Genomic DNA, 124,979 nt, shown 5'->3' on the forward strand with positions numbered 1-124,979 from the left:
GCCGAGGGGGTACGAAACAGACAAAGCTCTCTGAGGATTCTCTACACAAAGCACATATCCGATGATATACTCATTCCTTTGAGTGATGTTTGCTTGGATGCGGTGCGCAGTCAATCGTGCCCTAAATCTATGACTCATCGACATTTTCCATCAACTGTTAAGACAATCCCTATAGGAGGCTTACTCACGTCTGGCCTTTGCCCCTGTTGGTTGCAGGGAACCAGAAGAATTTAGGTAAAGACAAAACAAAACAAAAAATTCTTTCCAGTAGCACCTTAGAGACCAACTGAGTTTGTTCTTGGTATGAGCTTTCGTGTGCATGCACACTTCTTCAGATACACTGAAACAGAAGTCACCAGATCCTTAAATATAGTGAGGGAGTGGGGAGGGGTATTACTCAGAAGGGTGGTGGGAATGGGTGATCAGCTGATAGGTGTGGAAAACCTGTTTGACGACTCTTAATGGCTGCAATTATCTTAGATAAAGACATTCACTGTTTGCAGCATCACAAACACTGACTCCTGGTGGACACTGGTTTCCTGGAAAAGATGGACCTCAGGTACGATCAAGCAAGAAGCTTCTTACATACTTACTAAAGTTGAAAATGGAAGCTACTAACATGAGTTTGGCCAAACTGCGGGAGGCAGTGAAGGATAGGCGTGCCTGGCATGCTCTGGTCCATGGGGTCACAAAGAGTCTGACACGACTGAACAACAACAATCCAATTTCTATATATGTATTGACTGGCAGACTTGAAGCGGAGCAGTGGAATTTGTGCTTCTAACCAGGGAAGGCATGGGCTCCAAGCCATCACTGGCTGTCTCCCACAAATAAAGCAAAGGGTTGTGTGCACACATATGGGTTTGGATCTATGGTAGCCACGCTCAATCTTGTGGGATGCTAGCTGCTGAATTTTAAGTGTGGAGGAAGACCTTAAGAGTGCACCTTGTTGTAGGGTGAATTGAGCTTGTGCTTTCTATGAAAACCGTTGGTTGCACCCCTAGTGATTTCACTGGCAATCCATCCCAATTCATTGGATCTGGATTTTTGCCAGTGGCACTCTGGAAGCCTGGGAAGCACTGTTGTTCCTTCCGTGACCTTGTTGCTGTTGAATCAGCGCTATGCCTGTTGACATGTGCTCAGATGAGTGCTATGACCCACCCCTGCTGTTGTACCTACCTCCCTACCTTGGGAACAGGATTTAAATCCTCTCTCTGCAGATGCTGCCTGGTGTGGTAATAGCAATTTTCCTGATAGGCTACAGATGGCAGGTTCTTTTCAGGCACGGTTCTGTAAGCAATCTGCAACAAGTCACCCCTCCACCACAAGGCACAGAGAGGGAAGTTTATGTAATGCTCTCCAAAGACGGATCTGCTTGGTGCCTTCTCTTCTAACTTCTAGCCTGGATAGCCTGGAGAAGAGAAGGTTAAGGGGTGATATGATAGCCAGGTTCAAATATATAAAAGGATGTCATATAGAGCAGTGTTTTTCAACCACTGTTCCGCGGCACACTAGTGTGCCGCGAGATGTTGCCTGGTGTGCCGTGGGAAAAATTTGTTTATTTGATTCCTATTCAAGAGAATTACTTTATATATTCAATATAGGCACAGAGTTAATTTTTTTAACATTTTCTAATGGTGGTGTGCCTCGTGATTTTTTTCATGAAACAAGTGTGCCTTTGCCCAAAAAAGGTTGAAAAACACTGATATAGAGGAGGGAGAAAGGTTGTTTTCTGCTGCTCCAGAGAAGCGGACACGGGGCAGTGGATTCAAACTACAAGAAAGAAGATTCCACCTAAACATTAGGAAGAACTTCCTGACAGTAAGAGCTGTTCGACAGTGGAATTTGCTGCCAAGGCATGTGGTGGAGTCTCCTTCTTTGGAGGTCTTTAAGCGGAGGCTTGACAGCCATCTGTCGGGTGTTATGTACTGAGTTGAATAGGATCCAAACTGCAGCAGTCTGACTGGTCCCAGAACAATAGGATTGATATTGCAGCAGTCTGACTGGTCCCAGAACAATAGGATTGAGATTGCAGCAGTCTGACTGGTCCCAGAACAATAGGATTGAGATTGCAGCAGTCTGATTGGTCTGCAGGCCACCCAATCCAGCTCCAGGTGGAAGTGAATCCGCATTCCGATTGGCATACAGGAGTATCCCGGAATTAGCCAATCACGTGGGGCCCATTGTGTAAATAGTGTATATAAAGCAACATTTTGGGGGAACTGCATTCCTCACTACTATGAGCTGAATAAGAGCATGAAATTCACACTCGACTCCGAGTATCTTTCATCGGAATGCTTGGATGGTGTTTCCTGCTTGGCAGGGGGTTGGACTGGATGGCCCTTGTGGTCTCTTCCAACTCTATGATTCTATGATTCTAGGGCTGTTCCAGATGATCTTGTTATTCAGCATTCATCCTGATTCGCTTGCACAAAGTTTATGTGGAAGTTAGACTATGACTGGCTTTTATAGAGCATTCGTTCTGATTCATTTGTGACAGGGGAGGGAAAACTCTTTGGATCACGAGACTGCAATTCCTCCCAGCTCCTGAGCTACAATTCCCAGAGTTCCCAGTAGAGGGATTGATTCTTAAACCACTCTGAGAATTGTAGTTCTGGGAGGGTATAAGGTTCAGGGGTTGCTTCACACACATCACACACACACACACACACACACCACACCACCAGACCCTCCAAGTGTCCCTATTTTCCAGGGACAGTCCTGGATTTACAGAAGCCATCCTGGTTTCTGATTTGATCCTGGAATATCCCACTTTTCCTTAGGATGTCCCTATTTTCAGCAGAGGGTGACCACCAAGCCAAGGAGATACAGTAAGTATCTATACAAACCTTTAGAAGACATCTGAAGGCAACCTTGTAGAGGGAAGGTTTATTATTATTATTATTATTATTATTATTATTATGGAATAGGATATCCCTATTTTCACCTGAGAAAGGGATATGACACACACTTCTTTATCCTCCATGCAGGCAATGTAGAAGCATGACCACAGTTCAAGACTATATTCCAGTTAAGCAAATGCAATGGAGGAGACCACAAACAGGGTTGATGAGGAGTATGGCCTTGGGAGAGACTCAAGGGCCATATAGTGAGGCTCAAAGGGCCATATCTAGCCCCCAGGCCTAAGCCTCCCTACCCATGCAATAAAATGAAATTTTTGTTACCTGGACAGTAATTATGCACTGTATTGTAGACTTGTTTAGCCCTGGAGGTGACCCCTTTGTGATGTCTAGGAAATGTATTGTTTGAGGAGCGGGGGGGGGGGATTTGTTTAGGGAGAGAGGGGGGATAGAGATGGCTTGTAACCCATTTAATCGGCGCTTTGGGAAGCTCTAGCCTCAGAGGGAAAGCGTTCTCTGGGTTATAAATGAGACGAGAACAAAGCTATTAGCGATGCTATCTGTTTTCCCGAGGTAATTTTGCTGCCGTCCCCTCAGGTTGGCAGAGCGGACTTCCTTATCAGATGATGGCGACAAACAGGATTGTCAAACCACATTTTTATTCGCCTGAGGTAGGAGAGAGAGCAGCATTCTCCTGGAAAGTGCCAGAGCGGTCATGTTTCCCCAATAGATCAACTGACATTTGTGTGCTTGACTGACTCAAAGCCTTGTAAGACTCATGTCGATTGTAACAGAGGGCATTAGAGGGAATGGGTGAATCTGTCAATTCTGGTTTCTCTCCTTTTCTTGTTTTTCTAACCTTAAATTCAGTTCATCACATTTCCACATCACTTCACCATTTTTGTGAAAATTGTCCCTCAAATATAATGTTCCTCAAATATAATGCACCACTGTATGTTATTTTCATGAACATACGCGTTTATATGTACAATTTCCTTTGGTCCATGCGTGTTTGCAACACTTTACTAGGCTGGAGAGCTGCACTGCAGAATTCGAAAAAGTACAAATTTCAAAGGCTGGCTGTGTTTGGGTTCTCATATTGTTTCAGAAAGTTCCTGTTAGGGTAGGTTAGCCTTTCAATAGGGACTGAATCTAATTTCTCCCCCAGCCCTAGAAGATGAAAAAGGGAAGCTTTGAATTATTTATTTAATATTAATAGATCTCTTCATACCTTTTTTTTTTCCTCCACAAAATGTCTCCATGGCACTTACAGAATTTTAAAGTACAGATCAGCTTATCAAACATATAAATGCAAAACACAAAATAAAGCATGAGAATAATTAAAATGTGTTCATCCATCAACAGCAGTAAGAGGGGCAAATCCTGCCCCACTCCAATAAAATATGAGTGCCAAAATGTGCCAGAATCACACCATGTTAAAATGGGCAGCGTGGAATTGAGCTGGATTCCAGAGGAGTATTTTCAGACTTTTTCCAAGGAGGAAGTAAACTGCATAATATTAATAATATAATAATAATAATAATAATAAAACAACAACAACAACAACACAATCTAACATTTGTTTTACCCCCCTCCCTTATTGTTATTTTTGTTTGTGAAATGATGAAATTGTGCGATTGTGTAAATGCGAAAAGATGAAGAGGTGCCACATGATTGGACAAATCTGGAACATAAAAATCTCAAACAGTTAAGATGCTAGGGTTAAAAGCATAGAGGGGAGATTGCAGCCAGCTGTCTCCCCAACTTTCCCAGTTGATGATTTACCTGAATTTGTTCACTGGGCACCTTAGAGAACATGGGATGAGGAATCGACTCCCACTCTTGGAAACTAACCCGGAACAGATGTCTCTGAATCATATTAATTCTTGCCACGGCCTGAAGTGATTCAGTCACAGCAATGAGGCTGTCATTTCACTAGAAGCTTGTCATGGTTTGGGGCCCATGAAGATAAATTGCAGAAAGATGACTGGCAGAAACACAACTTCCTATCTGCAGAGTGGCCAGCAGCCTTTTTTTCCTGGGGGTACTCAAGGGTACTGACACCTTTTTTTTTACCAGATGTTAAAAGTGTAGCACTTACTGTAACAACTTCGTGGTGAGTTCCTTTAAAAGAAAAAAAAAGCACTGTAAATAAACCTACTCTTCCCTCCTTATGGCTGCCAAAATGTGTCAATTTTAAGAAATTAATAACAATATAAATAACAATAACAATAATTTTATATGCTACCCACCTGACTATGCCCCAACATTCTCCCCCTTCCCCTTTGCTTGCTAGAAACCATATATACCTGCATTCCAACAATTTTCTGCTCTAAGCAAATCCTTTTGTTGGTATTTCCTGTGCCTTCCCAAATAGGACTCAGCTACCTTAGTCAAAAAACAACGCTTTGAATGATTTACAAGCATGCAACACCCGATGGCACCAGAGAGCAAAAAAAAAATCTATGTGATTTTTACATTTTTTCTTTCTTTCATTATAACGATTTAATTTCTGTCTTATTCATAGTGTTATTTCCTGTATGTAGATCCACCCATAGATCCATCCATCCATTCCTGATGTAGATTATGATCCAGGCTCACTGCATCTTCTAAAACAGGGGATTTGAAAGATCCCGTCCAAATGATGGAGATCACATTGGTCAGTAAACCAATAGATACTAGTGTTTCAGGGAATTGCCATCAACAGGGGACAGCAAAACTTGCCTAGTTAACCTGCTTAAATGTGATTTGGGGAATGCTGGGTAGGTTCTCCTGAAAAAGAAATATGATGACTAAGTCAACTTTCATGTGTGTCTTGCAGAATTGCATGCAGTTAGCTAAATATAGCTAATTGATGCTGGCGGTTGTCAGAAAGACAAGAAAGGTAATTAGCAGTGTTTGTTTACAAAAGAACCAATTCACAATTGAAAACATGAATTCTTAACTCCAGAAAATCTGCAAAGGATTTCTTCGAAGGGTTTGGGGAAGGGCCAGTGGTGTAGCAATGGGGGTGGGGGCATCTCCAGGGTGACAAGGCATGCAGTTTGCCGGTGGCACCACTCCAGCGCCATACGGACGGTGCCAGGATCCTCTGCTCGCGGCTGCAGCTGCAGGTAGAGGATCCTCCATTCATGGCTGCAGCCATGAGCGGAGGATCTTGGCACCTTCCGTACGGCGCTACCAGCAACCCGCTATGTACAGCGCATGTGCAGCGTCGCTACGTACAATGCATGCGTTGTATGTAGTGACGCTGCACATGCGCGCTACGTAGCGATGCCCCGCCCCCAGGTGCACGTCATGTTTGCTGCTCCGGGTGCCCAAGTGGCTTCCTACGCCACTGCGAAGGGCCACAGCTAAGTAACAGAGCTGTTGACATCCCCTCCATCAAGACAATTATTAGGCTGCCCTTCCGGCAGATCAGAGTAGATGTTTGGCATGTTCCAAAACTGCTGGTAGGAATAGGGAAGAAACTTCATCCAGGCTCACATTTAAAGACGGCCTTACTTAATTTGCGGTTTCTAAAACAATACCTGAACCGGAAAAACCGCCACCCTTCAAAATCCGCACTCTGAATTCTGCAGTGCTCCAGCCAAATAATGGGTACAGAAATGCACATCCATGAATAAAGTCAGGGCCAGCCCAATACATTTTGACACCTGAGGCAAACAACAAAATGGCACACCCCTGCCAGAAAAGAAGGAGTGAAGATTTACATTGGGAACAAGCAGGGGTGGTGAGAGAGGGGATCAAATCAACCTTACCTGATGGTTGAACTGGGAATCAAGTGCCATCACTGGGAGAAAGGGGATTCCTTTGAATCATACCTGGCATATGCAGACCCCAGGAGACCCACCATTTCCTCCCTAGGGGTGGAAGGAGAGCTATTTGCTGAGTGGTCATGTGGAGCAGTATTGCGGGGTGGGCTACTTAGGATGAGGCTCCAAGGAGCTTGCCACAGCCACCACGACAACTGCAGAGGGTGAGGCATTCCATGGAAGCTGGATCTGCTGCCCCTGTGAATCCTGCCACCTGAGGCAGTCACCTCACGTTGCCTCATGTGGGCCAGCGCTGGGTTAATGGTTCATATAGACAACATAAGTTGGTGAAAATAACATAGAAAAATGCATTGTATTGGGGGGATTGCTTTGCAGAAATGCGTCTATTCATCAAAAATATGTGGTAAGGAAAATCACACTAAAATGCTGATACAGGTGGGTAGCCGTGTTGGTCTGCCATAGTCAAAACAATCGAAAATTCTTTCTAGTAGCACCTTAGAGACCAACTGAGTTTGTTCCTGGTATGAGCTTTCGTGTGCATGCACACTTCTTCAGATACCAAGAAGTGTGCATGCACACGAAAGCTCATACCAGGAACAAACTCAGTTGGTCTCTAAGGTGCTACTAGAAAGAATTTTCGATTTTGTTTTTAAAATGCTGATGAATTTTCAGGCACGAATTTTCATACAAGCACGAACTGATGAGAAAGTGTGGAGAGCTGAAGTGAAGATTTGTCAGGAGACCTCTATTCCCAGCACAGAGCTCCAATTCTCAGAGTGGTTTACCACACGATTCCTCTTCCCAGGACATCTGGGGATTGTAGCTCTGTGAGAGGGAAAAGGGTCTCCTGACAACTCTCGGCACTCTTAACGAACTACAGCTCCCAGAATTCCTTGGGGGAAATCACAACTGTTTAGAATGGCCCGTGACTTGTTGTTATTCATTGTCTTACAGGAACAGTGGTACATTTGGGCAATTTTTTGCTGGGGAAAGTTCTCTCTCTTTAAGATTCAAGTAAAAGGCCAGCGATGGCCTCGTTAAACAAGACTTTAGATCATTTGGTATGGTTCCAGCCAGGATAGAAAATTCTGTCCATTTTGGTTCCTCTCAGTTTTCTCATTCTACTACGCCCCCCCCCCCCGCCTTAAGTTCATTTCCCTACTTTCTGCATCAGGTGTTGTTGTTGTTTTTAAAGCCCTTGTGAAAATTCATAGCATCTTAGTGCTAATTTCCTCTAATATGCACATTTTACCCCAATATAATGTATTTCATATATCACTTCCATTAATTATGTATCTTATGCGCACTTTCCCTGGATGGTCACATTTTTATACATATTGTTTGGTTGAAGAACTGCACCACAAAATTTCAAAAGTGCAAATTTCAAAGAGAGCTGTGTTTCCATTCGCATATTGTTTCAGAAACTGCAAATTCGGTAGATTTGCATTAGAATCCTAATCGAACTGAGTTTCTCCCCCATCGCCAGGCCCCAGCGGGAGCAGAAGGAGCTTTTGTAGTTCTTCGTAGACTCCATTTATTAGCAAGGAGCATCTGTGAGCCAAGTTTGCAAGCGCAATTGTTTATTGCACTTCATGAAATTAGTGCTGGCACCTGTTTAGAATATGGAATGGGCAATGAAATGAAATAAAATCAAATGCTAAGCTCAGCTTCTGGCAGATTTCACAGCCGCCACTTAATAAAGGCATTGCTTTGTCAGGAGTGTTTGAACACACAACATTCCATTGCTTTTCCTGACTAATTGGGATTCTACCTGTGTTAGTCTTGACAAGCAAACAACATTTATTCCAGAAGATATTCAAGGCCCACCTGCATCTCAATGAAGTCTTCTTTTTAAAAACAAACAAAAAACAAAAAAACTTCATTAATATTCACCTAATGCTTACAGAATGCCAGTATAACAGTTAACCAGGGGGAGCTCAGCTGAGATGCCTGGAGAGTTCTTTGCCTGAGAAAGATGAACCAGCAGTCTTGATGGTGCTTAATCAGCAGTTAATATATTTAACTATGGGCCTGAGTCACCTAGCCCTATTTACATATAATTCCTGGCAATATTTCTGCCTCTGCACAGTGGATTCAGCCCCCTGTAACCGCCAGAATTGGACTCGATATGCATGTTGTGGGGAAAGTAATTTTTTTTCAGTAATTATTATTTAGACAGTCTGTATATCATTTAACGGCAGTTGTCTCTAACTGATGTGTGAAGAACACAATGAACATTAAAATGGGTTAAAACGATAACATCAGAACTCAGTTTAAATACATGCAATATAGATAGATAGATAGATAGATAGATAGATAGATAGATAGTATTCAGTAGGTGCCAGAAGTTCAACAGGTAGGAGGGACTTGTCTTGACCTCCTGTGGAAGTGAGTTCTATAAAACAGGGCCCTCAATGCTGAATGCACAGCTCTGATAGGTATGAGCCATTCATCAGAGCCGTGGGGAATCATTAACAGTGACTCCCCACAAAGACCTCAGTCTTCAGGCATCCTGGACCTTGGAACCGGGCTATGCGAGGGGGTGGGTGGGTGGGAGTATGTATGCACATTCAACTGCCTAATGGCATCTGCATCACCCCGGAGATCACAACCACAAAGATAGTTGTCTAGAGAGGTCACTTCCTGTTTTGCATGTAGATTTTTTCAATGGAGCCCAGTGATGGAAATTCACAGCACTGGGTGTCGGAATTTTGTGCCCCTAACAATTTTGCACCCAGGGCAACTACCCCTTTGCCCCTCCCCACGCTACACCACTGCCTTGATCCCAGCCTGTTAGTGTAAGGGAAGCTAGTGCAAGTGTTTGAGCCCTGGAGATATACACTGAAAGTAGCATCCCCCCATCAACAGACAGTGTGAGAAGGAAGAAGGTCTGGCACCAGGCTGAGGCATCCACAGGCAGTTGCTGGGGTCCCAGTGTCCTGATGGGGCCCAAAGTTACACAAACACTTATATTGAATCTACTGTATTAGGCAGTTAAGTCTGGGATCTAATAAGGCACTGTTTTGATTCCCACAATGACAACGTTGCTCCAGGGAAGAGCAAGGAACCTTTTCTTTAAGTCCATGGGCCACACTGCAAACTTCTGGGAGCCACTTGGCAGTGATGGTCATGGCTGATGTGACATTGGGCTAGTTTTGTACAGTAGGCTAGTTTCTACATATGCACATCTTGGACCCAATGGTGCATTCAATTAATGGAGCTAGCTACATGCAGCAGTAAGCACAAATAAAGTTGAAATAATGGGGTTGAGTATCTGAAGCACGTTCATGGAGAGCATCATCTGTGGCCTTGGACACTAGGAAGGTGTGCGGGAGAAAGACTGGACCACTCTTGTAATAAATTCATCTAAGAAGAGCACATTAAATTGATCTAGATTTCCATGCCCTCCACCACAGTAAAAGAAAATCAGCACGCAGGTAGCCCATTACGTCTTCCTCTCTCTGTTCGGCTGAATTCTTCATCAGCTTACTGCTGCTTCAGCAAGGTTTTCTCTCGTTGGGTGTTAAGCAAATGTACGGACGGAGAAGACTAGAACAGCAGACATCAGCACGGTCACCCACGCTCCTTGTAAACCTGATGAGGAAGAATACTCTTATATTCAAAGTTTGCAGGTGAAAATGATTTCAGAGATTTGTTTCACAGAATCGTAGAACTGTAGAGTTGGAAGGGATCCGAAAGGTCATCTAGTTTAAATTCACCTTTCCCTCATAAGAAACATGACCTTACGGACCAATGAGTCTGATATAAACACAATTTGGGTCTGGTACCAAATTTGCTGGTGTTTCATTTGTAAGACACAGGAGGCAAAACATATCTATTACATTGAGAAATGTTACAAAATGTGTCCAGGTTATTATCATTATGCATGCCTGCCTTTACCTGAGATTTTTTGAAGCCAGAACAATGCATCCAGATAGTAATTTCAAGTTTGCTTTTTACTTATTTAATCCACCCTTCAGCTACCAAAAAAAGAGTTTACCTTGAGGTGCAGCAGCCCCAGCAAGATGTTCAAAACCTGTACCAGAATAAAAACAAGTAAATAAGTAAAACAAACAGTTAATAAGGGCCACTGTACATTTTGTACAAACACCCGTTATATGGAGCCATTTGTTCTGTCCATAAGACAGACCCGAATGCATTTCACTTCCTTTTGTTTGCCTGGTGAATTATTCCTTTCTGTTATCCTTTCCATTGTTCCTGCCACTCTGGGTTATTAACTAGACCTTTCTGGTTTTTACCACTAAAAGTAATAGAAAGAAAGCAGTGCAGCAATGTAAGCTGCATACTAAAAAATTCTGCTCACTGAAGCCGCAGGAGGGACCTATTTGACAGCAGGGTAAGCGAGGCTCCTGGGCTCACCAGTGTGTGCATTGGGTGGATGTTGAACTGTAAACTGGCAGACAGAGATTCTTTTTCTGCTTAGCTGTGAATGGGGATGTTGGAGAATTCCCTTAAAAATTAAAATTGGAATGGAAATTGCCATAGTTCACGTGTTGCCGAGGTCAGGGACAGAAACCATGCCAGCAAAAATGAGTGGTATCGGTGCCTTTCTTTCTTCTTTCTTTCTTTTCTTTCTTTCTTTCTTTCTTTCTTTCTTTCTTCTTTCTTTTCTTTCTTTTTTCTTTCTTTCTTTCTTCTTCTCTTCTTTCTTTCTTTCTTTCGGCTGTGAACATTACATAAGTAATTACCTTTAGAAATTGCACATCATTTGATAAACCATACAGAACTTTCTTTCAAAGGCTGGCGGACCAGAATTTGGGGGTTAGCTGAAGCAGAAAAGTTAATGGAGGAGAGACACCAACATCTGGAAAAGTTCATTTGATGGTACATACCGTGGTACCTTCTAGTAAATTGTGTGATCCAACAACAAGGTCAGATTCTTCCCGCCTCCCCTCAAAAAAAATCTATACGGTTGAATATTATTCCCATGTATTATTGGCTGATGGTTTGGAAGCTATGGAAGCCAAGACTAAAACAGTCCATGAGGCTTACAAAGCGCTGTTAATTTTTATTGTGAACGTGTAAAATTATCGGCAGCTTTGTTCCCATTATAATGCTGGAGTTTATGGACAGACACCCAGCTTATGTTCTGTTTTGGTTAGCATACAGTGGAACCCCGGGTACGCACACTTCGGGTTGCGGACGTTCGAGTTAGAACGCCCGCAACCCGGAAGCATTTCCAGAGCGTGCACGACCCCCAGATGCGCAGAATGCTTCTGTGCGCTTCACGCATGCGCAGAAGCACTCAAATCGCGCTACTTCCGGGTTTGCTTTTTTTCTTGTGCGTTCAGGATACACATGCCCACGTTATGCACGGCAACCCAGAATGGATCGCGTGCGTAACCCGGGTTCCACTGTACTATGTTGTTTTTATATTTTGTTTGTATATTTTACAAAATTTTAATACATTTATGGGGGAAATGATTACATTATTTTCTGCATTGTTCCACTGAAATGTGTCATGTTAATGACATATTATGTTTGCTGCAGTCACAGCAGATGGCAAGTCGAATAATGTAGGTAGGTTTCATTGGAAGCTGGACTGCAGCAGCTGCAAAATTTCCAGGGTGATACCGGCCATTGTCTCTCTTCGTTCTCTTAAACTAACCAACCTCACAGGGCTGTTGTGAGAATAAAGAGAGAGGATCTTGAATGCCGCCCTGAACTTATTGGAGGACAGGCGTCATGAAAATGACAACTATAACAGGACCGGTGAAGTGCTGCTAATCAGCATTCCAGCTAATCTATTCTATTCCCTCCCTCTCATTTCTTCTGTCATTCACTCAGCATTCCACATCCATTGAGCATCCTTAGTCCCACTGGCTGTTTGCGGGTTACTCCCTCCATTTAAGACTGTTTCCCTTCTCTTTTAGGGAGGGGCAGACGCCAGCCCATAGGCATGTGTACTGAGAGTGCCCGGTATACTCAAGCAAACCCAGTGTTTAAAAAACTGGGGATCAATGGAAGCAGGCAGAAAGAAATGCAGGCAGAAGAAAAAGGCTGGAATGGATTGGCAGCTTCTGCCTGCGTCTATCTCTGGAAATAGCCCAAGCAGAAGCTGCCGATCCACTCCAGACTTTTTCTTCTGCCTCCATCTGCAGCAGTCTCTGTCTCATGGCTCTGTCTCCATCTGAGTTCTGCTCACCACCTTTGGTGCAGCAAGATCTGTGAAGGTGAGGAGGGGCTGCTTCTGTGGCACACAAGCGAGGAGGAGGAGGAGGAACTATCCTGCCCTTGGTCCTCCAGATCTGCCCTGCCTCTGGTCAGCTTGGATTGGGTCTATTTCTCTGCAGGAAAAATCTTCTTTTTGGTTGTTTCGGTTAGCTTTTTGTCATCCCGCACCCTTCTTCCTTCACGGAAACAAACAAATACATTTTAAATGATCCTTGGCTGCACCCCCTAATGAAATGCGCTGCACATTCCTATGCATGAACCTAGAATTCTCCCTGATATGTTTCTTTCTTACATGCAGGGACTTTCCTTGTAAGGAGAGGCACCTACAAGCTGAAATCTCCAGCCTAGATACAGGTTCAGCACTTTTGCCCTTGTTATTGTATTTGAAACCACACACACACACACACACACACAATCTTTACCTTGGGGGCAATGGGACCCACATCCAACAAATAGCCCCCTGCGACAGCAGCAGCCTGGCGACTTTCAATTCCTGCACAGCGCTACAGGAGAGAAATGTGATTTGGTTTCTCAGGAAGAGATGAAATGGATCACCCATTAGTACCAGAGTACATTTGAACCCACTAAGCTACAATTTATACTGATGAGCATCAGTCTCACCGGACTGCATGATCCAGCACTAGGGTCGCAGAGGCGAACTTCGCAGTGGAGATAAACAAGGTTATGATTCCCGACAAACTTGAACACTTGGAGGGAAAACCGTCCTTGAGCCGAGACTCCATTTTCTGGGACTGTTATACTGGCATCCCGTCTGTTTGGGCAGCTGTAAAACCAGCAAGAACTTTATGTAAGGCGAGCCCCGCCAGTCCATCTAGAACAGGGGTGGGGAACCTTAGGTGGGAGGTGGCATGTAGCTGATCAGACATCCCCTTCTGCCCCTCAGAACTCTCCCTAGCCACACCCCCTCTTCACTTGCCACACCTCCTACCAGCCCTGCTTCACACCCTCCTTGAGTGTTTTGCCTGGCTGGACTTGTGTCCCTGAACTCCAATAACGACTCTTGATAATTCCCAGATGCAGGATATAGAGGGATGAGGACGTGCATGTGTGTAAACACTAGCTCAATGCACAAAGGTAAAATTTGTATCTGTTGCTCCACCCACTTTTGCCTCTGTCCCAACCAGGGGCCCCCAAAAGGCTGCCCGGAAGGGAATGTGTCCAGCATCTGTCTCCAGAATGACTTGCCAGATGTTTCCAATAGCCCCATAACACAGAGACAGCAGAAATTCTGTTAGACGCAGAGGGGGAAATTAGACACAGTGGGCATATCCCATTGCCTCTTTCCCCAGTATCTTCCTAGTCTTGCTTCTTAAAATTAATTTATGCGTGTTGCTTTTCTTCCATTGAATTTACAAGAGCATTCTGGAGCTTCCCAGACAGGCACTAACCAGCCACATATTTTCAGCTAGCTTGTAGCCTTCCCTTGTACCCCTGATCCCAATCCGGATGCTGCTTCCACTCTAGACTTGATTTCACACACCCCAGAACCTGATCCTGAAACCACGAGTGGAAAAGGACAGTGCCTTGGTCAAATCCACACACACACACCACACACACACACACACACACACACACTTACGGTACCTGTTTTGAATGATGAAATATTTCAGAGGGTCAGCGGCGTCTTCCGTGGGCGTTGCAAAGCAATTGTCCATCAGCAAGACGAAGCGGCTCACGTCCCCACTGGCGACCATGACACCAACATAGAGCCAGGTCTGAGTTGGCAACACGGCCATTGCTCCCTCATAGGGCGAGGTGTAGTTTTCGTCTCTGTAGAGAGCCATCTTAATTATAAACTGACCTGCTCCTTCAATGCTGATGTTGGTTGAACTGAAAGGTGGAAAAAATGAAGTCAGTGTGTATTCAGATGTGGGGATTATGAGCATAAGAAGATGCTGTTGGCCTATCTAGTCCAGCATCCTGTTCTCACAGTGGCCAGCCAGATGGCTGAGGGAAACCCACAGACAGGGTTGCAGCACCAGAGCATTGCTGTGCTTCCAGTAGCTAGTGTTCAGAAGCATTGCTACCTCCCAATGTGGAGAACCAGGAGAGGTATGAAGAGGATGGAGCAGAGACAGACAAGGCAAATAAGTCTTGGGTTGCTGGGGAAGGACTCTGGGGAGGAGGAGATTGAAAGAGCTGTGGAAAAGCAGCAACCTTCAGTCCTCACAACTGCCTCATTGGGGCAAGACCTACTGGGACGTGTTGCTGTGCTCACTAGGCCTGAACTGCTCTGTTTCTTTGAATAAACAGTTAGCTTCATGGACACCTTGTGAGTATTCAGTGGTCTAAACCACTGAGCCTCTTGGGCTTGCCAATCAGAAGGTTGGCAGTTCGAATCCACACAACGGGGTGACCTCCCATTGCTCAGACCCAGCTCCTGCCAACCTAGCAGTTCAAAAGCACACCAGTGCAAGTAGATAAATAGGTACTGCTGTGGCGGGAAAGTAAACAGTGTTTCCATGCCCTCTGGTTTCTGTTATGGTGTTCCATTGTGCCAGAAGCGGTTTAGTCATGCTGGCCACATGACCCAGGAAGCTGTCTGTGGACAAACGCCGGCTCCCTCGGCCTGAAAACAAGATGAGCACCGCAACCCAATAGTTCCCTTTGACTGGGTTTAACTATCCAGCGGTCCTTTACCTTTTTACCTTTTTTTTACCTTTCCCGCCTTGACAGTGATGCCCTTGCAAAACTTAGCAGGGAGGAGGATGGGAACAAAACTACAATTAGTTCGCTCTGCCTCAGGCTCTGCCTGCTCTCTGGGCTCTCTGCATTCTGCTCTGCCAGTCTTGATGGGCATCAGCCACCACTGAACTGGCTTACAGCACAAAGGTAAAATTTACATTCATTGCTCTATCCAAGTTTGCCACTGGCCCTTGCCTGCCACTGGCATGTGGCCCCTGGAAGGCTGCCCAGAAGTGAATGTGGACCTTGAGCTGAAGGAGGTTTCACACTCTCTGCTTTACAGGATCCGCTCCCTCACGTTACTCCCCAGTGGTTGGAACCCTAAATAGAAATGAAAGTATCATTAGGCAAGATGAACAGCTTTCCTCTTAATAAGTAATGCTGTACCTGACAATGGGCTGGATGGCCGTTCTAAGGCTGGTTTCCATATCCAACGGGTAGGAGCACTGGAAATTAATTTTGATTTCGTTCTCTCTAATGACAGTCCCATCAGCCAGATAGAGTGTGTTGCTATATGTGGCATGGGTTTCATTTTTCTGTAAGGGGGAATAAAAGGAATTATAGCAGCCCGTCTCCTGACTTCAGCACAGTTACATGTGTCCCTGGCTAATTATTCCCAAGTGCACATTTCTAATGTGAAAGAGAAAAGGAAGCTGCTTTCGAGGAAATGGAAACATCTCTCCCAGCCCCCTTACTCACCAGTTTCATAGATGCTACTTCTTTGTCTCCAGTGGCTGGCTTGACACCGTTGCTTTTAAAAGTATCTCCTTCCCGACCACAAGGGTCTTGTGTCTTGGCTCCCTCCCCAAAACACACATTTCCTTGTAAGTAATAAGGAGTTCTTTATTTGAGCAAGTAACAGTACAGTGGAACCTTGGTTCTCAAACTTAATCCATTCCGGAAGTCCATTCGACTTCCGAAACGTTCGAAAACCAATTGGTGCAGGCGCCCTGGAAACAATAGCCGACAACCACATTGGACATTTGGCTTCCGAAAGACATTTGAAAACCGGAACACTTACTTCTGGGTTTGGGGAAGCAACCAAGATGTCCCAACAAGTTGCTATGCATGCCAATCTTCTAAAGACAAGACATGCCATGATTCCTTGCAAGACTTGCTTGCCTTGTTGGGATTGCTTATGGGTAGGTTTTTCTGCTCCCATCTGCTAAGGTGCCTGGTTCTAGGAGACAAGGTGGCACCCTCCTGCTTGAGCTCCTGTTCAGTCACTGCTGACTCCTCTTTTGCCTCCCCTTGTGCTCAGAGCCCTCCCCAACTTCCACTGAGGCTCCACAAGCAGGTCAAGGGTAGGGGGAGAACAGTGTCCCTGCTCCTGCTTAGTAAGTGGCAGAAGTCAAGGTGTAAAGGTGACAGCTCGCTTCCTCTGACCCATTTCCCCGCCATTCAGTCTGGCCCATTTCTTCTTCCTTCTGCAACAGAGCCTGCCAACCTACCGCTGATCCCAGCAGGGCTGTGGGGCTCATGACCTATAGCCAGTCAGGGATCCTGTTGCCGAAATGGTGATGCCATGCTATTGTTACCCCTAAAAAAAGCTCAACATTTTACCTCCTCCCTGAAAAAACTCAACAACTTTGACCCGAACCCCCACAAAATGGGCCTTCCTCCTTCTTAAAAAAAGCTCAACAACTTTGACCTGAACCCCCCCCAAAAAAGGGGGTAGATCACTGCCAGTTTTTAACTCTGTGAGTAGATTGCAGTCTCTTGGGAGTTGTCCACCCCTGCACTACACGATTATGTGACAAAGCCATTGCAGAGTGAGGTCAATGCTCCAACTTGCCCTCACTCTAAATTGACCTCATGGTGAGACAATGTAGCCAATCACCTCCTGCCTCAAGTATTTGCAGATATGAGAACCATCTCCAGGAAAGGATCCAGAAAATCCTTCTTGGTGAGGCTTCTCCACTGAATAGAGAACCTACCTTCAATAGTGTTCCACACTGGCCAGCTTGGGTGGGTGTCACCACAGAGACCACTGTTCTATTCCCCTGCTCTACAAAACCAGCACATCGGTTGTCTCTCAGATGCATGGTTAAATTCTGGAAGCTATTGAGGAGGCACTTCGCCATGGAGACCTTGATTTCATTTGCACCACACTCCAGTTGTGGCTCCACGTTAGAAGCATCTTAAGAACAAGAATAAACAGTAGTTATAGTGGCAGCAGCTGTTAATTCTTACTAAGTACATTCTTTTACTCCTAGATTATTTCCCCCGTTTCAAAAGCTCAAAGCAGTTCATATATTGAACCAACAATCTGTTGTAATTATTATTTTACATTCCTAGCTGCAGGAGTGTCTCTGTGTGGAATAAGTAGCATAGCAAATGCAGAGGGGTTTTTTGGGTTGTTGTTTTTTTACTACAGTAAACTGTAAGTGTTGTAATTCTGCGGGGCTCAGAGTTCATTCTGGCTAGCTGATAAACCTCTTGCAGTGTCTCCTTTGAAAACAGTGGTGCTTTGATTGACATCAAGTAATCGTGGGAGTTTGGTGAAGCAGAGTTGCATAAAGAAATAGTCTGATAAGACTGACTGTCGAAAGACTCAAGCAACAGACAGTTTATTACTCCTGGCAAACAAAGCCATTCTGAGCACAAGCCATCCTGGGGGTCATGAGGTTAACAAAATGAAGGGAGGTCTAATACTAACTGGAGATTGAGGAGGAAGGAAGAAAAGCCTAAGAAAATAAGCAATCTACAGGTAGTTATTTAAGAAGGACTCTGTGAGGGAAGAAAAGATTGCCTATCACCCCCCTACTTGTTCAAGTACCTTTGTTGCTTTGCAATTGCAAGTTGCTTTTACTCTCAACAATATTATGAAATTTCTGCCTCTGGCGATTAATCTGCGATGGCTTGTTTGCACGTGCCATTTGAATGTTCAATTAAAACAGGGGTGGGAAACCTGCAGCCTCCCAGATGCTGTCGGATTGGACTTCAACTCCCATCACCCCCCAGGCAGCATAGTCAGGGAAGATGGGAACTGTAGTCTAACAACATTTGGATAGTAATACGTTTCCCACCCCTGGTTTAAAAGATGGAAAATTTGGATTTGGGGCAGCCACTGTGATGTCCTTCAGATGTTTGGATTACCTCCCCCATCGTCCCTAGCTATTGGGAATGCTGGCTAGGGATGGTGGACATTGTAACCCACAACATCTAGATGGCATCCGAGATGCTTGCCTGGTGCCTCCTTTGCATACCTTTATTTGTAACCAGGCCTTTGGCTGATTGAACATGCTGTGGCCTTTTAAATGTGTGGGGGGAGGGAGTTATTGATTTGTTTTTGCTTTATTATGCATTTTTTGTTCTCGTTTTGTATCTTTATGTTGTGAACCACCCTGCGATCTTCGGATGAAGAGCGGTATGCAATTCTAAGGATAATAGATAACGTTCGATACCCCTGATGTGTGTAAATGAGCCCTTGCATGCCAGTGGGCGATTTGCATGCATGTCCCAGCTGTCCTAGGGTAGCACCAATCATTCCTCCTTTCTAGATCCAATGCTCTTTTGTCCTGGTCCTTCCCAGCCATGACACCCCCCAATGCACCTACCAGAACTGCAGGAGCAGCCCCATTTTCCATTGGTCAGCTTGCACTCTTCTTCTGCATTGCATCCGTGGCACGGGCTCCCTACGTACGCAGGATCTGGAAGATTGCATCGATGAAGCACAAAGTGGATCGTGATTCACGGGCAATGTAAATGCAATAAGTAAAAGAAACTAAAAAAAAAAAAAAATAGATCGCTCTGTTCCCAGTGCAAAACTTTTCCCCAAAACAATTCCAAGCAACATACCTGTGCAATAAGTCAAGGTACAAGCTGGTGTCCCTTGAAACTGGTAGACGTAATAACCACCTACGCAAGCTTTAATCTGTACAGGGATAGACCAGTGACAGCAGTTACCACTCCAGTCGGCGCAGGCGGTACGGGTTACTATTTCGTCATTACGGGTGGGGTGCAATCCATTTAGCCACATGGGTGCATCAGTGTTACACCTATTGATTGGCACGCAAGATTCTGGCATGCGCTCTCCTCCACTGCCTACAAATCGATACCACCCTATTTTGTGACTGTCACAGTTATTTCCATCCCCGTAGGAGGTGCTTCGCCAGGGTTGATCCAGAACCGTGTGACTCGAACACGGATCGGAGCAGGAACGGGATCCGTTGACTCGCACACATTCTTCCGCAAAGCCAGCAGGTTTGCAATGGAAGCCATCTCCATCGTAACCCTCGGGACAGGAGCAGGAATAGTTGCCGTGGGCGTTAATACAGGTTGCTAAGGAATGGCAATGATTCAGACCACTGGAACACTCGTCCACGTCGGAGCAAGTGGCCCCATCCCCAGTGAACCCATCTTGACAGATGCATTGGCGGAGGTCTCCATTCTCCTCGCAGGTGGCATTTGGGTGGCAGTCTGAACAACGTACTGCAGCTAGTGAAATAGAATAAAAACAGGGAAATGGCTTTAGTTTAGCGGTAGAGCACATGCTTCCCGCGCAGAAGGTCCCAGGTTCAATCACAGCAGCAAAAAGTATCTCGTTAAAACAGGACATTTGTCTCCTTACCGTTCGCCAGCCTCGTCGTCTGTGCGAAGGTGGAACATCTGAGACTGACTAAGAACAAGAGCAGATTAAATGGATGCTTCATACTTAGCCGTAAAAGGGAAAGCGACGATACCCAAGAACACAGGGTGACAGATAGCCAGGCTGAAAGGAAGACAAAAAGATATATATTATTCCCTTTAAATTGTACTTTCTCATTTTCAGAACCTATTAATAAAAGGAAATCTGGCATTACTAATAATGCTGGTTCATGTAATCCCCAAAAATCAATACGAAAGAGACCCTTGTTCTGAACCTCTAGGCCTGCGAACAACTTACTTTAATAAATAAAGAATTCATGGACTCAGCTTTAAAGCACTCAGGAGTCACTGTATTTCAGTTGAGCTCCAACTTGAAAACTAAAACTTTAGTTTTAAAGAACGAAAATTTAACCAACCACTCCCAAACTCTTACAAGCAGTTTGCAGCATTGCAACACATGGTCAATACAGTAACCACCTTTGCTGATGTGTCTATGACGTCCGCACATGGTTGTGTCTCTGCACATTCCTTAGAAATAAATTTTGGAACATGTTGAGTTTCCTTTTGTTATCTTTTGTCAATTTTGTATTGAAATTCCACATAATGAAGTTAAGATTTTGACCTTGGCTTTGAACTCAAACTTTGAAATTTGGTGAAACTGGGTTGCCCTGCTGGGCAGCCTTATACCTGCTTACCAGGGAGCCAGCCCCTTCAGACTCAATGGGACTTATTTCTATGAAGACAGCACAGTATAAGACCACACTGTTAATCTCAGCAGAAGCTTCTTTTGCAATTATAATTGTTCATTTCTTTCAACATTTGTAAAAAATAATAAAACATGCTAGGATCACATTTCCAAGGTACATTTTCATTTTCTAGATAGAATCAAAGCTCTTTGCAACATTCGAAGTAAGCGATAAAGCATGCTAGTAATTCATTAGGCGTGTTAGGAAGTTCCTTGATTGTTTAAAGTACAACCCCTTGCCAAGCATCAAATCATGTCTTAATTCAACTACTATTGCAAGCCAGCTATCAGTTCCAATAAATGTCCAGTAACATGGCAAGCCAATTTCAAATATATTCAAACTAGTTACCATTGCATGTCAGCTACCAAGTAACATGAAATGCACTATATCGTCGCAAGGCCATTATCAAACACTGTCATATCCTAATGCCGTTGTATGTCAAGCTATCAAATACTCTCCAATGTCGGTATGCAGCATTTCATTTCTCCAACCTCTAGAGTAATTTCCACCAAACATGCTTCAGCTGCAAACTCAGAATAGCCAACAAATATTTGATATCAACATTTGCACAAGAGGACGTTAAGCTTTTTTTTTTTTTGAAAGGCAATTCTTTTTAATTAAATGTCATGCTCTTGTGGGAACAAGAAGAACCAATGGAAGGATCACTCCATGCTGTCCTGATCATGGCTCGTAATATGCTAGCCTGGTATTGCATTGGCCCTCCCTTGCAGTAGGTTTAAAACCCTGAACAGGATGACATAATCCTTGTGCTTCCATAGCTTCTGCGGTGGACTTTTTGTTTCTCCCTCTCTCATAACGCTAGAACCTAGGGACATCCAATGATGCTGAACATTGGAAGATTTACAACAAGCAAAATAAAGTACTTCTTCACAGTGCACAATTAAACAATGGAATTTACCCCCTCCCAAGATCTGGTGATGGCTACCATCTTGGATTATTATTATTTTTAAAAAAATAGAGGATAAGGCCTCCAGTTTGTTTCCAGAACCAATTCAAGGTGCCCATGTTAGCATTTAAAGCCCTCAATGACTTAGGCCCCAGATATCTGATAGACCACTTCCCTCCTTACAGACCCTATCAGGTATTAAGATAACCAGAGGTGACCCTGTGGGTGGCTCTTTCGCTCTCGGAAGTTTGGGAATGGTGACCCAAGAGAGAGAACTGCTCTCTGTGGCGCTGCTAAGTTGCAGAACTCCTTCTCCACAGAGGCATGCCTTCACAAATTCATAGAATTGGAAGGGACCCTGGGGGTCATCTAGCTCAACCCTCTGCAATGCAGGACTCTGCAGCTGTCCCATACGGGGACCGAACTTGCAACCTTGGCATTAGCACCATGCTCTAACCAGCTTTCAAATGCTAAAGACATATCTATTTTACCCTGGCCTTTGACACTTGAAGTGTGTGTGTTTTCAGGACCCCCCCCCATACCTAGGATTGTAATTTGTTTTAATTGTTTTTAATTTCTAGATTTTAAATTGTCGCATCCGGCACAGGGAATTGATGGTGAAGGGCTGGTGGTGATAGTCATGATAGCTAATGTTCTCGCTCTACTGTCGGAGGCAGCCTGCCTCTGAAAACCAGTGGCTGGAAATCCCAAAAGTTGGAATCCCAAGCGTACAATTACAGGGATAATCCTAGCATCCCAGAGTGGGTGACCGAAGGATCATTAGGTATTGCAGAGTTCTGTTTCTGCCATTGGAGATTTGTGAGCAGAAAAGTCCAGCCACCAGAAGCCTCCTCATAGTAACAGCTCTGCCGCCCTCACTTTGCCATTGATGCCCCAATGGTGGCAGGGCTCAAAAGTGGATGTCATACCATCCAATGTTTTTCGGATGAAAAGAGGGACGTCCCATTTCATAATGATAATTTTACTAATTATACTCCACACATCTTACTGGTTTGCCCCAGACACTCTGGGCAGCTTCCAACATATATAAAAGCACAATAAAACATTAAACATTTTTTTTTTAAAAAAAAACACCTTCCCTATTCAGGATTGCCTTCAGGCAGCTCGGGGGTCAGAGAACTACATACCCTCCAACATTTATCCAGGGAAAATAGGGACATCCTACCATACCTCCCAACATTTCTCTAATGAAAATAGGGACATCCTAAGAAAAAGTGGGACATTCCGGGATCAAATCAGAAACCGGGATGGCTTCTCTACATGAGGAATGTCCCTGGAAAATAGGGACATTTGGAGGGTCTGGGATGTGCACACATCACAGAAGGTGTTGGATCTTCAGGATCATAGTCCTCCGGTTTCCCTTGAAAAACACTCACACACAAAGCCTGACAAGGGAGAAAAAAATTGCTCCATTCCTGGAAGTATTTTATTCTTCTATTGAAATAAAAGGGATGGGGGAAAACCAAGTTCCAATAACAGGATGGGGGGAAGGAAAAAAGTTCCCCTGCCAGGACCTCCACCCTATGAGACCATTGATCCAGTTACCTCAGTTTTGCCTACACTGGCAGGCATCTGGTTTCCAGGGTTCCAAAACAGGGGCATCTCCCAGGCCTACCTCAAGCTGCAGGGATTGAACCTTCATGAAAATAAGATGCTCTACCACTGAACTACAACCCTTCTGCCCTGGTCAATGAAGGCTTAAGAAGTGGACGCTCCTCTGCCGCTGACTATCCTTTGATCAGTATCAAATCAACTTATACTTACCAGCTGATGCCAAAGAAAAGAAAACCTGGGGGGCTAGATTTTATTTTTCCCTTATATAGCCTTTGGAAAAGGAAATGTTTCCAAGGCTGTTTAATCAGCTTTATTTGTATAGCTAATAACATAAACTAACCTTTTGGGTATGTGCACACATTTCCTTTTTCCTGGTTCTTAAGTTTCTCTAAGTTGCCAAAACCATAAATATCAACTGGTGTGTGAAAAGAGGAGGGGGTGGGGTTCTTTACAGCAAAATGTGGCTGTGCAGAATAATCCAATTCTGGGTTGCAGCCAGCCAGCCAGCCAATTCTGCTCTTTTTTAGGAAGCTCCATTCCAGTCACCTCCTGGTCAGTCACCATTCCACAGGGGCTGGCCTGCCCATAAATTGGTGTAAGGCAGTTACCTCAGGCGGCAGGTGCTCAAGGGGCAGTGCCCTGCAGGCACGCCTCTCACCCCGCCACTGCCACCAGCAGGGCCGGCTTCCAGTGAGATCTCGCAAAATGTCACCGAAATCTCATGAGATCTCATCGTCATCTCATGAGATCTCACAAAGGACACAAAATCTTGCCAGAAGCCACAATGGCTCGTCACCACTTTGTGGCAGATGCGCCAACTCTAGGGGACGGAGGTGTCTTCGTCCCCCTCAATATATGTTTGAAGGCAGCCCAGCCTCCTCCGTGTTGAGGGGGCCTGGCATGATGTCACGGAAGACTGCACTGGCCTGCGTGGCACTGGGAGATGTGTGTGCATGGTGTCTGAGCCCACAGAGGAAGCCCCGAAAAGACCAGAGGTGCAATGGGGCTTTGTATAAGGCTGCTTAGCCTCCCCACCTAACAGCTGAAGCAGCAGCAGCAGCAGCAGCAACCACATTCCTGCTTCTTCTCCAGCCTCCTGCCAGCTCCAGAGCTTCAATTCCAGTTCTGGATATTTGGGGTACAGATGCTTTTGAATTATGGTGCTGGAGGAGACTCTTGAGAGTCCCATGGACTGCAAGAAAATCAAACTTATCCATTCTCAAAGATATCAGCCCTGAGTGAACACTAGAAGGACAGATCCTGAAGTTGAGGCTCCAGTACTTTGGCCACCTCATGAGAAGAGAAGACTCCCTAGAAAAGACCCTGATGTTGGGAAAGTTGGAGGGCACAAGGAGAAGGGGACGACAGAGGATGAGATGGTTGGACAGTGTTCTCGAAGCTACTAACATGAGTTTGGCCAAACTACGAGAGGCAGTAAAGGATAGGCGTGCCTGGCGTGCTCTGGTCCATGGGGTCACGAAGAGTCGGACACGACTGAACGACTGAACAACAACAACAAATTTTTATTTTTGGAGAGCAGTGCTTTGGAGAGAGAGTGATTGAGAGGGCGTTTAGAGGGTATTTAGAAGGTGTCCCCACTTGTGCAATTTTCACTTACGCATGTGGGGCACCCGAACATAACTCCTGTGTAAGTGGGGAGTTGCTTGTATATATCTAATAAATAGAAATAAAAAATAAAATAAAAGCAGCACAGACCAGAATTAGTGTGATTTGCCCATCTTTAACCTTGGCAGGACACAGGCTTTTCACATTTTCTGATCACAAATGGAATGAGTGATCTGCCTTGCAATTTTGCCCTGTTGTTTGACATTTTACTTTGATTATTCTACAATAAATAAAAAGGGTCACAGACACCGTTTGAAGAAGAGAGCAAAAAGAAGCACCAAGCTCATTTTTCAAAAATAAAATAAATATAAAATAAATGTTTGGCGTTTCCTTTCTTTGCCACCCAAGAGCGCAACTCAATCTTTTGCCCAAACAACCTTGTGGTTACCTTCAGAACAGAAGCCAGTGGGATTCAGCAATGCCAGCTTGCAAACAATGATGCAACATTTAAAAAAGAATAGGGAGTGGAATAGTTAGCTTGCTTCTCTTTTTCATGGACCATGTCTGGACCTTGGCTAACTCATTGAAGTAAATATTGGTCTTTGGAACAAAGCAATCTCAAAGCTGCCTTGGGATACTGAAGAGCTTTCAAAGAATTGATTGATTCAGTAGCCTCAATTAAACAAAGAAAGGCTTGACTGTACATTAAGAAGTGTCAAGTAAGTGGAGTTTAGCCACTCAAGACCTTACATCACTTCACCTGGAGACTGTTTGCTTCTTTCAAGGACTACTTCTCATCAGCAAATGTGGCTCCATTAAGGTGAAAACAACATAAAAAAAATAAAAAATCCTTCCAGTAGCATCTTAGAGACCAACTAAGTTTGTTCTTGGTATGAGCTTGCATGCACACGAAAGCTCATACCAAGAACAAACTCAGTTGGTCTCTAAGGTGCTACTAGAAAGAATTTTCTATTTTGTTTAGAATAGCATTAGTTTTTCTTATTGCTGGTTCACCCTGGTTCAGAAGGCTATTTAAGAACATTATCATCCTGATCATTATTAAGTCATATTGAAACAAACACCCATTTGCTACTGTGTATAGGAATTTTCACAACAATAATCTCTGTGTGTTAAGGAAGGGAATGGAGTTTTTTGTTATTTATTGCCTTGATTTCCCACATTTTTCTCTAAGGAGCTCAAGGTGGTATACATGGTTCACACACACACACACCCCTCATTTAATCTCAACAATAACCCTGTTAGGTAGGTTGGGCTGAGAGGCAGTGACTGAACCAAGGTCATCCAGTGAGCCTTCATGGCCGATTTGAACCCTGATCTCGCAAGTCCTAGTGCGAACCTCTAACCCATGGGTAGACAAACTAAGGCCCAGGGGCCGGATGTCAGGGAAGAGGCAGAGTGCGCAGTTTCGTCAGTAGCAGGGGAGGGTTCTGAGCAGAAACTGGCAGAAGAAGAAAACAGGGAACTGATGCATGAAGCAGAACCAGGGGCGGGGCGTAGTCAGGAGGAGCAGGGAGTCAGGGATGGTGAAGAGCCCTACAACCCACCAGAGTTGGGAGGAGGAAGTTCAGACTCAGAAAAGAGGGGGGCCCTTTCACACCAGCACAGGCAAGGAGGGAAATGAAACGTAAAGGTTTCCATGCCTACTTTGTTGGCGCCGTGAGGTTTCCATGCCTACTTTGTTGGCGCCGAAATCGAAGGAAGCCACTCCCCGAATCTGACTCGACAGGTTCGGACATGTGATTTTGAACTGCAGCTGTTCTTTGTATATACAGTGGTACCTCGCTAGACGAATGCCTCGCTAGACGAAAAACTCGCTAGACGAAAGGCATTCGCTAGCGAAAGGGAGACTCGCAAGACGAATTTCCCTATGGCTGCGACGTTTTGTGCTTTCCCCCCCTTTTCTTCGTAAAGCCGCGCTTCCTCCGACCGTGCCCCTCAAGACGAAATTTCGGCTATACAGCGGCACTCGCGGAATGAATTAAGTTCGTATTGCGAGGCACCACTGTATGTAATAAAGGCTGTAAATATCACGCTGCGTGTGCTGGAGTTTTACTGCAAAGAGGGAACACCACCTTTACACTGGATCTGGCTCAATCGCCTCCTAAATCCGTCCCGCGGACAGTCCAGGAATCAGCATGTTTTTACATGAGTAGAATGTGTCCTTTTATTTAAAATGCATCTCTGGGTTATTTGTGGGGCATAGGAATTCATTCATCCCCCCCCCAAAAAAATATAGTCTGCCCCCCCACAAGGTCTGAGGGACAGTGGACAGACCCCCTGCTAAAAAAGTTTGCTGACCCCTGCAGTCTAACCACTAAGCCACATTGACTGGCTGTTCCAGTTGTCACTACCAGTGCCCTTGGCAGTCACATCCAGGCTGAGTATGCATTTGGTGTGCTTGAGATGGGGCTCCATGCAAAGGGAAATCCTGGACCAAGCATTGATATGTGGGTAGAAGATGTCATAGCTGCCAAGCATGGGCTGGCCAGGTACACAGCTAGTCTGAGCATTCCTGCACCCCCCTCACACTGTGGGGAAGGAAAGGTAATGTATTTTCAGTGGCTATTTCTCCCAACACACACATTTTGCATATGCCTGTTTTCCCAATGTACATACACATTTTTGCAAAGCAACTTCCTCTGATATAATGCATTTTGGTATGCTATTTTTACTATTATATGTGCTTTTGTGCGCACTTCACTCTAGTATATGCATTCTTTGTGCACATTACTTGGCTGCAGAACTGTGTTTTAAAATTAAGGGGAAAAGCTAATTTGGGAAGAGGGTGGTGTTTTGGTTTGTCCCTTTTAAATGTGTGTGTGTGTGTGTGTGTGTGTGTGTGTGTGTGTGTGTATTTGGTAAGTTTGCCTTTAAATTAAAACTGGATCAAATTTCTTGCCACCTGTGGTTACACAAGGAAGGATGTAAGGCATCTTACATATTCAAAGTTCCTAGGGAAACCTGCATCTTTAATTCAGCTTCTGCATCTTGCCATTTCATCTTCAGTTCAATCTATTCATCTCACTGGCAGCCCGACTTGCTGGTAATCTATGCAGGAGCTGAATAAACGAGATGGCTATAATTCAGTGCACCTTAGAGTAGGAGAGGGCAGGCTTTGGGCTTATGGGATCTAACCTTTCCCCAAAAATTCCAGGGTCAGCTGGAGCCAGGTTCAAATGGCAGAAGCCACATCCACACCACTGTGATGCAGCTTTGAACACCCACAGCTTCCCCCAAAGAATCTTGGAAAGCTTATCGTTTGGTTACGGGTGCTGAGAGTTGTTAGGAAACCCCTATTCTTCTCACCAGGGGCGTCGCTGGGGGGCGGGGCGGGGGGCAGTCTGAACCAGGTTCCAGGGGAAGGGGGTGACTCTCAGCATGCCCACCCCACAACTCATAAATTACTCACTGCAGCAGCTGGCTTACACAGCAGACACTTTGCTTTTTCCTTCCTGCTGGGAAGAGCCACAGAAGCACAGCTCAGCCCAGCCAGGGCTCCACCCAGCAGCCTGGCACATTTCACCAGGGCACTGCCCTCTCAGGGGACACAAAGGTGCCATCTTCAAGGGTTGACATTTGGCACCTCCACCTAGAGCCTCAAGCACAAGCCAGAGCAAATCCAGTGGCTTTGGGCTTAGGACTCACCACAGCACTGCAAAAGCATTAGCTGTGCTTTGCTTTACTCAGTCCACCTGGACCTGGGGTACCATCCGCCCACACCCCTTCAAGTCACAGTGAGCGTTTTGCGTCCCCCCACAATGCATGTATGCAAATGAGGTGCTGCAAAGCAATGTGGGGGAACGCAAAACGCTCACTGTGACTTGAAGGGGTGTGGGTGGATGTGGGGGAGGGTGACCAAAAAAAAGTCCGCACTGGGTACCACTTGGGCTTGCTACGCCTCTGCCTCTCACACACCTGCACTTCCCAAAATGCAGCAGTTAAAATTGCAAATGCTTGCGTTAATATGAAGTGCAAACTGGGCATTTGAGCTGTGCCAACAGAAAAGCTTTATCAGAGCAGCTTGCAGACCTCTTTCTATGGGACCAGACATTTTCTTGGGTCTGCTTTGGTTAGCAACAAGGAAGCTAAGTTAGAGAGGCTCAAAAACTATTCCAGGCAGTGGCACCTGAGGTTCATTGGGACCAGTGGGGCAGAAGGCGGGGAGATCAGCAGTGTATGGAGCCAGAGCCAGTAATAATACACACACACACACACACACACACACACACACACACACACACACACACCACCCATCTAGCTGGGTTTCCCCAGCCACTCTGGGCGGCTCCCAACTGAATATTAAAAACACAACAGCATTAAACATTAAAAACTTCCCTAAACAGGGCCGCATTCGGATGTCTTTTAAAAGTAAGATAGTTGCTTAATTCCTTGGCATCTGATGTGAGGGCGTTCCCAAGGGCAGGCACCACTACCAAGAAGGCCCTCCCTCTGCAACCTCACTTCTCGCAGTGAGAGAACTGCCAGAAGGCCCTCAGAGCTGGACCTCAGCGTCTGGGCTGAATGATAGGGGTGGAGATGCTCCTTCAGGTATACTGGACCGAGGCCGTTTAGAACCAACACTTTGAATTGTGCTCGGAAATGTACTGGGAGCCAATGTAGGTCTTTCAAGACCGGTGTTATGTGGTCTTGGCGGCCACTCCCAGTCACCAGTCTAGCTGCCGCATTCTGGATTAATTGCAGTGGCAGGCAGAGTCATGTCCTGATTGGTTGGCATTAAGAAGAGAGGCAGGTGGGGGCTGGCTCAGAAAAGTCTGAGGGGAATAGGCCAGTTCTCTATCCTCCATCATGGGCCAATCTCCACTCCTGCTGAGAATGATAATCGCTGAGCCAAAACACACACAATCAAACCAGTGCATTTCTTTCTCTTGTCTTTATTTGTTTGAATACCTTCCCGAATCCCCACGATCAGATCAAGATTCTTGTAAACAACTCTACCATCCTGCAAAAATCAATGTTATCCATGCTTTAAGGAAAACCTACAGCTCTTCCTTTTGCACAGTTCTTTCCTTCTCCTTCTCAGGGTCTTCTTTCTTGGCTTTGGATGAGTCCTGATAAACAATCAAAGAAAAAAGTAAGTTATGCAACAAAGACTCTTCATATCAAGTTAGCGTTAGAACAAGCAGCAAACTGGCCAGGCTGGTCTTACAACTTGGGGGTGGGCCAATGGCCTTCTGTGAAGGACTTGGGCCCCACTGGATTCAAGAAGTCGTACTTCTGAGTAGACATGCTTAGGACTGTGCTATAAGTTCTGAGCCACACATTAGCCCAAGAGGTGTGGATCAGGTAATTTCACATTGTGAATCCACAAAGACGGGATTCTTCAGGCATGGGTATATGAATTCATTGTGTGCAAGACAATCCTAATACCACCTTCAAACATAAATGTATACCTTACCTTCTTTCTCGCCTTAATTTGTTCTTCTAAGAATTTAGCAAAAGCATCAAGATTGTGCTCGCCTTTGTATGGGACAACCTTTGAGGAGGAAAAAACAGGGGGGAGAGGAGAAGAAGAGGAGTTTGGATTTGATATCCCGCTTTATCACTACCCGCAGGAGTCTCAAAGCGGCTAACAATCTCCTTTCCCTTCCTCCCCCACAACAAACACTCTGTGAGGTGAGTGGGGCTGGCAGACTTCAAAGAAGTGTGACTAGCCCAAGGTCACCCAGCAGCTGCATGTGGAGGAGCGGAGACGCGAACCCGGTTCCCCAGATAACGAGTCTACCGCTCTTAACCACTACACCACACTGGGAGAGGTGAATGGAACAGTGAATTGACTGTTATTTTGTGGGCTCATAGGGCAACTTGGTGTTGGAGATTCATTCCCCATGTCTGCAGTCATGGGATTGTTGTCTTTCACATGACGACATGATGGTGTATGTTTTCATTCCACAGAGTGGGAAGTGACGGAGACAGGATGTTTGTGTTACTGTGTTCTGTGAAGTGGGACTATTGTCATTTGTTCTTTCTCTTTTCTGTCTGATGCTAGAGAGAGAGGGAGCCATGTTGCAGTGCTCCATGTGTGTTTATATGTAAATAAAGTAGATTAGCCAAAATGCTGAGTTGCTGAGGTCTGTTTACATATGCTGTGAAGACTCTGCGGATTCCTAAGTGTGCTGATGCTTCTTGGCATTAGTCGGTGTGATGTTTGGGCAGAAAAAATATTTTGAAGCTCCCGAACGACTGACCAGGAGGGAGAGAACATGCCAGCTGGGGCGCTCCTGCTAACACTTGGTACATGCTTGCCCTACAGACATCCTTTAAGACAGATATTGGGTTGTATACTTGGAGTACACTCACTGAAGTGAGTGCATATTACGAACTTTGGTTTATGAATTTTGCTCAAAGTAGGACTTAGCTGGATACAGCCCATTGTTACAATGCTTATGAAGGTCCCAATCCATATTGGCATTCTGATGGCTTTTGAAGACATATATGAAGGCATTTCCCTTGAACTCTCAACCTGAATCTTTTGTTTTAATTAATGGGATTTTTTTATTTCATATGTTTCTATTTTAATATTTGTGGACCTGGATACACACACACACACACACACACACACACACACACACTGTTGAGAAGCCAATTTAGCATAAAGCAGTACTTAAAATAGCAGAAAGCGCTCAGGAATTCTAAGAAACCGAAAATATCAGTGCACAGTTGAAATTGGGGGTTAAAGTCAGTGCAGTTTTGAAACGTTCAGTCTGCCATCTTGATTCAAAATGGCATCCAAGTGAGTCCAAACTTAGACAAAAAACCTGCTCCTTGATCTGAAGAACTACCATGAAGAAAACTGCTTACAATATCTTAAGAGGTGTCCAAATGCCTAGAGAACAGACAAAGAGACAAACGACTTTCCAGAATAGATTATGTTGGTGGTGGTTGTTATTCAGTTTTAAGTTACAGGGTAAATTTTGGTTAAACATTATGATAAATTTTTTTGATGGTAGGAGCAGTTCAATAATGGAACCAATTACTGATTGTGGAGGGGGGAGGGGCTCTTCTACGCTAGTAATCTTCAGGCAGAGACTGGACATCCATCTGATGGGGGTGATCTCACTCTGGATTGCCTGAATCAAGCAGGAAGTTGGACCCAGTGGCATACAAGTCCTTCCCCCCACCCTCCAAATCTGTGATTTGATTATTTTATTACAGTGCATGGCCAATTGAGAGAACTAATGGCAACACATCCCAGCTGCCAGCCTTCTCAATTAGTATTCCTAGAGGGTGAAAACACATCAGGCCAGGAGCAATGCAAAACAAGAAAAGGAAATGCATTTATATTCCAAAAAAGAACCAAATGCCCCAGGCTTCTGTAAACAGACACATTTTTACGCCACCTAAATGCTCAGGGCTCCATCTTTGGTTCATTACAATCTGGGCATGCACACACAGCACCACAGTGCCTTCCTAAGAGATTAAATGAGGACAAATGTCTTTGAATGTAATTTATGTGTGGGGAATAGGGAGAGAGAGGAGAGGGGGTGGGAATGAAAACCTGAGTAATGTCTTAATTATGAAAGAGTGCCATTGAATTGAATTACTTGGCTCCAGAGGTGATGTTCTCACTTCAGTTAGATTACCCATCCAAATGGTGGAGCACAGCCATTTGTTTGATGTATTTTTTTATTATTATTTGTGACCTCCTTTGTTGTAAGACTAATTCCATAGTTTCGTTGTGGTTGTTGTTGTTTTGAAAAGCACAAGAGAATGGTGGGTCTGAAACGTAATCGGGAAGAAGGCGCAAGAAGTTTCTGTTGCACCCAGAAACGTTTCAAGCATTGCTTGAGAGATTAAGTGTGCATTAAGATGCGGGGGAATGCTGAATTTGTTTCCTGAATATGATGCTAGTGCTTCTGTCCTGTTTTGTAATGTTTCTTTCACACTGCAATACCTGTTGCGTTTTGGAGCCATAGCTTTTTGACCGATCTGCCGGCTATATTTCATTCACACCACTAGGGCTGCCATACTTGAAACAGTGAAAATCCGGACAGAGAAGTTGTTGAGCTTTGACATGGGTTGACAAATGTCTGGATTTTCCCAGAGAGTAGTATTCCAGATATTTCCAGGAAATGCCAGACATATGGGAACCCTAGCTCTGACACACCCACAAATGTAATTGGACAGTATTGCTACACCCCTATCTATTCTACAGAAGTGTGCGTCTGTTTCTCCATGATTCACGCATGATAACAGCAAGAAGCGTAGTTTTCCTTTGCTTTTGAGTCCACATAACACCCTTGCTTGCTGCTAGAATTGCATCCACCCCCCTCCTATTTTCATCACATCCATTACCCATAAGCACCCAATGAGGGTGGAAAACATCTCACCTCTGTTTCAGATCCTGCAGGAAAGTACCTGAAGAACGGGTACCGTTCCAGGTTGATTAACAGAATGTCATTTGCCGTGAAGTCTATTTTGGCAATGACAACGTTTTTCCGGCTTTCGTACAACTTGCCAAATTCGTCCCACACAGGTAGCAGTTTTTGGCAGTCGCGAGACCAGGGTGCATCTGGGATTGGAAACCAAGAATATGCCATTTAAAAAATAAATAAATAGTGGTGGTGCCGGAACTTATAACACCTTCTAATGGTGTAGTCAGCTAGTAAGTGCCGACAGAACTGTAGCCTAAGTTAGACTACTGAGAAACAAAAGAGAGGTATTGTGATGCACTGGAAAGTTTTTTTAAAACTTTTTTTTTAACAAAGGGGGATCCTGGGAACTGTAGTCTGCTAAAGGTGCTGGGATTGTAGCTCTGTGAGGTCAGCAACCTAAACAAACTACAGTTCCCAGGATCCTCCATGACTGTTAAAGTGGTCCAAGTGTGCATGAAATGTACGCCATGGGAGTAAAAACTGTTTCCACTGCAGGCAACTTTAAACTAGCAGCATTTGCTTGAACAAACACACGCCGACTCCATATCAGCTCAGTGTGCCACTCGGCTGCTGTCTTCAATAAAATCAAGTAATTCTTTCCCTGTGAGAGCTCATCCACCAGAGTCTCGTCTTCAGAAGCGCAAGTGATACTCACAGAACAGGACAAACACGTGGTTCTTCTTATTAAAGACAACCCGGTCAAAGTTGCTCCCAACCAGCACTTTCACTGGCTTCTTATCCCAGCCTTCTTGGATTTCCTCGCTGGATTTATGTGGCTAATAAGGGGGAAAGAGATAAGGGTGGGTGTCAACAGGGGCTCATCTTTGAAGCTGTGCTGGGTGGTTAAGTGGCTCTCTTTGCTAAAAGTCCTTGGTGAGACTTATCTGGCTGGCCACATGTTCCCTTTCACTTTAATTACCAGCTGTCTGCTTTGTCCCATAGCAGGAGAGCAGAACTACTCACTACAGTAGAGCAATTTGTCAAAATCCCAGGGACATAGGATGATAGTTTATACCATGAGTCCATCTATAGTATTTCAGGCAGAGGACATTCCCAGGACATACTGGGAGATGCCGAGGACTCACCCTGAGACAAGCTGTATCCAAAATAGATGCTCTATCACTCCATGGCCCTTGGTGAAATTCTGAGTCGACCTTCGCTCCATCTAGTTCAGTATTGTCTACCCTGACTAGCAGCAGCTCACCAGGGTTTCAGGCAGAGTTCTCTCCAAGCTCTACCTGGAGACGGTAGGGATTGAACCTGGGGATTGAACCTCTGCATACAAGACTAATGCGGGGATTCTTTGCTGGAGCCTCCCGTGTGCAGGACAAGGTCAACTGCACACGGGATACCAGTTGTAACGTACCCAAATAAAAGGTGGCCAAAACTACGGCCAAGCAAGAGCGCTAATAAACTACAAAAAAATTAAATTAAGACGAATTGAAGACAGGCAACCATTGTTTCTTTTGATGGCTTTGGCTAACCCGCATGGGCTTTTACTTCTCTCTATGCCTCGACTGTTCTAAGACTATCTAAGCTAGCTGACCCTGTACTGCCAATTCTTCCGCAATCTATAAGCTAACTAAACCTTTACCGCCAATTCTTCCGCAAGCTAACCTCTCTAAATCTAGCTAAACCTTTACCACCAATTCTTCTGCAAGCTAACCTCTCTACCTCCTGCATGCGCTTCCAACCCAACCAACCCGTTCCCAAAACCCGACTACCTGAACCTGACTATCTGCCCAAAATGGGGAGCCACAGCCTTTTATTGACAACAAGCAAGCAACGTCATGATCAATACTTTTACCAATCAGAACACTGTTGCTGCCCTTGAAAAGGGTGGGAAGCAGATTAACTGACCATTAACAAGTTTAAACCTTTGGAGCCAAAAAGTCTAAGCGGAGGGATCTCAGTGGCAAGACGCCTACTGAGTCCTGCTTTCACTTTCACTTTTACTTGGAAGTATACGTTAAATACTGTAGTGCACATAATTGACATTAAACAGGTATAAACGATCGCAGGTGCAAAGACACCCACGAAGTGTATTCCCACAACTAATGCTCAGCTACTGAGCTATGTCCCTTCCCTGTTGTAAGGCACCTTCCTCAATCATGTACAGAATAGGGAGTGGATTTCCTTCTAGTCTGTTCCCTCAGCATCTTCTGATTCAATATGTCTGGCATTCTACTCATCTCAAACAAAAAATGCAGTATAGAATGCAGTCACAGCAAGGAACATAGCACCAAGACCATAGCGTCATTTTATGTGGTTTTAAAACATTGGCAGTCCATACAGGTTTCTCCATAGACAGGTATGTGAGGCTGGTGGAAGAACTTTACTTTCTTTTCCCCTTACACATGAAAAAAGGGGGGAACCAGGTTTCATCAAAGGTGTTTTCTTTTATAACCCCATCTGCAGTTCTTCTGAGCCCAGTTAGTCGTTCTGAACTAGCGATATCCCAAATATTATTGAACCATGTTTCAAGAGGCAGCTCCACCTGGGATTCCACCTGGCACCCCACTCATCTCGAACTCTGGCCGAGGATTTATATAGTTCCTTAGCGAGATTTATATACCACTTCATCAAAATATACAGGCAGTTCACATAACGCTGCATGCAATATTGATTAAAAAGAGCAAAAGCAAGACAGACTTTAAAAACAGTAGACATAATGAAATGATCAAGACAGAGATAAACTCAGCAGATATTAAAGAAAAATGTACAAATTAAAAGTGCATGTCCGGGAAAGGCTTGTTGTGGGCAAGGTCCCGATCCCCTCCATGAGGTTGAATAAAGACACTTGACAGCAGCATTTTAGGTTAATGGACTAAAAAAAGGCCACAGCTTTATTGGTTACAGATTGTGAGTGGTATTGGCTTAGACATTGAACTTAACCGACTATATCTGACTCCCGCCCGTCTGCAGGGAGTCCGGGAAGGGTTAACCACCAGTAGGGGGAGTCCTGCTGATAAACATCAACTAGGAGCTCCCCGGGGGTCACCAATAGGGGTCGTGCCTTAGGCCCTAGCCTCCCAAGGCTTCAGACAGGGCGACGCCCCCAGAATCCTTTAACAGAATACCCTTCAATGTGCGGGGCAGGTGATGGCGCTACCTCCCCTCCTCTCTTCTCCAGCAATATTCCAATGCCTAACCGCCAAACCTTACAAAGTTGTGATGATTTGCTACGAGGTAGGCGGAAACCAAGTGGCTGGTGCCAATTTGCCAAGTGGAAAAAGTCCTACCAGGCTCCTCAACAGCGACCAACCGAAGTCCATAGCAAGGCCAAAAGAGATGGAAAAACCTAAAGGGCGAGAGGGTGGGGAAACCGGAGCAGCTGGAAGCGCGATAAGGGGAGAGCTTCCCACTGCATCCTGCTTAAATCAAGCAGGCCACACCCCCAGACCAATCGGATTGGTCGTCTGGGCAGTGATGCAGCCGGGAATCTCCTCAATTGCACAGGGCTGACCACACCCCTGCGCACGTGAAGGGGTTGTGAGTGCCCACAACTCCACCTCCTCCTTAAGGCAGAAGTGGCTTTGAAACCAACCAACCAACAACAGCATGTTTTTAAAAAGAAGTAAGGCAACTCTGAAGGAAACAGCAAAGGAAAATTACGAGACTATAGCTAAAAGACAGCAGGGTTTAATGCAATGGTGGGGAACAGTTTTGTCTCCACAAACCAAATCTTTATCAGGATCAGCCTCGTGGGCCAAATTTGACATGGCACTATTATTGCTGGTGGGTGAATGCCTGGGAACCACAGCACAAAGGGCCCTGCGCTCAGTGCTGTAGGGAGCGTTGATCATAGGGTTGGCAGAGCATTTTCTCCCCAGATGGGTGAGAGAGAGAAAAGCCTGCATTTTACAGGCTCCCTTTGGCTGCCGGCCAAAGAACCCAGTGACCGTCAGCTGCCATCAACATTACAATTCCTAGAGTGGTTTAACTTTCAAGCCCTCTTCCCCAGGGAATTCTGGGGAATTCTATGAGGAATTCTATGAGGAATTCTATGAGGAGAATTGGGGTCCCCTAAGAACTTGTGGCACCTTTAACTCATTGCACTTCCCAGTATTCTTTGGGGAAAGCCATGACTGTTAAAATTATTATCTTATCTTATCTTATCTTATATTTTATATTATATGCTGGGCGGCACATATAAAAACATATTAAAATATGAAGCACTATCATCATAGAGCTTTAAATGTACAGTGGGAATGTGGCTAAAGTTTGTCAATGTCCTTTTTCAAGTGTTGCATCCAGAACAGGACACAGTCCTCCAGTTGTGTCCTGACCCTGACTAGAAAGCAGAACAATTACCACATTTTTTGCTCCATAAGACACACTTTTTTTCCTCCTAAAAAGTAAGGGGAAATATCTGTGCATCTTATGGAGCGAATGGTGGTCCCTGGAGCTGAATTGCTCAGGGGCCAAAAGAGGATCATGCTTTTTATTTTACAAAGAGAAAAGGGGGTGTTGAAAGGACCCCGCTCAGCAGCTGATCAGAAAGAGATCGGGAGAGAGATAAGAGTCCCGGCTCCCTTTCAGCTTCGCCCCCTTGCCCAGGCCTCCATTGTTGAATGTGCTGCAGAGGAAGGTTGTTTGTTTCCCCAGGGACATGTGACTGGCTGATGAGATTATCTGTCTGGAAACTGTAGAAAGGGCTCCCTTTCCTTTAGAAGCTGCAGAAATGTGAGTTGAACCCCATAAAAAACAGGGCTTTTCCCTTTGCAAAAAAGCTGCAAAACTTTTAGCTGATCCTCAAAAAACAGGGCTTTCCCCTTTGCAAAAAACCTGCAAAACCTTTAGCTGATCCTCAAAAAAAACAGGGCTTTTTTCTTGTTTCCTCATCTAAAAACGAGGTGCGCCCTATGGTCCGGTGTGCCCTATGGAGCAAAAAATACGGTACTACTTAGGATCTGTATGTGTATTGCGCTACAGCTTTCACTTATTTCAGTTCATTTGTAATTTCTCTCTTCCCACTAGGAACAAGGAGGTTGTTTGATTCATATTTCCATGCAAATCTACCCTCTTCACACTCATGTGATTCTACTCAGTTCAAATCAACACGCAAACCGAAACACAGCTAGCCTTCATGATTTGCACTTATCCAAATTTTGCATTGCAGCTTTCCAGTTAAATAAATGTGTGCAAAAACCCGCACAGAAAGGCATATACAGAATCGGTGAAAAATAGCATAGAAACATGCATGGTATAGAAACCGGTTACAAAAATGCTTTTATTAGGCAAAAAAAGCAAACATAAATATGAGCAAAGCATAGAAAAATGGGCACATTTAAACAACAACAACAAAAACACTGAGGTGTAAACTGACAAATTAAATTTAGGATTAGGGAAATGAGAAGCTGAGAGAAACTGAGGCACAGATATGTTCTTCCCCATATACACATCCCCACTATACATGCACATTAATAAAACACCGCAAAAAAAGCAATTGATGCAATTGTGAGGCTCAATAGGAGCCAGGCCAATGAAACCCACAAATTGTTTGCCATGGTATACCAAATGAAAAGCGTGACCCTGTTTGCTTCCATCCCAAAAGCTCACCTTTGCTTTTCCTTCTAAGTAGTTCCAACAGAAGTGCCGTAGATTCTCAGGGGTCACTTCATCTGCAGGCATCTTGTACTTGACATTACTTGTCAAGTTCAGGATTTGAACAGAAGGGACTTCTACCTCTGTTACCCGGAAGTACTCAATCACACGGCCATTTCTGGTTTCATCAGTATCCACAAAGATGAACATGATCTGAAGAATGAAAGAAGCAAGAAATATTTCTACCGCCTTACATCCCAGAACAGTTTCCCACCTTGGGCCCCCAGACGTTGTTCGGATTATAACTCCCACCACCCCTGACCATGGGCTATGCTGTCTGGGGAAAGTAGGGCTTGTAATCCAACAGCATTTGGGGCCTCAAAATGGCTGTCCTAGACGGTGCCTGATTTTTATTTTATTTTATTTTATCTTATTGTGAACTGCTCTGTGATCCTCAAGTGAAAGGCAGTACAGTGGTGCCCCGCTAGACGAATGCCTCGCTAGACGAAAAACTCGCTAGACGAACGGCATTCGTCTAGCGGAAGCTGCCCCGCAAGACGAAAAAGTCAATGGGGCTGCTTCGCAAGACGAAAAATTTTCATCTTTTTTTTTTTCATTTAGCGGAGCGCGGCTGTCATTGCCGCTTCGCTAGACGAAAAAACCGCTAGACGAAAAAATTCGTAGAACGAATTATTTTCGTCTAGCGGGGCACCACTGTATAGAAATTCAAATAACAATAATTTATTTATTTATTTATTTATTTCATTTAAAAATATCCTGTTTGATTGTAGAAAAAACTTCAACACGCATGTTTAAAATGATATCTTTATGGATGCTTTTTGTTGTATATTTCCTTTATATGTCTGTATGAAAGTGCAAGTTATAAATGTGTAAATAAATGAATAAAATATCTGCTACAGGGAACCAAGCAGAGGGCCTTCTCAGTAGTGGCACCCGCCCTGTGGAACACCCTCCCGTCAGATGTCAAACCTATAAACAACTATATGACGGGGCTATTTCTCATATTGCACGGCTGCTCACCCCCACTCTGTCACATATAGACTGCCTTTGGAACTGCATTTGAATCTAGGCTTGCGAGATGATCCCAGGAAAGCAAACATCTACAATGTCCTCAGAACTCTGACATCCAATATTTGCAATCCAGGAGAACTCCAGAAAACGACATTATACCAACCTTCCCTCTGAATTCTGAGGCAGCAGATGTATAATTGTCATAAGCTGAGCCAAACGTGTCAGCGCTTTTGGCCATGAAGAGAACGATGTGATTTTCAACGGGCACGTCAAAAATCTTCACAGATGTCTGGAAAACAAAACATCAGAGCTCTCTCACAGGAGCCTGGCAACGAAGGTCACAATCCAGAAAGAGACTGGGGGTTGTAGTCAGCTAAGCCCTACTCAGAGTAGACCTGATGAAATGAATGAACCTGAATTCATTACTGCGCCCATTCAGAGGTGGCAAGTCTGTGGGACCATTTCAAAGTTTCTTATTGGAGATATTCTAGTAATTGGGGGCTGGAGGATTTACTAGGAGGGGGAAATAGAAGCAGCTCACATCCCTGCTGTAGAGAATATTGAGCTCAGCAGAGAAGTCTGGTCCATTAGGGCATATGGGGCACGGACCCACTCATCTCAGTATACCCTCAGTCATATAGACTGCCCCGGATCATCCAGGGAGCCTAATGATCAAGTTGAGACCCAAACTCAGGTCTCCCCAGTCCTAATCTTAGACTCCAACCACTCAGGCAGCACCAAACTCACCTCAAGATTATACTCTATGACTAAATCCATGGTGAATGTTTTTATTAACCCAGTAAGGTCCACTTTGTTCAGTTTGCCTTCTTCGGATGCTTCGTTATGAACAGGCTTTCCCTGGAGCACAAGAAATATTCGATTTAACAATAAAGCGGGCCACATTCCCTGTTAACATTTACATGGGGAGGGCGAATCGTTGGATTCAGTTGCTGCCTTGTGCCTTTCGAGAAATGATGTGTGAAAAATGACTGCCCTCCTGTGGCACGATGAGTCAGTGTGTCTGGCTTTTAACCAGAAGGTTGGTGGTTCGAGCCCACACAGGGATGGCTGGGGGCAGGATTCCTGCATTGCAGGGGGGTTGGACTAGATGACCCTCAGGATCCCTTCCGACTCTACACTCCACTGGAGAATGAGTTTAACAGTAGTATATAAGATACACATGTTAATAATACCTTTTGGAACACAACCACCATGTCTTCCCTGATGCCAAAGTCAGCAAAAACCTCTTCGCTGGCTGTTACTCCAAATGGAAGTTCAGGGACATCTCTTGCAGAATGATAGAAAACCTCCACAGCTCCACCTTGAAGCCTCTGTATGGGGCGGGGGGGGACGGGGATAGAGAAACATAAGAGGAGCCCTGCTGGGTCAGTCCAGTGGCCCATCTAGTACACCATCCTGTTCTCACATTGGCCAACCAGATGTGTGTAGGAAACCCACAAGAGCCCTCTCTCCTCCTGCAGCTTCCAGCAACTGGTATTCAGAAGCATTTCTGCCTCTGACCGTGGAGGCAGAGCATCGCCACCATGGTTCGTAGCCACTGATAGCCCTATCTTTCATGAATTTATCTAAGCCTCCTTTAAAGTCATCTAAGAGTTGCACATCAACAACAGGACGCAACGGGAAACTCAGGGCTGAATTTTCACACAGGTCCAGTCAGCTGCAGTTTAGGACCTCAGGTGTTATTTTGTTTTTTTTGCTAAATTTCATGGTACTCCAGGTGGGGTCTGACCAAGGTACTATTACTTCCCTTGATCTGAACACTACACCATTGTCAATGCAGCCTAGAATTCCATTGGCTCTTTTTGCTGCTGCATCACATTAATTCCCATCCACAATAGTTTACCTTAAAAAAGCCAATCACCACCAAATCACCGGAGTCTATGAAGGTTTTGGCCTGGTCTGTGCTATTAAGAAGTACAGTACTGAGTCCTATTTGTCTCCTGACCCATGTAATGAAGGCAGAAGCCTCTCTAACTCCTGTAAAAAAAGAAAAGAAAAGAAAAGAAAAGAAGAAGAAGAATCAACAGGTTTATCAGCAGGAACGATACAATTACCAGAATCATTAAACAATAAAATCTCTTTCCCACGGGACACTAGTAAATGTAGTTCTGTGAGGCGAATAGTTGATCTCCTTATAATCCTCAGCACCCTTCACAAACTACAGTTCCCAGGATTCTTTGGGGCAGCCATGGCTGTTTAAAGTAGCATGTGAACGCTTTAAATGTATGGTCCAAATGGGGCCCAATTCCCCACATGCCCCCACTTGCCCTTTCCCACATCCAAACAGAGCACCTTAAGAGAGTTCAACTGAGTAGTGGGGAACCTCAGAACAGGAGCCTGAATGCGGCCCTCCAGATCTCTCTATCTGGCCCTCAGGACTGTCCCACCTCTCACAGGTCCTGTTTGGCACCCTTGAGTGTTTTTGCCTGGCTGGAATATGTCACTGAACTCTAACAGTGCCTGTTGGTTGCCTGGATGGAAGATAGGGAGAGAGGGGTGTAGAAATGAGTCTAAAGATAAATATTCACATTCATTGCTCCACCCACTTTTAACTCTGACTCCTCCCACCACTGGCATGGCATGTGTCCCACAGAAGATTGCCCAGAAGGAAACGTGATCCTTGGGCTGAAATAGGTTCCCCATTCCTGGCTTAACTAATGCACGATTGTGCCTTTCCTGTGTAATTGGACGTGCTGCCAATTAGCTGCACCAGCTTTTGCATCTGTTCAGGTTTGTTCAGGTCAAGCCACTCTCCTTTTTAATTATTATTTAAAGAAAACCCTGGAAAGAGCACGTCCTGATGTGATTTACATGGCAGCTCTGGAAAGCAGCGTTTAGCCCGCGCCCACAACCCTCCACAAAATATCGACTAGCAATTTAATCCAGAATGATTTCAGGATCATTCCACAGCTTATTGAGCAGACTGCCTAATTGAATTAGGTGTCAGAAGCAAAACCCTATGTTTTCCCGCTAAACAAAAGGGGAAATACAAAGGTGCTGAGAAGCAGGGCATGAGCTGTTCAGTGCTGAAGCTGAGCTTTCCCCCAGTGGGAAGGGATCCAACGTTTTAACTCCTGAAAATCCATCTGCTTAAAGTTGAAAGCGTGTTTTTTTTTTAAGATTTGATCAAATGAGACCCTGCAACAAAATGTTGCAGTATGGAGATTACAGCCACTCTGTTTCATTTCCCCCCCCCCCCTCATTCCAACACTAACAACATCCGAAGGGCCAGGAACTCCCCATCTCTGGAGTAGGCTGGCATCTGGTGATGCTGGCAGATGACATGTTCAGAACAAAATAAAATAAAATAAAAAATTCCTTCCAGTAGCACCTTAGAGACCAACTTAGAACAAACTTAGTTGGTCTCTAAGGTGCTACTGGAAGGAATTTTTTATTTTATTTTGTTTTGTTTTGACTATGGCAGACCAGCACGGCTACCTATCTGTAACTGAGACATGTTCAAAGTGTGCTTTTTGTGAGCAAAGATTTATGTCCCCGCTATGAAAAGCAAACATTTTCATCCCATTTCATACACACACAGAGCCCAACTATTCCCAATGCAGTGGGCATATTTTGTGAGGGGGGGGGTGAAGTGTTTTGTGAAACTGTCTCCCTCCCACCCCTTTCCACCCAGCCCTAAATGCCCCTGTCCTTATCCAACAAACTTGCATGTGCTCAAATTTATTAAGTTTTGAAATTATTCCGTTGTATGTTTGAGAGCTGGGCACAAGCTCCCCCTTGTGAGCAAACAGGCATATTTGCAGCTGCGTATGGGTTTACCTTTGCAATCAACGGGGTTTTTCCTGTCACCGTCTACAAAAAACTTCAGGGTCGGATATTCCAGGATGCCGAATTCCTTTTTTAAGTCTTTCTGATCGGTCACATCCACTTTGCCAAATCGGATATCCACAGATTCCTTCTTCAACTGTTCTGCAGCTTTGGCAAACTCTGCAGCCAAGCTCTGAGAAGGTCCAGATAACGGGATGTCTGGGAAAAACCAAGACAAAGAAAAGCAGTTGCTTATCCACATTGGCTAGGGTGCCCCTTACACAGAAGAACAGAAGAACAATGGCCTGTCTAGTCCAGCGTCCTGTTCTCACAACAACCAACCAGATGCCCATAGGAAGCCCATAAGCAGCACAACCACCAGGGCCAGATTTAGGTTTGATGAGGCCCTAAGCTACTGAAGGTAATGGGGCCCTTTATATGTCCAGCTGTCCTTTGTCAACAACAAGTTGTCGCTGTTTTTTGTGTTGAATATATGCTATTTGGTAATTTATGGACCTAATCAGTATCTAAAGCCATTTGCACATAACAAAATATGTATTTTATCAAAGTAATTGTTGAACTGAAATACAATTAAAGAAGAAGTATATTTAAAATGAGCAAACCAGTGATATTTTGGGGAGCAGGCTAGTAGGTGGGGCCCATTACTTACATCATAGGAGCCTACACAACACAAAAACTGTTGCTGTATGTAGGTTTTATTTTCAAAGCTTATAATAAGCAAAGCTTATAAATTCACTATTCTTCTGTCCCATACAAAATGTTGCTTTTCTGCTATCTCTTACATGAAGACTTGTCTGGATCAGGAAAAATTTATTGTTGTCCTGGCTTTGAAGTTGAAGGCCAGTTTCATTCTGCTATGCAGAGCTGATAAGAGAGGCCCTGTTTGTTAGCAAAAACACAAAAATGCATCTTCTATTCGCAGGTGGTGGGGGGTACAAGGAGAAAATGCTTAAACTTCCAACTCTGTGATTCTGACTCAACAGTGTGAAAACATAAAGGGGCCTCAATCCTTAATTGACTCAATTGGCAGAGATGATCTGATTGGTACTGGACATCTCTGGCTTTGGGATTTAACGAGCATTAGATCAAGTGTGTAAAAAAAATGCATTAAAAATCTCTGTTTAGCTAGCTATCTGCTTTTTTTGTTAAAACTAAGTAGCAAGCTGTCAGAGCTTCAAGGCCAAGGCAGCACTGAATTCCTTGCGAAATAAGCAGGCAGGGGAAAGATGGCTTTATTTCCAACACATTTCCAATGCAGGGCAGTGGCAAAGGTATGTTGTGGTTGTGACGATCAGAACGTGTTCATGCACGTAGCAGGCCGAGGTCAGTTGTGTATCAGAAACATGTTCTGTGACAGAGGATGAAATTGCATAGGGGTTTGTGCACATACTTCCTGGGCCACAATACACACCTGGGCCCCAGGTGAGGACACCCAGGCATCAACTCTGTATTCCAGTTATTGGCTTGATGAGCAGGAGAGAGGTATGAGCTCATGTTCTGCTTTGAGGCTTCCCACAGGCATCTGGTTGGCCACCGAGAGAGCCGAATGCTGGACTCTGATGCAGAAGAGTTCTGTTTGGTGTAGTGGTTAAGAGCGGCAGACTCGTAATCTGGGGAACCGGGTTCGTGTCTACACTCCTCCACATGCAGCTGCTGGGTGACCTTGGGCTAGTCACACTTCTCTGAAGTCTCTCAGCCCCACTCACCACACAGAGTGTTTGTTGTGGGGGAGGAAGGCAAAGGAGAATGTTAGCCGCTTTGAGACTCCTTCGGGTAGTGAAAAGCGGGATATCAAATCCAAACTCTTCTTCTTCTTCTTCTTCTAACCACAGAGCCTCTCCATTCCTTTCTCTTTAAACTGACCTTGGGAGCAGACAGCCATTAAAATAAAAGACACCTTCCAACCAAGCCCCTCTAGATTTTGCTGGCCTCCAGCTCCCATTAGCCCAGCCAGCATGACCAATGGTCACAGCATCCTCTGCAACAGTGGGGGAGAAGGCTGAGCTAGCATAGGAAGTTATGGCTCATTACAGCCATCTGAATGCAGAAATAAATAAGTTTCCTGTATGTATTCCTCAAGAACACCATATTATGCAACCGTCCCATCCAAAACCAGCATGGGACAGTCACTTTCATTAGACTTTTGATAAATGGCTAGAAGGTTTTAATCTGTTCATCTTAACTTGCTGATTTAAGTTGCAAATCCCCGAAACATTTATTTTCATCATAATTACCAGGAGACCTCAATTAATCATCCTCTAACCTGCCACAGCCATCAGCCGCCTTGGAATAATACCCAGCAGCCTCCTTGGCACGTTAATTATTTCATCTAATGTCTTCTATGGCATTCGATAGAGAAGAGAACTCAAACAGAATACTTCTGAACCTTGCCTGTTAGGCTTTTATGTAACCACATTTGGGGATGGGGATAATCAAGAATCATGGATCTTAGGGAAATTTGTGTGTGGAGTCCCAACCAGGGCAGCCCAGTATATTTTGCCCAATCTATTTTGCTACTTAGGGCAAATGGCAACATGAGGCATGAATAGCAGTTGGCTCCCACTTTGACACAGAGTCAGTGTGATGTAGCATTTAGAGCAGAGTTTCCCAAATTGGGGTCTCCAGTTGTTTTTGGACTACAACTCCCATCATTCCTAGCTAGCAGTTAGGGATGATGGAAATTGCAGTCCAAAAACAGCTGGAGACCCAAGTTTGGGGAATCCTCAGGTGCTCCCATAACGGCTAAGGTGACGAGCCAAGTTCGTGATCAGACTTTGGTGAAGGCAGAAAAGGCGTTGTACTTGTGGCTGGCAGACATGAACGACCAAGGTGTTCCCGTCGATGGTAACATGATGCGAGAAAAAGCTCTTGACCTGTACGTGCTGTTCAAACCTCTTACCGAAGGGGGGAGGCCTTGTGACGAGAAGGTCACAAGTTCAAAGCCAGCCAAGGTTGGCTCAACAGCTTTAGGAACCACTTCAACCTGAAAAATGGGTACAGCCCTGGCGAGGCTGCACCCGCCAATAAACAAGCGGCGAAACCCTACTCCAAACAGTTAAAGAAACTGATAGAAGAAAAGGGATATCTCCCCGAACAAGTTTTCAATGCTGGCGAGACGGGGCTCTTCTGGAAGAAAATGCCCATCCACAAGGACATTTCGATAGCAGAAAGACAGACGGCCCAAGACCATGTGATGTTGTTGTTTTGTTGCAACGTGGCCGGGCATTTAATAAAGCCCGGCTTGCTCTGTGGGTCTGCAAATCCTTGTGCCCTAAAAGGCAAGGACAAACACCAGAGCCGTCTTAAGGGGATCTGCCGCCCTGGCGCGGCTATCCCTCCGGCGCCCCCGCCATGCCGCCTCTCCACCGCCTCCCTCCCGCGCTTGCCGCCCCTTGGGAGGGGGGTGGGTGAGCGGGGGATGAGGGGCGTGGCGCTGGAGCGGCGGGGGGCTCTGCGCACCCTTCCAGCGCTTCCGGGACGGGAGGCGAGGGCGGCCGGCCCGCGCTCCCACGCGCAGCCGGATGGCGCGGCACAGCCGAGCAGCTCGCGCGTCCGCGCGCAGCCGGCCAGCTCGCGCTCCTGTGTTCTGCTGGGCAGTCAGAGGGCGCTGCCGGCAGGCGCTGCCAGCGGGGCTGGAGGGCGGAGGCGCCCTCCACGCCATTGCGCCCTGGTGCGCCGCGCCACCAGAGTAAATGGATGAGACGGCTCTGGCAAACACCTCCTGCATGTGTTCTGGCAATCAAGCAAAAAGGCTTGGGTGATGGCTGTAATATTCTTGGATTGGTTCCACTGATGCTTCGTTCCAGAGGTCAAGCAGTACCTCGAAGAGAAAGGAATCGACTTTAAGGTATTGCTGATTGTCGATGATGCTCTCTGCCACCCCGAGGGAGTCCCGTTTGCTCATAGCGACGTCAAAGTTGTCTTTCTGCCCCATAATGCCACCTCCGTCATCCAGCCTCTCAACCAAGGCATAGTTCGCTGCTTCAAGGCCAAGTACACGAGTCTTATGTTCTCGCGGGTGTGCAACACTATGGGTGCTGATCCCAGTCTCAACGCGGCTGAGCGTTGGAAATCTTTCAACATCGCCGATTGCATAAAGGAATGCGGCCGTAAGTTTAGTGTGTTGAACCTATGGTCAGAGAGACCCAGGTTCAGATCACCCACTCAGCCATGAGACTCACTGGGTGGCCTTACGCCAGCCACTAATCTCTCAACCTAACCTACCTTACAGGGTTGTTGTGAGGATAACACCAGGGGGAGAACCATGTATGCTGCTCTGAGAGCCCTGCAGGTAAGGTTGGATCAAAATATTATAACAACAACAACAACAACAACAACAACAACAACAACAGTTCCTAAGCATATAATTCAGCGGGGTAAAGTGGTGCATCATTAGAAAACAATATGGATGGGGAACTTTTTCAGCCTGAGGGCCACATTCCCTCATTCCGGGGGCCACATACCTGTGGTGGCCATGGGAAAAATCGGTGTAGTCAGACATGCACAACTTTCCAACCTCTATCCAGGCAAGCAAGAGGTTCTATCACCATTTGAGGACACATTCCAGCCTAGTGAAATCGCTAGATCAGGGCTCATAGCCAACCCAGTGAAGGGTGTGTCCTCTGGGGCGTGGCCTGGGCAGAGTCTTAAGGGCCTGATAGAGAGAGGGCTGCATTCAGACCCTTGGCCCGAGCTTCCCTGCCACGTCACCACAGTTCAAGAAGGATACTGACAAGCTGGAACGTGTCCAGAGGAAGGCAACCAAAATGGTCAAAGGCCTGGAAATGATGCCTTATGAAGAACGGCTTAGGGAGCTGGGTATGTTTAGCCTGGAGAAGAGACGATTAAGGAGTGATATGATAGCCATGTTCAAATATATAAAAGGGTGTCATGTAGAGGAGGGAGAAAGGTTGTTTTCTGCTGCTCCAGAGAAGCAGACACGGAGCAATGGATTCAAACTACAAGAAAGAAGATTCCACCTAAACATTAGGAAGAACTTCCTGACAGTGAGAGCTGTTCGGCAGTGGAGTTTGCTGCCAAGGAGTGTGGTGGAGTCTCCTTCTTTGGAGGTCTTTAAGCGGAGGCTTGACAGCCATCTGTCAGGAATGCTTTGATGGTGTTTCCTGCTTGGCAGGGGGTTGGACTGGATGGCCCTTGTGGTCTCTTCCAACTCTATGAGTCTATGATTCTATGATGAAAGCTTATCTTGCTGCGCCCTGAGCTCCCTGAGGAATAAATAAACTAATGATAATAATAAACTAATAATAATAATAATAGCAGCTGCTGCTGCTGCTTTGGGGGTCTCCACCGAAGAGAGAAAGCAGTTTGTAAGCTGTGGAGGCTGACTTATTCAGGCAAATTTTGCATGGCCCCATCAATCTCAGACTGCCTTTGGCCAACCCCTACATGCCATTCTTCTTACTGACAAGGAGCCAGGGGCCGGCTCTTGCTTGTCATTGCCTCTGTCTCCACCCACTGCTGGTCTCCCAGTCTTCTGCCTTACCAGTCTCGATAGGCAGCAGCCACCACTAACAATAAGTAAAGAAAAGAAGGAACAGGGTACCCCTCACTACGCACAGCAGATGTGAGCATCGAGGGCACCGCTCCAAGCCAAGGCTGGACTTTGTCCCATCACCGCTGTGCAGGTTGTATGACAGTCGGGCCAGGCAATTCAGGCTACAGCTGCGAGCAAGCTTTCACTTTTGCCTAAAAACACGAACCCAGGCACGGGACACAGAGGACTGGTGAGTACTACAGAAGCTTAAATATTTTAGAGGAGGGGTTGGGGCACTCTGTTTGTGCCTGCCCTGTGAACAAATGGTCGTATCCAACTCTAGTCCTGCTCGGGGGAGAAATTAATGGACATGATCAGTGCTTCTTCTTTAGAAGTTGTGATGTAAGTATCACACTTTTAACATTTGGTGGGAGGGAAAGTTGCCAGTGCTGTGTACCCTTCAGTACCCCCAGAAAAAAAAGCACTGGGACTTAGGGACATTGATTCTAATGGGTTTACTCTGAGTAGAACTTTGCTAGATACAAGCCAGAGTTGTGTGTGTGTGCTGACAACCAGCCCTCATTCTCAAATTACAAAAATAAAAATAAAAAAAATAAAAATGCAGGCAGCTGTGGGCACTGTGCAATATGCTATTTTGAGGTTTGCTCAGTGCCCATCAATGTTTCTGTTATAGGGAAAGGGTCACAGCACATGGGTAGGGAACTTACAGAAAGTCCCTAAATGCACCCCTGGAAATGGAGAGAAAGGGAATGTCCTGGGGAGAGTCCTTCCCCACCCCATTCTAGATAACAAATTTTTGATCCTCCAGAGTTTCATAATGAACATACTTTTCTTTGTCGGAAGAAAAAATATGCACACACACACCCCGTTACATAAGAAGGTCAAAGAGTAAGCTGCATGAATAAGCCTCTTCTAAGAAATTCAGTGACTGACACACAAGAACACATTTTACATTCAAAATGTGTTTCCCTCCCCCCTCCACCGCATAGAAAACACACAATACCATATTCACCTACTATATCTGTGTTTATTTATTTTTTTGTAAGAAAGGCATATATGAATAGTCTCCAGGGAGAGGGGAGGAATTCAGTTCTGTTCAAATTGTAACGTGAACCTACCACTTTCCAAAGCGATATGCAAACCAAAACAAAATTATCCTTTAAAATTTGCACTTGGTGTTTTTCGATGCTGTTTTCCGAGCCAACCAATGTGCATAGAAATCCATATATTCATGAAAACAACATATTAAAATACATTATATCAGTGGAAATTACTTGCATTTTTTTTTTACTTCAGGAAAAACTGCATTCAGAACTCTGTATATTAGGGGGGGAAATGTTCTGAAATGCTAATGGGCATCCATGAAGACTTAAAAAAACAAAAAACCACAAACCTAGAAATATGGAGAACTAGAAAAGGGGGGAATCAGAAAAAACCAAAAACAGAATCGACAAGCTCACTTGCTGCCCCCAAGTCCCATTTTCAAAACTTCAAACAGAATTCTTCTGTATATACTTTATTAGCAAAACATATATCCACAAAATCGTTCTGCACTAATAATGGGTGTTCATTATTTGCATCTGTTTTTCAGTTTGCTGAAAAGTTAATAAGTGACTACAACTATTGCTAGATCAAAGCCAAAATCAACCTTGGCATGTTTTTATACCAATGGATAAAACTGAAAAGTCAACATCAGGAACACACCATGAGCTGGTGTACATTATACAGTGAGAAAATAAGGGCCTTGCTTTCACAGCATCTAGATTCTTTTATAATATGCTTCTTCTTTGTTTGAAGCAGATCATCGGCTGCAGTTTCTATATTGGTTAGGAGTGGGGGGAGATATGGCAGTCCTAAATTTGGCTTGGCGAGTGGACTAGTTGGCCTTTAGATACCCCAGCTCAACGAGCCCATGGAAAGGATGGAACAAATAAGAGATGGGGAGACTTTTTCACCCCAAAGGGAAGCATTCCTTTCTGGACAACATATGAAGTCATTCCCATTGAATTCAATTGGACTTATTTTGCTTCTGAGCAGACATTGTAAGGATTGCACAGTTGGTTTAAGGTGCCACAAGGCAAATATGTTGATTTCTGTTTCCCTCATTTTCTCATTTTTCCAATCTTAAGTTTGCTTCACATTTCCACATCAGTGTGTGTGTGAGATATTCATGAAAATTCACCGACATTTTAGTGCTAATTTCTCCTTACGCACAATTTTGCCTAATATCTACATTTTTGTAGAGTGACTTCCCCTAATATAACACATTTTTGCATGTTCTTAGCATGAATGTAAGCATCTTTGGGTACACTTTACGCAAATATATGCTTTTGTATATGTGAGTTGCCTGACGAACTGCGCCACAAAATTCAGAGAAGTGCAAATTTCGCAGGATGACTGTGTTTCAGTTCTTGCACTCCACCCCCACCCCCACCCCCCAGTACAAATTAGGCAGATTCACCTTTAAATGAGAGCGGAATAAAATTTACCCTACATCCCCAACACTGTTAGACATTCAGGTTTAAAGTGCCACAAGAGTTTGCCCATTTTGTGAAGATTAGCTCATCAGCCAGTGTGGCAAAGTGGTTAGAGTGTTGGGCTAGGAAATTGGGATACCAGGGTTCAAACCCCCTGCTCATCCATAAAACTCACTGAATGACCTTGGGCCAGTCACAGTCCCTCAGCCTAGCCTACCTCACAGGGTTGTTGTGAGGCCAAAATGGAGAGGAACAGAACCACGTATGGCACCTTGAGCTCCTTGGAGGAAAGAGGGAATATAAATGTAGGTAGAAATAAATAAATAAATAAATAAATAAAATCTCTTTTGGAAGAAGAAATACTTACAGAACTCCACCAGCAGGTACTGTGTTCCATTCAGAGCCCTGTCAAAGTTGCTCTTTTTCAGGACCAGAACATTGTCCTCCTCCTTGATTTGGGACAGTTTGGCTTTCTTTAGTTTCTTCTCCGACGGGCCAATGCCACCTTCTGCGGTAGAAAGAGGAAGGCACGCTAAACCAGTCAGGACAAGCAGCCACAGAGCTCTCATTGTGGCCTTCCAGGACATTGCAGACACCACAGAAGAGGAGAAAGGGGACCTAGCCTGGGTCCGCTCTGGTTAAAAATGTCCATGGCCTTATCAGCAGGCCACGTGGCTTAATTCCCACACAATTAGAGATAGGGGACAGGGCTCGCTGCAAAGAGAATCGAGTCTGCTCCCTCTTTGAATTGTTGAAGCTGCTAACACTTTAGGAACCTAGGGTCAGGAGCGGAGGAAGGGGGGTGCGACCCGGGTGTCACCACTGAGGCGACAAGATGCCGGGTGGCCGCCACCACGGGGCTTGCAGCGTGCCTGAGCCACACGTCTTTCCTGGGAGTGCGAGGCAGACTCCTCGCTGCCCCAAACGGTCTGCCCTCTGCCTCCCCCTCAGCTGTCAGGAAGCAGGCAGACTCCTCGGGGCCCCCGCAGAGCATCCTGCCCTGGCTTGCCCCACCTCACAGGCGGCTGGCCCTGCACCTGGGCGCAGGGCACGTGCGCCGCCTCAGGCGCCCGATCAGCTTGCTGCGCCACTGCCTGGGGTGCTCCCCTTATACCAAGTCATAGCACTGGTCCATCTTATTTATTAGCTCAACGAGTTTGAAGTCTGCTTCAACAGCATAAAACCAACCATGTGGTGCACAGGGTGAAAGAAGAATAAAGCGCAGAAACACTCTAAGAACAACAGATCAATTTGACAAACTCTAAAACAATAAAAGCCACCCGAAACAGGTTTAAGCATTTTGTCAAATTGAAAACTGATCTTCCATAAATGGCTGCCTCACATGATTACAGAAATTGGCGTGCGCACAGGTAAAAATGAAATCCTGTGTCCTAGATGACATATTTTGCCTGTTTTTGACAAAGGTAAAGTAGATCTTCTTCGTTTACCTTCTGGTAGCTGTTCAGTTAGTATCCACTCGAGACTAGAGAGACACTTCATGCTATGCCCTAGGCCAGGGGTCCCCAAACCAAGGCCCAGGGGCCGGATGCGGCCCAATCGCCTTCTAAATGTGGCCTATGGACGGTCCAGGAATCAGTGTGTTTTTACATGAGTAGAATGTGTCCTTTTATTTAAAATGCATCTCTGGGTTATTTGTGGGGCATAGGAATTTGTTCATATTTTTCTTCAAAATATCGTCCGGCCCCCCACAAGGTCTCAGGGACAGTGGGCCGGCCCCCTGCTGAAAAGGTTTGCTGACCCCTGCCCTAGGCAGTGCTTTTTTCCCTTTAAAATGTTTGGGGATACTCTCATTTTGACTCAAGAAAATCACCATTTTATAGTTCAAATCGGGAAAAGTAAATGGACAAAAGTACAAAGATTCACAAAATGTTTAGGAGTATGGTAACCCCTGCATCCCCCCCAGGGAAAAAAGCACTGACCCTAGGTAACTGGTTCAAGGAAGTTATGTTCATTGCTGTGTCAAAGAAATTGACACATGGTGGTGATCATTCTGATTTCACCTCTATTCAGGGGTTATTTATTAAATATAGGACATTGCAAATTTCATTACAATAGTTATCATAGTTAACATAGGAAACTGCCTCATACTGAGTCAGACCACTAGCCTATCCAGCTCAGTACTGTCTACAGAGACAGGTAGCAGTTTTCCAGGGTTTCAGGCAGGGGACATTCCCAGCCCTACCTGGGCTTTGGAGTTGTCACCTGACACAGTAATGACATCAGGTGATTTACAGGTCGTTGGTCCCATCCATTTGTCAAAAATGGTTTGTGACCCAGTTCTTGGTCCACCCTGCAAGCTGGAAAACATTCCCCACCTAAAGTGCCATTTTTTGTGCTCTCAATGACAAGCAGTCTTTGAAAATGACCCACAGTGCACCTTTCCCCCCCTGTTATCATTAAGCACACAGAATACTTAATATAATGAGCCTGTGTGCAGCGGCTTCAGGGAAAGATAGGTAAGTGCACAAACAGTCTTGCAGAAGAAAAACCGGGAGCTTAATGAGAACGGCAATACCACACTGCCAAAAAGGGGGGAAATGAAATGAGCTAGTTTGACAAGCCCTGCCCCCAATTCTGTTTAAAAAGATTGTTCTAGGAAGAAGCTTTTGCGCAAAACAAAAAACAAAAACCAACCTTGCACCCGTCACAAGTGAGCATATACCTTTAGTATTTCTTTATTGGATTTATGTCCCACATTTGCTTCCAAGGAACTTAAGAGAGCATGCACGACTTTCCCCCTTCTTATTTAATCCCACAACAACCCTGTGAGGTAGGCTAGGCCAGTGTTTTTCAACCACTGTTCCGCGGCACACTAGTGTGCCGCGAGATGTTGCCTGGTGTGCCGTGGGAAAAATTTGTTTATTTGATTCCTATTCAAGAGAATTACTTTATATATAGTCAATATAGGCACAGAGTTAATTTTTTTAACATTTTCTAATGGTGGTGTGCCTCGTGATTTTTTTCATGAAACAAGTGTGCCTTTGCCCAAAAAAGGTTGAAAAACACTGGGCTAGGCTGAGAGGCAGAGAGTGACCCAAAGTCACCCAGTGAATTTCATGGCCAAGTGGGGATTTGAACCCTGGTCTCCCAGGTGGAGCTGACTGCTCTGCAGGGACAGTGTAACATGAGAATATCCCCAGTAAAATAACAGGAAGGAAAGAGATCATGGAAGGAAGGGGTCTCTCTGACCTTCCATAACCGACCACTTCATTTTCCAACATCGTATAGCTAGTAATAACAATAAGAACAATAAGAATTTATTTATACCCCGTCCATCTGGCTGGGTTTCCCCAGCCACTCTGGGTGGCTCCCAACAGAATATTAAAAACAAATAAAACATCAAACATTAAAAACTTCCCTAAACAGGGCTGCCTTCAGGTGTCTTCTAAAAGTCAGATAGTTGTTTATCTCCTTGACATCTGATGGGAGGGCGTTCCACAGGGCGGGAGCCACTACCAAGAAGGTCCTCTGCCTGTTTCCCTGCAACCTCACTTTTCGCAGTGAGGGAACCGCCAGAAGGCCCTCAGAGCTGGACCTCAGTGTCTGGGATGAACAATGGGGGTGGAGACGCTCCTTCAGGTATACTGGGCCAAGGCCATTTACGGCTTTAAATGTTAGCACCAACACTTTGAATTGTGCTTGGAAACGTACTGGGAGCCAATGTAGGTCTTTCAGGACCGGTGTTATATGGTCTCGGCAGCCACTCCCAGTCACCAGTCTAGCTGCCACATTCTGGATCAATTGTAGTTTCCAGGTCACCTTCAAAGGTAGCCCCATGTGCTCTCACCCAAGTTGCTCACAACCTCCCTGATCTCCCGGATTCAAGATCTTTACCTCAAACAAGAAGAAACAAACAAAAACTGGAGAAGCCAACATCAAACATTTCCCCTGTATGCTTTCGAGTGATTCTATGGAATCAGTGAACCTCTAGTGTGTAGTCAGAAATATTCTGAAAGTCAATCTATTGGCACGTCTAACACAATACTGACTTGGTACAACGTATTTTACAATGTTCCTAATGTATCAGATGTTTCTGTTAACTGCAAAAGTTGTTTTTTTTAAAAAAAACTTTTCTGCTTTTACAACACGTCATTGCAGAAAAATCCAACTAAGTTGATGTTTTCAAGCTGACTTTTGCTCTGGTGCCATGAAGACCTTGTTTAAATGCTTCTGGAATCTGCGGCCACCTCACACATTGCTCCATCAAGCCAAAAGACACCTTGCCTCTCCAATTACCTCACACTACGAAGCTATAAACCGGTGTGAACAGGAAGTGCCCAAGTACTTCAATTTTGCTGGTGATGTTCTGGACAGATGGACCCAAGTAGAAAAGGTATGAATTTGTCTGCTTTAGGAAGACATCCATGGCTGGCAGGAAAACAGGATATTGATGGTACTCTAGGTATGTTTTTATGATCTCCTTGGAGTAAAGGGGACCTGTAGCTTTGTTCAGTTGCGTGTTCCCCAAACTAAGAGACTGAAGGAAGTCTTGTATTTGGTCACACAGGTTATCTAACTCTAGTCATTGGTAGGATTCTGATCCCTGATTTCTGTAAGCTCCCTTTATTTGTCTTGAGTTACCTGGGCTGACTATGGATCTAATGAATCTATGGATCGATGAATCAACCGGTTTTAACTTCTCTGACTTCCTTATTTTTCCAATTTTAAATCTCCACATTCTTGCAACAATTTGCGACTATTTGTTTTAATCCTCACAAAAATTCATCAGCATTTGCATGTGAATTTCTCCTAGCAGTGTTTTATTGTGGGGGTTTTTAAACTAAGCTGCATAATGGAAAGGTCTTTTACCTAATGTAATGCATCTTGGTATGTTATGTTCATGAACGAATGCATTCTTTGTGCGTAATTTCCCTTAATATACAGGTATGTGTTTTTGTATTTACTGTTTGGTTGGAGAACTGCACCACAAACTTCGGAGAGATGCAAATTTCAAAGGATAACCACGTTTCAGTTCACATATTGGTTCAAAGAGTCCAAATTTTGTATTTTCTCTTTAGAAAGCAAACAGAACTGAATTTCCCCTCCCATTCATTGTAGCAGAACAAGTTGGGAATGACCTCTGACCTGGGACTGATCACTGTCTGAAACCCAGGAGAGCTGTTGCCATTCATTGTAGAGATTTGTTTCCTATTATATTGAAGACATATGGCTCCAGCTTTGCAGCCCCCTGTAATTTATAACTTCCCCCTCAACGTCAGGAATTGTTTTAGCGACTCCTCGTAGCAACTCCACCGACAAAAGGAAAGCTGCAGGGGGTAAATGGGGTTAACCAAAAACAGGAACCTTTCCTCTCTTGTTGCAAACACCGCCACTGGTAAGACATTATCTTTTCCTCTCAACCAGAAGAAGCAGAGACAGAAGCAGAAACTCTAGGCAATCCAGCAGCTAACAGGAGAGTATCCCATCCAGCAATAAAATCAAAAAGATACAAAAAAAAGAATGCCAAGTGAAGGGCGACTCCCACCACACATGCAGGCTCACCATAGCCAAAACAGACGATAATATTTTTTTTTAAATGCAGTTGCTTACAGTAATAAGGTAAAGGTAAAGGGACTCCTGACCATTAGGTCCAGTCGTGTCCGACTCTGGGGTTGTGGCACAATATGTGTTACTGGCCGAGGGAGCCGGCGTACAGCTTCCGGGTCATGTGGCCAGCATGACTAAGCCACTTCTGGAGAAACCAGAGCAGCGTGCGGAAACGCCGTTTACCTTCCCGCCGGAGTGGTACCTATTTATCTACTTGCACTTTGACGTGCTTTCGAACTGCTAGGTTGGCAGGAGCTGGGACCGAGCAACGGGAGCTCACCCCGTCGCGGGGATTCGAGCCGCCGACCTTCTGATCAGCAAGCCCTAGGCTCAGTGGTTTAACCCACAGCGCCATCCACGTCCCATTGCTTACAGCAATACAACCAAATAAAAGAAAGAAACGGTTTTAGAACAATTAGGACTTCAAAAGGTATTTAAAACGATAAAAACTAGAGCAAACTGCGGAACTAATAACAAACGGTACTCACCCGGAAGTGCCCTCGGGGATGAGCCACACCCATTCATTGTAGACAATACCAAGCTAGATGGGGCCATGAGTTGACTCAGTATAAGGCAGCTCCCTGTGTTCCTATGATGACTGCTTCCAAGTCTATTCCTGGGGTACTCCTGTCCACTCTTTCTTTCCCTTACCTTTCCCTGTTGGTCATAAAATCCTATCTGATTCACATATGTGGTTGGCCCTGTGGATTATGCACCATTTTTCGTTGTCTTTCATCTTATTATAGCTTTTTGGGTTATCTGTTAGGAGGGAAAAAGACCTTCGAATCCAGCCTTCTGGTGGGTGAATGACCAGGGGGGAGAGGTGAAGTGGAGCTTTGAGGAACTGGGAGTCTTATCCCGGAAAGCTGCCAACATGCTCCTTGGTCCATGCGGCTTGCAAAGAGGTGACCGGATCATGACAGTTCTACCCCGGATTCCAGAATGGTGGCTACTAAGCGTGGCTTGTATGCGGACAGGTTAGTCAATATTACGGCAAGAAAATAATCATTAGTGTTGGGTGGATTTTTGGAGGGTAGGACAGGATATTATTTTATTATTTATCCTTCCTCTTACTTGTGTGAGTTCAATGTCTAGTTAGCAGAGCTTAAAATTTAGCAGCCCTTTGCAGCATCAAATGTAGAAACTTCTGGGACAAAGGTTGTGTAACCTTATTAGTAATTATCCAGGATGCTTTAGCAGAATAGATCTTCCCATTTTATCCCTTTTATCTGATTTAAATAACAACACTGTAATGTAAGAATAAAAACGCTGATTACTTACATAAAGGTTGAGACTTGATTCAGCAGTAAGCAGCAGTGAAAAACAAACAAAGCAGAATATACTTCTAGATTACAAAATACACAGCAGAGATAAAAATGGATGTGCTCAGGAGAGCACAGAAGTAGCATCCTTTCGTTACATGGCAAAGAAAGAAAACTGATCTCTGAGCAGGAAGGAAGTAGTAAGGATTATTTTCCTATTTTTACCTTTCCTGCCAGGGCAAGCAAGGGATGTCACCTCACAGAGCCCCCTTTCTAGGAATTTACAGGGGGAACTCTGTGTGTCGTAACCCTTTGCTTATCTAGCAACATAGGAAATTTTATTTCGACTGCAACATTATTTCCCAGAATAAGAACATAAGACAAGTCTGCTAGGTCCGGCCAGTGGCTTGTCCACATCAGCATCCTGTTGTCACAGTAGCCACCCAGATGTTTGTGGGAAATCCTTAAGTGGCCTGAGCACAAGAGCACTCTTCCCTCCTGCAGTTTCCAGCAAGTGGTATTCCTGCCTCCAACCGTGGAGGCAGAGCAGAACTAGTTCTAGATAAACCTTTTAGAAGAATGCTTGGAAGGCTTTAAAGTGGACTTGGACTACTGCAATGCGCTCTACGTGGGGCTACCTTTGAAGGTGACCCGGAAACTACAACTAATCCAGAATGCGGCAGCTAGACTGGTGACTGGGAGTGGCTGCCGAGACCGTATAACACCGGTCCTGAAAGATCTACATTGGCTCGCAGTACATTTCCGAGCACAATTCAAAGTGTTGGTGCTGACCTTTAAAGCCCTAAACGGCCTTGGCCCAGTATACCTGAAGGAGCGTCTCCACCCCCCATCGTTCAGCCCGGACACTGAGGTCCAGCTCCTTCTGTCGGTTCCCTCACTGCTAGAAGTGAGGTTGCAGGGAATCAGGCAGAGGGCCTTCTCAGTAGTGGTGCCCGCCCTGTGGAAAGCCCTTCCATCAGATGTCAAGGAAATAAGCGACCCTCTGACTTTTAGAAGACATCTGAAGGCAACCCTGCTTAGGGAAGTTTTTAATGTTTGATGTTTTATAGTGTTTTAATACTCTGTTGGGAGCCACCCAGGGTGGCTGGGGAAAACCAGCCAGATGGGCAGGGTATAAATAATAAATTAGTAGTAGTAGTAGTAGTAGTAGTAGTAGTAGTAGCAGTAGTAGTACTTAGACAAATGCATGGAGGATAAGTCTTTCAATGGCTATTAAAGTAGAAAGGTTGCAAGGACTCATGCCAGGACGGCAATAAACAACGGTTTTCTCTATTTTTGTGGTTGAAAGTATAAAACAAATTCCAGTTACGATTGTTAACTCCAGGACAAGGCCCTGTTTCGTTTATTCTTCTTCAGCTATCGTTTCTTAGTTTTATGGTCAAAGTGTACCGAGTGGCTATTAGTCTTGGTGGTTTTTGTACTACCTTCAGGTATCAGAGGCAGTATGCCTCTGAATAACAGTGGCTGAGGATAAGTTGAAGAGAATTATTACGCTCTGTTTATGGGCACCCCAGAGGCATCTGCTCAGCCACTGTGAAAACAGAACGCTGGTCTAGGTGGACCTTTGTTCTGACCCAGTAGAGTTCTTATGCTATTTTTTCATTTATCAGAGGTTCAGCACACCTGCTTTAACCACCGCATTATCCTTGAAGTGGATAAGTTGATACTTTCTGGGTTCTCTGCTCACTTCATTGCCTCCTTCTTTTCTAGGCATTGTTTTTATTCCAGGGACACCCCAGTTAACCGCCAAAGACATCTCCTACAGGCTCCAGGCTTCCAAAGCCAAATGCATCGTGGTCAGCGATGCCTTGGCCCCCGCAGTGGACTCGGTCCTGTCCGAATGCAAGTTTCTGAAAACCAAGCTTCTTGTGTCCGACAGCAGCAGAGATGGCTGGCTGAACTTCAAGGATCTCATCCAGTAAGTACTACAGTGGACAGAGCATGAAACGAGAGCAACCAGTTGCTATGCTCACTCTGCTAAGATGTTCCAGGTGTAAAACACTTATTCAGTTATACCTTCCTTTGGAAGGAAATCACTGAGGACTCACTGATGTTTTGTAACATTGGTATTTATTTACCAGCTGGGTGTAGGTGGAAGCATAGATAGAACCAAGGGTGGATAACTTCAGGCCTAAGGCCAGATTCACCCACAACAAACCCTTCGGGGTCATGTGTTAAGGGGGCTGGAGCTGAAGTGTAAAAGTGGGGGTAGCTAAAAAAAGTTAAAAAAAATTTTAAGGCCTCATGGGGGGTGGTCAGGAACATCACAAAAACCTTTTGACACCACAGCAGGGACTCTTCAGGAGTGGTTAGTTAAAACATTCTTTAAATAATTTTTTTTAATGGACAATTTGGAAGAGCTTGACAAGCACTGAAATCCTTCTGGCATCACAGTGGGATACCTACGAGAGCACACACTAAAAATATATATAATCAATTTTAAATTTATATAAATGGACAAATTTGGGGGGTCTTTGGGGCATGCCCAGAAAACTTCTTGGTGGCTGATAAACTTGGATGCTGCACAGCAATCCATTGGATTTGTGCCAAGCTGGTGTGATTTGGGAAGCTTGCCGGGGGGTTCCATCCATGAAATGCATGCCCATTACAAAAGGAGAAAGTGTTTCGCATTGATCCCATACGATGTCACTGTTTTTTAAGAGCAGCACCTGCCAACCATGACTGTGTTAAGACAACAAGCGACGAGCCCATGGTCATCTACTTTACTAGTGGGAGCACAGGGTCTCCCAAAATGGTGGAACATTCCCACTGCAGTTACGGGATTGGATTTACAGCAAGCGGCAGGTAACGCCCGTTGACTTCTTTCAAACTCTTGCGGTAGCAACGCAGTGCAACGCCATTTTGGATTAGGGTGCAAAAGGGCCCTGACAGGATTGGAAAGCTTCAGGTTAAGAGGAAGACAAGTGGATCAGAAGGATGGGAAGCTCAGGCTGGAGCACAGGTTCTGGGTCCTGTCCAGCTTTTTTGGGGGGGGGGAGCACAAGTATGACATCACATGGCAGGAGGAGACCTGATGGGGCTTGTTGCATCCACAGGAAGGCCTGATGGGACCCAACGTGGCTCTGGCTAGGCCTGATGGGCCATGGAATATTGATGGGGCCCAGCCCCCTGGTTGAAAATTGGGGAGGGGCACTTGTCCCCCCCCCAGCTCCCCCCTAGATGGCACCCCTGGGCTGGGTAAAGCAGCATTGACCATTACTAAGGTTGTAAGAAGGCAGCGATTTCTGTTCTGGACTGTATTCATCACTGTCAGCACTGTTTCTCTTGCACTGCAGTTTGTTTTCCATGCAATACTATGTTATGCATTCTACGTGGGGCTACCTTTGAAGGTGACCCGGAAACTGCATTTAATCCAGAATGCAGCAGCTAGACTGGTGTCTGGGAGTGGCCGCCGGGACCATGGGAGAACTACATTGGCTCCCACCATGTTTCCGAGCACAATTCAAAGTGTTGGTGCTGACCTTTAAAGCCCTAAACGGCCCTCGGTCCTGTATACCTGAAGGAGCGTCTCCACCTCCCATCGTTCAGCCCGGACACTGAGGTCCAGCGCCGAGGGCCTTCTGGCGGTTCCCTCACTGCGAGAAGTGAGGTTACAGGGAACCAGACAGAGGGCCTACTCGGTAGTGGCACCCGCCCTGTAGAATTCCCTCTCGTCAGATGTCAAGGAAATAAGCAACTATCCTATTTTTAAAAGACATCTGAAGGCAGCCCTGTTTAGGGAAGTTTTTTATATTTAATGCTGTATTGTTTTTAACACTCGATTGGGAGCCGCCCAGAGTGGCTGAGAAAACTCAGCCAGATGGGCGGGGTATAAATTATTTATTATTATTATTATTATTATCATTATTATTATTATTATTATTATTATTATTATTATTATTACATTTGTCTCACTGTCTGTTACTTAATGTAAGTTATGTAAATTACATAATGTACGTAACTTTGGCATAACTTGCAAGATGCTGGTGGAAGCAGTTGGGGGAGAACAGAACAGCAGGCTCTACCAATGGTGCTGTTAGAGAGTTTTAGACCTGACTTTCCCTCCAGGGTCTTCTATTCTGCTAAATGGGGCCCTAGACTTCCTCCCCAAAGTCTTACCTGCCAGCAGGGACAAAGCGTTGCTGGAGGTGACGAGTTTTATCTCTTGCATTCACTCCACTGCCCATATGGACTTTGCACTTCTCCACCATCTCTCCCTGTACCCTCTAAATCGGATGTGCAACATCTTTGCCGAGTCATCCTGTACACTGCTTCCCAGGATCCTGACTTTCAATAGCCAATACAAATGTGTTCTTTCTCACTGAACAGGCACTGGATGAATCTGACTCCTTCAGATATATTCTGGAATACATCTGACACAGGATGGGTGAAGTCAGCTTGGAGCAGTGTGTTTGCTCCGTGGATCAATGGTTCCTGTGTCTTTGTACATCACCTGTTGAAATTCGAACCCACGGTCATAATAAATGTAAGAATAAAGGTCTGTGGAGTGTAGGTGGGTTCGGGCATGACCCAAGACCGAGATTCAGCTCAAAAAGGATTTATTGGAACATCAGGAACAAGAACAAGAATGACAAACAGGGACACTCGGCCTAGTATATATACCTTAAGCTAGCCCAGGCAAAACACACACACTGTCTTAGTGCTGCAATTAGCGAATCACAACAGTGGCCCTATCTTAGCTGGGATTGGCAGCCTGCCACCTACTAACAATGTCATTGGAGGTTCCCTTTAAGGGAAGGGCTGTAGATCAGTAGTAAGGGATGAGCTTTTCATGCAAAAAGTTCCAGATTCAACCTTTGGTAAATATGGAAAAGACTTGAACCTGAGGATCTCAAGAGCCTCTGCCAGGCTATGTAGGGTCTGTGGACCAGGAATGAGGAACCTCAAGGTTGGGGCCCAAATAAAGTCCTCTATGCCTACCAGACTCCCCCTAGGCCACACCCCTTTCCAAGCCACAACCCTCACTGCTTTGCAGCCTCCTTGACCGCTTTTGCCCAGCTAGAATGTGTCCTTCAACTCCAATAATGCCTCTTGATTCCCTGGGCGGAGGATAGAGAGGGATGTGAGAGTGCGTAGAATCTAGAGCTGTGCACTGGGTCCCAAACTGGATCTTTCTGATTCTGGTAGACCCAACATTCAGCTGGATCAGCTTGAGGCAGCAAGGGATCACAACAGATCAGATCAAGTCCTCTCAGAGTGATGTGGGGCTGTCAAAAGAGGGGTCCACCTAGCAGCAAGGAGAGGCTAAGGAGATGGGCGATCAGTCTGTGTACATTGTTACACTACATACCCCATTTTTCTGATGTTTCTAAAGAGAGCTTCTTTCGAAAGTTCCTTCTAACGTCCCACCGAAAGCTACCCTCCTAACGTTGGATCTCACCCTATGCTCCAGAACCAGAATTTGAGGTAGCAATAATGGTTGTACTTCCATTGCCTCCGTTCAGACTCTCAACCGATACCCAATCACGACTTTCTGCACAGCTCCTACTGCATACCGGATGTTGGTTCAGCACGATCTCACCAGGTACTTTTCTAATGTGTAACTGGAAAGATGAACACAAGAGAAGAACTGTGATGAGAATTGGATGGGTGGCAAACGTTTCTTGTCGTTTGCTCCAGCTGCTCATGTTTACCACGGATGGAGCTAGTTCCTAGTAGATCACTGTCCTTGTTTTATGGAGATGGGTTGTTAAAAATTTTGCTAGCACATGAGCATATTTTGGTGCCGTGCTCTTGCAGGAGCCAACTGACTCGTGCGAGAGCACAGCACCACTGCAAGCGCCGGCTCATCCTCCTTTCCGAGCTCCGCAGCAGCTGTGGTGGGGCAAGGGGGCATTCTGGGATCCAATCAGAAGCCGGGATGGCTTCTGTAATTCCATGATGTCCCAGGAAAACACTTGAAGGGTATGTGTTTTTACCTTATTCACACTTTAGAATACCTGCGTGGGCAGGTAAGGAAAGGTTGTAATTCATTTCTACCCTATGGCATTATGGGAGAAAGAGGCACTCTTGAGTCATTGCCTGTAGTTTGAGGCTTGGGGGTTCTTGGGAATGGAGCCTGGCCTGTACACTATGGCACATGTTACGAAAACAGATGCTTAACCTAGCCTATCATTTGAATAATTGCATGACTCGAAAAATTGCATACTGTTCCCTGCAGAATCCATTTGCTTAATCAAGTTAAGCATAATACCACTGCAAAGTGGTTTATGAAACACAGTCTAATCTAATTCAAGAGATTAGGTGAAAAGAAAACACCAGCACAAATCCAGCTGGCTATAGCTGGTACTTCTGTAGCAGGTGTGAGGAACCTTCAGCCCTCTAGATGTTTCTGGAACACAACTGGCATCAGCCCCAGTGTCCTACTCTAGGTGAATCCCAGGTTGCAGGATACTTTCCAGATAACCAAGGCTGTTCCAGATAACTCCCATCTCTTGTGGGGGCCCAATTAGTGCCAGCGCCTTCTGTCAAGAGTTTGGGTGTAACCTTCGACGCCTCTCTTTCCATGGAGGCACAGGTTGCAGCCACAGCAAAGGTGGCATTTTCCCATCTCCACCGTATTAAGCAGTTGGCCCCCTACCTCTCTTGCCCTGATCTGGCCACAGTGATCCATGCGACGGTCACCTCCAGACTTGATTATTGTAACTCGCTCTACGCGGGGCTGCCCCTAAAGCTGACCCAGAAACTCCAGCGGGTGCAGAATGCCGCGGCGAGGCTCCTTACCGGGTCTTTGCCGCGGGACCACATTCATCCAGTGCTTTACCAGCTGCACTGGCTCCCGGTGGAGTACAGGGTCAGGTTTAAGGTGCTGGTTTTGACCTTTAAAGCCCTATGCGGCTTAGGACCCTCGTACTTAAGGGACCGCCTCTCCTGGTATGTCCCGTGTAGGACCTTAAGGTCCTCAAATAATAATCTTTTGGAGGTCCCGAGCAACAAAGTTGCTAGGTTGGCCTCAATTAGGGCCAGGGCCTTCTCAATATTGGCCCCGACTTGGTGGAACAGTCTATCACAAGAGACCAGGGCCCTACGGGATTTGGCATCTTTCCGCAGGGCCTGCAAGACGGAGCTGTTCCACCTGGCCTTTGGGTTGGTTTCTGTTTAATATTTATGCTTCATTCTTTTTTGGTGGGTTATTTTGAAATTGAGACCGTAGTTTTAATATTGAATTTTTAAATTTGTATTTTAATCTGTTATTTTAAATTGATTGTGTTTATGTTTTTTGCTGTGATTTTAATTGGTGTTAGCCGCCCTGAGCCCGTTTTTTTGGCTGGGAAGGGTGGGGTATAAATAAAAATTTTATTTATTATTATTATTATTATTTACGGGCAGCAGGAACATCCAAGGGCAGCCCAAGGTCCAATTCCAGACAAGCAGTGGTTCCAAGAGGGGCTCAGGCAAGGGTCCATCTGAGCTCCAGTCTAGGGCAGCAGAGATTCAAGCAAGAGCTCAGACAAGAGGGCAGCCCAAGGTCCAGCTCACCAGCAGCTCAGACAAAGAACAGGTCAAAGGGCAGGTCAAAGTCCAAGTAAGAAAACAGCTAGCTCTAAAAAACATTGGCAGGACTACTGTAATAACCTGCAGTTTTTAAAATATAGATATATGAAAATAGATGAATAAAAGAATGATTTAATATAATTTAAAATATGCAGGGAATGATGATAAAAAAAAATTAACGAACCGCAGAAAGAGGAGGAAGGAAGTCAAGTTTTGAAATGTTTGATTTACTGTTAAACTACTATTGAAATGTATATAAATGAAAACCATAAATATATGAAGAAAACAGCTAGCTCTGTGTACAACACAAAGTGGTGGTAGCAAGTCATTGAGGCGTTAAGCCAGAGATGCCATAACCCCACCCTGGGCCCTGCTGCAGCCTCTTCGAGATTCTGCAGAGAGTCCTAACTCAGGAGGAGAGTCCATGAATAAATAGCCCTTTACTCACAAGGAGTCTTCTGCAACCGAGCATTTCTCATGACTCTGAGGGTCTCGGCCTGCCTCTTGAGGTACCATCACCCCAAGGTCTTCGCATGGGGTTGTTCTGCCTCTGCATCCCAGACCGAGCTCCCTTTCTGCAGAGAGGGGGCCCTGCCAGCCTCCCCCAAGGCTCCCAACTCTTCCATGGATATTGTTCTGAGCTATTCCTGAGTTTCTGGGGCTCCGGATCCTCCTTGGTAGAGGAGTCATCTGGTAGGGGCATGGGAGCCAGAAAGCATAGCCAGTGATCAGGGGTGATGGGAGTTGTAGTTTAGCAACATCTGGAGGGCCAAAGCTGCCTCACCTCTGATCTATAGGATTGCTACTGATGGTTGCCATTTCTTCTCAAGCTGCAAATTCATGAGCCTGAAGCACTGTGTGACAGGAGGGGAAGCACTCATCCCAGAAGTGATGGAGCGTTGGAAGGCTCATACAGGGCTGGATATCCATGAAGGCTATGGACAAACAGAAACAGTATGTCTATCTTTGTTAGTGCATGGTGTTGGGTCTTTCGATTGATCTTTTTTAGCCCAAGGGCTGCATTCCATTCTGTCCAATCTTCTGGGCTGGAGGCACATTCCAGTGGTGGGTGGGGCTAGGGACAAAAGTGGGCGGAGCAAGGAATGTAAATCTTTCTTTTGTCCTGGGCGCTAGTTTCTACATGCACCTCTCTATGCCCTTTGCTCCTAGACCAAACCTTGCTTGTCTTAGATTAGTATGCTGTCTTCTCATGCCACAATGAAAACAATCTCCTCCCTCTCCAAAACCACCCCAGTTTTCATTTAATTGCATTGTGCTCTCTCGCTCTCTCTTTCTTACAGGTAACAATATGTTCCAATATAAAGGGGATGAAAATCAAACCGGGCTCACTAGGAAAGGCTTCTCCACCATATGATGTCCAGGTACAAAGACAAACTTATATTTGCCAGAATGATGTCCATCGGAAGGATGGAAGAAAACAGAGAATGAATATTCTTTATTCTTGTACTTTAATTCCCTATAATTTATCAAATCCCCGTTATGATGGGCAGGGAAGTCCTGTGTATGCAAGTAATTTGCTCTTTTCTCAGCTGTGTCCCAGCTGAGCAGTCCATTTTCCGTGTTCCAAAGAACTGAATGGGAATCAATGAGAATTGATTAGCCCCCTCTTTCTTTATCTAAATATTCTCAAATGTTTTCCATTTCTCAATAGAATATTATGTACTAGAACTCTGGGAACAAACACACACACACTATGCATGCAACACACACACACACACACACACACACACACACACACCATAGAACTTAATGGGAGCCATTGATTACTAAGTCAATCCTCACTTGCATAGTTCAGTTCTCCATCTACATGTTCCTACCCTTTTCCATTTCTTGGAGTGTAACAGAACCCTGAGAAGAAGCGTTATCTATTTTTCTTTATTCCATAGAACCTAATGGGTGCCACAGAGAACCAAGGATATGCATATGAATTTTAAATCAAGGCCAGTCGATTGAAATTATATGTGCATTTTGGGAAGCTTCCTTCTGTTTTTTTGTTTTGTTTTTACAGACTGTAGATGAAGAAGGCAATGTTCAGCCTCCAGGACAAGAAGGGTACATTGCGATCAGGATCAAACCCAAGCGACCATTTTGTCTTTTCTCAGGGTACTTAGTAAGTATTATTTGAGGTGATTAAGTGGGCAAACTAAGGAAGCAGAAGAAAATCAACACATAAGACTCTTGCTACACATTCCTGTGTAACTTTTTAAGCCAGGGGTAGGCAAAACTTCACCCTCCAGATATTGTAGGTCTTCGACTCCCATCAGCCTCAACCAGCCTGGCCAGATGTGAGCTGTAATTCAGCAACATCTGAAAGGTAACATGTTGCCTGCCCCTGCTCTAATGAATGAGTTGTACTTCTCTGTTCTTGCGGGAGGGAGGTATTTTGGGTTTTTATGTTCATTTTTGTGTAGTGTTTTCTAATAAATAATAATAATAATAATTCAATTTGGTGTTCCTCAGCAGGTCTTGTGAAAATGTTCACCAACAGCTTCACTTGCTCTAGGTTTGCATTTGTAACAGGGTTTGGTTGTGGTAAGGGATGGGGGAAGGGATTTGATCCCATTCACATGTAAAGATGAACCTTCTTCATTTGCACTTCCCAAAACAATACCCAAACTGAAACACAGCCATCCTTTGGAATTTGCACTTCTCTGAATTTTGCAATGTTGTGGAATGTGTACCGAAAAAAGAGGGCATATACCAGGGTAGACTGCATAAAACACATATGTTAGTGGAAATAACTTATCTAGCTGTGTTATATTAGACGAAATGGCTTTGCAGGACCTTGGTGCAACAGCCCTTTCCCCAATTGGGAATCCCAACAACTGGTATTCACAGTCATAGCATCTCCGATGGTGGAGATAGAACATAGCTATCATGGCAATAATCCATTCATAACTTCATCATCCATGAATTTGTCTAATCCTCTTTTCAAACCATCCACTCTCCCTTTGCATGGTGGTTTGGTTTAGGGTCTGGTGGAGAGTATGAGAAAATAGAGGCAACAGAGAGGAGGAGGTAGGACTCAATCAGATAGGGCAGAGGAAGTGACAACATCCAGAGGTGTAGCAAGCCCAAGTGGTACCTGGTGCAGATTTTTTTTGTCACCCCCCCATCCGCCCATACCCCTTCAAGTCACAGTGAGCGTTTTTGGGTCCCCCCCCCACAATGCAAATGAGGTGCCGCAAAGCATTGTGGGGGAACGCAAATCGCTCACTGTGACTTGAAGGGGTGTGGGCGGATGGTACCCCAGGTCCAGGTGGGATGAGTAAAGCAAGCACAGCTAGTGCTTTTGCAGTGCTGTGGTGAGTCCCAAGCCCAAAACCACTGGATTTGCTCTGGCTTCTGCTTGAGGCTCTAGGTGGAGGTGCCAAATGTCACCCCTTGAAGATGGCACCTTTGTGCCCTCTGAGAGGGCAGTGCCCTGGTGAAATGTGCCAGGCTGTTCCTCCATTCTCTGGCTCTCTCTCTCCAAAAGGGACAGGTCAGGACAGATCAGGAGTCATTGGTTGAAATGTTGTCTGGTTGTTGTTGGCAGGATAACCCTGAGAAAACAGCAGCTAGTGAACGTGGCGATTTTTATATCACTGGAGACAGAGCGATTAAAGATGAAGAAGGTTATTTCTGGTTTGTCGGAAGATCAGATGATTTGATTAATTCTGCTGGGTAGGTTTGGTTCAGTTGGCTATTTCATTTGCTCTGCTACAAAAGGCACGGGAGTGACACCCCCCTTCTCTCTCTTAGGTACCGTATTGGCCCATTTGAAGTGGAGAGCGCCTTGATAGAGCACCCAGCTGTGGTGGAATCGGCTGTGGTCAGCAGCCCAGATCCCGAGAGAGGAGAGGTAAGAGAAATTCAGGCAGCCAACACATTCTGCAACACACAATGCTCAGGGGGCAAAAGCCACATGCAGTTTGCTTGCTCGGAGAAAGCGTAATAAATCTTGAAACATGACAGCGGCACTGGCAGTGCTGCATTTCAGGGATGCTTCTGTGTTGAGGAACAATGAAAATGTTCTCAGTGAGCAACCTCACTTTAGCTCAACTTGGGTACAAATGAAAAGTCGGGGCGGGGGAGGGAACAGCCCAGTGCATGATCTCACCAGAATCACAATGGTCCCTAGAGATGCTGCCAACCTCCATGAATACCTAAATCCTGGTCTTGTCTTCCCTCCAAGCAGTTATATTTGCTGTGCTCTGGCTTTGGCCAACACAAAATTAATTTATGAATCTATCTTGGCCTTTAGTTCTCCAAGTGAGAATTCGTTCTGTAGATAAAATGGCACCATCCATGCTCAAGAGTTGGGGCAACAGCAGGCTCGGGGGAACCCCCCAAATTTGCAATATTTGGAGTGGGATTTCCTAAGTGGGGTGAAACTACATGAGAATAGAGCATGCTTAGTGGATGCTGACTGACTGTAGGGGGACGAGGGGAAGGGGGAATAGAATGGAGTGTCTTTTGCTACACCAAGCACTTAATCTCTCTGAGTCATTAAAGCACATACAATTGGCATCCTATAGGTGGTGAAAGCCTTTGTCGTCTTGTCACCTGCCTTTTTATCACATGACCCAGAAGAATTAATCAAGGAGCTCCAGGATCATGTGAAAAAGGTGACTGCTCCTTACAAGTATCCTAGAAAGGCAAGTATCTTCCCCAAAACTAACCAGGAAATGACAGTATGTGTTGAGAGGTCAAACTCTGGGGAATCAAGAAGTTGTGTCTCACTTTCCTGTTGGACTGATGTGATATGCGCCCTAGTGGCTTGGTGCTGACCTGGGTGACTTTTCCCTGCTCATGGCCCTAGGTACAGGAAGAAACCAGTGATTTCACTGGTTCTGTGTAAGTGCATGCTCTAGTGTGGTGCATGCTCTCGTTATCTCCTGCTTGGACTACTGCAATGCACTCTACGTGGGGCTACCTTTGAAGGTGACCCGGAAACTACAACTAATCCAGAATGCGGCAGCTAGACTGGTGACTGGGAGTGGCCGCGAAGACCGTATAACACCGGTCCTGAAAGACCTACATTGGCTCCCAGTACATTTCCGAGCACAATTCAAAGTGTTGGTGCTGACATTTAAAGCCCTAAATGGCCTTGGCCCAGTATACCTGAAGGAGCATCTCCACCCCCATTGTTCATCCCAGACACTGAGGTCCAGCACTGAGGGTGTTCTGGCGGTTCCCTCACTGCGAGAAGTGAGGTTGCAGGGAACCAGGCAGAGGGCCTTCTCGGTAGTGGTGCCTGCCCTGTGGAAAGCCCTCCCATCAGATGTCAAGGAAATAAGCAACTCTCAGACTTTTAGAAGACACCTGAAGGCAACCCTGCTTAGGGAAGTGTTTAATGTTTGATGTTTTGTAGTGTTTTTAATACTCTGTTGGGAGCCACCCAGAGTGGCTAGGGAAACCCAGCCAGATGGGCGGGGTATAAATAATGAATTATTATTATTATTATTATTATTATTATTATTATCATCATCATCATCATCATCATCATCATCAACATCTTGTGTAGGAAGAGAGGAAGCTGCCTTATCCCAAGTCAGACCAACAGTCTATATCTCTTCTCCCAATTCCTTGCAGCCCCGTTAACTCTGCTGGCTCAGCTCTCCCCTGACTCCTGCAAATCACAAGAGCAGGTTCCAGCAAAAATTACGATTCGGGGGAATCCGTGAAACCAGCCAATGCCTTTACATAGCTCCCTCCTTATTTCAGACATCATGATATATCAGCATATCGTGATGTTTAGCTGATGATATATCGCGATGTTGAAAACCAGATATTGCCCAGCCCTGTCCATGGGTACTAGTCATGGTGGCAGGACCCTCCTTCATTGTGCTTCAGTAGCAGCAAGCATCTGAATTACTAGCTGCAAGGGAACAGAGCGATTGCGCTCGTGTTCTGCTTGTAGGCTTCCCAGAGTCACCTGGCTGGCCACCGTGAGAAAGAAGAGTCTGGACTACGTTGGCTTTCAGTCTGATCCACTAGGGACCTTAGATCTTCAGAGGCTCTTCTCCAGGCCCCTCATCTAAGGAAAGCTTGGAGGATAGTGACAAGGGAAAGGGCCTTGTCAGTTGTGGCTATTCATCTGTGGAATGCTGTCTCCAGCAATGCCCATCTGGCACCTTCACTGATATATTTTCAGCATCAGGTCAAGCCATTCCTTTTTCCAGCCAGGCCTTGGGATAGATTGTGATGCTGTCCTTTTCTTCCCAGTGTGCTACCAAAGCCTCCTCCAGCTGTTACAAGAGTTGTTTTGCTAGCTTTGTAAGATGCAATATATTTATATTAATTTTTGTTTGCCTGTTAAGTTGCTTGGGGGCCTTCAAGTAACGAGCAAGTCTAATGAATAATAACAATGATCATAGACTGGAGGTGTTTTTTTGGGGGGGGGGATATTTGGTTGTTGTTGTTGGCTGGAAGAAGCCATTAACGTGACACTTCCAGCACTAAACTCTTGTGAGCCACGGTAATGTGACTGCGATAAATGATGTCAATGTCTTTTGCTTTGCTAGGTTGAGTTTGTCCAAGAGCTGCCAAAGACAGCTGCAGGGAAAATGCGAAGGAACGTTTTACGAAAAAGAGAGTGGGGGAATGTCTAGCTTTGGAAGGACATTTGCATATGCAGAATCGTCCTGAAATCAGCTGTTCGCTCTGACGATGGAGAGTTTCCCCATCTTGCCTTCATACCCTAATCTATTGCTAAGTTATGGTATCTCAAGCAAAGGGATTCACGTCGTCCAGCAACAATAACTATACTTTCTCCTAAGTTTGCTTCTCTTCATATGAATATCTCGACATTCCACCATTCTTCTTGGCTTCACCTTTTCGGCATGACTTTCTATGCCAAAATACCAGCATGCTTTCTCAGCAGGCCAACTGTTTTGAAAAGGCACAAGCCTTAAAATGGCCAGGGAGTGCAATGCCTGCCAGTATGCCACTTTACAACTCTTCACAGCATGGATCCATAAAAAAAAATGGGCAAATTGCCATGTGAAACTCCCGTGATTTTCCATGTTGACGGGCTGCAAATAGATTTTTTTTTTCTAGGCCGAAATAACACGGAAATGAGCATGAAACTTCCACTACATTCCATTCCTTTAGTTTTCCAGAACTGCCTTTCTACATCATGTGAAAGCTCAAATATAATGGGCAAAATAACAGCTAGGGGAACGTCAGGAGAATGGAATTAATTGCAGTGAGAATGCAGCCTTTGATGTATAAATTGCTGTTGGAATGGCATTTGAAAGATGAAGAGGTAAAGTTGGTCATGATACATTGGGCCAAAGATTTTGGTTATAATATACAATTAAAAGATCGGGAGAGATTGTGGAAAGAAGGAATAAAATTTACAGCATGCAATGCTCTAAAAGAAAATGTGATGAAAATGATGTATAGATGGTATATCACACCAGTGAAATTGGTAGCCAAAATGTATAAAATAAGTAATAAATGTTGGAAATGTAAGGGAAAAGAAGGAACATTTTATCATTTGTGGTGGGAATGTAAGAAAGTGAAAAGCTTCTGGGAAATGATATATAATGAGATGAAAAAGATGTTGAAATATACATTTATTTTAAAAAAACCAGAAGTATTTTTACTTGGTATTGTAGGCGAGGATATTAATAGACAAGATAATAAACTGTTTTTATATACGATAATGGCAGCAAGAGTATTATTGGCACAGAAATGGAAGCAAGAAGAATTACCGATGAAAGAGGAGTGGCAGATGAAATTAATGGACTATGCAGAATTGGATAAGATGACGGGGAACATTCAAAACCGGCGGGATCAGAAATTCTTGGAAGATTGGAGTAAACTTACGAGCTATTTGAAAATCAACTGTAATCAACTGACTATGCTTGTAGGATTGCAAGTAGTTTTGTAAGGAGGACCATATGAAATATTGCAGGGAAAAATTAGGAGAATGGATTATTAGTTATGGGTTATTAAAAGTAATAGTGAAAATAACGAAATGCAAGATTAAGGGATGAAGATTGAAAATCATTAGATGTAGTTGATAGAAGTCCTAGGCTTATAGCTAAAATATTGTATATTGAGTTTGGCCAAAGTGTGGGAGGCAGTGAAAGATAGGTGTGCCTGGCGTGCTCTGGTTCATGGGGTCATGAAGAGTCGGACACGACTGAACGACTGAACAACAGCAGCAGCTGTAGGTAGTGCCTCAAATCAGGCTTTGGAGAATGCCCATCTATAAGATTCATAAGTAATATTAGATAAATATGGCATAGGCTACTTTCAAACTGCTAGGTTGTCAGGAGCTGGGACAGAGCAACAGGAGCTCACCCCAAAGTGCAGATTTGAACCGCTGACCTTCCAATCAGCAAGCCCAAAAGGCTCAGTGGTTTAGACCAGTGTTTTTCAACCACTGTTCCGTGGCACACTAGTGTGTTGCGAGATGTTGCCTGGTGTGCCGTCGGAAAAATTGAAAAATTACTTTATATATAGTCAATATAGGCACAGAGTTAAATTTTTTAACATTTTCTAATGGTGGTGTGCCTCGTGATTTTTTTCATGAAACAAGTGTGCCTTTGCCCAAAAAAGGTTGAAAAACACTGGTTTAGACCACAGCGCCACCTGCTCCCTTAACACTCATGTAATACAGCTGGCCCATCCCTTTGTGACATCTCAGTAATTTAACCAATTGCAGCCAGAGGAGCCAAGACACCCCTGCATGCCAAAGTCCATGGTGACATCAGAGCAAATCTGTCGCTGTTGCAAAATACCCCTGCAAAATGCCATAGGCTGTGCTCCTCCTCATCGTGTATACATATATTGAAGAACATTAGTTCTTTGCACTGTTTCGCAGAAACACTTGGGTCAGAAATGCCACATAGCCCGTTTCCCTTGCATTCTACCCAACAATAATTTTATAAGACATTAATGTACATGAAATTTTTATGTCATGCTGCCCACTGTGCAACATGTTTGCAGCACTGACCTTTGCATTTCTTCAAAGGAAAGAATTTTCTGATTGTACCAAATAAATTGTTGTTGTTCAGTCGTTCAGTCGTGTCCGACTCTTCGTGACCCCATGGACCAGAGCACGCCAGGCACGCCTATCCTTCACTGCCTCTCGCAGTTTGGCCAAACTCATGTTAGTAGCTTCGAGAACACTGTCCAACCATCTCATCCTCTGTCGTCCCCTTCTCCTTGTGCCCTCCATCTTTTCCAACATCAGGGTCTTTTCCAGGGAGTCTTCTCTTCTCATGAGGTGGCCAAAGTACTGGAGCCTCAACTTCAGGATCTGTCCTTCTAGTGAGCACTCAGGGCTGATTTCTTTGAGAATGGATAGGTTTGATCTTCTTGCAGTCCATGGGACTCTCAAGAGTCTCCTCCAGCACCATAATTCAAAAGCATCAATTCTTCGGCGATCAGCTTTCTTTATGGTCCAGCTCTCACTTCCGTACATTACTACTGGGAAAACCATAGCTTTAACTATACGGACCTTTGTCGGCAAGGTGATGTCTTTGCTTTTTAAGATGCTGTCTAGGTTTGTCATTGCTTTTCTCCCAAGAAGCAGGCGTCTTCTAATTTCGTGACGGCTGTCACCATCTGCAGTGATCGTGGAACCCAAAAAAATAATCCAAATAAATAATCCAAATAAATAATCGCTGGCAATAAAGGTGTTTCCACTCTTTTTTGGAGGGGAGGATATTTATTAAAGTTTTCACAATACAATAAAAGAAACAAACTAATAAAGAAAAGAAAGAAACGAAAGAAAGAAGGAAGGAAGGAACAGAAAAAGAAACTATAAGATCCTCCCTCAACACTATATCTTAAATTTCATCCCCTACAAAGAAAGGGGTTTTCTCATTCCTTAAACACATGTGAAATATCTGAAAGAATGCTTCCTCCCCTATTGACCAGCCCAGGAATTAAGATCATCGAAGGAGGTCTTCCTGGTGGTTCCATCACTCTCAGAGATTGAGAGTGTGTCTTTAGTTAGAGGGCCTTCTCAGTGATGGCACCAAGAATATGAAACTACCTCCTCACAAAGATACATGTGGCACCAGCTCTTTACAGGTCTCAATGGTTGCTGAAGACAGAGTTCTTTAACCTGGCCTTCAAAAACTGAAGAGATTATTTCAGTGTCCTCCCTGTAATATGTTCTATGGGTTATTGATTTTGGAGTTGTATTTTGTGGGGAGGGGATTATGGTTAACAGTAACTAGTTTCTACTGTTTTGCTTGTCTTTTTATATGCAGTAACCTGCCTGGAACCTACTTTTGAAGGCATGCAAATTCTAAGGTGTCAAGAACAATTATTTAAAAAATCATAAATACCCAGAGTAAGTGCACATACACAAGTGCATAAACCATATTCTGAAATGGTGCAAGAGAGCAATCCCAAAGCTATTATTAGTCTCTTCAAAAAAAGGTAAAGGTAACCCTGACCATTAGGTCCAGTCGCAGACGACTCTGGGGTTGTGGCGCTCATCTCGCTCTATAGGCCGAGGGAGCCGGCGTTTGTCCGCAGACAGCTTCCGGGTCATGTGGCCAGCATGACTAAGCCACTTCTGGCGAACCAGAGCAGCGCACGGAAACACCATTTACCTTCCCACTGGAGTGGTACCTATTTATCTACTTGCACTTTGACGTGCTTTCGAACTGCTAGGTTGGCAGGAGCTGGGACAGAGCAACGGGAGCTCACCCTGTCGCGGGGATTCGAACTGCCGAACTTCTGAACGGCAAGCCCTAGGCTTAGACCACAGCACCACCCACATCCCTTTTAGTCTCTTAAATGACCCCAAATATTTCTCTGCTGTAAAACGGTGTATCTGGGGAAGACTAACTTTCCAGATAGTTATTTTTCAATTGTAAATCCTGTAAATAAATAAACTGCTTGGAATGAAACCTCTGCAAATCCAGTTTGGCAAGTATCTGTTAAGCAGGAGATGTAAAATGGAGATGTAATATGGACAGTGCTTCTTTGAAACACATATTTTTAACAATGTCCCACACTAAGTTTTGGGAGAAAGTGTTGCATTGTATAAATAATACGTTATGGAGGAATTTAAGATTTTCAAAGGTGAACATTCTTTTGAACTATATACCTATTGTATGGAAAGTGAAAATGGAACAGTGAAAATGGATTCTACGTGCCATAATGGTGGCTAAGAAATTGATATTGATGAACTGGGGGACTAGAGATTTGATTCCCTTTAATCAATAGCTTGACATTAGCAACATATGAACAGACTGCATATAGACACAGACTTTCTTTGGATGGGTATAATGATAAATGGAACGACTTTACACAGAATATATTAAGTTATTGATAAATGTATTTGTACTAGGCCAATACCAACATACAGAAATGTAATTGAGAGTCTTTCTTTTATTTCTATTTTCATTTATGTTTTTCTTTTTTCTTTTTTTTCTTTTTCTTTTTTATCACTCTTTTTATAAATGAAATTCTTCTAATAAAGTACTAATAAAAAAAAGCAGAGCAGACTGTCAATAGAGCATTTCTGTGTATCAGTAGGTACAAATGTGTGGATGGGAGTCAGGAACCATATTTCAAAATTGCCATATTTCAAAAGGTAAAAACTAGGACACTCCGAAATTTGTTGTGCTTTTTAGGACAAACCCAGAACACCAAAAAAGCATGATTTCTCTATTGACTTGCCTACGCTGCCACCTTTCAGAAATTCCTCCTGGACATCAATTCCGCCTTTGAAGTCCCAGTAATGTCCAGATCTGTGGCAGCCCTAATTTACCTTTTCAAAAGGATGACCCAGACTGGTCAAGATAGGGCAATCAGCAAACATTACCAGATATCTTCACAGACGTGAGATGAGCTACACTCTCAAATTTATGTTGTAGACCACCTCTTTCTGTGACACGTGTATGATGCTTTTGGTGTGGTCCTTGACTAAGGAGCTGGGCAGTTTCTAAAGTCTTTAAAAGGTTTTTCACACCTTTTGGCTCCTCACCTCCTGGGGGGTGGTGGATTCTGTTGCAATAGAATAATAAAGATCTGCCTTGCTTTCACTGGATCCTGCCTTAGCTCATTCTTCTCTGACTGATAACAAACTTGGGGGACTCTGAATCCCTTAATGTAAAAGCCCCCCCCTAATTTCCCTATTTTATGGTAACAAAGAGCAGGCAAATTGTCATCATCATCCATTTTACCTTTTCCCAATATCTCTGTACTCATTGTATCCGTGTTATATGGAAGGCAGAATAACTCTTTTTTTTTTTTTATAAGATTTTTATTATTTTCCAATAAAACAAGAGAAACACATAGCATAACATAAACACCAACATTAACACAATAAAAAACACATTACATAAATACAATCAACAAAGAAAACAATTAAAACAAAACCAAAACCAATACATACCTAAACTGGAACACCAATCTTTCTCTTACTACTTAACAAAATCTAGTTTCTGATCTTCTACGGAAGGCAGAATAACTAACCAATCTCTGCTGTGGTTTCAGGAGGATTTTCAGACTCACTTCAAATGTTAAGCTGATCAGACCACAAATACTCATGCTTTGGATGTTCCTAAATTTCAAACGGCTGAAAATTCAGAGCAGGCATTTAGGTTTGCAGTGAAAACATCTAGCCATCCAGAAATGAAAATATTAGTTTGTATGTAGTACAGTGGTACCTTGGTTTACAACTATACAGTGGTACCTCAGGTTAAGAACTCAATTCGTTTTGGAGGTCTGTTCATAACCAGAAACTGTTCTTAATCTGAGGTACCACTTTAGCTAATGGGGCCTCCTGCTGCCGCTGCTGCACGATTTCTGTTCTCATCCGGAAGCAAAGTTCTTAACCCAAGGTACTATTTCTGGGTTAGTGGAGTCTGTAACCTGAAGCGTCTGTAACCCGAGGTACCACTGTAATCTGTTCCGGAGGTCCGTTTGTAAACCAAAACAGGTTGTAACCCAAGGTGCGCTTTCGCCAATGGGGCCTCCAAAAAAAATTTGTTTGTAATTGTCAGGGAAATAGGGACTACTCAGGAGGAGCAGGGAGAGAGAGAGGAGCAAGCTAGAGCTGGGAGGGAAGATAGCGATTCCTCCAGGGAAGGGGGGTCACTGGGCTATAGAGAACAGCCACCCATAATCTCCACATATTCATCCTCCTCCTCCAGCCCCCCCTCAGGAAATGTCTCCGGAAGAGAGGGAGATGCCAGGCTTGGGGATGACAGAGCAGAGACCCAGCACCGTCAGTCACAGACAGGAAGATGAGCCGAGGGGCGGTAGGAGGAGATGCAGACGTCATTTTAGGGTGCCGAGCCGTTGGTTGTGTTGGCGGGCGCGCGGAAGCCCACCACTCCGAGAAACTGAAACTGACTGAGCAGTCATGGCTGCAGAGACTCTGTAATTCCATTATGGACAATAAATAGTTTTAGCTTACCTAAAGGCTTGTCGTTACTCATGAGCAACCTCCAAGGGAAGGAGTAAATCCCTGACAGTAATCCCCCCCCCCAAAAAATGGGTTGTAATCCAAAAAAAAGGTTGCAAACTGGGACACGCACTTCCAGGTTTGACGTGTTTGTAATCCAAAACGGATGCAAACCCAGACATATGCAAACAGTAATAGTTTGCAGCTGAGTGCTCAATGTACTTCACAGCCAGTCAGTGCAGACGATACCAAATTAGAATTGTAGCATTAGAAGGGACCCTGAGGATCACCTGATCCAACCCCCTGCAATGCAAGAATATGCAGCTGTTCCATATGGGGATCGAACCTGCAACCTTGTCATTGTCAGCACCACAACTGAGCTATCCAAGCTGATGGACCAATGGTCTGACTCACTATACGGCTGCTCTGAACCCAGAACCCAGAGATTTCTTCAAAGCCCACAGAGATGTAGCCCTTGAACACAGAGAGATAGGAGGATCTTTTCGGTCACTCTAGGAATGAAGGGGGTGGGGGAGAGAATGTTAAGAAATCTGTATGCAGATGTAAATGTTTGCCCTGTTGCGTTCATTCCCTCCTCAGGTTGTGCCTGAGAAGCGGAGAATAAAATGGTCAAAGTACCATCACATTTTATGGATTATGTCAATTATTAGAGGATCTGGTACTTGGCCACACACCTCTTTGCTGTGGAAGTACATATCAAGGCAATACAGGACCCTCAGTGCGTATGATATTCTCCAAGCAATAGCTGCCACAACTGCTTTGAAGACAGAGGTGCCCTGAAAAGAGACAGAGCCCAGCGAAGAAGCCCTTTCTCCTAAAAACCTTTCGCTCCAGTTCCTGACCTACCAGAACGCTCAGGTTAGTGCTCTGCCCAGATGGGCTTAAATCCCCAACTCCATTTGAAAAGCAAAAATGGCACTGAAAAACTGCATTTTATCCAGCAGATGTTGGATGAGCATTTCTCTTTCTTCGTCTTCATTTATGGCATACGTTGTTAGACTACAACCCCCTATAACCCTAGCTAACTTGGTCAATGGTCGGGGATAATGGGAGTTGTTGTTCAGCAACATCGTGCAGGGAGCAAAGATTCCCCTCTCTTGATATATTGGGTGGGATCAGGAATCACTCTTCCAGGATAGTCCCCATCCCAATTAGTCTGCTCTGCATAGGACCATCTATTAATAGGTGGCTGTGGCTGCAGGTGCAGAGGAGAAATTTGAGACCATATTTTTCCTCTCTGGCAGTGTGGTGTAGTGGTTCAAGTGCCAGGCTAGGATCTGGGAGGCCAGGGTTAAATCCCTACTCAGCCATGAAGCTTATTCACTGTCATAAAAATAATAAGAAAGAGAATACACACACACACACACACACACACACACAATATTTGCATTGTTGTAATATGATATACACGGGACGCAGGTGGCGCTGTGGTCTAAACCACTGAGCCTAGGGCTTTTAGATCAGAAGGTCAGCGGTTTGAATCCCCACGACGGGGTGAGCTCCGGTTGCTCGGCTGCTGCTCCTGCCAACCTAGCAGTTAGAAAGCACGTCAAAGTGCAAGTAGATAAATGGATACCACTCCGGCGGGAAGGCAAATGGCGTTTCCGTGTGCTGCTCTGGTTTCGCCAGAAGCGGCTTAGTTATGCTGGCCACATGACCCAGAGAAACTGTCTGCGGACAAACGCTGGCTCCCTCGGCCAGTAAAGCGAGATGAGCGCTGGCTGCAACCCCAGAGTCGTTTGCGACAGGACTTAACTGTCAGGGGTCCTTTACCTTTTTAATATGATATAATATACAAACACACACACAAACTTCTCTCTCTCTCTCTCTCTCTCTCTCTCTCTCTCTCTCTCTCTCTCTGTGTGTGTGTGAATAGTTTTGTTATCAACACTTACATTGTCAATTCAATAAAAAGGAGTGGGAGGCAACAACAACAACAACGACAACGACAACTTATTATTATTATTATTTATATGCCACCCATCTGACTGGGTTGCCCCAGCCACTCTGGGCAACTTCCGACAATTATGAAACTCCAGTAAACAATTGTGGCTCTGCCTGGTAGATGTATCCTCAGAATTAAGGTATGGAATGTCTTTGAGTAGGAATCTGTAATCAGTACCTGTCTAAAACTGAGCTCTAAAGTCTGTCCACACAAAAACCCATTCCTGTTCCCCACCCAGCTGCCCAGTGCTATCTTTGCAGCAACCTAAATTCAGTGGTGGTGGGGAGTTTTTTCAGTTGTTGCTTTTTTAAATTTCGAAACACAGTTGTTGCTATTTTTAGACAACGGAGAGGCAGAAATACCTAATACAAATATTAGGACCGTAATGCTAGAGGATTTGGCTAGGTGACCCTTGGCGCCTCTTCTAATCCCACAATTCCTTGATTCTAAATCACCCAGAGATCTATCGCCAATCACCTCCAGACTGTCAATATTTTGCAGGAGGGTTTCAAGCACATACTACGAAATTCGGATTTGCGCAATTAAAGCACTCTGTTACCCTGGCACAACAAATCCACTTTAAGCTAGCAGACAGATGTTTTGCTGTTTGTGAAGTTGTGGGGAAATGCAACAAAAATTGTGGGATGAAAAAAGTGGTTTAATGGGAAGATGTCTAAACAAATCAGGATGTATGCTCATTATCATATAACCCCGCCAACACATCAGAACAAATGCTAATGGCTGGGCATAGTATCACCTCTCAATATGCTTTGTCCAAACAAATCAGGATGACTGCTTGATAAACAAGTCATCTGGAGCAGCTCAGTAAATCCAGATTTCCCTGACGCCTTAGACAAGTATATTTCCTTCCATCAACCCAAGGTCTGCAACAGGAGAGCAATTGTGCTAATCTGCCTTAAAAGGCTGTTGTAAAGATGACAGTGGCTGCCATTATTTGGAATTGTATTTATTCTTCTGTGCCGTGCTTTTTTTTCTTGAAGATTGGTGACCCAAAGGAGTAATTTTTTTTATTTTTTTTTTAGTACTAACGTCATTGCAAGGTTTAATTCTTCTGCCATGAAAACTTTACTGAAATCACAGATTCTCAGATCGTTCTGGATACTTCGGCTGCATCACCGATGGTTCCACAGGCACAACAGGCTCCTTGGCTCTCCCATTTTTGCTCAGTATGAAGCTCAAAGCCAAGGAGAGCAGCAGCTACCTGAGTATTTTAACTTTGCAAGTGACGTATTGGATAAATGGTCACAGCTCGAGAAGGTAGAATTTACTTCCCTTCTACAGATGAAGTGGCTCCTTCTAAAGTAATATCTGATTGTGTCCTTTTTTTGAAAAGCAGTTAACGTGTGTGTGGGGGGGGAGGTATTTCTAGAAATATATATATAGCCTACACACATATGATGCTTTGATGCCATCAGAAATTTGTGGCAGGGTTTCGAGCACATACAACAAAATTTAGGTTTGCACAATTCAAGTGGATTAAAACGCTCTATCATCCCAGCACAACAAATCCACTTTTAAAAAGAATTGAACCTTTTACATTTAAGAAAATTACGGAGGAATGCATTAAAAAGTGTGGAGTGAGCAAATGATTAATGGACAGGTGTATAAACACCCCACAGACAAATCAGGCTTAATGCTCTTTGGTTTACAAACCCACCGTCCACCAGATTGGAATAGACGTTGAGTAAAGACCAGATACAATCTAACCTCCACATAAGCTTTATGTAAGCAAATAAGGTTGAAGGCACAATTAACAGGCTGCCTGGAGGAGCCCAGTAATAAGTCTCATCCACACACCCTCCAAGCCTGATCTGGAATTGATGTGGTCATCACATACCCCTCAACTGTCCTGCTTAAATCAGGACATCCCATTTTCGGGGGGGGGGGGCTGTGCTTGCACATGAGAACACGGCACCCTAAAACACACAAGAGCACGGGACCTAAAAACATGAGAGATCGCAGTGCCCAGAAACACACATTTCAAATAAACAGGGTCAGCCCTCAGGATGAAAAAAAGGACCCCGCCCCTGCTAAATCAGGTCTATAAACAAAACAAACCTTTTCCTTTTCTTTTAACACATCTGCATTTATTTTGTAGGATGGAAAAAGACCTTCCAACCCAGCACTATGGTGGATAAATGGAAGAGGGGGAGAAGTAAGGTGGAGCTTTGAGGAATTGGGAGTCCTGTCCAGGAAAGTGGCCAATATACTCTCCAACCAATGTGGGCTATGCAAAGGAGACAGAGTTTTGGTCATCCTGCCCCGAATCCCGGAATGGTGGTTGGTGACCGTGGCTTGCATAAGGACAGGTCAATAAAAATAGCTGAATGTAATACAGCAGGGATGGTGAACCTGTGACTCTTCCAGTGTTGTTAGACTCCGAATCCCATCAGCCTCAGCCAGCATGGCCAATGTTCAGGGGTGATGGGACCTGGAGCCTTGCAGCCACAGAACCAGGAGGCCACAAGTTCCCCATCCTTGAAATACAGCCTTTCTTGGAACTGTCTTGAACTACAACTTCCATCACCCCCAGCCAAAACTTCCAAGGGTCAAGGGTGATGGGAGTTGTAGTGCAAGACATCAGGAGGGCATCATGTTGGGGGGACAGTTCTTGGTGGCAACCCACAAGTTGAAACAATAAAGCAAGTGCGGGCAATTTCTGGCCCTCCAGGTGTTACTAAACTACAACTCCCATCTGCCCTAGCAAGAAGGGTCAACGGCCAGGCATGACTGGAGTTGTAGTTTAGTAACATCTGGTGGGCCAATGGTTTCCCCACACCTGCCATAAAATGGTGGTCAGGAGACTCCATGCCATGGGCCAAATTAGACCCACCAGACCTCTCCATTTTGCGCAGAAGCATTTGAGTCTCCAAAACTCCTACAACACAGATCCACCTGTCCTTAAAAAGAACATTTCTCTTCTTGTAGGAATCATCCTTATCCCTGGAACATCCCAGTTAACAGCAAAAGACATTCAGTACAGACTTCAGGCATCGAAGGCCAAGTGTATCGTCACCACGGACGCTTTAGCCCCTGCAGTGGATTCCATTGCAGGCAGCTGCAACTTCCTGCAAACCAAACTGGTGGTATCTGAAGGCAAGAGGGATGGGTGGCTGAATTTCAATGAACTCTGCAAGTGAGTATCCCTCATTGTGCTTCATCCAACAACACAGGGGTGGAGAACCTTCGGGGCCAGGGGACCAAATGCAGCCCTCCAAGCCTCTCTGGTTAGCCCTTGAGACTTTCCTCAGGCTGTAGCCATTTTCCAGGCATACATTCTCTCAGTGCTTTTCCCGCCTAGAAAAAAACAGATGCTGGTATTCACCATGAAGATTTAATAACAAAGTGGCCTCTTGCATTTGCAATTGGAACTACTTTAACTATTTTGGCTTTCCGTGTTAAACAGAGAGGCTCCCGACAGCCATCCTTGCGTGAGAACAAAGATCCATGATCCAATGGTCATTTACTTCACCAGTGGAACGACAGGAGCTCCAAAGATGGCTGAGCATTCCCAAGGGAGTCTTGGCTTCCGGCCCATCGCCAACAAAAGGTATCGAATAGAGCCGAAGCAAGAATGTACTGAGAAAAGGTCTTGAGATTTTCTATTTCTCCTCACCAAAGAAGGTTACTTTGCAGCATTTTCTCCATATATTCTCCACCATTTTGTGAGGCAGTTTCCATTTCCCATCAGCCCCCACTCCACAATTCCCCAGAAATGCATTATGAGGGATACAAAATGGCGGCCAGGCTGCCAACACAGTTGTTGTTGCTGCTGCCGACACTAATACTGAGACCCACACCTGAGATACTCATGAAGAACTTCTCTCCCACTCACCCCCCAGCCAATCTTCCCTCAATTTCTCTTGGCACAAGTTCAGGGTCCAGCATTATAGAGTCAGGCAAGGCAAGGCAGGGCAAAGTCCAGTTTTCAGAAAGACAGAGGAGGGTCAAGCAAGGCAAGGTGAAGTCCAGCTTATGGTGAAGCAAGGCAACTTGGTAAGTTAAAGTGCAGCAAAGCAAGACAGGCATTTGGGAATGCAGAGCAGCCATGTGGAGCACTGAAGGCAGAGACGCATTCATGCTATTCATGTTTCAGACTGCACACCTAAAAGGGCCATTCCATGAAAAATGAGCCTGATAAGGATGCTAGATGAGCGCTGGACTTTGGTGAGGAAGATTCCAAACGTGCAGTCTAACCATTTTTTAAAATCTAAAGACAAAAGAAGTTTAGTTTATGGACCTTCTTTTCAAAAGTCCACCCACGTAGTCTTCACAGAAGTGTTCAAGTTAAAAGTTTTCTGATGATTGTCCCACCTGTGACAGCATTTCCCCCTTAATTTTGTATCGTTAAATTTCTTAAACTTAATTTCTGATTGCATAGTTGTCACCAATAAACATTGATTTAAACAGATATGCTGAGTTTATCATTGATTCACCTCCCAACTCACAGAGTTTTTCCATAAATCAAACTTATCTCAAGCTCCATGTCCTCTTTTTTGTCCCACCCGTGACAATACTTCAACATTTAATAAAATTGTCAAAAATATCCATAAAAATAATAAAAAATTAGTAAAATGTTCAGTATCTTATTAAGAACATAGTTTAAATTTTGGTTGTTAATTTTTATGTATATTTACATTGTTACACATGTGTGAATACCGAAAAAACATGGTCCAAGTCTCCCACCCGTGACAATGGAATGGCCCCAAAGTGAAGCCAGTAAAACACCAGGCACAATTACTGGGCGGTACCTGATCAGCATTAATTTAGGGTTTCCAAAATGGGGGCAGAGACCCTAGTAGATCAGGGTTGCAAACTTTGAAGGGTACAAATGTATTTAATAAATACATTTTTATAATAATAATAATAATAATAATTCCAAACAGTACAATGCCACCCGCTGAGCATAATCTTCAAGATCCTTGTTGCATGCTTGCATTGCCTGTTCCCATTTTCTTCCCTCTGTTTTATCAGATACTGGCTGGATTTGACCCCTGCCGACATTATGTGGTCCACTGCAGATACAGGATGGGTGGTGGCTTCTCTAGGATCTGTTTTCGAACCATGGGTTTTAGGTTCCTGCGTCTTCATACATAGCCTGCAGCAGATAGAATCCACAATTATCCTGAATGTAAGATTCTTGCTCCTGTCTCTCCAAGCATTCTACCTGATTTTTCTCTATAATGGCAGCTAGTCAGTGGCTGGGATTACATTAGAAGTGGAGGAGAAGTAATGAGACTGGTTATTTTTTAACATTATTTTTGACTAACTGTTATTGTCTCTAAGCCTGTGGAATAGGTTGGGATTTATGCCCACTTAAGGTTAATCAGACCACAGTTGCTCTTGTTTTACTTAGGGATGGAGGAGAATGTTTGTCCTGGGGGATTAGGGATAAATTCAAAATAAATTCAGTTTGCATTTCAAGATAAACCTACCTAATTCACACTTTCTGAAACATATGAGAGCCGAAACATGAGAGCCTTTTTCAAATATCTGAAGGACTGTCACATGGAAGATGAAGCAAGCTTGTTTTCTGCCACATGCAGCCCTCTAAGTCTGGCCTTTGGAGTTCTCCCCAAACTCACTAGCCTTGCTTTGTACTCTCTTTGGGTGTTTTGGTGTGGATAGACTGTGTCCTTGAACTCTGATTATGCTTATCGTTTGGAGACTAGAGAGTGTGAAGATAGGAGTGGGAAAGGTGAAGATAGCCAGGAGGGGGGTGGGATAAAGTAGGAATTAATCGGGATAATAGGAAGGCTGACCACGGACTCCAACACCAGAGGGAAAACGGTTTATGAGAATGGAAGAAATATATAGATATTTGTTAAGATATGATTTTTTTTAATATATATCTGAAATTGGAATCAGAAAAAGTATAGGTTACAGCATAACAAAGTTAAGTGAAGAGAGGATAAAAGAAGTTAAGATGTGGAACTTGATGTTTTATTAGATAAGAATAAGATTTAAAATTTAAGATATTTTGATTATGATTGTTAAATTAAGATTAGAAGTAAGAAAGTGGATTTTACAATGTTACAAAGTTACTAAAGAAGATTAGAAATGAACGCAGAGGAGAGGATGTGAGGAAGTCCCAAAATTAGGATTATAAAGAAGATGAGGTGAAGTAAATAATTGTTTTGTTTGTGCCTATTTTGTGTAGTTTATATAGTGTTTGTATTTGTTTTTTGTGTATTTTTATTGTTAAAACCTAATAAATTCTTATTTAAAAAAGGGGGGAAAGAGTGTGTAGAGCTAAGCCCTCTGTTCAAGGGTAAAATTAACATTGGTTGTTCCGCCCACTTTCCCCTCAGGCCCCACCCACCATGGGCATGTGGCCCTCAAAAGGTCGCCAAGAAGTGAATGTGACCCTCAGCCTGAAAAAAGTTCCCCACTCCCCCTAGTTTAGCATTACTGTGCATCAGCCAATTTGTGAGAGAAACCAAGGCAGTTAATATAAAAAACTCTGTTGATTAAGACATTGGGTTGGATCAGATTGTGTTGTTCTTGCACAACATTTGCCTTTTTTTACATGTTAGACTCTGTCCCGGTTTCCCATCACCGCCCTCCTGGGTCCTCCAACCTTGTTCCGCATGTTGGCACAGAGCGATCTCACCAGGTACCTTGAAGAACTCCTTTCAAAATACGATCGTTTCAGAATGGATTTGCTGCATGGGTCCAGACTCCGATGTCAGTGATGTTATTGAAGCTCTAGTTTGAAATACAAACCTTGGCATCTTGCCCTGCTTGTTTCCAATGCCAGACAAACGTTACATTCCAAGAATTGCAATTGCAATTTGAGAGGAAGAGAAGAACTTCTACTTCTACAGTACTACTTCTTCTGGTATCTGGAGTGGTAGCAACAGAAGGGGTGTGGTTCTTGCTCTTTCCATTTGGTGGTGTCTTGAACACTGCTACAGCAGTGCCTTGGGCACTAGGGAGCCGGGGAAATGTGTTTTTTCCCAAGGCACCCGATAGCTTCAGTTTAGACCTCCGAGACACTTGTGCCCCTGCCGTAACAGCATTCAGGGTGCCAGAGAGAGGGAGGAAGATCTCCCGGCCTGGCACTACCATGGTCACAACTGCCTTTGCTAAGTCAGGTAAGTGACAAACGGGAAGTGCAAAGGTTGATTTATGTGGTTTGGAAGGCTTACATGGATTGGATATGGACCCAGTTGTGTTCCTAATGATGTAATCAGGAGCAAAACAGGCCAAGCTGGATTCCAAATGAAGAGTACATCTGTACACATACTCATGGCTCAGGATGGAGACACACAACTATATTTAGATACTGATGCAGTGATCCCTTTTTCCAGTGGCCTGAAGGTGTGTTAAAACCACATTTCACCATAGTCTTAAATACCATCAAGGCAGTATCTGGGGCACCGGGAAGCTTGGGAAATGTGCTTTTCCTAGGGTGCTCAATAACTTCTGTACAACATGTTCTGGGTACTCAGAAGGGGCTCTCTAGAATGTGCCTATCTAGGCCTGCCCGCTAGATGCCAATGCTTGCACCAGCCTGGACAATACATATGTTGGGGTCTATGGGTGTGGGGTGAGCCAGGTGTGCTCTAGAGATACCCCCTTCACCTATTCCATACCCACAGCCACCAATTGACTGAACAGAGTTCGTGTTCTTTCCCCATTGAGTGTAACTCCCAACAACCTGCCAGGCCTCGTTGATGACCCCCTCCTTGAACTGTGCATTTCTAAGATGCTGCATAAAATGTCCTTAGGGGTCTCTTATCTTGTTCACCCACATTCAGTTATAAGTTCATGAGTCTGCAGTACTGCTTAAGTGGAGGGGAACCTCTGAATCCTGAAGTGATGGAGCAGTGGAAGAGCATGACGGGACTGCACATCTACGATCTCTATGGACAGACGGAAACGGTAGGTGCTCCTGTTTATTCTTACGTTTTCAATGATCTTTTAAGATGGAGATAGGGGACCTCAAACACATGGGCCAAGGTGGACGCCAAGCCTCACTATCTGGCCCTCAGGATTCTCCTCATGCCACATCCCTCCCCAGCCACGCCCCCTCTCCCCAGGTCATGACCTTCACTGACCCCCTGCTTTGCACCCCCATTTAGTGTTTTCACTGGGTAAATAAATAGTTGTCATTGAACTCACATAAAATGCTTCTTCCTTGCCTAAAAGGAGGATTGAGGGTTTTGTGAGTATCTGTCAGCTGCCCCCACACCCACCCCTTCAGCTCATGTTCTGGGCCAAGCTGGTTGTCTTTAAGCATCACCAATTTGCCTCCTGAAAAATGGGTTTCTGTTGGAGCAAAAAAGGGGTGGGTTAAAAAGAGTAGTGAGGTCTTTTGGATTCAGGCCCAACTTCTGCACCTAGCTCAAACAAAGGCAGTGACATCCCCTGCTACTTACTGAAACCTAGGGCAGATCTACACTCATGGTTTATAACGTTAAGGAAGGGTTAAGGAACGGCTTTCATAACATATTTGGACATACCGTATATTCTGGCGTATAAGACTACTTTTTAATCCAGGAAAATCTTCTCAAAAGTTGGGGGTCGTCTTATACGCCGGGTGGAGAATCTGCAGTCGAGTATACCTCAAACTCTATATTTTAACTGGAAAAGTTGGGGGTCGTCTTATACGCCCAGTCGTCTTATATGCCGGAATATACGGTACTACGTTTTGCTTGTGACGTTAATAATGCGTTATTAAAATGAGACACCATAGGGTGCTGCAGAGCAACCAGGAACCAGGCAGTAGGGAAACTGCTTTGTTATGAAGGAAACAAGGTAAGGAACGTTTTTATTTTAGCAGTATGCCCTGTGACGTTTTAGAACAATACATCTAATAGGTTAGTGTAGACCCGGCCCTAGTCAAACGTTGTAAAGCTACAGAAACTTGGGAGTATGCCATTTGAAATCCTTGTGAATCACTTCAGTATAAACATGCAGAAGATCAAGATGCAAAGAAATGAAAAGCTGTTGAGGAAATGCCGTATAGTCCCTTTCAAAACAATATAACAATCTGCTTTTAAACAGGGTGCGATTTGTGCAGTTCAAAAAGGGATGAAAATTAAACCCGGTTCAATGGGAAAGGCATGTGCACCATATCAAATTGAGGTGAGTGGTTCCTATTTTTCTAGCTCCTATCCATTTTTAAATGACAGCCAACTGCACTGCCAACGTCGGCCCGCCTTTAACCAACACCCGCCCCCTGCAGCTGCCTATCTGCCTACTTGCAACCAGTCTCAGGGTGGCCCCAGCTGCCAGCTCCAACCCTTCCTCCTTAGTCCCAGTGTTGCCCTTGTAAAACTCAACAGGGAAGAAGATGGAGACAAAACTAGAATTAGTTCACTTTGCCAGTCATTTGGTTCTACCTACTGCTGGCCTCCTTGCTTTCTGCCCCACTAATCCCAATGGGCACCAGCCGAAACCACAGAGTACAGCTGTTGTGACACACCAAAATGGAGGACACTTGATGCTGTGGTCTAAACCACTGAGCCTCTTGAGCTTGCCGATGAGAAGGTCGGCAGTTTGAATCCCGCCGACAGAGTGAGCTCCCGTTGCTCTGTCCCAGCTTCTGCCAACCTAGCAGTTCGAAAGCATGCCAGCGCAAGTAGATAAATAGGTACCACTGCGGCGGGAAGGTAAATGGCATTTCCATGCACTCTGGCTTCTGTTGCAGTGTCCAGTTGCACCAGAAGCAGTTTAGTCATGCGGGCCACATGACCTGGAAAGCTGTCAGTGGACAAATGCCAGCTCCCTCGGCTTGAAAGTGAGATGAGCGCTGCAACCCTATAGTCGCCTTTGACTGATCTAAACCGTCCAGGGGTCCTTTACCTTTACCTTTACTTTTATATTCTTTTAGATCATAGATGAAGAAGCAAATGTTCTGCCACCTGGGAAAGAAGGAGAAATAGGCATCAGAGTGAAGCCCCAACGACCCCTTGGTTTCTTCTCTCGCTATGTAGTAAGAAGCCTTCTGGAGAACTCCACTGATTTTTGTGTGGCATATGAAGAGACACCATAATTAGAAAGGCTGGGTGAATCCACAAAGCTTTGTTCCCCTTGGTTCAACACAGGTTTATTCTGCATTTTCATCACTACCCCCCCCCCCAGTATCGGGGGGGGGCAGTGTTCCCAAGCGAAATTTGGAAGGTGTTGCAGATTTCTGTCTTTATTTACATATAAAATAATATTCATATACCATCCACCCAAATAAAACATCAAAACAGTGGACGGCATGCTTTGTATATGTCCGTCTAATATAGCATAAAGGCAATGCAGAAGAAACATTCACATGACTGGCTCATCTTGAGAAAATTTTAACAACTGCATAGGCCTGTTGGCATCAAAAGATCTTCAACAGCAATTAGCAGTAGGAGAAAAATTAGATTCAGGTTTTCATTTGAAACTGAATTTGTCAAATCTGCCCTTTCCAATATGTGTGTGTGTGTGTGAACAGAGAGACATCTGCCCTTCAAAATTTGCACCTCTCTGAATTTCATAAGCATTATTTATTTACTTATTTTTAAATTTGCATACCACCCTTCATCTGTAGATATCGGAGTGGCTCACAGCATAAAAATGCAAGATAAAATAACAAAATACTTAACAAGAACAAAACAAAACAAAACAAAACAATGACCCCTCTCCCTCCAAGCCCTTCCCACTAACACTTTAAAAAGGACCTAGGATATTAGTAATGCTATTTTTCTAGACAAAGAGGTACTGGAACTCACCATGAACCTTGTTCTCTTAGAATGGCAATGACACCCACCTGAGAGGTGCTGGAACTGAGTTCCAGAGAATTCCGGCTGAGAAAAAGCCCCAAACGTTAGTCAGCTACAAGCCAACCAATATTACATAAATGCATATATTAGGGGACACTGTGCATGAAAACGAACATACTGATGAAACACATAAAAAGGCATTGTGTTTGGCTTAACCACAATTCCATCTTCTCACTGAACTCTGAGAACTGTAGTTCTGTGAGGGGAATAGGGAATAGGGACCTCCTAACCTTCTCTCAGCACCCTTAACAAACCAGAGTTCCCAGTCAGTGTAGAGACAATACTGAACTAAATGGACCAATGTTCTGACTCGGGGTAAGGCAACTTCCGATGTTCCTATAACTCTGCAGTCCTGGGGCAAAATGTTCCTGTGGTTAATTCCCCCTTTCTGAACTGTTTTCATTAGGATAACCCAGAGAAAACAGCTGCAACAGAACGAGGGGATTTTTACGTGACTGGGGACAGAGGACTGAAGGATAAAGATGGATACTTTTGGTTTATCGGGAGAGCTGACGATATCATCAATTCTTCAGGGTTGGTTTGTTCTCTTCCTTTCCTGATTTTTGTGTTCTTCTGTTACAGGTGGGTAGCTGTGTTGGTCTGCCATAGTCAAAACAAAATAAAATAAAAAATTCTTTCCAGTAGCACCTTAGAGACCAACTAAGTTTGTTCTTGGTATGAGCTTTCGTGTGCATGCACACTTCTTCAGATACTGGAACTATGGAAGGCACCACATTGAGCCGCATGAAATGGAAGTCCATCAACCTCACCAGGAAGGACTTCCGTTTCAGTGTATCTGAAGAAACGTGCATGCACACGAAAGCTCATACCAAGAACAAACTTAGTTGGTCTCTAAGGTGCTACTGGAAAGAGTTTTTTATTTTATTTTGTGTGCTTCTGTAGCTCTTTGAACCCGGATGCTTCAGGATCCCCAAACCATCTTGCATTGGAACGAACATGATTCTAATAAGCCAGTGCTCTGTAGCAGCCAGATGTTGGACAAAGATCCAGAAGACCTTCAACCAATCACAGACTTGCAGGCTGATCTACTTCACAGGGTTATTGTGAAGCTAACATGTGGATGGGTGAATGACCCCTCAGAGGAGAGTTAAAGGAGATGTTATGATTATCTAGAGTAGCAGCAGTTGTGATTCAGTTCCCAGTTCCCTGTCTGTGATTTATTGTTTTCTGCAATGTATGCTAGTTTTCAGCTGTTAGGAAGATAATGAAAGGCAATTGATCCAACAAATGCAACTAATATACTCATCCTTCTCATCTGCAAAATAGCCATTATTCAGGTTAATAGACATTTCTGTGCTGGGCATCTTTCCCCCTACAATTTCCCAAGTGTTCATTGTTGCTTTGTTATTATTATGTCAATTTCTTAGGTATCGCATTGGACCGTTTGAAATAGAAAGCGCCCTTTTGGAACATCCAGCGGTAGCAGAAGCCGCAGCTGTCAGCAGCCCAGACCCGCTCAGAGGAGAGGTAACAATTGCAGAAAGAGCATCTGTCCAGCAGGGCTGGGGAACCTGTGGCTCTCCAGGTTTCACCAGACTGCAACTCCCATAATCCCAGGCTATCGGTCATGCTGCCTGGGGCTAGGAGAGCTAGTATGCTGCAGTGGTTAGAGTTGTGTAGTGCTCAGACTAAATCCTGGGAGACCTGGGTTCAAACCTGCCACATAGCCATGAAGCTCACCGGGTGCCCTTGGGCCTGTCACTGCTGCTCAGTCTAACGTTCCTCACAGGGTTGATCAATAAATGTTTTATTTATAAAATAAGTAGGTTTCCAAGCACAATTCAAAGCACTGGTGCTGACCTTTAAAGCCCTAGTCTGCCTTGGCACTGTATACCTGAAGGAGCATCTCCACCCCCATCGTCCAGCCAGGATACTGAGGTCCAGCTCCGAGGGCCTTCTGGTGCTTCTCTCACTGCTGGTAGTGAAGCTACAGAGAACCAGGCACAGGGTCCTCTTGGTAGTGGCACCCACCCTGTGGAATGCCCTCCCACCTGATGCCAAGGAGATAAGTAACTATATGACTTTTAGAAGATATCTGAAGGCAGCCCTGGACAGGGAAGTTTTTAGTGGTTGATGTTTTATTGTGTTTTTTATATTTTGTTGGGAGCTGCCCAGAGTGAAAGGGGCAACCCAGTCAGATGGGTGACTTCTTCTTCTTCTTCTTCTTCTTCTTCTTCTTCTTCTTCTTCTTCTTCTTCTTCTTCTTCTTCTTCTTCTTCTTCTTCTTCTTCTTCTTGTTACTGTATTATTATTATTAAGCGTAAGAGCCCTGTCTTGAACAGGCCAATAGTCCACCTAATCCCGCATCCTGTTATCCCAGTGCCATCTGTGGGATACTCACATGCAGGACATACAGAATATTTGAGGAGGGGAGGCTTTATGGGGTTCATGCAGGGTGTGTGGCAGGGGTGTTGGTGACCGGAGTGAGCAGGGGCACAGCCCGTGTGTGTGTGTGTGTGTGTGTGTGTGTGTGTGAGAGAGAGAGAGAGAGAGAGAGAGAGAGAGAGAGAGAGATTGTCTTTGCTTATATTCCAACTCTGCCTTTTAGGTGGTGAAGGCATTTGTGGTCCTGTCCCCAGCTTACACACTCCAAGACAAGGCAAAATTAACACTCCAGTTGCAGGAGCACGTCAAGAAAGTTACTGCTCCATACAAATATCCAAGGAAGGCAAGTATTACCAGGGAATATAGAGATGTTTAGAGACAGTGGTGCTGGAGAGAGTGGTGTTGTAAGCTCAGGCATAACATGCTCCCATATATATATATATATATATATATATATATATATATATATATATATATATATATATATATATATATATATATATATATATGAAAGGTCACTAGTCATATTTTCTATACCATAATGATGCCTCTGATCTTTCAAGAAATGAAGGCACACCAGTTACTTTGGAATCCAATCAACTAGTAATTATCATTAGTCTTTGATTTGATTTCTAATTTTCCTCATGATTACTACGTTCCCCAATCTTGTTAACCAGTTCTTAATTACTGGGATTTGAAAGGCTCCTCCTTTCATACTTTCAAACTTACTTTCTCAACAGCAAAATGTCTGTGTCTAAGGTCATAGCCTCACCAAACATTTAAAACACTTTTATGCTACTAACAATCTTGGCTTTCCCCACCCCCACCCCACCCCCAAAATTGGGAAGTGTAGTTTGTTAAGGGTTCTGAGCTGCAATGCCCAGAGTAGTTCAACAGTCAATCCCTTTCCCCAGTGTGCTGTAGTGGTTAAGAGTGGTAGACTTGTAATCTGGTGAACCGGGTTCGTGTCCCCGCTCCTCCGCATGCAGCTGCTGGGTGACCTTGGGCTAGTCACACTTCTTTGAAGTCTCTCAGCCCCACTCACCTCACAGAGTGTTTGTTGTGGGGGAGGAAGGGAAAGGAGAATGTTAGCCGCTTTGAGACTCCTTCGGGTAGTGAAAAGCGGGATATCAAATCCAAACTCTTCTTCTTCTTCAAACTCTTCTCTGTGAGAGAAATAGAGGTGCCCTAACAATTCCCAGAACCCTTAACAAACTACAGCTCCCGATAATCTTTAGGGAGGGGAGCCCTTAATATTAAAGTGGCATAATAACACCTTAAATGTACATGACTTGATAAAGAATGAGGTGTTATTAAATACGTCATAATAAGAACATCTCTAGTTGGGACACCCACTGTCACTAGTAACAGATACCCATTCGCCTAATCTGGATGTTGAATTCCACACCCTCCTGGAAAAACTCAGAGAAGTGACCCATATTCACCATTCATGAACAAGTCCATAAATGTCGGAAGGCTAACTGAATTCAGCCCTGTTTGCAACACTCATCGACTGAGAGATGCACTGATCTCAGACCCCATGCCTCTGCAAACAGATTGCTCATAAATAACAGCCCCCCACCTGCAATCAGAAGCGGCGCATTTTTCCTAGACCAGGTGCAGGGAACCTTTGGCTCTCCAGGTGTTGCTGAACTACAACTCCCTTCATCCTACTGCCTGTAAAGGCCAGCCCACATAGACTGTCATTATTCTGAGCAGACACCCCACCTGCATTTCACACTATGCTAAACAGCCGTAGCTGTTGCATAGGAAGTCACTCTATGGGTTGATTTTCCATGCTTCCTTTCTTGTTGTTGTTCTTGCTTTGCTAGATGGAGTTTGTCCAGGAGCTGCCCAAGACAATCACAGGGAAAATCAGACGGAACGAGTTAAGAAACAAAGAATGGGGGCGAGTTTAGCACAATGGGGGAGATTGCACAACTACCGAGTTTTCTTGAACGCCGTGTACGTTATTCAAGGCTTGTTGATATTGGGATGACCTAACTCTTGGCTGGACTTTGAGCATCCAGATTAGAGGCTGTAGGGATGATAAACAATGAAAGAAGGGCAAGTGGGCTGTACCATTACTATACAGAGGTATCCATGGACATTAAATATCCCTTGTTATGTGCCACCCGCTCTTCCACGCAGTGACAAGTCTGAGACAGCAACATGAGATTTAAGTGGATGAAAGAGACGTCAGGAGATTTTGAAATATTCGCTTTATTTACAATTTTTCAAGAAGAGCACAGTGGAAGCAAATAGACATCTACTGCAAGCAGCACAACCCCTAAGCCTGCACTAGAATCCTGTATAGCAGCTGCATTCCAAGAATGCTTCCATTTAAGTCAGCTCCAACTTTATATTTTTCGAGGGGTGGGGCATATCTCTTTCCTGCTCTCTTTGACTCTAGCCTCTTCCAGCCTGCCACTATTTTTGTTTGGGATTCAACCACATGCCAGCAAATTCAGATTGTGCAATTAAAGTAAGAATGATTTTGTTTGCGCGTGCAATGGTCATTACAAAACAAAGGAATAGTACATATGTCTACAACCACAAATCAGTAGCAGTTAAAGTTGATTCGGCACTCTTGTGTAACAAACCCACTTCTCCCCCACAACCAGACTTCTTACGACAAGTGATGGGAATATGTGGGATAATGACACAAACCTCTATTTCTCCTTCACATCTGCAGGATGGCCTTTGTAATGGACCAGATGAGAGCCAATAAACTGAAGCTCAATCCAGATAAGGCAGAGGCAATGTTAGTAGGTGGTTCCTTAGACTAGATGGAGACTTCTTGCTCCTGGGGGTTTACACACCCTCTAAAGGAGCAGGTACATAACTTGGGGGGTGCTCCTGGATCCATTGCTGTAGCTTCGGGCCCAAGTGGCCTCAGTGGTGGGGAGTACCTTCTGTCAGCTTTGGATGGTGGTCCATCTAAGCCCTTATCTGTGCATAAATTACCTAACTGATGTGGACTATGCTCTGGTAAACCTCTAGGTTAAACTACTGCAATGTGTTATACATGGGGCTACCTCTGAAGATGGTTTGGAAACTTCAGCTGGTGCAAAATTTAATGGCCAGGTTGCTCATGGGTGCAAGATGACTGGCCCAACTGCACTGGCTGCCAATTTGTTTCTGGGCCCAATTCAAAGTGCTGGTGCTGACCTATAAAGCCTTGCACGTCTCAGGACCTCATTACCTGAAGGACCTCCTCTCCTCATACAAACAGACCCAGGCCCTGTGGTTGCCATGCAAGGCCCTTCTCTGTGTGTCCCCTTCCCCTGAGGTGTGCTGAAGATGACGTCATCACATGCCTTTAGGTGCCAGGTGAAAGCATTCCCTTTTTACCCAGGACTTCACCCACCCATTAAACAATCTATGGCCTTTTAAAAGTGGATGGGTGGATATTATGATTCCCACCCACCCCCCGTGATTGTTTTATTGTGTTTTATGTTATGTAAATTATGTTTTTAATGTACTGGGATCTTTGGTTAAAGGGTAGTATGTAAATTAATACATAAATAAAATAAAATAATGATTGCTTGCCACACACAAATCAGAAGGAAAGCTCAATAAATAGCCAACACTGCCTAACAAACTTTGTGCAAATAAAGGTGACCTTGAACTCTGAGAATGGCTCTTTGTTGTTTGGGTGGAGAGCCATCTGCGGCTGTGTACAGAAACTAGCCTACTGTACAGAGGTAAAATCTATATTCATTTTTCCAGTCACTTTTACCTATGGCCCTGCCCACTATTGGCATGGCCTTCATAAGGTTTGCCTTATGGAGAGAATGTGGCCTTCAGTCGGGAGTGAAAGGTGAATAAAGTCATGTCATGGAGTGGCTGGATGCAGAGGAGGGGTGGGAGGAACTAGCTGGGGAACCCCAAGAAAACCCTCAGGGGAAGAAAGCTCACTAAGATGGTGATGAGTGACCAGAGGGAGAAGAGGGAGCCGACCAGGAGGAGGAGGGATCTGAAGCTGGAGAGGTAACATAGTTTAGTAGGCAAGAAGAGGCTGTGGCAGAGAGCAGCCCAGAATCAGTGGCAGAAATGGAGGCTGGTGAGAAGGAGGGGCCAAGAGGCAGAGATGAGTCAGGCTGCTGAAGAAGCCAGGGAGTCTCCCCTTCCTGCTGTGACCACCTCTCCTCCCTCGGGGACTCCCAGAACACAAAGAGGAATGAAGAGGGCAGAGCAAAGAGGGATAAGACGAAGCAACCTTAAGCTACTGGGGAAGAAGTCTTAGAGAGCAGCAGGAAGGCAGGAACCTTCAGTCCTCACAACTGGGGCCTCATTAGGACAAGACCTACTGGGAAGAGTTGCTGTGACCACTAGGCCTGTGCTGTTTTGGTTTCTTTGAAGAAAGAGTTAAATTCACTGGCACCGGGTGTTTTTTATTGCTGACATGCTCCAGTCTCCAGCTGCTAACAAATAACAGCAGCAATTGCAGAAGCTGCTAGGTCCAAGCTCTAGCATCTCCAGGTAGGGCTGGGAGAGACTCTCTGCCTGGATTTCTGGAGAGCTACTGCCTATCAAGTGTAGGTAGTACGAGCTGCGTAGAGCAATGGTCTGGCTCCGTTAAATGTAGCTTCTGCTGCCCCTATGAAGCTCACTAACAAGGCTTGAAGTTAACAGTCCTCTGAGTGGTGTCATCTGTGCAGAAGGGTTGCCAAATGCAGAAGAGCTGTCTTTATCAGATTTTGAGGTAACTGAAGCAGTAATAGATGAAATCTTCTCAATGGGGAGGGGATAGGTTCCTATACAGCATTTGAAGTAATACACAGAACTGTCTAAAGAGGGGTGCGGCCCATAAGACCACCAAGCTTGCATTCATACCATACATTTAAAGTGCTATGGTAGCACTTTAATAACCCATTACTTTCCCCCACAGAATTCTGGGAGCTTTAGCTTTCTAAGGGTATGGAGAGTAGTTAGTAGGCCCCTATTGCGTGGACAGGCGGAGTCCCCCAACCCCCAGGCGACCCCCGAGTGGAATAATGACACAAGACAACGTGCTATGGGATTAAAATTGGCCACAACTTTATTAAGATTCAGATGTAGGGAGACCTTGGCTCAGGCATTGGGCGTTTATCCTTCCCAGCCCCCAGCCAGGGATCTGGGAAACTTCAGGGTTATCCAGAATGTCCGGGGATTGGGCTAGCTCTGGAGAACATATGTTGAAGCAGATAGCCTGCCCCGCCCCCAATTTGCTGCCACTGGTGGGGGAGAGGAATGACAACCTCTCAGCGTATGGTCAATGCCTCCCCCCCAATACCCCTTTAACAGGAACCCTGGTATCGCCGCCGCACTGGGGGCGTGGAGTCACCCCCCCACCCACCACTCACCACATTTAGGAAGATGACTAAAGGATTCCGCCTAATGCCTGGAACCGCCAAAGTTGTTACGAATTGCTACGGGAAAGGCAAAACCTGCCAATGCAGGGAAATTCCTTTCTGGCCCTTCAAAAGCGGCCTTCACATAGCAGCGCCTGCGTACCTGTGGAGAAGAGGTTAACCTGCAAAAATAAGCGTTAATTGAGGGAGTGGAGGGTGGGAGAAGCTCTGGAGCCCGACTGCTGCTTCCTGGTAAGCTACACCTTCTATTGTGTGGGCTAGGTAGTCCCTCCCCTTACCTGGCCAATCCCCTGGCAACACCTCCCCCAGGCGGGATTGGGCGCTTAGCTGGGGTAGGCGGAGACCCCAGGTATCCCTCCTGGGGGAAGGCACAGCCAGTCCAAACTAGCAGGTGTCGCCTAGGAGCTCAAGGGGCTGCGTGTGACCATGCAAACATTGCCCCCCATTGGATGTGGGGAGCGATCATTCCCATCCGAGAGCTACAATTCCCATAGTTCCCCATGAAGAGTGATTGATCGTTAAACCACTCAGGGAACTGTAATTCTGGGAGGGAAATCAGGACCTCTTAAGAACTCTCGCTCCTCGAATTCTTTGGAGGAAGCCATGACTGTTTAAAGTAGACCATAGTGCTTCAAATGGGAAAAGATGATAACTGTGCTCGTGCCATTTCTAAAAGTGAGCCCAACCCTGAGAAAATGGTGGAGAATTTCTCATCCCCCAGGAGAATTTCTATGAAGTGAGTCTCCCCATCACAATTTCTCTGCCAACAAATAAAGTGAGGAACTTCAAGAGTCCATTTGCATGCAGCCTTCAATTTATCTACCAACGAACCTGAACTTTAGACACAAGGCTGCTCTGAACCTTAACACTGAGGTCAACATGAAACTGACAAGTTCAAATCAGGGCGAGGTGGCAGCTGAGTTTGAAGGAGGATTGATTAACTTGGACGAGGCTCTGTTCTGCAGACCTCTGCAAGTTTTTGTATTACAAATGGATGACCAAGTAAAACTAGTAGATGAAAAGCGAGGCACATTGAGCAATCCCATGCCACTGGCTGATCCTTTCCAACTTTCTGGCTACATTCTGGAACCTCTAGTTCCATTCAGTTCATAGTTTGAGTCCTACCCTCCAGAACTTAATCCATCTTCCATGTGACAACCTTTTAGATAATGGAAGATGGCTATCATATCTCCTCTCAGCCTCCTCTTTTGCAGGCTAAACACACCCAACTCCCTCAAGTGTTCCTCACAATGCTTGCTTTCCAGACCCTTGATCAACTTGGTTGCCCTCCTCTTCACACATTCCAGCTTTTCAATATCCTTCTTAAATTGTGGTACCCAGAACTGGACACGGGGCTCCAGGTATGGTCTGACCAAGGCAGAATAGAGCTGGACTATTATTATATGAGATCTAAACAGAACCCCAAGCCAGTAATCTGGCTGTTGCATTTTGGGCCAATTTAAGTTTTTGAGTTGTTTTCAACGGCTGCCTCATGCAGAGTACATTGCAACAACCCAATCTGGAAGTTACCAGAGCATGTAAATAATGTCACAATAGCTTGCATTTCAGTTCACATTTTTTTTTTTTTTTTTTTGTTTTGGGAAGTGTGAATTTGGTAATTAACTCTCAAATACAAACTGAGCTGAACCTCTTTTTCATTACTAATGAAAATAGTACAAAACGTTGAAAAGGTCTGTGACCTCCTTCAAAAGGAAACCAAACCAGCACCCCAGAACTGATCACCACTTGATTCACCACTTGAAGAACTAGGGCAAGCCCAGCAAGACCTTTAATGGAACAGGAGAGGCCACCATTTCGACCTTTCAGAGTCAAGAAAAGAGTACCGCCATCTCTGGATTTGCTAAGCCTCTCTACTCCATTTCCCCTTATCCAACCTGCATTCATTCCCCAATGACTTTTGAAAAGAAGAAAAAAGGTGTATCCTACATTTCAGCATAAATTAATTTGGAGGAAAGAACGGGGGCCTTTCTGCAAGTATGTGGCGATCTAGTCAAACATTAACTTTTGACTTACATCAGACCACAAAAAATATATATTCAAGTTCTCAAATGTCAACCGATGGATCTCTGATAAAAGTTAATGTTTATGTACTGCTTGCTGTTTAATTCAGTTCTCAAAAACCCTGGTGAATTTCCTTTTGAAGTGCTCTCTGCTATTCCAGAGTGTGGATTGTGGTAAGTTGTCTGCATGTTTATACAGAGATTCTAGTTTCTGAGTTGTATAAGGTCGTCTAGGTATGTGTCTAACAATAAAACTATGTTGTTAAAGCAATCAGATCTTACATAAAACATGTAGGTACCAACGCCCAACTAAAGATAGTCACAAAAGCAGTCACTTTGAAATGAGCTGTAACTAATATACATAGATGTTTTCCAGTTGTTTCAAGAAAGCATTAGCCACAGCTCAACTAACTAGGAGTGCTTTCAGACTGTTGCTCTTTTTGGGTAGGATTCAGTCACATAGCTGCAAATTCAGGATGTGCCATTGGCGTTGATTTTGTGCTCTTGTACACCAAACCCAGTTTCCAAAGCCACCGCAAAACTGGATTTTTTTAAATACAAAAAACGCAATAAAGGAATGTGATGGGAAAATGCACTGAGGGGTGTTGAATAACAGCTGCTTGGCATAACATCAGACAATATAAGCAAGTCAGGATGAGTGCTCAGTAAACAACCGGCATTGTCTACCCCGACAAGTGTCTGCAATCCAATCACTATGGATGCTTAATAAACAATGTGGAACCACCCTCTAGTTCAGCTAGATTATATTTATTTAGAGACTCTTGTTACATGTTACATTCCCATGTTGTTTTCGAAGAATGGTGCTTAGGAAGTAGCCAGGAGCTGTGTGTTTGTAAAATGTCAGGATGGTCCAGTCAGTGGTGCTCTTAAGGAGTGGTCTATACATAAGAATGTAAAATGTTGTCAGGGGGTAGATCTACACACTGGGGTGTGTGTTATAAATAAGTCAGAAATTAAATCGTTATAACAAAAAAAACCGCTATGGAAAATCGCTTACAGTTTTATTTGCTGTCTGGCGCCATCTGGTGTTGCATGTTTATAGCACATTCAAAAGGCTGATTCCAGGTTCTGCAGTTTGCATGGCTGCCAATAGGAGGCCCCACCAACTGCAGCACGAGGAACAGCAGTGCAGCCCAGCAAGCTGTTTAACAGAGCTGGGGGGGGGGGGCTTGAAGCACCTGCCCCACTCCATTAAACGTGTCCACAGCAAGGTTTAGCAACCCACTGGGTGAAGTGCCTTCATGCACACACTCACACATCAGTTGAAATACTACCAGCTTTTGAATTTCACTGCTTGCCCTTTTCACATTTTGTGTGAACGATAATATCATTTGTAGGTATAGCTGGATCTGCAATCCTATATTCACTTACCTGGGAGTAAGTCCTATTTAACTCAGTGTGGATTACTCCTCGGTAGACATGCCTTCTCTGAAGATGTTTTATTACCAAGATGGCGAGGTCTAACTTCTCTTAGATCAGATCAAGCCTTCCCCTGGATTCTCAATGGATGCATGCCTGCCCCTTCCCCAGAATTCTGCTCATGAATAAATGAAAGTGGATGAAATTATCATATTTCTTGAGCCTTTCAGTAGAAGCAACACGTGATTTGATTGGAGGGGGGGAGAAAATTGATTTTTAAAAGCCTCCAGCAGACAATGATGTAATCTCTTTAGTTTTCAGTAATTTGAAAACCAGGCAAGGATATTATACAGGCACTGCTTGCCTGTCCTTAAACTCCCTCTCTGAAAAATATATAATTTCGGGTAACAAGGGTTTCCCATCAGTGATGCTTATTCAATTCAATTCAATTCAATTCAACACCTTTATTGGTATATATAAGACAATAAAATCATAAAAGAAAAAGGCCATCCATATGCATTATATTTATATTACATACAGTAAAAAGAGGATGCTCCTCAGCCTATTATGTAGATCGAACAGCCCCTGATATAACTTCAAAGATCCTGATCAGAAATTGTACCAAAGCTCTAGTGAGTGTTGGGGAGTCATCTCTCAAAAGGAACTGCACCTTGAGTTGTTTGTTAGGTGGGGCCTCAAGCCATAGAGAGCACGGGGGATGTTAAAAAGAGGACAGTCCAGAATTATGTGGTCTAGAGAGTCGGGTACATTCTGGCCACAGGTGCAGAGTCAATTCTGGAAAGGAATGCTTATTTGTTAGGGACATCAGCAGTAAAACAGGACTTTTCAGTGGGGCATGTGGAATTCCTCCTCATATTTATTTATTCAATATGTATGCAACTTTCCTCCTGGTGCAGAACCTAAGGTGGCTTACAGCGTAAATTAAAACAGATGAAGCTTCAAAGTATAAATATTAAAACCAATTACCGGTAAATAGGTAAACTTGTTTTAAAAAGCACTGGAAACACTTAAAACCATTCAAATTCTCACACACGCTCAAAAGAACATCACCCACCTCAGAAGACCCCGCCAGTTCGTGGTCAAAGGCCTGTTGGAACAAAGAAATCTTTGGCTGGCAGCAAAAGGAAAGCCCAGAGGGGGCCAGCCTAGTCTCATGGAAGAGAGTCCCACAGTCTGGGAGCAACCACCAAGAAGGCCCTCTTACCTTCTCACCCAATGTGCCTACAAAAGTGGCAGAACCGAGAGAAAGGCCTACAGAAAACATTCTTTTTTCAAAGGCACCAAATGTGTACTAAATGTGTCCTTTAGAGAAAAGTGTGCCCAAATATACATCTAAATGGGGAACCGTTGAGGGGGTTGGGTATGTTGACCTGGAGAAGAGGAGACTTAAGAGGTGAAAGGATGGCCACCTTCAAATATCTGAGGGGCTGTCACAAAGAAAATGGAGCAAGCTGTTTTCCGGCTGCTCCAGATGGTAGGCACTGAACCAATGGGTCCAAATTACAAGAAAGGAGGTTCCGACTAAACATCAGGAAGAACTTTACAATGGTAAGAGCTGTTCAGCCGTGGAGTGAGCTGCCTTGAAAGGTGTTTAAAAAACAGACATTGGATGGCCAACTGTCAGGGGTCCTTTAGCTGGGATTCCTTCACTGCAGGGGGTCTGACTAGATGATGATTAGGGTCACTTTCAACTCTACAATTCTTGGATTCCAGGATTCTTTGAAGCTGGAACCCAGCCCAGTAGCAAATTGGCAATTGGAACATTATGCACAGTTTGGCTCCCGTTTCAACACTGAAAGAGGTATATAGAGTACAGTAACTCTGAATTCCCACCCCCAAGTACACATTCTGTCTATGGAGTGAAGTTGCATTTCCACTGGACCTACCTGTAGGTAGGTAGCCATGTTGGTCTGCCATAGTTGAAACAAAAAATAAAATAAAAAAATTCCTTCCAGTAGCACCTTAGAGACCAACGAAAGCTCATACCAATAACAAACTTAGTTGGTCTCTAAGGTGCTACAGGAAGGAATGTTTTTATTTTTTTATTTTATTTCCATTGGAGTTCCACTTTGCAGTTTTGTCACTGGAATTTGTTCAATGCATACATATATTTCTTTCTTCTTCTTTTTTAAAATATTTTTATTAAAGATTTTCTTGGTTTACAGAGGTAATGCAATGTCTCTCTCGTATTTTTCCAAATAACATTTTTACAAATCGGTTGTTGTTGTTGAGACATTAGGGAGAGAAGGGGGAGAGAGGTGGGTGGGATGGGGAGATGGGTGGGGTAGGGTGACGATGTTTCTGTTTCACTTAATATGTGTAGAGTTTGGTGTCAGCGTTGTCTGTGCAGGTTCTCTGTTGTTCGCTTGTGCTCCTTTGGTGGTGAGAGAGGTCGGGGTTGGTGTAGGGTGTGATTGTTCTTTTGTGGTTGGCTGTGGTGTTCTTTGGTCTCCTGTGTGAGTGGGGTGGGACATACATATATCTCTGTCATTGGTGTTTTGTTTTCGTTCTTGAGCAGAATCTTGAATTATCATGTTTAATTCTTTTTTCTTTTTCTTTTCTTTTTTTAAAAATAAATTTTTATTAGTTTTCCAAATATACAACCAATCAATTCAACATCCAACACAAAATATATTCAACCATTGCTCCGCCGAGCTATGACTTCCCTCCCCCACGTCAGTTGGTTTTCTAGTCCAATCTTATCGCACAGTTTTTATTCCTCCATATTAACCTATGTCAAAGGTTTATTCCAATCCTACCAGTGTTTTCAAACTTTCTCTATTCAATCTTAAGTACTCCACAAATTTACTCCATTCTTTTCGAAACCTCGAGTCGTCCTGGTTTCTGACCCTGCCAGTCAGTTTTGCAAGTTCAGCATATTCCGCCATCTTCGTCTGCCACTCATCAATCGTTGGTAATTCCTGTAATTTCCATTTTTGGGCAAGCAGTATTCTCGCTGCAGTTGTTGCATACATGAACAGTCTTTTGTCCCTTTTAGCTATTTCATCTCCCATCAAGCCCAATAAGAAGGCCTCAGGTCTTTTTGGAAAAGTATATTTAAGCATCTTCTTAAGTTCATTGTAAATAGATTCCCAAAAGGCCTTGACCTTGCCACAAGTCCACCACATGTGATAAAAACTCCCTTCCTCCTGTCTACATTTCCAACACATCTTATCATGCATTCTATACATTTTTGACAATTTTACTGGAGTCAAATACCATCTGTACATCATCTTATAAAGATTTTCCTTCAAAGCTACACATGCAGTAAATTTCATCGTCTCTTTCCATAATTTTGTCCATGCATCATATTCTATATTATGCCCAAAGTCTATGGCCCATTTTATCATCACTTCTTTCGTCAACTCATCTTTAGTATACCATTCTAACAACAAATCATACATTCTTGTCAGAAATTTGCCTTTACCTTCTAATAGCTCAGTTTGTAGTCTAGATTTTTTCTCCTCGAAACCAATTTTTTTATCTTCTAACAACAGATTATTCACCTGGTGATACTGTGTCCATCCTGTAAAAGTATCTTCAATCTGGTGATATGGCTTTAACTTCCAACCTCTTTCTGTTCTCATTAACAACTCCCCATATGTAGACCTTTTACCTTCCATATTAACTTTCTTTAATGTAAGTACATCAATCGGTGAGATCCACCATGGGGTTTTTCTCTCCAGAAGTCTCTTATTCCTGTCCCACACTTCGAAGATGGCTCTCCTTATCACATGGTGCATGAAACCTTTATGAACTTTTACTTTGTCATACCAAAGATAGGAGTGCCATCCAAATCTATTATCATGTCCTTCTAGATCTAAGAGATCAGTATTCTGTAATGTCATCCATTCTTTTAACCAACACAGACAGGACGCTTCATAATACAACTTCAAGTCTGGTAGAGCAAAGCCCCCTCTTTCCTTCTTATCTATCAACAATTTGAATTTTATTCTTGGCTTCTGCCCTTGCCAGATAAATCTTGACAATGTTTTTTGCCATTCTTTGAATTGTCCTGTCCCTTTAATTATCGGAATCGTTTGGAATAAAAACAACATCCTCGGTAAAACATTCATCTTGATTGCAGCTATTCTTCCACTAAAGGATAGTTTAAATCTAGTCCAGACTTCTAAATCTTTCTTGATCTCTTTCCAAACTGGTTGGTAATTATCTTCAAATAGATTAATATTTTTGGGAGTTAACCAGATACCCAGATACTTCACCTTCTTTGCCAGTTTTTTGCTCTAATTCTTCTACTCTCTCTTTCTCCATATTCTTCACCATCATCTTTGTTTTGGTTTTGTTTAATTTAAAACCTGCAAGTTGACCAAATTTCTCCATCTCTTCTAATATTTTCGGAACACTGCTCTGGGGTTCTTCTACCGTTACCACCAAATCATCCGCAAAGGCTTTTAACTTAAATTCTTTTGCACCAACTTTAATTCCTCTTACTTCCGGGCAATTTCTCAATCTTTTAGCTAAAATCTCCAGGACCATTATAAATAATAACGGTGACAACGGGCTACCTTGTCTGGTGCCTTTTGTTATATCAAAGCTTTCTGTTATTTCATTGTTGACTATTAACTTTGCTCTTTGGTCTGAATATATCGATTCAATTCCTCTCAAAAAAGACCCCTCTATTCCCATTCCGACCATACTCTTCTTCATGAACTGCCAAGAAATATTATCAAAAGCTTTTTCGCATCAACAAACATTAACACCGCTGGTTTATCATTCCTGGTTTCCAGATACTCTATTACGTCAACAATATGTCTAACATTTTCTTTTAACTGTCTGCCAGGAAGAAAACCTGTTTGATCTTTATGGATTATTTCATTTAAAATTCCTTTCAATCTTGTGGCCATAATATCTGCGAAAAGCTTGTAATCATTGTTAAGTAAAGAGATTGGCCGATAGTTCTTAACACTTAATCGATCTGCCTCTTGCTTAGGTATTAAAGTTACATATGCTTCTTTCCATGTACTAGGGATCTTTCCACCTTTCATAATATTGTCCATTACTTCTTTCAGCACCGGAATCAGTTGCTCGCTGAGAGTCTTATAATATCTTGCCGACAGTCCATCTGGTCCTGGAGATTTCCCCAATTTCATTCTTTTGATCGCTTCTTGTATTTCTATCGCCGTAATTTGAGTATTTAAGTAATCCACCTTCTCTTTCGAGATTTTATCCAATTTGTATTTTTCCAAATATAAATCTATTTTCCTTCCATTCTCCTTCTCCTGCTGGTATAAGTTTTTATAGTATCTTTGAAAAGCTTTTTTAATTTCCTTCGGGTCTTCTGTTATGCCATCTCCAATTTCCAGTTTGTTAATTACATTCTGATTTTGCCTCTTCCTTAATTGCCAAGCCAATAGCTTTCCAATCTTATTAGCTGATTCAAAACTTTTCTGTTTCATCTGCTTGATTTTCCATTCAATCTCTTGATTCACCAGCATGGAGAACTGAGTCTGTAGCATTTTTATATTTTGTTTTAATTGGGTATCCATAGGTTTCAATATCAATTTCTTCTCGCAAATCATTAATTGACTCAAAATTTCTTGTTTCTTTTTTCTTTTTTCTTTCTCTGTTGACTATTCTTTTGAATCAAAAATCCTCGCATAACGGCTTTACTCGCATCCCAAAGCACATCAAGCCCGGTTCCTTTTCGTAGATTCAAATTAAAATAATCAATTATTTCCTGCTTCGCCTTATTCACTACTTCTGGATCCTCGAATAAACTTTCATTCATTCTCCATCTGATGGGACTTTTCTCTTTGCTCTTCAATTCTAAATCAATCGAATTGTGATCTGACAATGTCCTTGGCGTTATCTTCTTTTTCTTTTCTTTTTGGTTTCCCATAAAGGCAGGATCGTTTTCATGGCAGGGGCAAGGAAGCTCCTCTCCAGAATTCCACTTTTAAAGTCTCTTAGTGCCTTCAAGTTGCCTTGTAGAATCATGAGTCAACCTTGCAGTGGATCTCCAGCTCTGGATTTCTCAGACACCGAAGCCCTCTACAAAAATGTGCCAGTGCATTTTAATTTTGCAAGAGATGTCCTGGATCAATGGAGCCAAAAGGAAAAGGTAAGGGACTGTATCTGTCATGATTTCCTAGTATTATCAGTCAGTCATGGTGATCTTTATTGTTTATAACAAACGGTCATTGAATATATAGATCTCAAAACAAACTATATGTCAACAAAACATATATTGGCATTAATTTTCAGCAAATCATCGAAACCTAAAGTTGCAACGTTCCCCATTTCATTTACATTAAGAAGTGAAATCCCTTTGGTAGTCAAAACTGTTTTGAGTCAATAAAAAAGAGTAGCGTGGTAACTTACTCACTGCTAGCTAGAGTTGAGAAAAGTTGTCCTGTTTGGCTTTTCTTGGTTTCTCATTTTTCCTGCCTAAAAATGTCTGCATGGAATTAATCAGCATTTTAGTTTGAAAGTTTTCGTCTAACCCTTAAAGGTAAAGGGACCCCTCACCATTAGGTCCAGTCGTGGACAACTCTGGGGTTGCGGCGCTCATCTCGCTTTATTGGCCGAGGGAGCCAGCATACAGCTTCCAGGTCATTCTGGCGAACCAGAGCAGCGCACGGATACACCGTTTACCTTCCCGCCAGAGTAGTCCCTATTTATCTACTTGCACTTTGATGTGCTTTCGAACTGCTAGGTGGGCAGGAGCTGGGACTGAGCAATGGAAGCTCACCCAATCACAGGGATTCGAACCGCTGACCTTCTGATCAGCAAGCCCTAGACTCTGTGGTCTAACCCTTACATCCTATTTCATATTTTATCTATAGTTTGATTAATTTTATGCCTACCTGCTCAAAAAAGTAGGCATAAATTAATCAAACTATAGATAAAATATGAAACAGGATGTAAGGGATAGTTTGATTTTATTGGTGTCTTCTTCAGAATATTTTATAGGGATTTTTCTAAACCGCTGAGAAACCTTTTGCTGATTATTTGGTATATAAATCTTGTTAGAGAGATAGCTAAGTAAAATAGCTTCCTTTTTTTTCATCCTTTGTGCCTGATAGGATGGGAAGAGACCTTCCAATCCTGCCCTTTGGTGGGTAAGTGGGAAAGGCGAGGAGGTGCGGTGGAGCTTTGAGGAGCTGGCATTCTTATCCAGGAAAGCAGCCAACGTCCTCTCCAAAGCTTGCAATTTGCAGAAGGGAGATCGAACCGTCATCATCCTCCCAAGGGTGCCTGAGTGGTGGCTGATCAGTGTGGGCTGCATCAGAGCAGGTCAGTCAGGTTCCCTCTGTGCTAGGAACCGACAGAAAGATCCATTTTCTCTGTGTCTTCCTCTCCTTTATTTAAATCACACTTCGTTTTGCTCCTAGGTGTCACCTTCATCCCAGCCACAACCCTGTTGACTGCTAAAGACATATTGTACCGGCTCCAAAAGTCTCAGGCCAAATGTATAGTTACAAATGAGGCCTTGGCTCCATTGATCGACTCTCTTGCATCTGATTGCCAGTTACTGAAAACTCGGATGTTGGTCTCCAAAGGCACCAGCAGAGAAGGATGGCTGAACTTCCATGACCTGCTGAAGTGAGTATCTCTGCTGCCTTGTTAAGCAAGTCAGGGATAAGTCAAAGAGTGAGATACAGAAAAACCTGGTATCTGCAGTCTTCATCACCTACATCAGGAAGGTAGCCAATTACTTGCAGACATTTGTATAGCGGACAAAAGTGTATACCAAAAAAATGTATTTTGGGAGGAGTGTAAACTAAAATGTTGCAGAATTTTCATGGGATTTTTTTTTAAAATTTTAAGTACAGTGGTACCGTCCTCCTTACGAATGCTTTGGGTAACGAGCTCCGCTAACTCGGAAATAGATGCTCCTGGTTGAGAACTTTGCCCGGGATGCGAGCGGAAGTTGCGTGGCGGTGCAGCAGCAGTGGGAGGCCCCATTAGCAAAAGTGTGCCTCATGTAAAGAACAGTTTCGTGTGAAGAATGGACCTCCGGAACAAATTAAGTTTGTAACCGGAGGTACCACTGTGTATGAATCACAAGCTGATTCAAAAATGCGAGGAACTTGAGTTAATTTGAATGGAATATCTTGGATGAGGTCTTCCCACTGCAACATTTTATTACAGTTCCCACTTATTCGTTTTCTATTGGAATCCTAATTTCCCAGAATACCTTAGGCTTACAAGATCACAGACCATTGATTTTGATTACACCTACCTCATTCTTACTGCTTGCCCACTTTTCTGTTTTAAAGTACTGCAGACGGTGATCATCAGCCTGTCAAAACAAGGAGTCAGGATCCAATGACCATCTACTTTACCAGTGGAACCACAGGTTATCCCAAAATGGTGGAACACTCCTGCAGCAGTTTGGGGATTGGGCTGACAGTTGTTGGAAGGTATCTGTTGTTTAGTCGTTCAGTCGTGTCCGACTCTTCGTGAGTGACCCCATGGGCCAGAGCACGCCAGGCACTCCTGTCTTCCACTGCCTCCCACAGTTTGGTCAAACTCATGTTGGTAGCTTCGAGAACACTGTCCCACCATCTCCTCCTCTGTCGTCCCCTTCTCCTTGTGCCCTCCATCTTTCCCAACATCAGGGTCTTTTCCAGGGAGTCTTCTCTTCTCATGAGGTGGCCAAAGTATTGGAGCCTCAGCTTCAGGATCTGTCCTTCCACTCAGGGCTGATTTCCTTCAGAATGGATAGGTTTGATCTTCTTGCAGTCCATGGGACTCTCGTGAGTCTCCTCCAGCACCATAATTCAAAAGCATCAATGCTTCAGCGATCAGCCTTCTTTATGGTCCAGCTCTCACTTCCATACATTACTACTGGGAAAACCATAGCCTTAACTATACGGACCTTTGTCGGCAAGGTGATGTCTTTGCTTTTTAAGATGCTGTCTAGGTTTGTCATTGCTTTTCTCCCAAGAAGCAGGCGTCTTTTAATTTCATGACTGCTGTCACCATCTGCAGTGATCATGGAACCCAAGAAAGTGAAATCTCTCACTGCCTCCATTTCTTCCCCTTCTATTTGCCAGGAGGTGATGGGACCAGTGGCCATGATCTTAGTTTTTTTTATGTTGAACGTCAGATCATATTTTGCGCTCTCCTCGTTCACCCTCATTAAAAGGTTCTTTAATTCCTCCTCACTTTCTGCCATCAAGGTTGTGTCATCAGCATATCTGAGGTTGTTGATATTTCTCCCGGCAATCTTAACTCCAGCTTGGGATTCATCCAGTCCAGCCTTTCGCATGATGAATTCTGTGTATAAGTTACATAATCATGGAGACAATATACAGCCTTGCCGTACTCCTTTCCCAATTTTTAACCAATCAGTTATTCCATATCCAGTTCCAACTGTAGCTTCTTGTCCCACATAGAGATTTCTCAGGAGACAGATGAGGTGATCAGGCACTCCCATTTCTTTAAGAACTTGCCAGAGTTTGCTGTGGTCGACCCAGTCAAAAACTTTTGCGTAGTCAATGAAGCAGAAGTAAATGTTTTTTTTGGAAGTTATCTATCTCTTTCTAAATCTTCAGGGGCAACAAACACAACAGAAAGTCCCATGGCAGTTTAAAGAATGACTATTTAATTATAGCAAGAACTTTTATAGGCATGATGGAATGGCTGTAATCTTTGTTTTAAGCTTAAGTCACAATAAAGCTGCAACATGGCCACCTACCTGTAGCTGCAGTTCTTAGTCATCCAAAGGAGAACCCCCAAGCACAACATTTTAAATTAAGTGCACATTACCACAGCTTTGAACAATTTCCATCTCTCCACCTCCCCCATTCTAGCACCTGCTGTCCTTTAAGTCTTAAAATCAAAAGATCTGATCCCATATCTTTTCACCCTGTCTAGTTTGTTCTTCAAACATAAGTAAGTCTAATAAATGTAACTGAGCAGTCGTAGTGTTTGCCTCCTTATTGTCTTGGAATATGTTTAGTAGGGCCAGTTCTGGGCTGATTTCTAATACTTGCATAGTTATTTTACATATTTCTTGTATGGCTGTTGTCCAGAATAGTTGGATTTGGGGGCATTCCCACCACATGTGTAGGTATGTGCTTGTGGAGGTGCACCCTCTCCAGCATTTTGGTAAGGGTCCTGGGCGTATTAGCGCTAATTTCCTTGGTGTTAGGTACCACCTGTAGGTGAGTTTCAGGGTGAGTTCTCTCCTTCTCGTTGATATGGATTTAAAGGGGGGGTTTAGACCACATTCTGGTCCACTGGGTGGGTTTAATCTCATAGCCTGTGTCATCTTCCCACAGGTACTGGATGGACCTGAATCCTTCCGATGTGATCTGGGGTTTCTCCGACACAGGCTGGATCAAATTCGTCTTCAGCAATTTGTACCCTTCGTGGATCCAAGGGGCATGCATCTTTCAGCACGGCATGCTCCAGTTCGAGCCAACGACTGTTCTCAATGTAAGGCTAACACTGCCTTATTCAAAAGGCAGGAAGCATTGGGGCAGAAGACCAAGGTGATTCGGGGAGTTGCTCTGCCAACAGAGATCCTGAGTTTTCTCCTTGAACTCCAAACCCAGAAAAGTGGTTGGGAATTTGCTTTGCATTCAGACGCTTCTGGGTTCAATCCCTGACATCTCTAGGTAGGTCTGGGGAAGATTCCCTGTCTGGAACCCCGTGGAGTTGCTTTCAATCAGCGTAGACAAAGTTAAGCTAGATGGACCAATCTGACGCAGTATAAGGCAGTTTCCTTTGCTCCATAATAGCCTTGCCTGCCTTTCAAGAGCTTTCTGGGGTCTCCAACAGAGGTCTTTCCCCAATACCTCCTATCTCATCCCAGGGGTGGAGAACATTTGTCAGCATCAAGGGCCACATAGCCTTCTGGGCAATCTCCCAAGGGCCACTTGCCAGTGGTGGGTGGGGCCAGAAGGAAAAGTGGGTGGAGTAATAAATGTAAATCGAACCTTTGTACAATGGGGTATTTTCTACTCACTCATTCGCTTCTCTTCCTCCACTCTGGAAGTTCAAGAGGCATTATATGAGATTAAGGGAACATCCCAGACAGGTAAAACATTCAAGGAGGGTGCATAGCAGGGCCGGGGAGGGTTTTGGCCTGGAAAGAGTTGGAGATGTAGCTGGGGAGCATTCCAAGGGGTGGATAGAAAGGTCTGAAGGGCCACATTCTGCCCCAGTCTGAGGTTTCCCAGAGAGGCTAAGAATTTAACTGGGAATTTTCTGCATTCAAAGCTTTTCCCGCTGAGCAGTGGTCCCTCCCCAGACCACAATTCACTCTTTTTGAGTGAGGCAGTTTCCTCCCTTTCTGGGCAGAAGTAAAAAAAAAAACAATTCAACCTTGCAGGGAAATGTTTCAGACAAAAAGTTAAAAATTAACAATCAACCCTCGTGAGTCTTCTGGAATCACATGGTGCAATAGGAATGTGTTTGTGTTTCCCCCTCTAGACCCTCACCAAGTATCCAGTGACCACATTCTGTGGCCCCCCAACTGTTTATCGTATGCTTCTGCAGCACAATGTTGGCAGGTACGGCAAACCCTGCATGTTAGCATCTGTGCATTTTAAAACTCAACACTAAAGTAACTTCCTGCTTTTTTAAAAAAGTATACTTCCGAGTCCCTCTGCCTGGGTTTACAGAATCATAGATTCAAAGAACTGCAGAGTTGGAAAGGACACTGAGGGTCATCTAGTCCACCCCCTGCCTGTTTTTTCTTGCTTTTGCTTTAGTTTGTTTCCTATTAAATTCATCTCATTATTTATATTTCTTGCTTCCTTTGGACGTATTTCATAGAATCTTAGAAGTGTAGTTCACCTAGTCCAACCCTCTGCAATTTCATTTGCCGTTTCTTTATTTCTTGCATTTATAATATTTCCATTTTCCACTTCTTGCTTGCATTTGATAGCATTTTAAAAATAAATTCTGAACTCAATCCCACCCTAACCTGAGCATTGGCCAAGCTGTCTGGGACAGATGGGCATTCGAGTCCAACATTACACCAGCACTAGGTGTGCTAACTGGGATGCTACTGCATGCTTCTATAACTTGCTATGGAGGCAATAATCACTGTTGACTCAGAGCTTCTTCATACCCTCATGCAGATACCAGTTCAAGAGCCTGAGACGGTGTCTGAGCGGTGGAGAAGGCAACAGCCCTGAAGTGATGGAGCAGTGGAAAGCGCAGACAGGAGTGGGAATCCGTGAAGGCTATGGGCAGACAGAGACTGTATGTTGGCATTTGGCCATGTATCTATAGAATCACAGAATCACAGAATGGCAGAGTTGGAAGGGAGCCCAATAGTCATCTAGTCCCCCCGCTGCGATGTAGGAAACCTGCCCACTGCCGTCCCCGGGTGGGCTCGAACCGCCAACCTTCTGGTTAACAGCCAAGCGCAGCTGGCCCATTGTACCAGCAGAAGCTTATCAAATCCAAATGCATGCTTTCCCCCAGAATGCCCCACCTGGGAGAATGCACCTCCATCCATATTGGAGAGAATGGAATGGAGTGCCCTGGAAAAGGGCATGGCTGGCTGGTTGGAACCCTGTATAGGAAAAGTATACCTGAAGGAACGTCTCCACCCCCATTGTTCAGCCCAGACACTGAGGTCCACCTCCAAGGGCCTTCTGACAGTTCCCTCACTGTAAGTGGTAAAGTTATAGGGAACCAAGCAGAGGGGCTTCTTGGAAGTGGCACTGACCCTGTGTAATGACCTCCCAACAGATGACAAGGAGATAAATGACTACACAACTTTTAAAAGATGTCTGAAGGCAGCCCTGTATCGGGAAGTTTTTTTTAATGTTTGACATTTTATTATGTTTTAATATGTACTGGGAGCCGCCCAGAGTGGCTGGGGAAACCCAGCCAGGTGGGCAGGGTATAAATAATAAAATGGTGGTGGTTGTTGTTGTTGTTGTTGTTGTTGTTGTTGTTCCATGCCGCAACTTCTCCTGCAGACTCCAGCTTGTACAGTCCATCACTCAGCTATGGCCCTTTGCCAAATCCATAAACGGACGATAGATAAAGTCAGCTGAAAATTCTCTAATCTGTTAAAAGCCATAGTTTCAAAGAGTGAGAGAGAAAAACCTGATTGAACATTTACCATTTCTTTACACAGACTATGTTATGTTCGACTAGGAGAGATATGAAAGTCAAGCCTGGCTTTGCTGGAACACCAGCTCCTCCCTTTGATGTCCAGGTAGGAATATTTATAATGCAGGGAAGCCATAACAGTCAGCCGTAATAACCCATGTTGCTTAAGTTAACACCATGGTGTGCCCATATTGCTCAACTAAAGAGACAAAACAGAAAAGCTCACATAACTGAACTGACAGTTGGGGTTCCATCTTTCTAGATAATAGATGAACATTGCAATCGCCTACCTCCTGGGGAAGAAGGAGACATTGCTGTTAAAATCAAGCCCAAACGGCCCTTGGGTCTCTTCACCTGCTATGTGGTAAGAAAGGAATCCTCTCAAATGATGGGGCAGCCTCCAAGGACTATAACAGAGGTGGGAACCTTTGGCCTTCCAGATGTTCCTGACTGGACCTCCCATCATCCCTCTCCATTGACCATGATTGCAAGGACTGTTGGGTGTTGTAGTAAAGCAACATTTAGAGGACCACCCCTAGAATAAAAAAGATATCGGGTGCTTTTTCAGCAGACGTTAATAAGGCTAGGTGGGGAACCTACAAACCCGTAAAATGCAAAGCAAGCTGGCAATCAGTTTAAATCATTTGTGGAGAACCTTTGGCCCTCTAGGTGTTGCAGAACTACAAATCCCATCTACCCCAGAAAACACAGCAAGCAAGCTGGGGATGATGGGGATTGTACAGGTGAAACTCGAAAAATTAGAATATCGTGGATAAGTCCATTTATGTAAGCAATTGTTTTCATTAGCTACTGGAGTTTAATATATGAGATAGACACATGACATGCAAAGCCAGATATGTCAAGCCTTTGTTTGTTATAATTGTGATGATTATGGAGCACAGCTGATGAAAACCCCAAAGTTGAAATTGTTAATTTGGGGTTCTCATCAGCTGTACGCCATAATCATCACAATTATAACAAATAAAGGCTTGACATATCTCGCTTTGCATGTCATGAGTCTATCTCATATATCAGTTTCACCTTTTAAGTTGAATTACTGAAAGAAATGAACCTTTCCATGATATTCTAATTTTTCGAGTTTCACCTGTAGTTTGGGGCCAAAGGTTCCCTACATCTGGTTTAAACCAAATAAGTAAGGGGAAATATGATGGAGCAAAAATTGCTAGGAGAGTTCATACATCAAAAATTATGAGGGAGGGGGGATTTTACCCCACCTTACTGAAAGATGAACACAACGAAACAGGTCAGGAATCATAGCAGTGGATCGTCCCATTTAACAACGGAATGCCTGGATAGGCAGAAATGTCTTAGCCTGATGTCTAAAAGCTTGCAATGATGGTGCCAGGCATGTTTCCCTGGGGAGAGCATTCCAGAAACAAGGGGCCACCACTGAAAAAGCCCATTCTTGTATTGCCATTGTCCGCACCTTCCTTAGAGAAGGCACTCAGGGAAGGGCCCCTGCTAATGACAGCAGAATCCATGTAGTTTGATAGAGAAAGATATTAGCCATCATGGTTATATGCAGTCTCCAGGACCAGAAGTGCCATGAGCTGTATTCCATGCTAGTTCTTTGCAGTTAACCAAAGGTGAAAGTCCAAGCGTCTCTGTGTTAACCAAATGCAAAAGCCAACTTTTACCCAGGAAAGCACTCAATTTGAGATCTTAGAACGTTCTGTCTGTGTTGCTAGATCTGTGGTGGGCCTTTCCCAAATGCAGGATACCGACTGATGTTGCAGGAATCAAGAGATGAATGTGCCTTTGTAGCTTTGTTGATCTCCGCTGCATTGTTCTTAGGATGACCCTGAGAAAACAGCCGCAACAGAGCGTGGGGACTTCTACATCACCGGGGACAGAGGGATCATGGACGAAGAGGGATATGTCCAGTTTGTGGCAAGAGCCGATGACGTTATCTTGTCCTCTGGGTACTCTTTATTTTGTAAAAAAACAAACAAAAAACTCTGCAATGCAAATGTTGCAACACCGTTAAAACATTAGAAATCAAACCAGCACTGTCCCCTTATTTTATAACATCTATTCCATACATTTAAAGCACATTTCTTCCCTCAAAGAATCCTGGGAACTGCAGCTTTGTGAAAATTAAACTACAGTTGCCGGGGTTCTTTGGAGGAAGCTGTGGGTGGTTTTACTCAGAGTAAGCCCACCGAAATTAACAAACACAACTAAGTTAGGCCCATTAATGTAAATATGTGTGCTCTAAGTAAAATTTAGCTGAATGATACCCAATGTGCTTTAAATTCAAAGTAACGCTAAGGAGATGCTTCTGTTTGTCTCACAAAGCAATCTCCCCTCTTGTCTCCATGCTCTGTTCTGGGGTTTCACCTGACAGGTCCCGGTCCATCCCCCCAGCACACTTGGGGGTCTAGGGAGTGGAGAGAGGGGGGAGCCGTATTCCACTAGCAGAAACCTTTGTGCTGGCTTACACTCATGGCACCGTGCAGATGAATCCTTGCCCCTGGGGTGATGGGAGTTTTAGCTGAGCAATATCTCGAGGATCAAAGTCCTCCCCACACCTGAATCAGGGTAAGATCCAATCTTAGCCATATTCAGAGTAGACCCATTGAAATTAACAGACCTAAGTTAACCATGTTAGCACACACAAAGCTCTGCTTCAGGCTGATAGCTTGCCAAGATCTAACTTCTCCTTCAAATCCGAGGTATCGCATTGGGCCATCTGAAGTAGAAAATGCCTTGATGGAGCACCCGGCAGTGGCAGAAGCAGCCGTCGTCAGCAGCCCAGATCCCGTCCGAGGAGAGGTATGGTGCTCCCTTCTTCTTCATCATCATCTTCTTCTTCTTCTTCTTCAATATGTTTCTATTGAAAGATTTTCACTAAGTAACAAAAATACATCCAGTGTCTCTGTTTTCAAATCATTGAGTCCTTCATATAGGTCAGTTACAATCAGTTTGAGACATTTTTGTTATAGGCAATGTGGGGTTGTAGGCGACATGCAACTCCATCTGTAGTATAAGCATGGAAATTGGAGGTTAAAGCTTCTATGTTCCTGCTCAGTCTGTAGTCCAGGAGCTAAGTGTGGATGGGCAGCTTCTAGGTCTCTGCGCTTCCTTCTGAAGGTTGTTCATCTTTGGACTGGTCAGCCCTTCAAATACCTGCAGGGCCAATGGTGGTACCCAACACCTGAAAAAGAGGGCACCTTCACAATAGAGGGCTATCCCAAGACATCCTAGGAGTCTCATCTCGCTTCCTCCTTGTTTCGTTTTCTATGTACAGCAGGGGGCGGCTGTGTGTGCAAGAGAGCATTCAGTGATGTCTGAGCCCCACCAGCAGCCTCAGGTGGGATAGCCCAGACCTACATTCCCCATCTCAGCAAGAGCTAGATTTTTTTTTGTCAAAGAGGAAGGTGGGTACAGTTGATAGTATCATAGGAAGTTGCCTTATTCTGAGCCAGGCCATTGGTACATCTAGCCCAGTATTGTCCTCACAGTGGCATTCCAAGTTTGTAGGCAGGGTTCTACCACATCCCGACCTGAAGATGCTGGGGGACCTTCTGCAGGCAAAGCTCTAACCACTGAGCTACAGCCCTTTCCCTCATTTTCTCCCCTTCCACACACACAAGCATGATTATCAATTAACCTCGCCTCCATTCACCTTCATTGTAGGTTGTGAAAGCTTTCGTTGTCCTGTCACCAGTTTATCAGTCACATGACAAAGAAAAATTAATTCTTGAACTGCAAACGCATGCCAAGAAAGTGACGGCTCCTTACAAATACCCCCGAAAGGCAAGTACAGTGTTCAGAATTACTCGGCGTCAATCTCTAGATCTTGGGCAGAGGGAAAGACAATGTTCTTAAGAATGGATTAGGAATGATCCTAGGCTAGCAATGCTTCCAGACTCTGGTTTCAGACAAGAGTCACATCTCAAAGCAAACTTACCTAATTTGTGCTGTGTTTTGAAATTCATGCTGCTCTCAATTTTACAATGCAGTTGTCCAATGGAGTTGTGCATCCAAAATGCATATACTGGAGTAAATTTGCATAGAAGTGCAAAAGCGCACTATATTAAGGGGAGCTGATTTGCAAAAAAAAGAAAAAAGAAGTTTATATTTGAATAAATTTGCACACAAATGGTGGTGAATTTTCACGTGAACGTTTAGAAATGTTAATTCGCAAACCGATGTTGAAATGTGGAGAGCTGAATTTAGGATTGGAAAAACGAGAAACTGAGATAAATCAAAACTGACATATTCACCTGTCCTCTGGTTGCTGGGGATTGAACCTGAGACCTTTGGCATGGGGAAAAAGATGTGTTCTGCCACTAAGCTACAATCCCTCTCCAATGGTTCCTGTTTAAATGTGTATTATCTCTCTGAATATATATTATTGCTATAATCCACCCTTCACCAGTAGGTCTCAAGCTGGGTTACAACCATTTAAAATCCAAAATCAAAAACTTTAAACCTATTTTAAAACTCCAAGTTTGATACATTTCAACTGCCAGAGACCACTGCAGCATTAGGAGAAGTGCGAAATCAGTACATTTGTCCAAGACATGCAACTTGGGTCATTTCACAAAGGAATTTGCAACGCCTGAATTCCTCAACCATTCAGATGCAGAAATTCAGCTGCTGTGTTGTTGTTTTTTGCTGTGTGGAGCTGAAAGGAAGGTCAAAAACTCCCATTGCTAAGCCTCTGGCCGTTATACCCCAGATTCAAGGCCCAGCAGTCTTTCCAGGGGAGGTGGGGGACAGCTGGTCATCCTGTGTTTTGTTAGACTTGGGTTAAGATTCCTCTGTTCCGCAAAAGTTGGTTTCTCACAATGACTAAATGCAACTCCAATAAAAGTTGATGTGCTCAGTTTATCTCTCTCTTTTCAATCCTTCAAAACAGATAGAGTTTGTTCAAGACCTACCCAAGACAATTTCTGGGAAAATCCAGAGGAAGGAGCTGAGGCAGAAAGAGTGGGGGAAAGCCTAAGGAGACTATCAAAAAAGGACCGGTTGTCACAACAATATCACAGATGGATAGATGTAGATGCTCCATTTGTCTTGGTGGCTCTTGGGTTGCCATCATTGTACAAATTTCTAGTGTCTCTCATGGCTATAAAATAGGAATTTACAGCCTACGGGATATTAATTGGTCCTTCGTGGTCACTTAAATTTCTTTGCTGTATTATAAATTAATGGTTAATTACTGAAATGTTAGAGCTGTAAATGGTGTTATGTATTGTGGTTATTGTATTGCTGCTTTTGGGGTGTTACTCTTTTGTAAACTGCTTTGGATACAAGTTTGCAGAAAATGCAGTATAGAAATAACGTAATGATTATATAATTTCATTATTATTTTATCATTATGAGCTGAAGAATTTCACCTCTCCTGACAGTATATATCAGTATTGTCTTGACATATCTTAGGGAAGTAGCAAGAACTATATAATGCCAATCTGAATAAATATGGAAAGTTGGTTTACACAAAATAGTGTCTAATGAGCAAAATGGCTTAGTAGCTTACACTGCCATTGCAGAAAAATAAAAGAGCAACTTACACAATATGTTCAATCTATATATTTTAAATGCTGCTGTATACGTATATATACGCGTATGGTTTTTGTTGTGCAAATTTTAATGTATTATTTTTGTATTATTGATTTAGTAAGTTGGTCTGTGACCGTAAAAATAAATTCATTCATTCATTCATTCATTCATTCAATATGTTCAAACCTGCATTGCAAGGACCATAAACATAAATTACAGGTGATGAACCTTTGGCCTTTCAGATGCTACTCGACTCCAATCCAATCAGCCCCACCCTTGAGTTTCTTTACCAATATTTCAGGAATTTTCACCACTGTAACTAAGCCAAATTTTACTGCCTATTTTTTATGACTGGTGTATGGAAAAGCACATGAACCTGACCTTTAAAGAATTTATAAGTAAACTAATTTTAACTTGCTAAATATGTGATCTTTTTCTATGCTATGGGAAGAGGGGAACTTTGGATGAAATGTAAAGGTAAAGGGACCCCTGACCATTAGGTCCAGCCGTGGATGACTCTGGGGTTGTGGCACTTATCTCACTTTACTGGCCGAGGGAGCCGGCATACAGCTTCCGGGTCATGTGGCCAGCATGACTAAGCCGCTTCTGGCAAAACCAGACCAGCACACAGAAACGCCGTTTACCTTCCCACCGGAGCGGTACCTATTTATCTACTTGCACTTTGACGTGCTTTCAAACTGCTAGGTGGGCAGGAGCTGGGACCGAGCAATGGGAGCTCACCCCGTCGTGGGGATTCGAACCACCGACCTTCTGATCGGCAAGTCCTAGGCTCAGTGATTTAGACCACAGCGCCACCTGCTGTGGTCTAAACAAATGTAAAAGGTAAAGGGACCCCTGGCCATTAGGTCCAGTCGTGTCCGCCTCTGGGGTTGCGGCACTCATCTCGCGTTACTGGCCGAGGGAGCCGGCATAAGAGCTTCTGGGTCATGTGGCCAGCATGAGAAAGCCGCTTCTGGTGAACCAGAGCAGCACATGGAAATGCCGTTTACCTTCCCGCCTATTTATCTACTTGAACTTTGACGTGCTTTCGAACTGCTAGGTGGGCAGTTTTGTAAGAAGTTTTTTTTAGGAGGGCGTATTTTAAAGGTCTAACAGCCTATATTTCCACACTTGGTTTGCTGCATATTATGTGATTTTAAATCTCTGCTGGAGTTCTCTCACTAAAGAGTACTTGGCCAAAGCCTGGATCTTGGCATCCAGGAATTAAATTTTTATACCACCACCCCCCCCATCCCTTGCCACAACACTTTTTGGTCTAACTGGAATCGTGTCATCATAAAATTGTTTTGAAGTTAAGCTCTTGTGTTCCTGAGCTCAAAGACTTTAAGATCTGCAACTGGATGACCAGGTAGTTGAGTCAACCCAGTTGGATACTTCACCCACATATCTGAGGAAGTAGATGCTGGCTTATGAAGGCATATGTCTTATTTTCTTTTTTAAAATAAACACAGTCTTTAATGTGCCACAGACCCTTTTGTTCCCCTGCCCCTGATACCACAGACTAACACAGCTACCTCTCATTTATTTATTTATTTATTTATTTATTTTTAACATGCAATTTTGACAAACAGAAACAATGACAAAACTGCTTTAAAGAATGGGTGAGAGATATGGGGGTTTTTTTAAAAAAAAAATTATTGAACAATTTTTAAACAAAACATATAACAACAACAAAAACAATTAAAACAAACTACATAAAAAAGAAAAAATACAAAAAACTACAAAAATCACATTATCTTTAACAACCTGTATTTTTCTCACATCTTAATCCTCCTGTCTCCTCCTTCTGTGTCCCTTGCAAATATCTTAAGTAACTTCCCATTTAAACTAATTCTATCCTTCTTCTAACAACAACATTTCTCTTATCATCTCTTATCTCTTACTCAATGCTATATCAATACATCAGTTTGAGAGATGGGTTTTGACAGCAAATGCAAGAATATTCAGCTGGCTAGTTTGAGCCAAGATAAGACAGCCTTAAGCCTGGTCTTAAACTGGAAGGTTGTCTTTTAACAATCATGGATATTCTAGGGTCTGGAGTTGTTGTAACACTCCTGCAGAACACTCCTTTGAATTGCGTTCACTCCACCATTCTCACCATGGATAGATTGGTATTAGATAGTGGAAAGCCCATTTTGATGTTTCCACTGGTGAAAGTACAATTACAGCATCCTGTGATGGAGATCTGAATGCAGAGCCAGATGGAATCTCCACTACTTCTTCCCCTCTCTCTTTTTTTTAAAAAAAAACCATTGGTTTTTTTTTAATTATTTCCTTTCAATGTAACAAGGAACCAAAAAAAAAAAACCAAGGAATAAATAAATCAGCAATAAATAATATAGTGGTACCTCGGTTTACAGTTGAGGCTCCAGTACTTTGGCCACCTCATGAGAAGAGAAGACTCCCTGGAAAAGACCCTGATGTTGGGAAAGATGGAGGGCACAAGGAGAAGGGGACGACAGAGGATGAGATGGTTGGACAGTGTTCTCACAGCTACCAACATGAGTCTGACCAAACTGCGGGAGGCAGTGGAGGATAGGCGTGCCTGGCGTGCTCCGGTCCATGTGGTCACAAAGAGTCGGACATGACTGAACGACTGAACAACAACAAGCTCGGTTTACGAACTTAATCTGTTCCAGAAGTCCGTTCTTAAACCAAAATTGTTCTTAAACCGAGATGTGCGTTCCCTAATGAGGCCTCCCGCCGACGGTGCCCTTTCACCAATCAGATTCCGTTCTTAGACCGAGGTAAAGTTCTCAAACCGGGACACTACTTCCGGTTTTGTGGAGTTCGTAAACCGAATCGTTCGTAAACAGGACTGTTCTTAAACCAAGGTACCACTGTAAAATAAAATAAAATAAATTCATCATTCACAGAGTGGGTTATATACAGGGACACAGGTGGCGCTGTGGGTTAAACCACAGAGCCTAGGGCTTGCTGATCAGAAGGTCGGCAGTTCGAATCCCCACAATGGGGTTGAGCTCCCGTTGCTCGGTCCCTGCTCCTGCCAACCTAGCAG

General features: G+C 44.2%; 5 protein-coding genes across 5 annotated transcripts; 3 read left to right on the forward strand and 2 right to left on the reverse strand.

The window, feature by feature from the left end:
- Nucleotides 1-12,770: 12,770 nt before the first annotated feature.
- On the reverse strand, nucleotides 12,771-20,193 carry UMOD (uromodulin). The gene is made up of 10 exons (XM_033167725.1): nucleotides 20,112-20,193; nucleotides 19,340-19,978; nucleotides 19,095-19,191; nucleotides 18,724-18,734; nucleotides 17,476-17,678; nucleotides 15,926-16,074; nucleotides 14,438-14,683; nucleotides 13,454-13,616; nucleotides 13,255-13,335; nucleotides 12,771-12,848 (listed from the first exon to the last, which is right to left on the reverse strand). Exons 1-10 carry the CDS (start codon nucleotides 20,191-20,193, stop codon nucleotides 12,771-12,773), a joined length of 1,749 nt encoding a protein of 582 aa, XP_033023616.1.
- A 9,653-nt stretch (nucleotides 20,194-29,846) lies between these two features.
- PDILT (protein disulfide isomerase like, testis expressed) lies at nucleotides 29,847-52,346 on the reverse strand. The gene is made up of 11 exons (XM_033167847.1): nucleotides 52,085-52,346; nucleotides 43,717-43,923; nucleotides 41,780-41,913; nucleotides 41,109-41,246; nucleotides 40,663-40,773; nucleotides 40,079-40,204; nucleotides 38,899-39,096; nucleotides 33,992-34,112; nucleotides 33,292-33,473; nucleotides 30,360-30,437; nucleotides 29,847-30,012 (listed from the first exon to the last, which is right to left on the reverse strand). Exons 1-11 carry the CDS (start codon nucleotides 52,302-52,304, stop codon nucleotides 29,941-29,943), a joined length of 1,587 nt encoding a protein of 528 aa, XP_033023738.1. The 5' UTR covers nucleotides 52,305-52,346; the 3' UTR covers nucleotides 29,847-29,940.
- A 3,466-nt stretch (nucleotides 52,347-55,812) lies between these two features.
- Nucleotides 55,813-73,297, forward strand: ACSM5 (acyl-CoA synthetase medium chain family member 5). Its single transcript, XM_033167205.1, has 13 exons — nucleotides 55,813-56,071; nucleotides 58,052-58,262; nucleotides 60,279-60,486; nucleotides 61,230-61,373; nucleotides 62,898-63,054; nucleotides 64,034-64,113; nucleotides 66,914-67,037; nucleotides 67,385-67,465; nucleotides 68,113-68,214; nucleotides 69,643-69,770; nucleotides 69,849-69,948; nucleotides 70,625-70,744; nucleotides 72,614-73,297. Exons 1-13 carry the CDS (start codon nucleotides 55,886-55,888, stop codon nucleotides 72,698-72,700), a joined length of 1,728 nt encoding a protein of 575 aa, XP_033023096.1. The 5' UTR covers nucleotides 55,813-55,885; the 3' UTR covers nucleotides 72,701-73,297.
- Nucleotides 73,298-80,182: 6,885 nt separating this feature from the next.
- On the forward strand, nucleotides 80,183-97,530 carry LOC117056873 (acyl-coenzyme A synthetase ACSM4, mitochondrial-like). Its single transcript, XM_033167562.1, has 14 exons — nucleotides 80,183-80,358; nucleotides 82,489-82,723; nucleotides 83,565-83,775; nucleotides 84,395-84,602; nucleotides 84,873-85,016; nucleotides 86,441-86,597; nucleotides 88,003-88,082; nucleotides 89,230-89,353; nucleotides 90,479-90,559; nucleotides 91,308-91,409; nucleotides 92,639-92,766; nucleotides 93,621-93,720; nucleotides 94,802-94,921; nucleotides 96,411-97,530. The coding sequence occupies exons 2-14, from the start codon at nucleotides 82,523-82,525 to the stop codon at nucleotides 96,495-96,497; spliced, it is 1,743 nt and encodes a 580-aa protein (XP_033023453.1). The 5' UTR covers nucleotides 80,183-80,358; nucleotides 82,489-82,522; the 3' UTR covers nucleotides 96,498-97,530.
- Nucleotides 97,531-102,016: 4,486 nt separating this feature from the next.
- LOC117056785 (acyl-coenzyme A synthetase ACSM3, mitochondrial-like) lies at nucleotides 102,017-121,394 on the forward strand. Its single transcript, XM_033167418.1, has 14 exons — nucleotides 102,017-102,130; nucleotides 109,222-109,439; nucleotides 110,404-110,614; nucleotides 110,713-110,923; nucleotides 111,601-111,744; nucleotides 113,611-113,767; nucleotides 114,767-114,846; nucleotides 115,420-115,543; nucleotides 116,433-116,513; nucleotides 116,670-116,771; nucleotides 118,223-118,350; nucleotides 119,104-119,203; nucleotides 120,068-120,187; nucleotides 121,296-121,394. Exons 2-14 carry the CDS (start codon nucleotides 109,236-109,238, stop codon nucleotides 121,380-121,382), a joined length of 1,749 nt encoding a protein of 582 aa, XP_033023309.1. The 5' UTR covers nucleotides 102,017-102,130; nucleotides 109,222-109,235; the 3' UTR covers nucleotides 121,383-121,394.
- The last annotated feature ends 3,585 nt before the right edge of the window (nucleotides 121,395-124,979 follow it).

This window comes from Lacerta agilis, chromosome 13, assembly GCF_009819535.1.
Source record: "Lacerta agilis isolate rLacAgi1 chromosome 13, rLacAgi1.pri, whole genome shotgun sequence".
NCBI lineage: Eukaryota > Metazoa > Chordata > Lepidosauria > Squamata > Lacertidae > Lacerta > Lacerta agilis.

Excerpts from the sequence above, each read along its gene's own strand:
- PDILT (XM_033167847.1), bottom strand. The coding sequence starts at position 52,304 with ATGTCCTGGAAGGCCACAATGAGAGCTCTGTGGCTGCTTGTCCTGACT. Across the intron at positions 43,924-52,084 it reads GTACCTGCTGGTGGAGTTCT|ACATCCCGTTATCTGGACCT; the intron begins GTAAGTATTTCT and ends GGTTTTTCCCAG. Across the intron at positions 30,013-30,359 it reads AAATTAAGGCGAGAAAGAAG|GACTCATCCAAAGCCAAGAA; the intron begins GTAAGGTATACA and ends ATTGTTTATCAG.
- LOC117056785 (XM_033167418.1), top strand. The coding sequence starts at position 109,236 with ATGGCAGGGGCAAGGAAGCTCCTCTCCAGAATTCCACTTTTAAAGTCT. Across the intron at positions 111,745-113,610 it reads GGGCTGACAGTTGTTGGAAG|GTACTGGATGGACCTGAATC; the intron begins GTATCTGTTGTT and ends ATCTTCCCACAG. Across the intron at positions 116,514-116,669 it reads CTCCTCCCTTTGATGTCCAG|ATAATAGATGAACATTGCAA; the intron begins GTAGGAATATTT and ends CCATCTTTCTAG.
- LOC117056873 (XM_033167562.1), top strand. The coding sequence starts at position 82,523 with ATGAAAACTTTACTGAAATCACAGATTCTCAGATCGTTCTGGATACTT. Across the intron at positions 86,598-88,002 it reads AATCCACAATTATCCTGAAT|ACTCTGTCCCGGTTTCCCAT; the intron begins GTAAGATTCTTG and ends TTTACATGTTAG. Across the intron at positions 90,560-91,307 it reads GTGCACCATATCAAATTGAG|ATCATAGATGAAGAAGCAAA; the intron begins GTGAGTGGTTCC and ends ATATTCTTTTAG.
- UMOD (XM_033167725.1), bottom strand. The coding sequence starts at position 20,193 with ATGAAGCATCCATTTAATCTGCTCTTGTTCTTAGTCAGTCTCAGATGT. Across the intron at positions 19,979-20,111 it reads GACGACGAGGCTGGCGAACG|CTGCAGTACGTTGTTCAGAC; the intron begins GTAAGGAGACAA and ends CTATTTCACTAG. Across the intron at positions 12,849-13,254 it reads TGGGTCCCATTGCCCCCAAG|AAGCAGCCCCTCCTCACCTT; the intron begins GTAAAGATTGTG and ends TGTGTGCCACAG.
- ACSM5 (XM_033167205.1), top strand. The coding sequence starts at position 55,886 with ATGAAGACCTTGTTTAAATGCTTCTGGAATCTGCGGCCACCTCACACA. Across the intron at positions 69,949-70,624 it reads CAGATCCCGAGAGAGGAGAG|GTGGTGAAAGCCTTTGTCGT; the intron begins GTAAGAGAAATT and ends GGCATCCTATAG. Across the intron at positions 70,745-72,613 it reads CTTACAAGTATCCTAGAAAG|GTTGAGTTTGTCCAAGAGCT; the intron begins GCAAGTATCTTC and ends TTGCTTTGCTAG.